The sequence below is a fragment of the Amphiura filiformis genome, chromosome 18 (assembly GCF_039555335.1).
Source record: "Amphiura filiformis chromosome 18, Afil_fr2py, whole genome shotgun sequence".
In the NCBI taxonomy this organism is placed as follows: Eukaryota; Metazoa; Echinodermata; class Ophiuroidea; order Amphilepidida; family Amphiuridae; genus Amphiura; species Amphiura filiformis.
This window is the reverse complement of record NC_092645.1, coordinates 59,457,368-59,601,546: the sequence shown is the minus strand read 5'-3', so window position 1 is coordinate 59,601,546 and position 144,179 is coordinate 59,457,368. Positions and strand designations below refer to the sequence as shown.

General features: G+C 37.8%; 4 protein-coding genes across 4 annotated transcripts in view; 3 read left to right on the top strand and 1 right to left on the bottom strand.

The window, feature by feature from the left end:
* The window catches only part of LOC140138875 (transmembrane protein 101-like), a 12,018-nt gene extending 4,320 nt beyond the window's left edge, over positions 1–7,698 (top strand). The window contains exons 2-3 of the mRNA XM_072160654.1: positions 3,672–3,852; positions 4,995–7,698. Coding sequence (XP_072016755.1) covers positions 3,672–3,852; positions 4,995–5,450 — 637 coding nt within the window. The 3' untranslated portion in view covers positions 5,451–7,698. The remainder of the gene's footprint in view (positions 1–3,671; positions 3,853–4,994) is intronic.
* Positions 7,699–27,373: 19,675 nt separating this feature from the next.
* Positions 27,374–85,716, bottom strand: LOC140138879 (condensin-2 complex subunit D3-L-like). Its single transcript, XM_072160657.1, is given in 36 exon segments — positions 27,374–28,933; positions 29,271–29,358; positions 29,766–29,928; positions 32,154–32,388; positions 33,435–33,565; positions 34,933–35,081; positions 36,768–36,836; positions 36,839–36,851; positions 37,344–37,511; positions 37,849–37,938; positions 38,845–38,999; positions 39,839–39,943; positions 40,988–41,072; positions 42,923–43,031; positions 44,105–44,354; positions 45,112–45,250; positions 46,321–46,449; positions 47,544–47,809; positions 50,233–50,339; positions 51,587–51,775; positions 53,468–53,631; positions 54,653–54,738; positions 55,467–55,680; positions 57,439–57,568; positions 60,906–60,993; positions 66,371–66,440; positions 67,302–67,500; positions 67,671–67,789; positions 68,187–68,286; positions 69,900–70,036; positions 70,214–70,455; positions 74,603–74,680; positions 76,240–76,401; positions 78,173–78,274; positions 78,277–78,336; positions 85,565–85,716. Coding segments are annotated over 36 exon segments (5,103 nt in total). The 5' UTR covers positions 85,629–85,716; the 3' UTR covers positions 27,374–28,485.
* A 680-nt stretch (positions 85,717–86,396) lies between these two features.
* On the top strand, positions 86,397–110,963 carry LOC140138873 (uncharacterized). The gene is made up of 5 exons (XM_072160652.1): positions 86,397–86,449; positions 102,412–102,519; positions 104,672–104,732; positions 108,025–108,160; positions 109,111–110,963. The coding sequence occupies exons 4-5, from the start codon at positions 108,156–108,158 to the stop codon at positions 110,783–110,785; spliced, it is 1,680 nt and encodes a 559-aa protein (XP_072016753.1). The 5' UTR covers positions 86,397–86,449; positions 102,412–102,519; positions 104,672–104,732; positions 108,025–108,155; the 3' UTR covers positions 110,786–110,963.
* Position 110,964: 1 nt separating this feature from the next.
* LOC140139269 (uncharacterized) lies at positions 110,965–128,017 on the top strand. The gene is made up of 10 exons (XM_072161049.1): positions 110,965–111,391; positions 112,034–112,323; positions 113,117–114,319; positions 114,799–114,969; positions 117,894–118,142; positions 119,367–119,498; positions 122,556–122,648; positions 124,600–124,679; positions 126,101–126,250; positions 127,923–128,017. The coding sequence occupies exons 1-9, from the start codon at positions 110,965–110,967 to the stop codon at positions 126,219–126,221; spliced, it is 2,766 nt and encodes a 921-aa protein (XP_072017150.1). The 3' UTR covers positions 126,222–126,250; positions 127,923–128,017.
* The last annotated feature ends 16,162 nt before the right edge of the window (positions 128,018–144,179 follow it).

The window sequence follows — 144,179 nt, the reverse complement described above, 5'->3', positions numbered from 1 at the left end:
TTGATTGCAGATATCAGAACCGGGATAGTCCCCCTTCTCTTTTCGAATAGCTCTGACACTTAACGTGCACAGGGTTTGACTCTTCCTGTACACAGGACCAGCGGCTTTACGTGACTTCGAATCACGGACGAAGCACATACAATACCTATATCTGCGTGATAAGCAGTGTATGGGGGAGAAGAAATTCTTCAATTAAATTCTGAAATTAATAACTGAACTGAATTGAAGGATCTTTCTGACCATATAGGAACATTTTGGGAGGAAGAGAATTTTCACCTAAGAGCAAGCCCAAGGCCGGCCCGGCAGCGCATACGCATGTAACCACTCGGCCATCTCGCCCTATCTGGTCCAGGGTACACATAAAATACCACTTTTTCTCTACCATTCCTTAGTTCCAGTAACTATAACTCAGTAATCTTTATTTAACATTATGACATTATCTGATTACTGGTCCGTAGATGTCATTATGTTTATGATAAAGACTGAAGTCTTGCTGGCAGGACTATACCATTCCTCACATATCAAAGATGAGACTTAAACAAAACATATTTGGTGCATGTTCATAAATTTTGAGCACATTTGAGGATGTAAAAGACCAGACTTGTGACTGAATATCATCGCCGTGTTTTGAATTCTTCCTATAAATAGATGCCGTCAGTGTGACGCCATCACCGCGACGTGACTTCATGGTGCCCCGTTTTTACGTACATATGGCACTCATGGCCCTAGTGAGGAAGGAACAGGGCCATGCTGTTTCGGGCCAATTTCTGACATAATCGTGTTCTGGGTCTGAACTGTTTCCATTCGAAATCTTGATGCCAAATTGGACAAAAGAAGCACATGGTCCAAATTCACAGCTTTTTAATCCCCTATTCATGTTGCGTGAATCACTCTATTGTGGACCATCCTTTTGATACTTGAGTATTTGGACAAGCGGAACAGTTTTGACAGGCCCTTTGTCTACCTCTCTGTTTGTAAACAAACGAGGAGGTCGAAATTGTCCTCCTCTGCGAATCTGAAAGGCAGCGTAATAATACGGCACTAACATCACACCAGGACCGCGACACTCCGGGCGCTTGTTGGAAGACAGGAGTACAGCAGACAGTAGTACATGTACAATTGTGATTTCGCATTTATAATTATAGAACGTAGACTCGACATAAATGTGTGCTTCATTACAGAACTGCTACGATTAAAACCAGATCTAGGAATGGGTTTAAACCATTACAAACATGACAAACCGAGAATGTTGTATTGGAATATGTTTTCTGTTATCGAGTGGTCATAAAATGCTCTGAGATTACGTAATCATGGTATTAAATGAGTAAATCAACTGAGGACTTCGTTAGAGACTTCGTTAAGATTACGTCATTGCCAGCGCTTGTTTTATTTTTCATTAGAATGATTGACAGCGGTGGGCGGACTTGTACTCTTTGTTTTGTGAGCGGTACAAAAATGTGACTTTCCCGATAAATTAATAAATTACGATTCGGACTGTCTCTTCCTCAGTCAGACCTCTATGTAGGACTATTCTCATTACACGATCGTAGTAAGACTTGGTCGGTGACGACGCTTGCGAATTGCCTGTCTTCAACTGCGGTATAGCATGGTATAGGCAGTTTGTACAGAGTGTCTTATCTCATAGTATAGAATCTCTGATCATACTTCATGATGCACAGCATCATCAGTAGCGTATCCAGGGAAGGGGCGAAGGGGCATGTGCCCCGGGTAAAAAAAAAGGAGAGGAGAGAAAGGAAGGGAAGAGAAGGAGAAAGAGAGAAGAGAGAGAGAAAGAGAGAAGGGGCAAACATCGTGGGGAGATTGGGGTTAGTTGGAACGCGGGGTAAGTTGAAACATTGTATTTTTTTCTGACACAAAAAATTAATTTGGTAAAATATTGGCACCTAGCTAGTAATAGGTATTAGTAAGGGTCATCCACCAAATTAGCAACAGCACTGATGCCCCACCAGTGTTGGCTTGGGAAAGGAATATCTGTTTTTTGACTTACTGACTAATTTTTATACCCCTCAGAAAAGATGCGTTATCTCCATGTTGTTTGAAGATTCAGGGGATTATTTTTTTGAGTATCATAAGCACTAGTAGTAAGTCCCAGAATAATGTTAAATAAAAGTTTGATTGTATTTCTTATTTTGTGTAATGAACTTTGAAATGTAAAAATAGGCATCGGGGTTAGTTGAAACTTTTGAGGTGGGGTTAGTTGACACATGAAAATCGCATAGAAAAATATGGTTAAAAATTTGACTTTTTAAAAATTTGTAACATGTTTACCATTTCTTCAATATTGCTTTAATATGGTTAAAAAGCAATAATACAAGCAAAAAAGTGCACACAGAAAGTACATTTTATAATATTTTAGGCTTCTCATATTTTGGTCCATGGTGACACTCGTCACCTTGTGTCCAAAGTATTGACCCGCACTCCCACATATTTATTTATTCATTTTTTCACACTGATTGTATGTTAAAGGGTGCCTTCAAGGGAAGTATAACCCTAACAACACAATAATAATTATTTTGAAATTTTTACAAGCCGTGTTTCAACTAACCCCACCCTATGTTTCAACTTACCCCAGGGGTGGGGTTAGTTGAAACACTTTTTTTCAAATTTTCAAATTGGATTATATGAATAATCATAAGCAGGTCCAGTAAAGTTTAAGGCTGTATTTGTAGCATGTATGTATATGTTTATACTGATATGGTTAGTGTTTCTTGAAAGTAATCGGTTTTGCGATAAAAAGACGATTTTGTGAAAAATGTTTCAACTAACCCCAATCTCCCCTACTCATGTTTCAACACTCCAGCGATCCTGCTTGCCACCTTAATGTGAATCCGATGTAAAATGGGGGGTAGGGGGAGGACCCTCAGGTCACACATATACAGGACAAATTCATCTCTGAATCTCACTATACACACAGCTACATAGACAAACTCTTATTCTCCCTCCTTACAGCTTAGCCAGCTTGCGTTTTAATATTGTATATGGCAATATATGTCCCATATATATTTTTTTACCGATCAACTGACCCTGACTTTGGAGCTTTAAGGGCAATGCAAACAGGCCTTACATGTATATTGTATACAGGGGCGTAACCAGACCTGACCTTCCGGGGGGGGGCAAGATTGAAAAATTTCCCAATTGTTGACCAAAAGTCGCGAGCGGCTTGCCTTGGCGTTAAGCAGGTGGGGTCCAGGGGCTGCCTTAGGGGCCCTGGTGGGGTCAGGGCAAAGCCCCAGTGGGGTCAGGGGCGGAGCCCCTGAAGCTCCTGGTTTTTGGCATGTATTAGAAGCTAAAAAATCAGTGTTTCAGAGTACAAATTTCAAATTCCCTCTTTCTTTCCCTTTTCTCTTCTCCCTTCCCTTTTTCTCTTCTCCCTTCCCCTTTTTTCCCCTCTTTTTTCTTTTCTTCTTTCCCTTTCTCTTCTTCCCTCTTTTTCCCCTTTTTCTCTTCTCCTTCCTTTTTCTTCCCTCTTTTCTCTCCTTCCCCCTTTTCCCCTTCCCAATTTTTTCTCTTCTTCCAGTTTTTTGTGTCCGGGGGCAGCTTGCCCCCCCGGCCACCCCACTGGTTACGCCACTGATTGTATATTATTCTTATATAGTATATTATTGTTATATATATTTTATATTTGTGATAAAACTTCAATTATCCTGTAGGCCAGATACAATTCCACGCATACTCATCTACATCCAGTTTGCTGCCCAGTTCCTGTCAGCTACGATGATGTCCTTTGGTGGTCAGCGCTCTCTATTTGCACTTGTAGCTGCTGTTCAGACTGCTGTTACATCTGCTGTCATTCATACCTCGTCTACTGTGTATTTACCACCTTGGCTAGTTGTAAGTAATAAACTGGCGATACCCGGGATAGCTACAGTGTACATGGTTCTTTCTGAGTCTGGAAAGCTGTGGAATTTTAAAAACAAACTGACCAAAAGTCATGGGATTTTGATTTAGGGCATTGATATTCCAATCCAGTAAAGTCCTGGTATACATTCTTTTCATTGAAGAAAAAGTGAAAATGCAATATTTATCCAAAAGAAATGAGAGTAAAAGAGAGAAAAAAGGAAAAGGTACAATTAAACCCCGAACTCAAGTGTAACCATTGAATGTTCAATGTTTAAAACAGTGGACATGGTGCCTATTTTCCATTTTCATTTTATCTCTAAATGTAAGGCAAAAAAAAATGTTTGCTTGCCCTCAACCGACCGACCCTAATTCTGGAAATCAGAAAAGTTTTTTTTTTCTATTTACTGTAAAAAGAATAGCAACACTATTTTTGGAAATTCCTGAAAATTTTTTTTTTCTTTTCAAATTTTTGCATTCTGAAAATGTAAAAAAAATGCATTTTAGAACTTGTGTTCAACATTTTAGTTGTTTTGTAATATTAGTTGATTCATTTTGACACCAAAATTGTCTGTTTTTTTATATTTTGAGCCTTAATTAATACAAACAGTAGAGTTTGCTAGTAATTAAAAAAAAAAAGAAAAAAATCCATACCGACCAACCCAATTGTTAAAATTCATTTGAGGGCAAGCAAACAATTTTTTTTCTTGGCCTAATGATGAGAAGTAGGTAAAGTATACATTTTGAGAAAGGAAATGATGCAATGAATCCAACTAGCATAACTGATTCCTGCAAAAATTAACAGTTTTGAGAAAATATCACAATTTTATTTGACTTTACTGACTCAATGAAGGTGCATGGACTATAGTGCCCATTTCTATTCACAAACTACCCTTCACAGCCATATTATCTGAATTTTTTTCCTAAGCCATGTTTAAGACCCACTTTCTGGAAATGAGTCTAAATATCACCGGAAACCAGTCTCACAGGAAAGTGAATCAGATGACCATATCAGTCATACCCTGATGAAGTCCCCTGAAGTGAAGGACAAAATATTGTAGTGAGTAAAAATTCACTTGGTTTTGTCAAGCAAAAATGTAATTACTAATTTTGTTTATTCTTTCCTTCCCTTTCAGATGCGTATGATAGCAAGAGATGCTGCTGTTGTAGGATCATTTCTCATAATAGCAAGCCGCGTCCATGAAAAACATTCCAAACGCTACCGACTAGCTCACATGTACCCCCTGGGGTGTGCACTCGTAGGAATCTTCTTTGCTGCATATGCTGTCCAACTCTTCCGTGACCAACAAGAAGCAATAGCTTTCCTCTCGCATATGCCGCTAGCAACGATTCTCCAGCCAGTATTCTGTGTGTGCTTCATATGCAGTGGACTCATTTTAGCCTCAGATAATCGTGATTCTATGAGGAAAGCACCCAAACTTCTTATACCATTGGTGATTTTAGTTTTGCTGTTTGTGGAGATGGATTTTAACTACTGGAGAAGCAATAGAAAAGTGGAGTTTTGGAATCATATTGATCAGGTTTTGAAAATGGTAAATGCCTTAGCTTCTCTGCTACTCATTAGCTTATGAGGTTTGTGTTGCCATGTCAACTCTTGATTCCCAAGTTTTCTTTCATTTTTGCATAAAAAATACCCATTTGGGTGTTTTGGGTAAATTATGCTGAATGCCCAAAATTAAATTATTGAGAAAACTAAATGTCAACTAATGATGATACTATGGGATGAATTGTGTACACATTGTAAAGGTCTAAAAATCTGTCCACATTTGGGCTTACTCGGACTGTGCTTGGACTACTGGACTCCAACCATCACTGCAAACACGTAGGTCCATATGCACAGAAGAGTTAGATCGGGTCTAAAGTTAGACCTGGTCTAAGTGGAATTTAGTACCAGGAGTAAGGACATTTTCTTTTACATTTTCTAAGTTATTTTGTATTATTTTTGAACTTGGCATTTATATCTTTAAAATTTGCTAGCTACTCTAGGAAGGAAATAAGAGTAAAGGACCATTCCTGATGGAACTAAATTCCACGTGGACCAGGTTTAACTTTAGACCCGGTGTAACTCTTTTGTGCATACGGATCCTAGTGTCTTAGATTCAGGGGTGTGAAATCTCCGCTACAGAGCGGAAATCCGCTTTTTCTGACCGATTTCAATTTCCGCTTTTCAAAAATCAAAAGTGTGTCTGTGTACTTATGATAGCAATCATAGCATTACATGTGTGTCGCAATAAAAACGACTGGGAAATGAGATTAACGATGCTTGAAAGGTCATGAACCCGGCCCATACCCAGGTCATGAAACGCAGGTCATATATAACATCATTGCGATATTCTTTGATTCCTCGTTCTTACTCATTGTGTAATATGTTTGTTTGGGAACTGGGCACATCGGAATGAGCTAAAAATGGCGTCGTGGTACCTGTGGGGAAATACGAAATATGTGATTGTTCGTAAGCAATTTTCAATCCTAACCATCAATCGGAAGTTTCACATTTGATTTCATAAAAATCATATGGAATTAAAAAGGGCATTTCGTGATCCACAGCCTCATCCCCCCACTTTTCTCAAAAAAAGTTGAGATTTTTATATCACTGGAAACCTATGGCTACATAATGTTTATGTACAAAATATTTCTTGCAGATTCATTCGTTTAGCAAAGATATCGTGAAATTTGAATTTTGTTCTGGTGCACCAGAACGAAATTACAACGTATTGTCTATGGAGCAGTGTGATACACATAATCATGCATAACTCACGACGCAAAATCGGAATCAACTGAAATTTTGGGAATAGGTTTTTTTCGTGGATACTGGATATCTAATGAAAAATGACATAAATAGAGGATGCTAGGATCACAAAATACTCCTTTAGAGAAGATACATCATGGCTACCATAAAATGTAATTTTGTCGAGCGACACTCACATTTAGGCCATGAAATGGAAGCTTATAATCTTCAATTTATTGCTGGTGAAATACTGTAGCGGAATAGCATTGAATTTGTACTGTAGTTTGGTAGGTAAATTTTCCGATTTTTTGAAACCCACTGGTTGGTAAATTTTCGCTTTTTTTTTTAAAAGCCATTTCACACCCCAGTAGATTGGAAAAGTCATCCTTCTTTGAACCTGAGAGACTAATATACTTAGCATTGGCTCAGGAGCACCGCTCCCAGAAAAAAAATTCGGGCAATTTTGAATTTCTGTTTTGCGCATTTGAAGAGTCCCTGGACCTAAAGCCAAGTGCTGCAATCATTCATGGTTGATTTAACCGTTTGGATACAAAATTGTAATTTTTGGTAACTTTTTTCAAATTTTTTTTCAGGGACTACCCAAATCTGCAAAAAAGAAATTAAAAAAAAAAAAAAAAACCACCTATTATTATTTTTTAGATTTTGCATTTTTGGTGGGAAATTGCACATTTCTGGCTCGCCTAAGTTAGTGCTTGCTTTGTGAATTGTAGATTAGACTGTACTGTAGAAAAGAGAATTACTGTAACTGTACAGTACTGTAATGACCAACAAGTTTTCAAGTTAAAAGAATTGCAATGTGTACTTGTTCTCGAATTCTGTTCTGATGTTGTTTTGAGTTTAAATTTGAAAATTCACATTTTTTTTTTTTTCATTGTTACTTTTGAAAATGTTCTAAGAAAAGCCAAACGTTGTGCCTCGGAATGCTGATTCAAGCCATGAAACAGCCTAAAATCCTGGAGCTTCCGTGGGTGCTGGACCCTCTGGCGTTGCCCCTGCACCCCACAATGGGCCCTAAGGTGGGCCCCTGGACCCCAGCTTTTTACCGTTTCGTGCAATGTGCTCACGATGCACGCTTCTTCTTCTTCTTCTTCCATGGTTGTGCAGTCCTCATATGGATGAGTATCAAACGCACTGCGAGGGTGGTCATGCGTGGTACAAGCATGACATAAACAAAACAAATTGTGCGCAAAATAAACAGGTGCGAGTAAAAACTGGTAGCAAGATGATTACTGCCAGCAGGCCCTCAACGCAGTCTTGAAGGCGTTGAGGGAACAGGATGCAGCTGGGTCGGTTGACAGGCTGTTCCAGTCACGGATGGTGCGTGGAAAATATGAGTTTAAGTAGGCTGTCGAACTACACGCGGATATTGAAATTTAAGCGGGAACCATGGCCTCTGGTGATTGAAGCTAGTGGAGTCATGTACTGGGACCACCTGATGTCGATGAGGTCAAACCGTATGCGATACATCATCTCCAGTCTGCTTTGGAGACGTCTGGTAGCCAAGGTGGGCCATTGGAGATCTTGAACCATGGCTGACACACTGCTGGAGTGATCATAGTCACCTGTGACAAACCTAGCACAACTCGCTGAACCTGCTCAATCTTTCTGATGTTGCGTTGAGTATGAGGGTCCCAGGATGTGGCGGCATACTCAACTATTGGGCGAATGAAGGTTTTGTAGCTGGTCTCTTTGATCTTGTGTCCACAGTGGCCGATGTTTCTGCTAAGGAAGGCTCTGATGGAATTGGCTTTCTTTGCCACAGTGTCAACATGCATGTTGAAGTTCAGCCGAGTCAAGGTGGACTCCAAGATACTTCGCAGAGTCAACAAGCTCCAACTCGTGGCCATGGATGGTGTATGAAGCCAGGACTGGTTTCCGCTTATTGGTGATTCTCAACACCTGACACTTAGAAGCATTAAACTGCATCAACCAGCGGGTTTCCCACTTGACTAAGGAGTCAAGATCCTCCTGAAGATGTTTGCTGTCAGTGGATGTTGAGATGCGCTTGTACAAAACACTATCGTCGGCAAAGAGTCTGGTAGTAGACCTGGTAGCACACTCTGGCATGTCATTAATAAATATCAAAAACAGCAGAGGGCCGAGCACACTGCCCTGAGGCACACCGGATGTTACTTTGGACGTTGAACTTGTCTGGCCTTCATGTTAAATGTCCACTCTAACAGGGTCCCCCGTATACCGTAGTATTCGGCCTTCAGGAGTAGATGGCGATGGGAGACCTTATCGAAGGCTTTGGCGTAGTCAAGCAGGATCAGGTCTATCTGTGACTTGTCATCCAGGCTCTTCGCAAGATCATCAATTGTGACGATTAACTGAGACTCGCATGACCTCCGTTTCCTAAAACCATGCTGGGCGTCGGTGAGGATGTTATGGTCAGACAGATGGCGGATGAAATGGCAGTGCACGATGTGCTCCAGAAGCTTGCTGAGGATTGATGTGAGTGAAATTGGCCTGTAGTTTGAAGCAGTTGAGCGGCTTCCTTTCTTGAAGATGGGCACAATGGAGGCTTTCTTCCACTCAGAGGGAACTACCCCTTGATCAAGTGATGCCTGGAACAAGAGTGTAACTGCAGGTGCAACCTCTTCTGCGGTCTCTTTTAGAAGACGAGCTGGTATCCCATCTGGGCCGGTGGCCTTATGAGGTTTGATGTTGAAGCAGCTTAGTGACACCATTGCAATCAACCGTGATGTTGTTAGCTGATGTGTGAGGGCTGTTTCCCATATCTGGTAGAGTCACATCATCGTTGTCGCTGACAAACACAGAGCTGAACTGTCTGTTGAGCAAGTTGGCTTTCTGCTTAGGATCACAATGCATGATACCATTCTCTTTCAAAGGAGCCACTCCCAGTTGGTCACAGCGCCTAGATTTTACAAGGGCTCCAAGTTTCTTGTTTCCACCTGGGTCACTGTTGATAACATCAAAAAAAAATTTGTTGTGCGCTTGACGACAAGTCTTCTGAGACTCCTTTTTCAGAGTCTTGTAGCGCATCCAATCACGATCTTTCTTGGTGTATCTGGCTTTCTTAAAAGCCCACTTCTTCCTTCTGATGATGCGTTTTGTTTGAGTGTTCATCCATGGTTGGCTACTACGGGTGGAACTCATTTTGGTAGGCACACATTCTGCAAGCACCTTGGTCAATTCGGATTGCAGGTCTTCAGCAAGTTGCTCCACAGGAGTGGATGTAGAATTAATTGCGGTGAAGTTATCAGACCAGGACTTAACTCTGTGGCGGATAACATCCCAGTCAGCCCTTTTCCACAGGAAGATTTTACGACGCACTGGTTTTGCGTCTGTAGGCTCTGACATTCATATCCGTAAAGACAATGTCGTGGTCGCTAAGGCCAGGAGCACCTTCACATCTATTAACAAGACTTGGTCTGTTGGTTAACACAATGTCTAACGTGTTATCACCATGAGTTGGAAAATCTACAAGTTGTTCAAGACCTGCCGACTCCATAGTTTGCAAGAAGGATTCATTGAGGGCCACAGGATACTGGTGGGAGATGATGTGGTTGGTAGCCCAGTCAATGTCGGGTAAGTTTATGTCACCGAAATCCATATTGCAGCACCAGAGTTGGACTGACAAAGATCAAGGATAGTGCGATTGAGTTCATTCATCTTGTCCTGGTTGCTGTCAGGTGTACGGTACAAAGCACCAATGACAATTGGCTGATTCCTGTTGATGATTTTTGCTGCAACAAATTCAGCGTCAGTTCTAATATCAATCTGGTGGCTGTTTAGACTGCTATGGACAGCCAACAGAACTCCTCCATAGCCATTACTCCTGTCTTTTCGGTACAAGTTATAGCCGGGTGGAAACACTTCACTCCCTTGTATGATGTACAGGCCTTTTTACACTCTCCACAAGGGTACTTGGGAGTTCTGGGGCCAGGGTTGGGTTCAATGTCCCCAGACCTAATGATGAAGTTTGGCAAGTAGGTAAGCTTACACATTGCTGATGATGGTAAAGAGCAACATGTAGGATTGACTGATAATCATAAATTAAAGTTATTAAAGCAGTTTAGTTTAGCATGATGACTGTCACTGCCTGGGAGTGTGAGCGTTACACAAATATTGTAAAGATGGCTGCCACACGGCTGATGAATTTAATCAGGAAAAGCCGATCAATAAACATGCACATAATGGTAATACATAAGTCTGAAACAACAATCAGAAATCATACAGGATAAAACTGACAGCTGGATGGTCATTTGATGATAAAACAGTGTGATCAAACAGTATACTTGCGCACTGCAAACAGCTGTCTCTCGATCTCAATCCAGTCCAGTGTAGGATGAAGAAGCACAATGAGCACTGAGTGCAAGGTTTCCAAATTCGGAGGGCTTGTCTCCAGTGGCAGATCCATAGGAACACAACAACAAAGGAAATGGTACATTTGGCAACCATACATGTATGTGCAAAACGATGCGATCAGTATGTTCTGTAAACAATGCTGTAACAATCACTAGATTTTGTTGGGAGATTGTAGTGAAAAAGTAGACAAAAAAGCTGAAAATTTGCAGAACAAAAATTTTGGCATGTCGAGTGTACCACGCATGCTCACTAAACGCATGCCCATAACGCAAATGCTTCACATGCATTTGGTCCTTTTTAGGAAGTTCCCAGAAAAGACAAATATCTAGGTCCTGGTCCTGATTGGGTTGGCAATAAAAAACATTCAAAAGTTAAAGTAGGCCCAAAAGTAAGACCAAAACAAGATGAATAAATAATTAAATAAAATAAAATCACTCCAAAACAAGCTCAAGTCAAAGCCAAATTAACTGCATCACATTCACTTGAGTGCCCTCTTGAGTCAAGTACCTCTCCCTATTGTGACTGTATTGAATGATCCAACATTCAAGTGTTAGTGTATTTATCCAATTATCAGCTTATTTTGGTCCTACTTGGAGCTTGTTTTGTTTGGGCCTTCTTTTTAATGTTTTTATTGCCAGCCAAACCTAATTCCCCATTCGACCAGGGTACTAAAAGGAGGATGATTTTTCCAAATCAAGACATTCTAAGCGTTACCAGTGTATAAAAGACCATTGAAATAGGTAGCAGGAAGCAGTCGGCAGTGTTGCTAAACCTGCTTCAGGTCAACCAGGTGCTGCAAACTAGCCTGCGTATAATAGAGACAGCAAATTCAAGTAAGCATCCAAAATATCATGTAATTCTCAAATTTGGGAATTAACTGCATCCAATAAAGAAATGGTGTTGAACTTGAAGCAATAAGATTTCTGACTATTTTGTTTATACAAAATGATAAATTAACATTTACTCGGGGAGCTACCACTTTCTGTGCACCCCCCACAGGACCAAACCAAACCAACTTTTTTAGGTTCCTGAGATGACCCCCAAAACATGATCAGGATGTTCCCAAAAATATAAACTGGCCCCAAGGGGGGTAAAAGGTCATCAAACTTTGCATAGGGTCAAAATTTCAAACTTGTTCAAATTGTGTTGAAAAGCATTCCAATGTATTCCCCTAGTCACAAGGATTCAGAAAATGTATAGTTTAATTGAGCTGTCAAAATGTTCGTTTTGATGAAACAAATCAAATAAGGATAGGATTGCACCATCTTGGATGTTTCGTTACCTAGGTAACACAGCAAAATAGGTCAAGGTCAATAGGCCTCAATAGGCCTCAAGGTCAGTAGGCCTCAATAGACCTACTTGACCTATTTTGCTGTGTTACCTAGGTAACGAAGCATCCAAGATATTACATCTCAGGAACCTAAAAAAGTTGGTTTGGTCCTGTGGGGGGTGCACAGAAAGTGGTCCTAGCTCCCCGAGTAATTAGGCTGAGTAAAAAATCAAACCTGTTTCTCATCCCTCCCACTTCCTTTTTTGAGGCAGATTTAATTTTATTTTTATAAATTCAGTTACAACTTTTTAAAAATGATGTCTTGGAAGTTGAGATGTTTTTTATACTAGCCTTGTTAATATACAAGAAACACTTTATTACTCGGCCTTATACTTTGACTATTGGAAATAGTCCCTGTGCATTTTGAGCAGAGATAATGAGGTACAATAAAAGAAAAAACTATTATTCTAATGCTCAGCTTGTGTTTCAGCGTTTGGAATGATTGGCTATTTTCACTTCACAAATTTTATAAAAAAATTGATACCAAATCTTGGGTGTTGTTACTGGCAGCTTTGTAGTTCATTTTCACTGGGTATGTATGTTGCAACAGTATATTTGCAACAGTGTTAAAATTTTGAGAGGATTTTGGGCCTTTATTTGAGCCAGTCTTACTATGGCTTAGACATAATATGCCTTGATTTATGTATGTTTATATCTTTTCAACAACTGTACTTATAATTATCTGTCAATAATAATATTTGTGAAATACCTACATGTACTTTTGTAGATCTATGCAAACCAAGCTAAGAAGGAAACATGGATGACATCACTGTGCATGTGCACCTCTTCACTGCACATATTGAATTGAGCAGTAAAGATGTGCAGCAATGATGGTCCCCCCTACTTTTAATGCAAAAAAAAACCAAAATCACAAAAGTGTCTACTTTTTGCAGCAATTTTATGCCAAATTTTTTGATCCTGAAATTCACTTTGCTCCCCCCCCCCATAAAAAGTTGCTGGGTGCCACCACTGCCTGCTACCAATTGAATGGACAGGCTCGCATTCTTTCACAAGCAGAATAGGGTTAGACACTCTTGACACATTGTATTCATTTTATCAAAATTATTGATATTTTATTTTATATTTTAGTGTACATAAATATGTATTATTAAGCATTATTTTCATGTACAGATATTTTCACGTACAGATATTTTCGGGGTTTCAAGTATCACTGACAATTTCGCGAGGTGTTAGTACATTCGCAGTTGTTGGCAACTTATATAATTAAATACCTAAGAAATGTTTTCATTTTAACATATTTGCGGGTTATTATTTTCGAGGGCACATATTAATCCGCAAAATTCACAAAAATAAAACCACCTCGAAAATTTCAACATATACAGTATATGAAATACGGAATACAAAAAGGCACCCTTTGGGATATTGCATTTTATCTGTACTTTTAGTTTGTACATTTCAAGTCGCTGGTTACCAGCATTTCAAAAAAGGTGTAGCTTTGAATTGATGTGATGGGATTCAATTATATTCAATATCTATGCAGACCAACAGATTGTACACAGCATGCATGTGAAATGTTCCTAAGGTTAACAATCGAGAATGAAAAGAACAGATTTGACTTTATCATGTTTGCAATTCTCCTATGCACAAGTGTGTATATTTGGGTATATTTATGGCATTTGCAATATTTTCTTATGTTCTTGATTAGGTATGAGGCATATAATTGAATACCTGAGTGGAAGAAGGGCCCAACTCCATCAAAACTGTTTTTGAGATATTAAGAAAAAACTTAATATTTGGAAAAGATTTATAGACAGAATGTTTTCTTCTTCTGGGGACCTTTAATGCATGAACATACAGTATTACGGTACATACATTCAAAATCATCAATGATGTTTCCATGGCAACGGTACAGTTGGGCCCTTCTTCCACTAATATACTGCATGTGCCAGTCCCGTAAGCAGATGTGTTATAAATAGCTGCAGAAATTGGGAAATTATCCATTAATTGCACAAGTAGAAGCACATAATATGTTACCAAGAAAGTTTATTGCAGTGAAAAGCAGATTTCATGGATGAACAAAATTCCTCTTTAACCAAATTATTTGTGGAAGAAGGGCCCAACTCCATGGAGTTGGGTCTTTCTTCCATGAAAACCAGGATTAAGTGTACGTGGACTATTTGGACAGTGGATTTTGGCTCATATTTCACAGACAAGGAAGAACAGTCTGTTGGCAATAAAATGCTGGGTCTAACTCATTTTTGTAAAAAATTGGAGTTAGGCCCTTCTTCCACTCAGTTAAATTCAATTAGTTATATTAAATGAAATCATAGTACAAATAAATCGTCTTCAATCAATCGTCTATACTGTGTCCATACTTGAGTTCTCTTTAAGCAAGTAGTAGATATAAACTTTCAACATGGGAACACGTTATGAAGTATCTATAATTTTAAAATGCATAGGTTTACATCAGTGAAAAAATGGTTCAGTGGCCAACAAAAGTAATAGAGGCCGTCAGCGTGACATCATATGCCGCCATCTTGTGGGTACACGCTGTGATGGTTGTTCGATCTTCATGCGTGAACAGCAAAATCACCGTGTTGGTACGCGATAACAGCTGCGTGGCAAGTTGCGCCCTGCGCGTAGTGTCCTACGCATGAACACACAGATCATTTGTACCCACAAGATGGCGAAAGGCTGATGGCCGCTATTGTATAGTAGGGCCTATACGATTAAGATTTTCTTTTTGAATTGGCCGTATTTTTTATAACAAACAATAATGGTAGTTAGCAGCATGGATACTGCTATTGGACTCTGTCATTCTTGACATTAGCTTAATAAAAATTCCTTTAAAAAAGGAATGGGGCGCCCAATGTGAGCTGGACGGGATAAAATGATGATCAAATACAAGAGAAATGCTTCATGGAATGAAGCTTTCGTGTCAATTTGCGATTATGTGGGGTGGGAGTTCTGTTTTGGGGGCCTATTGTAGTGAGGATATTGCTTTGGATATTGGATATTGAATATTGTTGAATTTTGTTATGCAGGGCCTAGGGTATATGATGGATAGTATAGAAGATACAAATAAGTAAGCTCCCCCCTAGTCATCTATACACTCATTCTTGTCACACGCATTTAATTTCGACAAAGTCATGTAAACGTAATTTCGCTTTTCACCCGACCTCCGTCCACAAACAATCCTGAAATGTTGAAAACCTGGGGTCCGCGCACTCATGCCAGTTTATCCTAAGGTATACTTTGTGTCTTTTGTAGCCAACCCTGTGGCTAAGAGAGGCTAGGAAATACTTAAAACCAATACAAAAAATTCGTACCCTCCTTTCATATCAAACAATTCCAAGAAATTGACAGGCCTGTTAAATCAAGGGTAAGATCGATCGTTATTCTTCATGAGACGGGCCAGCCCATTTTTATGTTATTAATTCTGCTAAAAATAGTAATTAATAAATAACAAAATTACGTCATAATTATGACTTTAAATCGGCCATAGAACTCTATTTTAAACGGACAAAATAGCCATTGGGGTTTCTTTCACTTTACCTTGCTAGGAACCCTAGGAATTTTAATTTAAGCAAGAAATTGAAGATGCTGTCAAGTCTATGAAGAATGCTAAAGCTCATGGAATTCCCTCTGAGGGGTACAAGTTCGGCGGGCCTTGCATCATCCAAGCTCTGTGCAGTTTTTTCCAAAACTGCTGGGGTGCAGCTGAACTGCCCCAAGAATTTAAGGATGCAATGATTGTCACCATTTTTAAGAAGGGTGACCGCACTCAGTGTGGTAATTATCGAGGGATATCCCTGCTCTCAACTGCTGGTAAAGTTCTTGCAAAGATTCTCCTAGCCAGATTACAACAAGTTGCCAGTAAAATACTACCTGAAAGCCAATGTGGGTTCAGAGCAAGTCGATCCACAATTGATCCAATCTTCACCCTGCGCCAGCTTCAGGAGAAATCAATAGAACAGCAAAGACCACTTTACATGGTCTTCATCGACTTCACCAAAGCATTCGACACCATCGATAGAGAATTACTTTGGAAACTACTGGAGCATTATGGTTGTCCAGACATCTTTGTCAAGATCATTCGTGAATTTCATGATGGAATGCAGGCAACTGTTCTAGTTGATGGGGATACAACCGAGTCCTTCCCGGTTTGTCATGGTGTTAAGCAGGGATGTGTGTTGGCACCAACTTTGTTTGGTCTCTACTTGGCAGCTGTTTTGGAAATGTCATCTGACAACCTATCAGATGGTCAGCATGGAGTTTTTCTCCGTTCTAGAACAGATGGCAAACTCTTTAATCTAGCCCGTCTACGTGCCAAGACCCGATGTCAAGAAGTATGTGTGCTGATGACACCGCCCTGGTAGCTCAATCCATTGAAGACCTGCAGAACATGTTGGCCTGTTTTGTGACTGCATCAGTTGCATTTGGCCTTACAATCAACATCAGTAAAACTGAGGTCATTTACTAACCTGCTCCTGGAACTCAGCACCAAGATCCTGATCTCTACATACATGGGAAACCTGTCAAATCGGTCACCAATTTCACCTACCTGGGGAGTGTGATTTCCATGGACAATTCCGTCGATCTGGAGATCACAAGACGAATTCAGAGTGCCACCAGTGCCTTTGGATCTCTGGAAAAAAGAGTTTGGTCCCAGCGTGGTATAAGACTTGCGACCAAATGTAAACTGTATCACGTGTTTGTCCTACCCTGTCTCCTGTATTCTACTGAGACCTACACACTCTATCGGAGACACATCAAGAAGTTAACTTCCATTCAACTTCACCACCTTATATGTATCATGGGAATAACATGGCAGGACTGAGTCCCTAATGGAGAGGTGCTTCAGAGAGCCAAAATGGAGAGCGTAGAAGCCATCCTAGTGAAAAGCCAACTGCGCTGGGTCGGTCATGTCGTGAGGATGCCTGATGAAAGACTACCGAAAGCTGTGATGTATGCTGAACTCACAGAAGGAAAGAGAAAACGTGGTGGGCAGAAACTTCGGTATAGAGATGTTGTGAAGCGTTATCTGAAGACAGCTGACATGGATGTTGATACATGGGAGACGAAAGCTAGTGACCGGGTCAATTGGAGGAAGAAGATCCACGATGCTGGGAAAACAGTGGAGCGGAAGCGAAAGGAGAAGTACCTTGAAGGATGGAGAAAGAGACACCCATCAAACTTAGACAACTGTGCCTTCATCGAACTCGATGGGCAGCCGATGATGATGATGATGACATTTTGATGATTGATTGATGAAAATAAAATATGAATGAATGAATGAATTTGTAACCAAATTTTTGGAACAGGTCATTTCAAGGTCACCAGGGATCATCTTAGGTCAAATCTGTCATATGGGCATGAAACTTAGTGGGTACAGTCAGTCACCATAAGCCAGGTAACTAATCACGACAGCCGAGAAATGCTAAATTATGGGTGATCGCCTAGTAAATATTAATGTTTATTCATAAATCATCTTATGGTAAATAGTTGCTCAACCCACCATTCGTCTTCCAATATAAACTGCGCAACATTGCATGGTGCAAGCCAGTGATCTCCATGGAATACAAACTGCACAAGATGGCGTAAGATCCATTAGGCGGTCTACTTGTTATTTATTAGTTCCAATGACATGCCTATATCCAGAAACAATTGAGCTACAGCTCCATTGGTGCTCTTGTTTAGATTAAAATATGTTACTCTGTTTTGCCAAATAAAAGTCAATGTTAATTGTCAGTACATTTTAATAATTGATCAAATATTAAAATTTACTTTTTATTGCCAGTTAGTTCCAACTAAAGGATTGGGATGTCTGATTTTGCAAAAAACAGAACAATATTTTTTTTATCCCAAAAATTAGCACTGTATTTGGAAAAGCGAGAGTAATTAGTGACTGGATGCTAAAGTACATGATGCAACTCACTTAAAGAGAGTGCTTATTAATTACTATTTTTGAAAGTCATAGAAAACCATGTTGTAATACAGGAAAATATAAATAATATCCATAAAACATGTCGCAGCTATGCCCAGATGATTTTGTTGTTGTGAATCGGCAATTATTTGCCATCTAAAACTGCATTGAAAGAGGTGCTGAAACAGATGGACAGGCAAAAGTAAGAAAAGTTGACAGTGGGCGCTAGTTACAGGCAGGTGCGCTGCACTATAGTAGATTCAACCCATTGTGGAACATTTTTCAAACAAATTCAGGCTACCGGGCGATCATGCATATCACGCTATGCACGACTGGCAGATGATTGACCAGCAGCCTGGATTTGTTGGAAAAATGTCACATGATGGGTTGAAATCTGCTATAACTAGGTAGAATATGGTACAATTATTGATGTAATCATTTTAATAATTGCATCAATAAATGTACCATATTAAACAATTTAACTTACACTTTTAATCTTTTCCCGTAACTACCCTTCAACAATAGGATTTTTGATCGGGTCAAAATGTCTACAAAAGGGTATCGACGAATCCATTTTCACGCATTCCTACACCTCAATGGCAGCCATAGCTGGGACCCCCCTTATGATATCACACCACCAAATAAATCCCCATAGAGATATGTACTAAATTCGCCTCAAGAAAACATCATTTTTTCTTCGCAAGAGCGACTCAGTTCTTAGCGACAGCTATGATGGTTGAAATTAGCCCTAGGCGGATCCCTCTGACTGGGAAAAAATATGGGTTGAACGTCATTATTTTTTACGACTGGCCCTCGAAGTCTATGATGTCTGGGAATTACCTAATTTACCTCCAAAATCATGCCAGTGTTTCTGTACAGAAACATACCTGCCAACATTGAAAACCTAGAAAACAGAGTCCATGGCGAACAGGGCGCGGAGCGCCCGCAGTATCGCCGGTGACGGCAGGGGCCCGCTTAAGGCAGGGGCAAAGCCCGGTGGGGGTTGAGGGGGCGAAGCCCCCCAAAGCTAGAGGGTTTCTACACTGTAAAAACCCTTATAAGCCCCTACAGAAGACACATTTTATAGACAAAAAAACAACAATAAAGAACAAGGTGAAAATGAAACCCTAGGCTTTTATACACTTCAGCTTGCATTTGAGGAGCGATTTAGACTCCATATCTAGCAACAATTTCAACACATATTTGATGACTACAACCTTTGAAAAAATGTAAGAAACATTCTGGTACCTGTTTTTATAAGTTAAAAAATATGCTTCCTTCACACAGAAAATGTGCTTTTAATAATGCAGTTTCCTATACTTTTGTGAGAAATGCATTCAGGGCGCACGACCGTATAATACTATTTGGTGGTGTGAAATCTGAAGTCTATCCCACCTAAAATGTGAAATGATGTGGCCTTGGCGGGGATATTAAACTGCATTCCATCACCTGTGTTACCCGTAGACAAAAGAAAGATGAAAGTATTCAACATCGATTTTTAAGCGGATTTAATCGACCCAATTGTGCAGTAACAACACCAGTTTGGTGGAGACGGGTCCCAGTAATGGCTGACTGAATTCTGACCCATCACTTGGCTTGATGGATTCGTCTATAACGTAAACATCATTGAGTTAGGATGAATCACTTGTGTACTCGCATTCATGCAATAAGGGTTTGTAATTCCCGCTTGATCACATCACACTTGGTATCAAAAGAAAGCTCATATTTTTTCCCAATGATATAGGCTTGGACTATGCCTCGTTCAGACAGTATGAACAAAATCATGGTAGTTTGGTGGTACACCACAGGTCATGTACTGTACATTCTATGGGCCATTGTAATATACGTTTTGCTTATAGAATCCAAATTGCTGGAACAATTTATCTGGAAACTTGGAATTAGAATTTGTGGGCAATAGGTCTCAATGTGAGATAGAAAACAAGATAATTAATAGTGTCACAATGAGGTGATTCACTGTTCCACAAATTTGCAGACGGAATGCAGACATGCACAGAAAAGTCATCATTTACATGTATATCAATTTATTAGTCAATTATTTCCTGGTACATTAAAGGGGTTAAAAAAATCAATATACGTTATCTCATATTTAAACTATAACAATAGACCAATGATCTATTAAAATGATACAAAAGAATACAAGATTCTACAATAAGAACACAAGATTCTAGAATAAGAATCCAATCATATTGTACATAATTTGCTATAAGTATAATGAGCTTACTTGAAATCTATACACCACCTATGGGAGACGTCAACTAAATCTCCCACATGGGGGTGTAAATTTCAAATGGGGTTACCTGAATGGTTGACTCCATTTGAAGTCCACACCCCCTGTGTGTGAGATTACGGTCATGTCTTCCACAGAGGTGTATTGATTTCATCTGGAAGAACCAATATGTTGTTAGAATTCTTGCCGAGTTCTTTTTCACTTACTTTTGAGCAGCTAGTTCCAGAAGCAGTCAGGTGTCATATGTGTACAAAATGTGACACAATCTGGTCCATGGGAGCCAAAAGGCATTTTTGAAAATTGAGTCACTGTAATTATTACATTAAACATACAATAGGCTATCATTTACTGAAAACGCCAAATGTGTGGCATACTTGGTTCTTAAGTTTTTTGATGTCTATTTTCTTATGTATTTTATTGTTTTTTACTCCATACTTTTACCTTTATCTCGGTTTCAAATTTGCCGCCTTTGGCCCCCATGGACCAGATCGTGTCACATATATAGAATGCAGAAATTGCCAAAGTCACTTGCTATAATCTGACATCACTGTTAAACTCCCCACAACCCTTGATTGGTTACTGTAGCGCGTAAATGGAAGGTTGATTCATCTGGTCTCAATCAGAGAAAAGGAATCACAGAAAATGGAAATCTAAGGAAAGGAGGTTTCCCATTACTATAATTTGGTTCACTTCAAAGTTTGGTAGTGACATCAATGCTTTTTCGCGATTGCACCGCAAGCGTGCTGACAAATCGCTCTTGTACGCGTAAGTGTACATTTTGCGTGATTAACTTAGACGTGCACGATTCACTGCTTAGGCCAACAAAATACGCACATACGTCACTACCAAACTTGAGGTGAAGCCAATTATAAGATGTGACTTTTGAGATGATTGTATGTTTGAAGGTGCAGATTTAACCATACGGCCAGTGTTGCCAAAACCTTTCAGTGCCAAGGCTCCAATATTTAAGCTTCCCAAAAAAGCGTCCAATTATAATTAGGCGTATTCACTCAAATTTAGAGCATAAATCACCCAATTGGGCGGAAAAGCAATTGACTTAAAAACTTCTGGTACTTTATGGGAAGTTACTGAAGGATTAATAAATGGTCACAAAACCCATTTTAATTGTAATTGGGAGCTTCAGAGACTAAATTGGCTACATTGAAAGGAAAATACATCAAATTACTGCTGCGGCCAATTTTAGGTAGGCCTAAGTAGCGGCATGCTTTTCTGAGAAGCGGCAAGTGATTGCCATGTAGCCCAATTGTGCAAATAAGGCGTGGCGTTAGCATCACTGCATAAGGCACACTATTTTACCGGTGTGTTAAGGGCTGGGGTATGAACGTTTGGACAGTATTTATTTTGGGACATTAGAGCACATCAGATATATCAATTGCATTCTGAATCGAAGAATGTCATTCTGATATCAAATAATTTTGATTTTTGAAATTGCTAATTTAATACACATTTTATGGCAAATCATTAAAATTGATATTTTGATATTTAACAGTACTTGAAGTAAATTTTATAAATCTGATGATTTATACTTAAAGTGTATGTAGGTGGGATGAAAAGCCGACGATCAATTGAAAATTTTGACCTTTCAGTATTGAAGATATGGATTTTTTTCCCAAAACACCAAAAAAATCCATATCTTCAATATGAAAGGTCAAAATTTTCAATTGACCGTCGGCTTTTCCTCCGTGCTACATACACTTTAAGAATATATCATTAGATTTATATAATTTACTTGAGGACTGTTATATATCAAAAATTTGAAAAATATCAATTTTTATAATTTGTCATAAAATTTGTATTATATTGTGATTTTCAAAAATGAAAATTATTTGATATCAGAAAGACATGCTTCGTATTCAGAATGCAATTCGATAGGTCTGAGGTGCTCTCATGTCCCACAAAAAATACTGTCGAAACATAATAAACGCTCATTTTGGATCCCTTAAGGAAATCGATATCACAACACTCGTAAACAAACCCGGGAAACAAATCGTGCCCAAGTTGGATTGGCAGGTGACGTCAGATGCAAACTAGTCTTTAATTCTGTCTCTAATTAGAAGTAAAAAAGAACTCAGTGGGTTATTCCAGATGAAATCAATACCCCCATAGAAGACATGACATTAATCTCCCACACAGGGGGTGTGGACTTCAAATGGAGTCACCCATTCAGGTAACCCAATTTTTCTACCATGATTCACCTCAAATTTGATGACATAGTGCAAATATGGCTTGCAACTAACCACACATACAAGTAAACACAGAAAGGCCCTGATGTCAGTACCAATGAAATGAGGTGAAACCAAGTACAGGTTAGTACAACCTTGCATGAGCACAGCAACCCATCAAGAATCTCCCCCAACAGCCTTGAGGTACACATTTGGATTAGTTAAAGGTGAACCTCATTGAAAATAAAGTTATATATCGATGGAAAGCTTATGATGTCAGGAAGCAGAAAAGAATATTTTTTATTTGCCAAACGTACCAGGCTAGACATAATCTCAATGCAAAGATTGGATACTGGCACCCCCCCTAAATTACAGAACGAAATCGTTCAAATTGGGCGCTTTCGTTGATGACGTCAGCTCAGGGACACACAGTTACTTCCGGGTTTGATTGTAAACACAATGTCCATGCATCACTGTGGCATGCATCGGGCCAAGAATGCACGAACTCAGTCATTATCATCTTACTTTACATGAAAAATATCTTTGATAAAATAAGAATAACACGAAGGAAACATCATGATCAAATCAAGAATGAAGTTCCTGAATAAAGTGCGTGGATTTAAACATGGGAAACCTAAATGCTGGGGTATTTGTGATGCATTGCGATTGCGAAGAAATTGCGGAGCCCGTACATGTAAAGCCAAGCCATCCAAGATTCGCCGAAGAACCGGAATGAAAACAGGCTGCAAAAATAACTGATGCGCTACCAGTTCAGATCGTCAAACCAAGTTGAGATGAGCTTATCACAATGAGAAAATGAAGAAATAAGGTACATGTACTGGATTAAAAAAAAAAAAATTCTTGACATTACAACCGCAGCACAGTGGGCCAGGGCGGAATCAAAGTGTGCCAAAATTCAAAATAGGTGAAAGTGGAATTTCTAATTTTTTTCAGTCGTTTAAGAAAGAAAACATTCTGAAGTATATTGTTTGGCCCATAATGTATGTTTCGATGGATTCCATAAGTGTCATTCAGTCATGAATTTGACCCAAAAGTGTAATATTTTCTCTTAAAATGGTAAAAGTGTGAATTTTGAAAACAACTAATGTAACGATAGTAAATGAGAAACTGTTGTCTTGCCATTGTGCATATGTCATACCTAATAGTAGTCAAGCCAGATAATTAAAGTCAAAATATAAATAATTGTATTAATCAGGAGTAATGAGGCGGCTAATTTGGTGAAATACGGTAAAAATTTGCATTTTTGGGAAAAAATAGAAATTTAGTTTGGATTCCTGTCGATTCCTGTACAAAGATTAATTTTATCATTTGCAGACAAGTCTTAGAACTATGTTGATGGCAATTTTGTTTGCAAATATTTGCCAACCTGCATTCCAGGGTCCATCCAATGTACCCTATTTGCTCACTTTTCAGCTGATTTTGATGGATAGCGTACGGGTTTATCGTGTCATGTGCATAGCGCCCTCATATTGCTTACATACCCTGGGGAATTTGCGGTTTTCACTCCAACTATGCCCTAAGACCATTGATCAAGATAATTGAAGCAAAATAATATCATCATTATCAAGAACATTATTTATGCTGCTTAAATCCATCATACCATGTATGTATGTATGTATGCTTTACGCATTAACCATAGAATTGAACTTCCAGATAACATTTAAATAGGCCTATACATTCAATGTGAAAACTCTGCTAAAACACACACAGTTTGGATTAGTTTTGTGACTTTTTAATCATGATAATGATATCATAAAACAATTTTATGAAAGTAGCTCGATATCACAGTTTCATGAAAAACGCTGAGCTTTGTGCTGTTATTAAGGACATGTGATAAAGTTGTGGTCGTTTCTTTTTTAAATAATGAATATCAGGGGATTAGAGTAGGCCTATTCTGACCTCATTAGCCTTTTGATTGAAACGTACATTCATGTATTACATGCACATTTTTGTTCTGCTTTGAACATTCATATAAATTATAGCATTTATGAAAGAAATTCAAGACACAAAAACCCCATGGTTTGCCAATTTTAAACGTGACATCTAGATTTGGTATAACGTCTACTTAAAAAAATCCAATTAACATTTCAGTATTGGGCATAGCGAACGACAAAATGACATGCCCTAACTGTATCATCACTGTCGATCATTTTGTTTATAATGCAGAATTACAAATTGAATCATATTAGCCTACATCATTTTAGTGTCGTTTGTGATGGTGTTGAGGGTTAATAAGTTGTAATATCCGGGGTGGGGGTCTCCCATTGACGTAAGTGCTTGCCTTTTGGGGTGCCTTTTCGCCAATTTTGGTAAAGCGATGGATGGGTTTTTACCACAGACGAAAGCGCCCAGTATCATTGTGTATTTTGAGAAACATATTGGTAAAAGCACCAAATTTGGGCAAAATTTTCAAGGAAATTGGTATATTGCAAATTAAGGTCAAAATTACGTTTAAAACAATGGCGACGTTTTGAAGTCCGGCAGGAAGAATGGCATACAAATTTTGGAAGAGAAATCAACCCCCCAACATTTATTTAGTTTGGCTGGTTTCCTTATATTAAACAATTAAAATGTCAGCATTTTATTGATGTCATACGTACTAGAAAATGCCGTCAGTGAATTTTGCAGCCTGTGTAACCTTTGAATATGCTATTTGATAATACTTTTCCAATCGGACATTTGAATTAGGGGAAAGTGGGGTAATCCCGGGCACCTTTCGTTAAGGTTACACAGGTACAAGATCAAATAAGTTCATCAGTGAAAATCATATCAATGCAAAGTAGGAGTGATGCTCTAACTAGTAACCAGTTTTTAATAACTCAACATCTATAGTTAAAAAGTTATAATTAAAAAACAAAATGGTAAAAAATGATGGGGTAATGCCAGACACGGGGTAATCCCAGACTAATGATTTGCTGCAAAGAGGGAAAGTGGAGTAGGATGATAATCCCCTAGAATGTATTAGGTACTTCTGTTACCTCAAGCATACAACTATGGGGGCTGTCGTTGTTGTCTATATTTTCGAAATAGCAAGTGTCCGGCATTACCCCATCTGTATAGAGACGCATGTGTGTCAGGGATTACCCCTTACGGTCCCGACATAATTTTTCAGTGCTTGTTCTACTAACCCACTTTTAAGATACCAAAATTCATACATACAGCTAACAATCAAGTATCAAACATAATTTTCATCCATACTTCATCTGTGTCCCTTGTCGCATTAATTAACTATCACCCAGCTAATAAATCACTTTTCAGATAAAAAGTCAAAAATTCCAATTTCTGTTTTTTCGTAATTTTCACAAAGAAAGACGAGACCCAAAGCGCTGGTAGTAGTACACATGAGGTACACCTTGAGGTAGCTAATACCCTAAAGTAGTATAATAGTGCCACCCTTCTCCGTTTAGCTGCAATCGATGTGTCCGGGATTCTCCACAGTCCGGCATTACCCCACTTTCCCCTACTGTTGTAAGAGTAATTAGCCAATCACGGCTCGGTATTTTAATGACGTCATATGCCTTGGAAAATGGCTCTATTGGATTCCGGAGTCCTTAAAATCCCTGATTTTGAAATTTTTATAATAATCCTTACACAGCCATTTGAATAACTGTGGGAGGAATAATTGACCAATCACATTTCAGCATATTAATGACGTCATACGCTTTCCAAAATGTCATCATTGAATTTGGCACCCCTTGAAACCCCTATTTTGCTTTTTCAATTAAAATTTTAACATAATATCATTTGAAATACTGTTGTAAAAATAATCGACCAATCACCGTTCAGCATTTTGATGACGTCCTACATTTTTAAAAATGCCTCCATTGAATTCTGCAGCCTCAAAAACCCTAATATATTCATTTTACCGTGTTTGTAAGCGTTTGATTGTCCGTTTATAATTTTGGCACACTTTGAGGCGGTTCTGGCCCACTGTGCGCCGGTGCGGCATGCGGGGAACCGACCGATGTAAATAGCTGACCATCATGCATGCATGATTCTCGTAGATACGTGCGTGATGATCTCGGTACGTAGCCGTGTGTTGACACTTGCTGAATCAGCGACGTACTTGCATGCAATGATAGATTTTATATTCCCATTCTGATATTTCAAACTTATATCAGCAAAATTTATTACTGTAAATGTTCCAAATATCAAGGAACGATTGATCAAATCAGCTAATACACAGCGGAAGCGCTCCCGGAAGACGAAGCGAAGCGCTGTTTGGGCATATCCGCCCCGGAAAGCTCCCTGTAATTTCTTCAGTATTTCGCTACTACCATCATCCATACAACAATTACATGGATGTTTTTCTTTTTCAGTAGACCTACACCGATTGTACTATCATCAAGAACTGTGACAGAAATGACAATATTATAATTTAGATTTCAGAATTCCATCAAATAATGGTATACCAAGCCTAAATTGTATTTATAAAGTATTTGTTTCTTTCAATTATTGTGAATTCGTGGAAAGAATATTTTCTGCAATGAATGATATCCGACCGGGGAATGATCTCGGCGCTAGATATGAAAACCTTTTATGAGCTGGATTTAATGAAATCTGCGTTTTTTAATTTTTTGGTTACTGCAAGACGATATTTTTTAGAAATCAGATATTTTAAAATGAATCAAGAACAGGGAATGTCACAAGCAAGTATTAAATTTGATGTTTATTATGCCATGACCGGTCGCAGCAAGCATTTGCGCATGGAATTGATCGCACGCCGCGCGAAATTCGAACTCAATTATACCCAGGCAGTTTCGACTGATTTTGTCCAAAATTTACGGAAAATCTATGTGTTGACAATAATTCTAGTATTTGCAACTTGAATATTCCTCTAATTTCAAGCTTTATTGCGAAAATGCATACAAAAGGAGACTTGCCGGGCAGCTTGCAAAGTACAGGAAGCAAGGCTTGTTACATGTTTCCGAGTGGGATCACATGACTGCGAACCCTGCGCTTACGTCACAAGCATTCTCAAGGTCATAGACGATTGATTTGGGTGCTATTTGGGCGCCTTAAAAAAGACCAAAAATGTATTGATTTTCTTAATTTTTAGCTTTACTGGCCATCAAAAAAATCGGAAAAAAATGTTTTTAGTATCCTGACATCATAAGCTTTGCATTGATATATTACTTTATTTTCAATGAGGTTCACCTTTAACTAAATAGATGATACAAAGAAAATTGATTTTTGTTACACACTGGCAAGTAGCTATATGCAGTGCTATCAAGCAGTGAAACCTCATTTCATGACAGTGCATGGGAGAGTCTTGTGTCAAAATGTTTTTATATTACAGTCCAACCTCACTTATCCGGCCATGATGGGACCAAGCATTGTCTGGATAAGTCAAAAATCCTGATACTGATAAGTGAATTCCATGTAATTCTGCATTGACTGTCCTAAGTACTGAAATTGTGACAACAAAAGATTGTTTTAACATGGGGTAATAACACTTAAAGATGGCATTAGGGTGCGTTATGCAACTTAAATATGTCATTCTTCAGAGCATGGAATTAAGGTGTTAAATCATCAAAACATGTTTTCTTGCGAGTACTTCACAGCCGGATAACAGAGAGATCCATATAAAAGAGGTCCGGATAAGAGAGGTTGGACTATACTAATGAAAAGTTTCACAACCACAAGGGATCCACACATTGGGAAACCTTGATGAAAAAATACATTGTTTATAATTATGGGCAAACAAACACAATGAAATGATAACAACTTTATAAAAAAATGAATTGTCCTGAAACAACCAAAACAATGAAACTTTAAAATGATACGACTGCAAATAATATTATACACTTTTTACCATACACCCTTTTTTGTCTGTGATCGTACTTTGTTTATGATCTACTTTCGCTTCAGCCGCCCACTTCTTTTCTGCATAGGCTCATCGCTGGACTTACTTAAACGACTGCTTGAACGACGAGAACTGGTGTTTGGAGAACTATCACTACCGCCTGATTGTGCACTTATTTTTCTTGTCCGGCCACTTGTGCGTGAAGACCGCGTAGTCGGGGAACTTGGTACTTCAAATTCACCAGCGCCCCTTTGTGCGCTTGTTTTTCTTGTCCTGCCACTAGACCGTGTGGCTGGGGAACTTGGTACCTCCATTTCCCCCACATCTGTTGGTGCATTGCCTGTTCTGCCACTTGTACGTCTAGATTGGGCTTCAGTCTCTTCATTCTCACTTTCGCTACTTTGCAGGATGGGTTTATTAATTCTTCCTCTTCGTTTCCCCTTATTTTCACCTCTCCGACTTGGAGATGTGATATTCCACTGGCGAGGTTTAGGCGTTCTGAAAGATAATATTCAATAGTTCAAAATGAAGCAATACAAAATTATGTGACACATTCAAGGGAAATTAAGTTAAAAACATTTGAATTTTAAAGGTGTTCCTTTACATCAGTCTGGGTGTGATATTTAGCAGTGTTTCACCTGTTTACCAGCAATGCCTATGAACAGGTTTACTAATCAAGTAAGCAAAGGCACTTTCAATTAATTTACAGTGCTTTACAGATTGAATCAGATCTTGTGTATTTATGATAATGCCCCCAAACAGGGACCACTGGATTTCTAGTTTGCTACTCAAGTAACTGTTCTCAGCAGGTGTAGGTGTAGGATTATAAACTTACGGGTGTTCTGGGGAAAACATGACAACGACATCCTTCTGTCTTCCCTCCTCTTCCTCAAGCTGGGGCATCCAACTTGGGGTTCCTGACACTGAAAATAAAGTGTACACATCAATGTTTGAATCACAACATTTTCAACAACAACAAAAAATAATTAACTTTTGAATTTTTAACATACTGAATGGTCATTTTCTGATTGTCAAATTTATCATTTTATTAAAATTTGTTTCCTTGTCATAGTTAGCTAACTTTGTGGCTTTGGTTTTGGGCAATTTTACAGTTTTTTTAAAGATTAGATTCCAATTATTGTCAAACAAAAATCTTTCCAATACTTATGGTCATATCATACTATTTCATATGCAATTTCAACAAAGTGACTGGCAATATAAGGAAGTCAATTTCAAATGGAATGACCTGAATGGGTGACTCCTGTGTGAGAGATTAAGATCATGTTTTCCATAGTTAGCATGTGGATTTCATAACCCAATATGGGCATACCTTCTTTGGGATTAGCATCACTGTACACTCTAATTGGCATTGAACTGGGCACAGTAGGTGATGATATGTCTATAATAGCACTGACATCACCAGCTGCCATAAATGTGATGTCAGCAATGGTCTTGTCTGGAGTGCTGATAGCACGACTACCTGGGTACCGAGTCTGCAATTAAAATAATACAAGTAGATTTGTTACACAATCTAGTCAGAATGCACGCCATGGCAATTTGGGAAATTAGTATACTGGATAACTTAGGGAGCAAAAGCAATCTTTTTTTATTTATTTGGTACATACAATAAAATAGATCGTCAGCCTGCTACGCTAATTGCCTAAGTCATTCTTACATGTAAACCCATAAGTAATCAAATTTCCAGCCGCAGTTTTCATTAACTTCTGGAATACATCTCTTTTGATGTGCTTTCATTATACAGGGTAGCCCCGTCAGTGACAAAGCACTACTATTCTAGGGGCCCTGTTACAGAGTATTAAGACTACAAACAAAAGTACATTGAAATGGAATAATATTTACAGAACCGGAACATTGTACAATAATGAAATTGGTTAATATACAATGACAAATATGACTAAATTTAGTAAGTTTTAAAAATGCCTCCATAGATCAGATTGTGTCACATTAAGGGAGGTGTAAAGAGCGAACCGTGGTTAGGATTGCAGAGGGAGGGTGTCTGCAAGAGGCACAGCCATCAGAAATGAATAACTGAGATCGCGCGCCAAATAAATATACTGTAGTAATTTTCCAAGTCTTAAAAAAAATTAGGCATAGGTGGGAATCGAACCCGGCACCTTTCGGTTCTGAACCAACGGATAGTACCACTAAACCAACTTCCTATCTCCACTAAACCCTGTGATACTAATTCTTGATAATGCTTTAATAAATCAATACTAATGTACGATGTCATTGTAATAGAAGTCCCATAACTAAAGTAGCAATCGATAAATCTGCTCACTCAATCATCAAATCGAAAAATAAATAAATAAATAAATAAATAATACAAAAAGAAATTATAAATTAGTTTTTCTAGGCCCTACGCTGAAAAAATAAAGCACGGTTTGAACAAGCGACGCTCAGAACAGCAACGAAAAAATCACAACGCCTTAGACCGCTCGTCCACAGAACCACAGCCTACTCGATGTCAAAGAAATATATAACCCTCTAACGTTACGCAATATTGGCACATGTCTGCGGGTAAAGTTCCTGCATAATAGAAAAGCACGAAAGGCGCACAAAGGATCTATCCCTGAAGTCATACTAACCAAATAAATATAAACGTCATTGACATGTAACCAATTCTTTGTATACCTTGATACAGTCAACCATGCAGTCAACCTATACAAATAAGTATATTATTAGGCGAGACGCAATCATCAATGCGGAAGTATAAAACCATAGTCGCCACTCGTGCACTTGTTTGAGTCCACGGCTATTTCGAAAACAGCCTTCAACCCTGAATTCAGAGGTAGATATTGGGTTGTTACATGCAAATACAAACTAATTGTATCATGAAAAAACCCACCGAGAGGACTACGATACTTATTCAGAGCCAATCTACATTCTGTTATTTACAAAAGCCGACGATCAAAGTAAAATTATAAAAGCAGGAGGACCAGATATCAACGTTAAATCCAGGTAAGCTTAAAACGCACTGAAAAGCGTAAAATGCAGTCATAAAATTTATAATATTACTAAATCACCAAAACGAATTGTAACGTAGGTATGCAGAAAATAGTTGTATTAGCAATAACAAAGTATGTGCAAAAAGATTTGTCTTTGGCATGTCGCCTTCATGAAAGATCACCAAAATATCAAATTTCGGAAAAAACGCCCCAAAATTTAAAACAAACATGAACCTTCCAAAATAAATACACATTTGCACTTGGTGACCCGGTCATTACCCAGCGCTGTGATTTGGGATTCCTCGTTACTTTCTCTCTAGTTACCAGTACTTTTTAGTTTGCCCTTACCCCACCCCTTAAATACATTACATAAAAATAAAAATAAATAAAATAAATAAAAATAAAATAAAATAAATTAAAACTAAAATAAAATAATGGGCAAATATTAAAGCTTCCATTTTGCAACCAAATGAGCTGGGGATTTTGGTGACAGTACACTTCACTACCGGGTAACCTGGCCACCAAAAATGTGATATGGACTTGTTTGACCTGCTAATAAATTATAAGAAATATATAAGTATAAGAAAATTAAGCTGATATAAATTGCAACCAATTGAGCTAAGAGGAGATATGGGTAAAGCAAAGGGACAGAATTGAAATCAAAATTTTTGTGGAGTTTTTGTAAATGCAATTTAAAAATATAATATAGCCATAATGTTCAGGATATTATGGCTACTGATGATCCAACTTACCAATTTCTGCCTTCTCACAGTCGGCCTATTCTCTTGCGGTGGTGATCCACTTTCCTCTGAAACCTCCATTGGTTCCTCTTTGATGGTGACCTTTGGTGATCCTTGGCCCTTGGGTGACCCTTGACCTTTAGGAGAACCTGGCACCCTAGGAGACTGTGGCTGGTTGTTGACTTGTACTGCAGCCAGGGTTTTTCTGACAGAGTTTACAATAGCTTGAGTAGCCAATGACACAACTCTAGAAATTAAGGAGAAAGTTAAGTTGCACAATTGAAATAAAGCTTAAATAAAGTTTCAGTAATGAAGAGATTCATGTGTTGGTAGTATGTATCATACATAAATTCAAATCTGTAAGCATATAATCATTCTCCATCATCAGCCATAATTGTATATAGATCTGAAAGAAGACTGGAACATGTGCCATGGACTTTGCAAAGTCATATTTACCTTAATAGGTATAGTCAAAATATGCCAAAGAACACCCAAAATCCATATTAGCGTAAATATGTACATTTGGTGGCCATTTTAATCATTTAATATTATGTTGCTTGCCCTGCCATGTTCAATTCTGAAATTCTGACTATATGTGCATCTTGCACTGAGTAATGATATTTCTCCTTAAAACACTTTTCTTGCAGGTCCCATCCCTTTGGATGCCAATGACACAAGTCATAAAACCAACGCAAATCAATCACATAGGGAGACAGGCCATGATATAAGACTAGCGGGCCGATAAGTTATTAAAATTATTTAATTGCTTCTAATGACCACCAATCAAATGACAGCTGCATTACCACGCAGTGAAACAGGGTTTATCTTTTTCACGCATGAAATATGATTATTTTGGTCACAATTTTATTTTTCAGAGGAAAATCATAGTCCTGTATTTATCACTGTTTTCTGCATGAAATACAGTAAAACCGTACTAACTTGGCATGTCTGACAGTCCAACCTCTTTTTAATTGAAATATGATTTTGTAATTTGAAATGGAGATGTCATTTGCTAAACAGACACACAATTTGATCACTTGTGAACACTATCAGCCGATTGAGACGGGCAACTGCTAGTTACTTCTGGAAAATGATTTACCAATTTTTCTAAACCAATCTTGGAGTGATTGCCGAATAGGGTGCAACTCGACTAGTCTTGTTACAAGACTGCTCTACCCCAACCATAAACTCCGTAAACGAGGACTGGACTCAAGTCTAGCAAGTTGCACGCCATTTGGTAATCGTAGTCATACCCCAATCTTTTCAGTTTATGTTTAATTTGTTCATGTTTACCTGGTAGGTTTTGGAATTAAAGGAGTGGGAGTGCCTGGTTGCCGTGGTGATCCAGGTGCTGGCAGTCTTGGCGATGGCAAAATCCTAGGGGAGCAGTTGGCAACTGATCTGGGTGACAACAAGCCAGGAATCTGAAACACCAAAACATGTAACACACAAAAATGACTAACTAGAACTAATTAGTGTAAACATGCGACCCTTAGCCATAGTCATTAAGGTTGGACTTAACCCTGCAATTATGGAAACTTTTAGGCTTCATAACTGCTAAATTGTTGTTATAAACTTATACCTATAGAAAAAGATTTCATGAATTCATCTGTGAGGTCAAATTTGGGCAAAAATGCTCAGTTTTAGAGAAAATCCCCCAACACTTTTTTTTGTGGCTAAAATTTTTTCTGACAACATAAGAAAAAAATCTTTTTATTTTTTTGAATAGCTTGGGAGAAATTTTCACCAAAACTGGTTGAAAAATGCTCAATATTGTATTTTATTTTTATTTATTTATTCTTTCTTTAACCAGGGTAGCCCCTTCAGTAACTGGTACTGATCTGCAAGGGGGCCCTGAAAAAAAAGCCTTATTTTTGCCCAAATTAACATCGCAGATGGATTTGTAGTCTTTGTCATTCTAAATACTTTAGAACAAGAATTTAGCAGCTATGAAGCCCAAAAATTGTCAAAATTCTAGCTTTGAGACCAACCTTAAAGCCATAATGTACGATCAGGTGCAGATCCTATATACTGTATTCGCATAAGACCGAAACGTCCAATGACGTTATTCAACGATTCCAACATCTCAGAGAGGGTTTACTGTAAAACTGCATCATAATCATGTTGCAAGAGATGATTATTTATTATTAACTCACAGCGCAAGAAGGATAAGCCAATCGGTGGCCACATAACTCAAAGCGCATGAAGGGTAAGCTAATCGGTGCCACATAACTCAAAGCGCATGAAAGGTAAGCCAATCGGTGGCCACACAACTCACAACGCAAGAAGGGTAAGCCAATCGGTGGCCACATAACTCACAGCGCAAGAAGGGTAAGCTAATCGGTCGCCACATAACTCACAGCGCAAGAAGGGTAAGCCAATTGGTGGCCACATAACTCAAAGCGCATGAAGGGTAAGCCAATCGGTACCACAAAACTCAAAGCACATGAAAGGTAAGCCAATCGGTGGCCACATAACTCACAGCACAAGAAGGGTAAGCCAATCGGTGGCCACATAACTCACAGCGCAAGAAGGGTAAACCAATCGGTGGCCACATAACTCACAGTGCAAGCCAATCGGTGGCCACATAACTCACAGCGCAAGAAGGGTAAGCTAATCGGTGGCCACATAACTCACAGCGCAAGAAGGGTAAGCTAATCGGTGGCCACATAACTCACAGCGCAAGAAGGGTAAGCCAATCAGTGGCTTACATAACTCACAGCGCAAGAAGGGTAAGCCAATCTGTGGCCACATAACTCAAAAAACACATTTCTATGTTGCATGTTCTCACCCTGTTTGGTGTAGCTGGTTTAGCACTCTTCATAGCAACAACAGCAACTTCTTCTTCCTTTTGTTTCGCAGCCTCAGCCTGCTGCTCATCAAAGCGACGCATATCAAACTCAATCTCAGATGCAAGCTGTCGATCAGCAGAAAGAATATCTGAAGACAGAAAAAAGTTTGTCAAAATTGTGTTTTTTCCAACATCAGTGCTGATGTTTATTTCCTGTAGCAGGTCTAAAAAGTCAAATGCGAAATGCGTTTTTTTATTTTCATTTTTTTAATCCATGTCTTGAAATGAAAATCCTGCAATGGTAATTTACAGAGTGTTTAATTTCTCCAACACCCCCCAACACACACACAAATCATAGGCCCTATTATGATCCCCTTTCAACCGGCAGATTAAAAAGTATTTTTTCAAAATCACAATAGATATTTTCTAATATGTAAGGAAAACATAGAAACAGTATATCTTTTCTTCTCTTAGTATTTATTTGCTCACTGAAAACAAGATGTTTTGCTTCAGTGTTGAAGGCTTATTATATGAAACAAGTTTTCATTGCCTCGCAAATAAAAATACAAATCTCTTAATTTGAGACTTTGTGTGTGTTTTTATCTTTGTGTGTGACTTCAGGGTAAACTAAGTGACTTTTAATACTTTGTATTAAGAGCAATGTCAACAAGCTCAATATTTTGCACTGCCAATCATGGGATTGGGTCGCAATTTACAGGCTGTTCTACAGCTGATCTATGTCATGTAAAAAAATGTTAACAAATTTTGAAAAAAAATCAGCCAAAATAAACTAAAATTTTTCATAACAACAGTGTCGTTCAGGAAAACATTAAAACTTCGCCATATTTCTTGCTGTGTTGCTACTATTTTACACCCACTACCGCAAGAAAAATTACCCACAAAGCTCGCAAAAACAGCGCCAGTGCATGTTTTTTAGCCGGCAGAGGAGTATTGGGCGGATTCAGTTCAATGCAGTACTGACACAAATGATGCGTAATTCACACACATAAGCTTTGGTAGCATATATACATGCAACCTCATCCGTTTTGTTTTTCACTACGCTCGTTTATTGTAATGTGTAACATTTAATGTTTACCCAGTGGTGTTTTACATTATTTTTGTGATTTTTCCGGGTTTTATTTTTTTCGTTTTTTCTTTGCAAGAATGATTTTAATGCGCAAAATAAGCCGTCAAAAACGAAATGTGCCCACTACGGGAAACAAACTTGTTTTTTAATTTGGCCTAATAAATAGAATTTATTGGCTATACCACTCCATGAACAGTGTGTAATATTGCCATGCTGTGCTAGTATATCATCAAACAAAAAAGATAGAAAGGGATGGCTTTTGGTGCAGATGTGATACCGGGAAGTGTTGTGGAGTGGTAAGCATGCTCATTTATTTATTACAAATTCAGCAATCTGAATGGTTTCAAAACTTTAACACTATTAACAGGCCTAAATTTACAAGGTAAACATTTCCCGAAAAAATGAAACGAAAATTAGCCTCCAGAAACTATGTCAAATTATTCCATTGTTGTTGTTTTTTAAATGTATAATAAATGATTCTTTGGGGTTTTGATGACTCAAGATTATGTAAAAACAAATCAATAATCTGGGATATTTGTAACTAAGTATATAAAACTCCTGGATCTAAGCTACCAGAGGCGGCATTGTTTTCCTGACTATGATATTTTGATGTTGAAAATGATTACTATAACATTTTAGTTGGATTATTTCCCACCAAATAATTCCACTCTTTTTCAATGGAATCCTTAAATAAGTATTATTATGTTGATCATACTGAATTGATTGCTAAATGACGGTGACCTCTTACCGTTCACCTCGTTACGATAGTCTTTCATGACCTCTTTCAAGTAGAGCATCAGGTCGCGAAGAACAGGGAATGATGCTTTTCAAGCTGTCAATAAAGCATAACAAATATTGGTAACATATGAGGATGTATGCTATGGCAAACCTGCCTGCCATATTGGTCTCTCACTCATGGGAACCCAAATAGTGTACATCCTAGTAATGAGCCGATCAGCATAACTGACAAATCCAATTAATTTTGTCATATGTGTGGAATTTTCAATCATAAACATGACATAACATCAAAGTGTCATTTTTCAATAATATATTAATTTAGATAATGAAAATTGATTTTTTTTACTGCTTCGACCAACAATACCTACTCTACCCTTCAGCTACAGATAACCTTAACTTAAACATTATATAATAACAACCACATTTCTGACACAAGCAATGACATTTTAAAAGATTAAAGCACATAGTTTCAAATTTACAGACAGAGTATGTATAAATAGTACAACACTAAACACTAGTTGTCGACATTACCAGCATCATTGTTATCATTATCATTATTATTTTTTAAGTTCTATCGGAACCGTACCTGATATTTGAGTGAGACGATGACTGGAATAATATTCTCAATGGTGTTTTTCTTGACAACAGCAGTGATTAGTTTGCTCTTAGCCTGGGCCATGACAGCCTCTGCCATTTCCATCTCATCCGCAGCCTCATTCACAGACTTGCATCTCATGGATGACAGCTTAATCTCCTAAGGTGATGAAAAGATTGTGCAAAAAGAGAGTATAAAAATACATGTGCAATAGGTGTGAAATGAGATCACTAATAAGATTGAGCATAGGACTGTACAGTACAAGACGATCTTTGATGATCCCCTTTAGGCAAAAATAATCATAGTTTTAAAAATGATCATAGTTTTAAAAATATACATTGGATTTTTAAAGTAGGGTGTCAAATTAAAGCTATATTATATGGAGATGTTGGTTGCTAAAATGGTGTGTATTGTGTTTTGAACTCTCCATTTGTTTCTAAACTGAAGTCTACACAGCCAATGTATCTTGTGCTCTCTTCTCAACAGACTGACTCACCTTACAACAGAGTATAGCTAATGTATCTTGAAGCAATGCACTTGTATCTTCATTCATAGGTAGAATATTATCAACAACAGCACCAAGAACCTGCAATAGGAGATGATTGACAGATAGGAGGACAATGTTACAGATATGTTAGCTCTTGTCAAATGCCCCCAATTATTTGATGTCATCATTTAAGTCTGTTTACAATTTAAAGATATTTTGTGAGAGATGGGAACTCCCCTTCAAGTAATCATGCCAGAGTTTGTGTAACAACATTTCTGGGGAAATCCCCTCTGATCAGAATAACACATTGAATCATAATATGTATCTTGGAAATCACCAAATCACACGGTGTTCATTACATTGCATCAATTTAAATGGGAAATCACTATTGCTATAAATGTGCAAGGTGCTAGGTGAATGACTGACTGAGCTTATTAATAGAATGGGTTTTTTTGTATATAAACATGTTTTGGGGGCAAAATTTTGATAATTATGAAGTGAGCTGTGATCTATAAATTTAGAGCAGCAATGTGTTCACAAATATGAACACTTGATCAACCAACTTGGAGTAACAATGAAAGTGCTATTTTATTTGATTTGATTGAAAGAAGGAGATATTGTGGTGTCATCCCGAAAAGAGGGAGACAATGACCAAAAGTGACAGCCAAAAATGACATTAATTAAAATGTCTCCGCTTGTCAGGGGGTGTAGGACATGTACGTAATTGTAGGTTTTAGACAAGTTTTGTGTGTTTTCACCCACAAATGTCTCCAGCTGACACACAAATATAAATATGTCCCCCAATTAACACACAAATGTCTGCAATTGGTGAGATTTAGGTTAAAATTATGTCCCCTTTAGGTTCTATTAAGCAATTGCTGATACACTGCACAAGAGAGGTGTACTTTATCTTTCAACCTGCAGATAGGGGGGAGGGGTGTGTGTGGGATACGTGCTAAGTGTGAATATTATGACTGTGTGCAATTTATGTTTATTTCAACCTACGTCTTGTGATAGTTTTGCCGTCAGCTGAAATCGTTGCTCGTCAGTCATATGCTGAAGCATAAAGCGGTAAATCTTCTGACGCTTGGCAGTCTGCGCAGAACCTTTCATCGAGAAAATTTTCTTGTCCCGATCAGTCTGGGTGAACTTATTGTACACTGTCAACACAAACACAATATTGTTAGATACATTTTTATGGTTTACAGCAGGGGTTCTCAATGGCAAGTCCAGTTGAAATCCATACACCCTCTATGGAAGATATGACCTTCACATACGATGTGTAGACTTCAAATTGGAGTTACCCGTTCACAGGGTTTGCGCTTAAGCTTGAATTATGGGGTCTAAATTCAAAAACTGTTAATGCAGCAAGACAATGCATGGGACACTTACGCATTCTTGATACTGGTTCCGAATTTGGCACCAACAGTTTATTATCGTGTGACTTTGCTACCACAAATTTTACACCTAGTAAGTTCTGAGAGTATTTATTTGTGAAACACTTTTATTTGATCAAGACAAAACAAGAGTGAAACACATTTCAAATACACATGTGTGAAAACCACAAACACATGAGTTTCTTATGTTTTCCTTTACATGTTAGAGTTGGTCAAGGACCAAACATCAGTGCTTGGCGCGCCTGATTGGACCCCAATGGCTTCATGCTTCTGAAGATATATAAAAGCCAAAAATTTTTTTTATTAAAATCAATTTTATTGCAAGCTCAAGATTTAAATGGTTTGTCAAAAAGTTCATTCTTTAAATGGCTTTTTTCAGAGCTACAATTGGGCTATTCCAGTTGAAATCCATACACCCCCTATGGAAGATGTGACCTTAATCTCCCACACAGGGATGTAGATTTCAAATGGAGTCACCCATTTAGGTAACCCCATTCTGTGTGGAATATTAAGGTCATGGCTTCCGTAAGGATTTCTACTGGAATAGCCCATTTCTTTGGCAGACAAGGAAAAGTCCAATCTTAAACAAAGATGTCACTTACCAGAATGACTGTCATAAGTATTAAAATGGAAGACACATTCAACAAAATGTTGGAATAACATGGTGGGATGCCGTTTAAGTAACAACTCCACCAGGCAGAAATCAGCTGCAAGCAAACAAAAAACAACAAAAAACTAATTTTACAACTAGCCCCATACAATTTAAGGGCTGTGCAATAATATGTGCCCTTAGGGGTGAATACTCTGTCAGAAATTGCTACCTCTTACGATATGCCAATCTTTGCCCCTCCCCTTACACATGGTGTGAACGGTTGCCCTCACCTGAGGCTTGCCAAAAAACATTTCCCACATAGCATCAAGCTGGGTAGAAGACTATAAGAAATAGTGTCCTCAGTCAGTAATCACACATCCAAAAGGGCAGATACTGCAGCAGGTATAGACTGCTGCCCTCAGTCGTCAACCGTCTGGATTGACACTGAGAAAACTGTGTGGAAAAAAAGTGACGGATTTTGCAACAGGATTCCTGTGGCATAGAGCATGCGCAGTTGTGTCCAAATTGATCTTTTGACCGAGTTTGTCGTTTTCAGAAGAAGTTCAGTGCGCGATCTTGTCACAGCGGCTCGGTACAACAACGAGGTACACGGGCGGCGTAGTCAGTCGCCTTCGGCGCACAACCAAAGTCGCATTGAATTGTTTTCAGAAGTCCGTCATGATATGGGCTGTAAGATAATCAGTCGTCACTACGAAGCATACACAATATGCGAAGTGTAGACGGCTGATTGGAATTAGTCTACAGCAGGTAGTGCCGATGGACTTGTGCCACAAGTGGTATCGTTTGCATTCAAAAATTATAACGCATGCACCATTATTATGAGCTGTAATTTGTAAGATATGAGTAACCAATGTAATGGACAGCACAAGCAGCTTTGTAAGGCACCTTAAAATCCATGATCAGCAGTGAGTATAGTTATACACACTGGGTCATGTGGTATTTTAATTATTAGGCAAACATCACACTTAGACAAAATGACCTGCCTTGAACAAAGTGTGACTTGACTTGAGACAGACTGTAGTACAAAATGGGACTTATCATCTCTGACTATTGGGCATCATTATGCCCCCCCCGAGAAGAGTCAAAGGATAAGAGAGGAAATATCCCCCCCCCCCCCATAATTCCTATAGCATCTTACCAAATTTTTGTATGTCTTGGTCATTGTCTACTAGAGCAGTGATGAAACGGAAGAACAGGATCCCACGCCACTTGACATAGTCCTCCTACAAAACAAAGGTATTAGTCAAATTCTCAGTATTGCATAGGTTGCTGTAGAAGAAATGAAGCCATTTTGACCCTTTGCATAGTCATCTCAGAATAAGATTCTACTTGTGAAGTGCATGCTATTTGTGCCTTTAAACCTGATAAAACCTTTACATGCCTTGTTGAACACATATAGGTTTTAAAGGCCAGTTCGAGGGTGAAATATAAATGACATAACATATTATCAACATTGCTGTATGCTAACACCAACCTATATAAGAATGAGATACTATTAAAGTGGTCATTGATGTGTGTGTAATTTTTCACGCTTTGCCACTTTTGAACTTCTTCACTTGTTCCTAAATTTGTTCAATGCATAATTCCCACCAAATGTTCTTGCGGCTGTTGAAAGCATTGATCAACATTTTATGCTTCCACAAACATTTACTTGACAGTATATATAATACTGTTTGATCTCTATTATACGGTACTTAAATAAGGCCAAGAAAAAAAAATTGTTTGCTTGCCCTCCAGTGGGATTTTTGGGGTGGGTCAGTCGGAAAAATATTTCTTTATTTTAATGACTCACTACTGTATAGGCCTTTAGGCAATGAACATTGGTCATGTGGAAAGATACATACATTTCAGACCTTCTATATGCACGACACACTACAGAAATTGATTCGATTAAAACGACTGCATAAGGCGCCAAGTTTATTGGAAACACTGATGCATGAATGGATAGTTATAAATTTTATGAGTTTACAGTAATGTTGGCCAAATTTAGCTTTGAACTGAAATTTAGACACAGAAAAAGTAATAAAAAACGATTAAAATTATAAACTAAAAAAACAATTTAAATGGCTGACCCTGATTTTGGGCAATTTTGGGTCGGTTGGTGGAGGGCAAGCAAACAAATTTTTTTGGCCTAATACATTCAACATCTATATCTCAAATAAACATTAATTTATAATTCCTGTCGATCATGCCACTGTTTTTCCATCTATATCTCATACCATTTAGGATAAATAAAATATGATGCTCAGAGCAACAAAAAAATGCAAAAGAAATTACTTACCAGCAACAAATGCGTGAGCAGTGTAAGAGTCTGACGTCTTACAAGAGGTGATTCATCTTTACTTACCAGCAACAAATGTGTGAGCAGTGTAAGAGTCTGACGTCTTACAAGAGGTGATTCATCTTTACTTACCAGCAACAAATGTGTAAGCAGTGTAAGAGTCTGACGTCTTACAAGAGGTGATTCATCTTTACTTACCAGCAACAAATGTGTAAGCAGTGCAAGAGTCTGACGTCTTACAAGAGGTGATTCATCTTTACTTACCAGCAACAAATGTGTAAGCAGTGTAAGAGTCTGACGTCTTACAAGAGGTGATTCATCTTTACTTACCAGCAACAAATGTGTGAGCAGTGTAAGAGTCTGACGTCTTACAAGAGGTGATTCATCTTTACTTACCAGCAACAAATGTGTGAGCAGTGTAAGAGTCTGACGTCTTACAAGAGGTGATTCATCTTTACTTACCAGCAACAAATGTGTGAGCAGTGTAAGAGTCTGACGTCTTACAAGAGGTGATTCATCTTTACTTACCAGCAACAAATGTGTAAGCAGTGTAAGAGTCTGGCGTCTTACAAGAGGTGATTCATCTTTACTTACCAGCAACAAATGTGTAAGCAGTGCAAGAGTCTGACGTCATACAAGAGGTGATTCATCTTTACTTACCAGCAACAAATGTGTGAGCAGTGTAAGAGTCTGACGTCTTACAAGAGGTGATTCATCTTTACTTACCAGCAACAAATGTGTGAGCAGTGTAAGAGTCTGACGTCTTACAAGAGGTGATTCATCTTTACTTACCAGCAACAAATGTGTGAGCAGTGTAAGAGTCTGACGTCTTACAAGAGGTGATTCATCTTTCAAACAGGCAGCCATATTAGGTATGTATCGATCCACAACATTAGGGTACCTGAAATATGATACAGCAAAATCAGTTTTAAAAAATGTAAAAATCCATAGTTTCAAACTAATGGTATAAACAACATTGTGCTTCAAAGGTTATGGGGAGTTGTAATCGAGTCCCGAGTATTGTAAGATTAACACTAATTTGTCACTTACAGAAAACACCTTGGAAATTTTTAAAGTGTAATTCTCTTAATAAAAAAATCCCATTCAAAGGTTTTCAGTTCTACTGTTTTGTGCTAAATTTAGTTTAATGAGCAAATTCAGACAAGTAATGCTTTACTTACAATGCGCAAATGTACTACTCCATTTGAAATCTATACACCCCTATGAAAGACATGACCTTAACCTTTAACAAAGGGTTCCATTTGAAATCTATACCCCCTGTCAGGAAGATTAAGGTCATGTTTTCCATTTTTTGGGTATGTATTTCAACTGGAATAGTCTATTTTACAACTAGGCAAATAACAAGTTAGAACTTGCCTGGTTCTTTTACAACTGAAGGGTTCAGGTCAGGGGTTCTTAGTTATATTTGCTCATGACCAACAGAGGCCCAAACTCATTTCAAACACCTGTTTGAGGCCTAATACACATAGTGTTGTTATGTTTCCTGTACATCAACCATAATTGGTCAGCTGTCCGGATCTGGCCTGAGGGCCACCTTTTCAAAAGCCCTGGTTCAGTTGCAAAAATATCCATTTTTCTCTTTTACAAATTTACCTTAGAATTTTTAAAGCAGGGTGTCAATTTAAAGCTAGCATTATCCAGGGGTGTGATTCAAAGCTTGTGAAATATCCAGAAAATAGTACAAAATCCAGAAAAAAATAAGGCAAAAATACCCTAATGAAAATCATTAAAATTGCGTAAATTTTGGCCACAAAAAAATTCAGAAAATTTGGAATAATCCAGACAAATTACACCCCTGATTATCTTACAATACTTGAAATTGGCATTGTTTGGCTTTTACATCTAAACTTTTAAATGTTCTCAATTGCTAATGAGCAAGCTGCACCAAATTCCTTATACACAGATCACACAAGATCACAGTGACATTACAAATTCAAGCCCTGATAAACATACCTTATACATAGATCACACATGACCACAGTGACATTATTCCTCACAGCAGGATCTTTAGATGTCTCCAACTCCCTTGCCAAAGCCGCTATACATCGCTTAGCTAACCCTTCTTCCTGAAGACACATCTTGCCTAAGGTAACAAAGGTGTGAGCACGCACCGTGTTGGACAAGATGCCACCACTAAGCTGGGATAATGGCACCTGGGTACCTTGGGAGGAGTACTGTGATGCTTGGGTGCTTGGAAGTTCATCTGTGTATTGGCAAAGAATGAGACTAGTGTATTGCAGGTTGTAACAAGTATACTGAAGGTTGTTTACTTTAAAACATTCAATAATGCTTCAAGGAAGGAGACTAGGCACAGCACACATAAACTATCAAGCAGACTTTCTGTTGCAAAGAGTGTGCACTTGCCCTCAACATATGGCAGATAAGAGTGGCTATTGCCAGCTATCAGCTGCATTACACAATGTGTTAAACACTGAAAGCATCATGCAGATCTGTAAAAGGAATTCAGATAAAGAATGTCTGCAACTTTTGTAACTGGGGGATTAGACTGTTTTCCTACATCAGGTAACCACGTCTCTGGGAATAGAGTTTAGTCTATGGCTATTTCTTGTCATTTTCTATGGCAAAAATGGTTGAAGCATCTAGTAGGGTTTCCATATTAATTTTCTCCAATTTTCTGGAAATTATAATACAGCCAATTTCTTTATCTGACAATCAGTGAATAGATTCATAAGGTTTGTACTTCAAATAAAATTGTTAAAATTTGACCCTCCCCAAAAAATATTTTTCTTGCCCCCCCCCATTTTTGAGGCAAATTACATAAATTTCGGCTTTTTGCAGCAATTTTGCACAAAATTTGTTGATTTTGCCCCCCCTAAGAAATTCACTTTGTCCCCCCCATGCCCCTCGAAAAAATTCCTGGTGCCGCCACAGAGAGTAACCACAGTCAAAATGTATGGGGCCTGTAGTGGTAAGTTTGCCAACCAATGACATCAACTAACCTCCATCAATGGCACTAGGCCCAGCTAACAGAGACTGCACCACAACTAGTAGACGCTTTGGAGTCTTCTCTGGGCACAGCATAGCCAGTTCACCCAATGTGAATAGATAACAGATCAAAGTTACCTCGCATACACTAAGCTGTGGAACAAAAGAAATCAATTTATCAACTTATGGCTTCTCTAACAATATACTTCATAAAAACAGGGCTTGTCACATCCGGAGATTCAGAAACTGGAAAAGGGCAAAGTGGTTGTTTTTTCTTGTTTGTTTTTAGTTGAAAAAAGTGCATTGTTTTTACCATTTTTTTTTTTTTTGCCACTTTGCGCCAAATTTATGTACTTTTCTAATTTGTTCTGATGACTAAAAATAAAGGGCCTCCAAAATCCTGAACAAATTTAATGAGCTAAAATGTGAATTTTAAAGACTATTCATCCTTTTCTGTTGCCTAACTTATAATGATAAAATGAACACCTCTGCACCAGTAATTGCTGATCCTAATGAAAGCAAATAATTCAGACCATTTCTGAACAAAACTTGTTGCTCTTTTTGTTGGAAAAAATATGGAATTGACTCCTACCATTATAGTAGAAATTTCACTTCAATGAACACAGCTGCCAACAGTGAGATGATTGTACGCAAACATGGTATGATGAACGCCTGCATATGTGCGTAATGCAGAATGCAGGCGTGCCAACTTGCTTGTGATTGGTCAATATTTTTATTAAGTATCCAAGGTTGTGTGTTTGCGCTGTATTTTGAAATACGACTGTGGTCAGATTGTGTACAGCTGTTGGTAGCTGTATTTATTCCAATTAAATTTTTATTATAGTCCTACTGATCTCAGATTACAAGACTAATTTAATTGGCCAGAGCCAATTCAGTTATTTGTATCTGATAGCAAGTCCTACCCCTTCATAATTACACAAACAACACTGATTAAGTGACAATATTTTTGCACCATCATACAGGATTGTACATTTATTCATCTTTAAAGGTGACTGATCCAAGTTTTTGTGGGAGAATGAGGCTGTCAATTGGGTCACCCTCCTTTATGGAGATTTTAAAAGATGAAATCAAGTATTAAATTAAAGCAAAGTTACAAAAGGATTTTTATCATTATATATCAATGTACTATAGTTCATGTTAAGGTAACATCACTACAAATATGCACCTGCCAAATTACTTGCGCCATTTAACCTGTGACCTACCTGTGATGGTGATTCTGACAACACGATATCAGACAGATATCCGTCACAAGCTTTCAATATTTCACCAGCAATTTCATCCAATGTCTTCTGACCTTTCTCTGAATTCTCACCTCCAATGGATAAGCAAAGCTGTAGGGGAAATCACAGTAACTTTACAATAGGGACCACTACCCACAGCCTTAACCCTAATGCTACTCATTACTACTATATCAAGTACAAATGACCATAAAGAAAAAAAGAGCGAGCATGCCAAACGCTTGCTTGGGCACCATCTTTCTAGCAAATGTGAGGGATCAAGGAATAAGCTATAAGATTTTTCTTTTTATATGAAATATCATCATCCAATTCCGGAATGGAAAAAAGAAAAAAAATACCAGAAATCCGGGAATAAAAATACCAGAAATCTGGAAAACATTAAAATAGCAAACATGTATTTAGGGATTCAATCATGTTTCACCGTTGTTCATCACCGATTAACAACGATGCGTCTGAGTGGTTCACGAGGGCAGCTTTAGCTGCCCGAGCCAGTAATAAACCACGCAGACGCGCGGACGCCGAAGTTGTTAATCGGTGATGAACAACGGTGAAACATGATTGAATCCCTTTCAACAACGAAACGAGCTAAATATGTCTAATTCACAATGATTCTTTCATTCGGAATGTCCATTTGTCATTGCCACTCAACCTTACAAGAAGATCGCTGTATTTCTCTGTTGATTATCGGCAATAAAACTAAAGAATAAAGCGGTAATATTTAGCTGCTACCGCCAACATAAGAGAGTTCATGTTTACGCATACATTCCAGGCATGACGAATTTTACACGCTCATGCGTAACGCGTACACGTAACCGTGCGTTCGCATATACGCTACTGGACTGTGGATTCATCACGGATTAACAACGGTTGGCTCCTGTACAAAGGTATCATCCTACTGTCTTCCATTAAGAATAGGCTACTCCAGCTGAAAATGGAAAACATGACATTAATCTCCCATACAGTGAGTGTACATGTAGCTTATAAATGGAGTCACCCATTCAGGTAACCCCAATTGAAATTCTCACTCTCCCTGTGTAGGAGATTAAGGTCATGTTATCCATATGGGTGTACGGATTTCAACTGGATTGGCCCAATATGGCAGTGTAAAAATTAATCTTTTACCTCAATTTAAGTTAAATTTTACCAAATTTGTGAATAAAACTAATGAAATGAAGTTGTTTACATACCTTACTCATTGCTGATATCATGGAACCAATAATCTCAGTAGGGCTATCAAACTTAAGCAGCCTCTCTTTGAAGTCACCGATCAGCTCCATGCATGTATCATCATCCAACCGGCAATTAACGCTACCCAGCACCGACAAGATGCGTTGCATGGTGATGGGCGATGAATCAGCGCCCTCTTTGGTACATCTATGCCAGGCATTGGTGATGACAGTTGGGTCAAAGAGATTGCATGATGGTGCTGCTTCAGCAAGGAGCATCAAGCTGCCTGAAATTTGTAAAGATTAAGGCAAGGTTTATATATGAACTCAATTGCATGAGATGGAATGATTAGGCCCAGTATGCCAGACTACTTAAAAGATGTCTTAAGTCTGAGTGAAGTCTGTACTACTATCACTGTACGCAACACCAAGGTACCTTATTTGAGTAGTCACAGTAATTCCACATGAAGCATTGATCAATCGATATCACCCTATTTTGTCGCAATTACTCACCATTTATAAGTGATAACAATGAAAGTACCTCTCATCAACTAAAATCCATGAACACAGGCAATAATATCTTAAGCACCAATTATTGGGTCAATTCCAATTCAGTGATTATTTTTGTTCCTGATAGGGAAGTGTTTTTTTATGAGCAGGATATCAATTCTGTGCCAGTTTCGAGAATTAAAAACATCTAATTCACATTACTTACTGCATGAAAGAAGAATGATTCTCACAACAAATGTTAAGAGAGTCATAATTACGAGAGTCGATTCTGTGATTCTTGTCTAATGAGGCCCTGAATTGAGTAATTCCAAGGTCCAAAGCACAATGTTTAGATATTTCACAATACCCGAAAAATAACTGATGCAAAGTCATTAACCTTATTCATAACCATCACTTTTCACTTTCTAAATTCAATTAACATCAAATTTAACTGTATCTTTTGTTTTGCCTGTAAAAATCGAATAGCTCATTAAAGAAATGCCGCTAGCAACCAATCACACAATCAGGCGATGACCAAATACGGCGGCCAGCGCAAATTGGTCGAATGCACGTCAGTCACGTAACATGCAGTGTTGTAGTCGAGTTCTCATCATCCGAGTCAGAGTCTGAGTCCTTGGTGTCCGAGTCCAAGTCCGAGTCCATGCCAATTTCTGATGTCCGAGTCCGAGTCCTCAATGTTCGAGACCGAGTCCTTATGTATCAAATTCAAGCCCCGGGGTTTTCACCAATACTTTATCAACGTAGGCCTATACTTAAGTTCTATATTATATTCTTGTAAATATATAATTTGCTAGTCATACCTAGCATGCCAGGTATTGTTTTGGAGCTGTGCAATAATTATGCGAAGCCCCTTAGGTAGCATACCTTGGAAACAGAGTATAATCACAGACTCACAGTAACTTATTAGGCTTGTGTTTTAAAGAGGCAAAATATGCAATATATATAACATTCAAAATATGGCGTCAGGTGCCAAGCGAAGAGGTGTTGGATCTGGCTGTAGGCCTATGCAGTATTATTCCGGGGGGTGGGGTCACTCACATGTAAAGGTGGTACGGGTATGTAGTGCGGTCAAGGGTCCCTTTTTCAGGCTCTCCGGCAGTTCCTTAAGACCCGGCCGCTTTTGCATCATGCTCCAGTTCATTGAGCCTAACACTCTGAAAATTGTATATAGCTAGCTCTTTAGATCAAATTTGGATACTCATTTTGAATTTGTTAGCTCAAAATCTACAATTTGGCCCAACTTTAGTTCACAGACCTCCACAAAAATGTTGAAATTTCAGTTCATCAAGCCCCTATTTTGCCCCCAAATCGGTTCTTAGTTCACAAAGTTCGGCGCCGCACACCCAAAATTAACTTGAGTGCCCCATCAGGTATTATTATTCATGTACATTCTAGACTTGCGTCTAACAAAGCAGTCATGTCAAAACGAACAATTATGATTAAAATCCATTAAACCAATTAAAGATATAACTGAAAGCATTCTTGCTTTTTGGTAGTACTTTTATTTACAAACTGAATTTATTTGCATTCAAAATTACTTAAATTATAATCATGTGATGTGATCATTGATCAAGCATAAGAAGTTTACAATGAGCGAAAATGAAAGACCTAAAAGACCCTATTTTGCGGACTCGAGGAGGACTCAAAGCCGAGTCCCCGAGTCCTCAGGGTCCGAGTCCGAGTCCAAGTCCTTAGCTTCCGAGTTGTAGCTTCCGAGTCCAAGTCCGAGTCCTTGAAAAAAGTCCGAGCCCTCCAACACTGGTAACACGGCCATTGTTAAGCATATCTACGTCACAAGACGCGGTCATTAGACTTTTTCAATAACCTTAGTGATAAGATTGTACCTACCTGTGCATGTTGAGAGTCCAAGTGAGCGGTGAGTGCTTTCACCAGGTTGGGAGTGATCACATTCAAATGAGACCACAGCTGGTACCTACCTGTGCATGTTGAGAGTCCAAGTGAGTGGTGAGTGCTTTCACCAGGTTGGGAGTGATCTCCTTCATACGCGACCACAGCAGGTACCTACCTGTGCATGTTGAGAGTCCAAGTGAGCGGTGAGTGCTTTCACCAGGTTGGGAGTGATCACATTCAAATGAGACCACAGCTGGTACCTACCTGTGCATGTTGAGAGTCCAAGTGAGCGGTGAGTGCTTTCACCAGGTTGGGAGTGATCACATTCATATGAGACCACAGCTGGTACCTACCTGTGCATGTTGAGAGTCCAAGTGAGTGGTGAGTGCTTTCACCAGGTTGGGAGTGATCACTTTCATACGCGACCACAGCTGGCAGGCTTTCTGCAAGTAGGACCTAAAAAGAATAATAAATAAATTATAAGGAGGCTAAAACTTATAAGCTCCATATACATTGATATTTTCCCACAGCTCAAATTACAAGCCTATACCTCTAAGGAGCTCTTAGGTCTGAAATTCTAAAGATCCTCATCAATTTTAATATACCAAAATTCAAAGTTGCTACATTTGTGAAGGTTGTCATTCATTCAGGTGTAATTAAAAAATTAATTGGAAATCAGGAAACTTTGCAACTGGACTTGTGTTTATTTGAGTGGCTAGGACTTATTCTAGGTGTATGTTCATGCCAATTGATGTTCACTGACATGTGTCAAGATGGTGTTGCCACCAGAACACCAGTCCATTGGCCTGAAGATGCATGCACCTAGGGTAAGATACCGTAACCACTCATGAGTCCAGTTGCAGATTCCCCATTAATTTTTCAGAATTGCTACAGCTTTTAACATTGGAAATACTTTGAGTCAACATCGGCAATGATAAGTCTTTAGATCAACAGCAAGTACTTGCCAAATAAAGGTGAAGTTTGTGTTTATTTAAAGGCTTGTTAAGACATCAATGATGCAACCAAGAGAAAGTTTCTGACTTGGGTATCAAATTTCCATAGCCCTTCAGACTGGTGCTTGAATGCCACACTGTCTGTCAGTACCTGTTGATGTCTATTGTAGTAAATGACCATACAGCATCTCAATCTCCACAGTTTTATCCAAAATCAAAAGAGATATAATTTACAATAATTCAAATTTAAAAGGGCATTTCGTGATCAACAGCCTCATCCCCCCACTTTCTCAAAAAAAGTTGAGATTTTTATATCACTGGAAACCTCTGGCTACATAATGTTTATGTACAAAATATTTCTTGCAGATTAATTCGTTTAGCCAAGATATCGTGAAATTTGAATTTTGTTTTGGTGCACCAGAACGAAATTACAACATATTGTCTATGGAGCAGTGTAATACACATAATCATGCATAACTGCATAAGCATAATATCGGAATCAACTGAAATTTTGGGAATATGCTTTTTTCGTGGATATGTACTGAAAAATGTCATAAAAAGAGGATGCTAGGATCACGAAATACTCCTTTAAATAACATTTCTGCTGTTAGGCTGATACTATGATCCGCAGAACTTTGGGGGCTAATTTAATTTGGGATCACAAAATGGTGTACATTGACATATGTAACTCAAATTAGTGATCAAAGTATGTTCTCTTATATTTCTTACTCCATCTAAACCCATTCCTACCTTAGTTCCCTTGATTCAGGGAGTGACATTTCGTGCAGTAGATCCCATGCTAGCTTATGTTTACTAGACATGCTCCTGTTACTAGGCACAATTTGATTTAGAAACAATTCTCGTAGTGTTTCTAAACATTTTTCTTGAGCAGACATTTCTCTATCAAGGACAACAGGTAGAACACCATCCAACCACGCTCTGAACATACACAAACAAAATTTTTAAAAGTGCATAAATATTTTGAATATGTACATAAAGAATTAATATAAAAGTTAGTGCATTATGCCACACCATGATGGCTTCGAAACACTTTTTATTAATTGAATACCTGAGTGGAAGAAGGGCCCAACTCCATCAAATCTGGTTTTTTTTGAAATATTAAGAAAAAACTTAATATTTGGAAAAGTTTTATAGGCAGAATATTTTCATCTTCAGGGGACCTTTAAGGCCAGAGTAAGGGGAGACACATTCGTCCACACCTGAATTTGAGATTTCTTGATATTTATCAACACTAAGATGTATTCTTTCACTTGAAACTGATAAAAATACAACTTCCTAATATTTACTTGTATTTTTGCTTGATTTATTTCACTCTTTTCAACTCTAAAAAGTCACATGGCTCAAGACAGCTTAGTAAATTGGCGGGAAATAATGAGTTGGCAATGCGCGAATGGAAATATTGTGATTACGCGCGCGATTCGCGTCGCGTGACGCGGCGCATATGTCCAATGCAGTCAAGGCACATTCGGTATGTTGTTAACGCCAGCAAATGTGATGTAAACAAAACAAAAATTTGCAGTGACAAAGCCATTTAGATTTTTTAATTATTTTGGATTTAGGCGCACTAAAAACAGACATTATAGATTCATTGGTGCAAAAAGGTGCATATTTAGACCATGCACCAGCTACAGCTTGTACAAGCGTGAAAGTCTTGCCGTTTTAAAATATACGGACGTTTTGTGCATAATTTTGACATTTTTTCACTAAAACGTCGATTTCTCAGAGTTCATTTTTAACAATATTGTACGATTTTTGTGACAATATAACTCGAAAAATATGCAAGCAAAAGGTAAACCTTTTGCACTATCGTTTAGAGCAGTTTCAGCACATCAAAGTCTAGGGAAGGTTTTCTCATTTTTTCAAAATATTTGTTTTGAACAAAAATATACACCATTATGTGCAATTTTTAGCTTAATAGAGTGACAAAATTGCTTTTTTCACATGTTTTTGCAATATTTGAAAAATAAGGCGAATTTCAAAAAATAAAAAACCTTCCCTAAGTTCATGTCTCTTCTCCATGAAAAACTGACTAATTTTTTTTACTCCAAACAGATTTTTTTTTAAGTTGTCACAAAAAAATTGGGGTAAAAAAGTGCCTTTTTGTGATTTTTTCAAAAACTCGAGATTTTTTGACTCTATTTCCTTTCCAAAAATGTATAGTTTTATATACTTTGGACATACAATTCAAAAATAATGATGCTCGAAAAGGTCTGTGTTCTCTCCCATTACTCTGCCCTTAATACATGAACATACAACATTACATGCATTCTAAATTATATATGATGTTACCATGGCAACGATAGAGGTCTTAATGCGAGCTGGAGTTGGGCCCTTCTTCCACTAATATACTGCAAGTGCCAGTTCCGTAAGCAGAAGTGTTATAAATAGCTACACAAATTTGGTAATTATCCATTAATTGCAGAAGTAAAAGCATGTAATATGTTAGCCAGAAAGTTTATTGCAGTGAAAAGCAGATTTCATGGATGAACAAAATTCCTCTTTAACCCAATATTTGTGGAAGTAGGGCCCATGGAGTCTATCAGTTTACTGGCATTAAGTCAAAATATATTTTTAGATTTAGTACTATAGGATATGCTTTTGATGCCTTACTTCTGCAGTTCTCTGCACTCTGGATTCTCTGTCAACAACAGTGTGAGGGAATTCATGGCTTGTTTACGAACAGACAAAGCCGGGTCCAGACATCTATCATGTAGAACCTTCAACATAGAGGTGTTCAGTGCACTGGTGTTTAAACGCAAAACATTCTCCAAGGCCTGGATGCATCAAGAAAAACAAAAGCATTCAAATACTAAATTAGTATTTACATAACTGCAGATAAACAAGTGCAATTCTCAGTGTGTTTATACTGGACACTTTGTATCACTCCCAAAGATATTATATATTAGACAGCTAGAAGAGGTGATGCATACTGATTTGTGGTTGAAGACGTAGCCGCCCCAGCTGAAACATGAATATTTATCAACCAACAAAATGCACAGCAAGAATTTTCACACCAAGTACATCAAATTCACTTTTAAATATGCGAACTGTAGTTAAGATAACTGAAATGACTGGTAAGCAAGTCTACTAAATGACCTCAAAATGTCAAGTTGTCTGAGAAAATAAAAATGGCAGGCAAGAGGCTTAAAAATAAGCATGTCTTATGTTTAGTAAGTAGCTTCACTAGCTTGTATTTATGCTTTTGTCATGCATTAATGATAATGCGTAGAATACACAGTTACTGTGGTATATGCGATTGTTGATATGCTGATAAATTTTTCCGACATGTCGACAAGAAAAAAACATTTCAATGACAGCACAAGTTAATACCCTATTCATTGGTGTCTTAACTGATTCTTACCTGCTGGACTAGAAGCATCAAGACGCTGTCACCAAGAGGTGTGACTCCTCCAAACCATTGGGGCAATTACATATAAAGTTATATACTATTGCACTATTTAAACACAATTATGTGCACATCCACATCACAAGGATGCACCCGCCAGCCACCACATGCGCCTCCCACACATACAAGTGAGGAACAAACACCAGACCCATGTCACACGGAGGCCACTCCAAATCATCCCCAATGTATTATGTGTACAGGCTGTATCCAAATAATTGTTACCCTGCCATCAAATGTCATGTTTATTGAAATGTCTGCTTCTTGAAAATATTGGATCCTCTTCAAATCACCACAATTGATTGTTTCGTGACCTACAAATTAGGTAGCAAGTATTTTACACATTGGGGTGTGCGTGTGTGTGTGTATATTCATGCTTGTATTAAGCCTACCTGCAGTGCTGCTTTTCGTACACCAACTTTCTCATCACAAGCCCGCCTCTCTAGCATAGATAAGATGCCTTGACCCTCTGTTGGACCTGCAACACATTTAAGGAAACAAAATAAACCATATCAGCAGATTAATCACTGGGCATTTTCAAGGAGTCATACAAATTAAACATGAAGCGGGTGTTCCAAACAGATGTTTTAGTAGATTGTTGCAGTACCACACTATTCTACCTAATAAGGCACAAAATTCAGTCACTTTCAGGGGGCCCTTACTAAATCAATGAAATGGAAGTTAATAATACACACATATATATAAAAATAATATCTGAAGTAAAATCATCATAATCTTAAAGCTGGACAGAATAAAGTTGTGCAGGTGCATTAATAAGGCACAACAAGTGTGTAGGGCCAGGCACCTTAGGTCTCACACACATCATCACGATGACTCATATACTTTGTATGTACGCTTGTTGAACTGTGGGGGACAGTGCATTCCTGGAAAGTTAAGAAACACATGTTATGCATGTCCAATAATCATTATTGTCATTTTTGTGTTCAGTTCATAACTTCTAATCTTTTCATGCTATACTTCTACCAGAATAAAACCCTAAATGAAGTGTTGGATGAAGTTTTATGGAGTATTTCCATGCTAACAGAATTCTAAACTACATTCCCTATAACTCAATACCCTGGAAGGTACAACTAACAGCATGAACAGTAATATCTTTTTCTTTCTTCAAAATAATATTTTTTAATATGTATCACAAGAAACAAAATATTAAATTTTGCCAAATCAAATCAAAAAAGTTGTGCATACTAGAGCCAGAGACATCCACCAGCAATGCAGGTGATCCTCCAAGTAGATTTCCTGGTGTAGCGCCTTTCTTCTCATTGGCTGCAAGTCCAGCAGGCACAGATGAAGCAACGGTATCAGTTGCAAAAGTGTTGCTGCTTTCCTTGGCTACCTGATCTGTGCTTGCATCATTCTTGGCTGATTCCCCAGGAGTTGCAGGCGAGGCTCTTTGGTTAATCTGTGAGAAGATGATAAAGATTTAGTGTCATCAAATAAGATTCCATCTAGCAAAAAAGAAAAAGAAAAAAGAGGACAATGCTGCAAACATTCATGGTTTACACTGAACAGTTGGCAATAACCAACATTCCTTACCAAACCCTAATCGCATGGTGCGCTAGATATTCTATAGTTATGTAGACTTGCTCAAGTCTTTTTGGACCTATGTTTTCCATAAATCTTTTTTCCTTCTTGTCTTGTTTCATTCTTTCTTCCTTTCCTTGTTCCTTCAAATTCAATTCTAATTCAGTTGGCGTGTCTTGTCAAGGATACACAAAATTTGATTGGTTTTCACCTATCGCTCATTCTACAAAATCCGGTGCCAATAGCCCTTTTTCCATTCTTTGGTCCACAAACACTTTGTCGAGCATTTAGGGCATCAAATATGTTGTTTTTCTGGTAGAACTCAATGAGATCTACACGGACATATATAGTTTTCCATACTTTAAATGCTTTCTTCAGCCTGATTAACCCTTGCAAAGGCTCAAAAATCCCTAAAAATGCGTTTCCACTGCTCAAGTGTCACATCTAACCCTGAATATTTTCTTTGAATAAAAGAGATTTCTTTACATATTTGTTGTTTTTTAATTAGATAACGCACCATCATATTGTTTTTCAACATTATTTTTTAGTGATTAAAACGTCTTTGTGTAATTCTAAAATAAATTGCACTTTCCACCAAAACGCTGTGAGCTACGTTACCCCTTTTTAACACACGTTATTGGAAAGAAGTAAAACAGAGGTATCAATGTAATTTGCGGTTTTGAAAGGAAACACTCATAGGTTTTAAAAATCACAGTAAAAATCGTGATGCTGTAGCATTTTGGCATAGAAATGTTGTAAACATTGAAATTTCGACCGACCATGTTAAGATTGGTGAGCTACGTTACCAGGATTCTATAGTATGCACTTGTATTACATGTACTTCCTAATGTGAAAGCTACCAGTGGTGAACCCCATTTATATTAGAATTAACCGACATAACGTTCTAACGTTCGCATATCACATTAAAAACCAGTGAACTACGTTACTGTGAGCTATGTTACACACTCATTTACGCATCTTCAAAACTTCTATGAAATGGTGAAATCTGTTTTACATTTCACTCAAGTGATCTTTAGTTTGCTTTTTATGACCTTGGATTGAGTAAAACCAGCCCATTTTGTAGTCGGTAACGTAGCTCACATTACATTGAGTTTTAGTGTTAAAAAACATCATGACTTCCTGAAAGAAAAATATGCAAGTGGTGTTTGCAATTTTTTACATCTGAAAGTAGTGATACATTTACTCTTAAAAAACACAAAAAGCAGGTCTTTTTGAACAACTTTTATTTTTTCAATTTTTATAGTGGATTGGCACCGGATTTTGTAGAATGAGCGCTATACATTATGACATTCTTGTAGATCCTCAATGATCACACGATGGTGCATTCACATAATACACATGCACGAACTAAGAACACGGTTCGGCAGCTCAGATGTTTTTGACAGTTTGGTTTATTTAAAACAGGGATGTCCTCATAAACATAAATAGGCATATGACATAGAATTTGAGTATAGGATCCTGGGATAGGACCTGTGTATAATAAGCTTAAATGCAGAATCATAATGTAGACAAACCCCACTATCCTAGATGCATTTACACCTTGAATAAGGACTAGTTATGCCAAGCTCTGCACACAGGTAACAATCACAGTAAATATGGAACCCAGTACACCTACCAAGCTTAGAATTGGATCTGGTGTTGAAGCTTGCTGAGAAGGGAAAAATAACTCCATGACAGCTCTCTGAATGACCACATTACTGGAGGATGTAAACTGGGCAAAGCAAGCTATAGATCTGGCTCGCACACTGAGTAGAAAACAAACAAAAGCAGAGTGTTAGCATTTTTCAATAGGTAGGGGAGGTCCAAGGAAAAGCATTTTTGGAAACAATTGGGTCCTTAAGGCCTAAAACAGTTGTTTTATTGGTGCATTAGGCTGAACAAAAATGGGGTACATACAGTCAGCAGGGGTGTCTATTCTTCCGTTAATCGCCCCCAAAGGGGAGGGAATAATTTTACCCCTTTGGGGAAGAATTTTGCATTTTGAAAAAGAAAACAAATAGAGGGGAAAAACAGAAAGAAAACCAACAGGATTCAAGGAAGATTAAAAATAAAATTAACAAATTTGGGGGGAAAATGTATAACTGGAACATGTATTATTATGTTTTATGGCTATTTTTGGAATGAAATTGATGGTCACTGGCTGGCAGTGACTGCTGTACAGGGTAGGTGAATTCATCAAGTGTCATTTAGGAAAGAATTATAATGGGTACATAGCATTAGCATACATGTAGTGGTCCCTTGGCTTTTACCCATTCCCATCCCAAAAACAGTTATTTTGAGGGAAACCATGCACTTTAGCATAAAACAGGGAAAAGTTGGGTCAGTAATTCTTCCCTGCCTGGGCAATAGTGACTAGTGGTCATACTATACATGTAGGTAATAATACGCACACAGATTAAGGGAGCTCTGCTTTGCATATTTCATACAAAATCCATTTTCTTTTTAGTTTGAACATCTGCCTATCTAAGGGAAGCATTTGGGATTCTAAGGAAAGACAGAACCATCAATTAGTTAACTGCTCTATCTTCCCTTTTAAACCTCAGCTGCAATCCTTGATTATCTTTCCCAAGGCCTAGATGCAATAGTTCAGTGACAATCTCCGAACTCTGCTACAGAAGAATTATAATTCTAAGGCTTTATAAATCAGGGGCATGTGAGTCACCACATGTATAAAAGCTGAAAACACTGAAAACAGTTAGCAAAAAGGTAAAAACGCCTAGCAAAACGCTGCAATTTGGGAAGATCCTACTTTTGTACAGAGCAGGTGTACCGGTACTGGTACTAAAAAAGCTGAAAATCAAAACAAAACGCTGAACTCTCACAGCCCTGAAAATAATAAATCACAGCTAGCTCTGAAAATAATAAAGAGCCTAAAGGTGTTTGCCAGCCTGTCTTCCCTTTGAACCATTAGTCCTTAGATGCAATGGTTCAGTGTCCAGACTGTACCATCTAGGAAAGAATTTGATGTTTTTAGGGAAGACAGAATAGACCAACTCACAACTTAGCCTAACAGTTGTATAAAGAAGTTTCTAGGTCTGACAACACACCTATATTCAGGTAGGGAAGGGAGGGAACAAGAAAATAAGGAAAAGTACATGTAGATAGCAACCAAGGGTGAGGGAATAATTTCAATTTTCTGGAAGAATAGACACCCCTGACAGTCAGTCTACTCTGAAGTACAAAGTACCGACGCGGACGCATACATTGTGCTGACTTTGAAGGCACGCATACCTGCAGCAGAGACGCAGCACTATGCACTGTTAACGAGCGTGTTGTCACTTTGTACTTCTGAGTGGACAAACTGTAGGTCAGGATATAATTTCACACAAAAAAAATAAAATACCCCACATTTTGCCCAACAGATAATACTAAACGCCGGCAGCAGCAGCATATAGACTGCTATTGGACTGATATACCAATGCAGTAGCTTATGATGCCTCAACGTATGCCACTTTTGCCTTGTTATTGCCAATCGCACGGTCATCTCAAAACAAGATTCTACCCGCAAAGTGTGTGTTGCGTGTGCGTACATCCGTCAAACCCATGCTTTAACTGTCGTGTACGCTTTGCAAAAGCTCTCTGATATGTTGTTAGAAAAGCGCCAGAAAATACACTTTTTGGGAATGTGTTTGCATGGAAAACCTCGTTTTGATAGCAAGATGGCGGATCTGTGCAAAGGGTGAATAGAATAAGTTTATTGTACTCTTTTTCAAGGTCCTACTTGATCGCATAAGGTCCAGCTTGATCACATATACACAAAGTTGTAAATTTAATTTTGTGAACAACATGCATAGTATTAATACCAGGTCAAATGCTGATCAACTTCTTGACATCAATGAATGTCGTTTACACACTGTTCAAAATCAAGGTGCAATAAAATGGAATAAACTACCTAGGCTTGGGCGATATCGCACCGTGCGATATATCGCGATATTAAATCCTTATCGTGATGACGATATGTAGAAATAGTGACAGGCGATATACTTATAATTGGTCTCCCATCCACTCAGGAGGCCATGACCAACGAAATGTTCAATGTGTATGAGGGCAGCAGTGGTCTCCCATCCACTCAGGAGGCCACGACCAACGAAATGTTCAATGTTCATGCAATGCAAAATAGCGGCAAATGGTTGAATTCATAATGTTTTTAATAACGTTTCGGATATAAAGAAGCTGTTTTGAACGATGGCAGTGGATTGAATAAGTATGTTTTGTACTTGTTTATTTGAATACTTGATGCTTCACTGTTTGCCGGGCCGTTTTGCACCCGTATACCAGTGAACTTCTGATATGGCATGCATGCATGCATGTATTGATAAAAATATCGTCAGATGGCGATATCATGATATGTTTTCGGCCGCGATATGCGAAAGACTGACGATGCCCAAGCCTAAAACTACCACATCATATAGAATGTATGAGCAATATAGCTTATTATCTAATTAAATCACCCATTTTTTATCATCTCAGTACATAATGGCATTTCAGATTATATGTATTTATTGTTAAATGACACAAAAATGGCGGACAGACCTTTCAAGTAGGTCAGGCGTTATTATTTTTCTTTCTTTTTTTTGGAGGTTAAAATTATTTAAAAGTTCACCAAAATCTGACAAATCTGAAAAAAAAAATCAATTTTTGCCCCCAAACAGCTGATTTTAGCAATTCTTTAAAATGCATATTCTGGGTCAGTCATGATTGTAGAAAAGGGGTTTTTTTTCGTCGCCTTATTGTATTTTATGTTTTATGTAAATATTATGGCCTTCATGTGTGTTATTATAATATTTTATTATTCTTATATAAATTATGTTTTGATCAATAATCATGTAACAATAATCGCATAATAATTAATATTGTGTTAAATTGTTCTGTAGTTTTTATGTATTTAGATTGAGCTTATAATTGTGTATTTTAAAAATATACCCTGGTAAAATATAAAATAAATAAATAAATAAATAAATAAATAAATAAATAAATAAATAAATAAATAAATAAATAAATAAATAAATAAATAAATAAATAAATAAATAAATAAATAAATAAATAAATTATAAATAAATAAATAAATAAATAAATACTTACGTTGGTGATTTATCAGAGCATCGAGACAACAGCAGCTGAAGTAAGAACTTATGGGTCAGAAACTGCTTGCATTCTGCCAATGTATTTTCTGAAAAAAAAAGTTAACAAAATATTCATCAGTACAATGCAGTTTATTTTTAATATTTTTAATAAATAATTAATATTTTTCTCATCAGTAACCAGTTTGTCACACAAGATAGCTTGTGCTATGTTTATTTAAACTAGTATATCTTTTGCTGAAAAATGTGCTGCAAAAAAAGGTTTAGCTTTCATCGAGAATACATTGAAGTTTGCAACAACAACTTTACTTTATGATTTGCAAAATTCCAAGCACATTTACTTGTCCTTCTCAATCTAAGATTTGTCCCTTTAACACCTCCTTCACCCATGGCACATAAATGCACCAGCCGAAAAATAACACTCCCTGCTCAATGCACATAAATGCACCAGCCGAAAAATAACACTCCTTGCTCAATGCACATAAATGCACCAGCTGAAAAATAACACTCCATGCTCAATGCTCATAAATGCACCTGCAGAAAAATAACACTTCTTGCTCAATGCTCATAAATGCACCAGCCGAAAAATAACACTCCTTGCTCAATGCTCATAAATGCACCAGCCGAAAAATAACACTCCTTGCTCAATGCTCATAAATGCACCAGCTGAAAAATAACACTCCTTGCTCAATGCTCATAAATGCATCAGCAGAAAAATAACACTCCTTGCTCAATGCTCATAAATGCACCAGCCGAAAAATAACAATAAATTGTAGCATATTTGTTCATTTTTATGTCACATTATGTTAAAAATATGCATAAACTAGGTATGTGGGAAGTGAACCTGTGTACTTTGTGTGCCGCTAAATATGGGTGGTTTTATTCTTGGGTTTGCCATGTTTGCTGTGAGCAGTTACATCAATTTGTTTTTTATTGAAACATGTAGATATTTTCATTTACAGTGTATTATTGATCTGTAGTTACAGCCCTTTATACATGAGTTTTTTTAATCACATTGTAAATGATTGGAATTAACTGATTGGAATTAAGGGTATTAATTTGCTCCACAGATAATTCCATTATCTGTGTTTGCTCAGTCATTTTATTGATACCGAGAAATGCACAACAACTTAAGGTGGTTTTAAATGCAAATTAAGGTGGTATTGGATGCATTTTCTAGAAATTAGAAAATGCTTTGAGCATGTTTTAAACAGATTAATTGAGTAGGGTAAAGTACACTGTACTGATCAATATGCCTTATGTTTGGAGCAAATCGGACATACGGTTTCCATAATACATAAATTTATATTTTCTTTGTATTCTATTGTTTTTGTCAATAATCAATATAGTTAATGAACTAAAAGGACTGGAAAGGCTCATTAATATGTAATTTTTGCCAATATTTTGCTAAAAATCAATGCATAAATGTTCAGGGTACTTTTATTTTGCATACTTTTGCCCTGAAACTTGGTCAAAGTGTTTCTAATATGTTCTAATGTATTATAAAACCCGCCCTCTAATTAGCATATTTGCATAATTAATGAGTTAATTTGCATAAATGAGCTTCTCCAGTCATTTTAGCTCATTAACTTTATTGATTATTGATAAAAACAATAAGATACAAAGAAAATATAAATTAATATATTTTGAAAACCGTATGTCCGATTAACTCCAAACAAAAGGCATATCGATCAGTGTACTTTGCTCTACTCAATTAATCTGTTTAAAACATGCTTAGAGCACTTTTATAATGCCTCCATAACCACCTTAAAGATCTATGGATCGTTTTCATCTTTGGCACAGAAGATAATATAATCAGATTGTAAATGATGGAAATTAACTGATTGGAATTAAGCGTATTAATTTGCTCCACAGATAATTCCATTATATATGTTTGCTCAGTAATTTTATTGATACTGAGAAATTTACAACTTAAGGTGGTTTAAAATGCAAATTAAAGATCTATGGATCGTTTTCATCTTTGGCACAGAAGAAGATAATTATTTTTAAAGATTTTCGGCAGTGTTTTCAGCACCCTACCTCCTCTGATTATTGCTCTCCAGGGACTGAGAAATTTCAGACCTGGATACTGCTCTCATATGGTTGAAATTGCACATGTCCAAATAAATTAGGAAATGGTGTCAAATCGTTCAAGAACATCACGAATGACCTCCCTGCTGATTTTCCCGTAAAAAGTTTGTAAGTAATGTGGAATCTGTGGCCAAAAAACAAAAATTTCACTTTGACCCCCAGGGGGAATTCCACTGGGATTTTTTTACGGGAAAATCAGTGGAGGTGCGCAGGAGCATGACTCAACATGTGAGTATACTTTTATTGGGACAAATGAAGTGATTTGCGACTCGAAAAAACAGCAAAAAACTTTCAATGTGATTGTTCAGAAGCCAATAGTGACTGCTTGGTTACCATGGCAACGGTTTTATTACCTTCATAACATGGCCAACATATCCCTACATAAGTACAAACTGACTTGAAATTGTATCATGAAAGGTTTTGGAGATATTTGCAAAAATGTTGGAATTCATGATTTCCCTAAACCTTGCCTTTAACACCACCTTAACAATGACCTAACAAGTAGGTGTTAATATGTTAAAAAGACATCAAGTCTGGACATTAATTTCTTACATGCTATAGTCAATCACTATTCCTCACATTTCTAAGTTTATATTTACAGTGTACAGGATTTGTTCAAGACCAATAAATGATTAAATGCTGTAGCATTCAATGTGTTTATTGAAAAACTAGAAAGGTGTTAATATATTACAAAGACACAAAGTCTGGACTAGCATTAAATGTGTCAGTGCCAATGATATAAACTAAGTTTTGCTACAATCGTTCTGAATGTGCACTAATTTGGAGAATTTGAGACACTAATTGCTCATGGCTCGTGCACAGAAGTAGGGGCCTATAGACAGCATGAGCCCAATTGGTGCTTGGCAAAGCAACACTGAAAAGCAAACATTGTAGCCGCACTGAAGCAGTAAAGTTCAACATCTCTTTTACAAAATCGCCAGATCAAGGAGTTTGTACAGTGTTTGTAATATGAAAAGCACCACAAACAGTCTGCATAGGAGACTATTCCATGAAATTTGGTATAAATTTTCGTAACAAAATGCTCCAAAAATCACACTTCCGGTCCGAATTTTTCTAGCTAAATAAGTAACAATCATGAACGATCATGATTACTCAAACGATGTAGCAAGAGAAAGAAAAAAACAGAGAGAAATCTAGACCATACCTATAGCATCATTTGCGTTGCAAATGTGCCAAAAATAACACTCCTTGCTCAACGCACATAAATGCACCAGCCGAAAAATAACACTCCTTGCTCAATGCTCATAAATGCATCAGCAGAAAAATAACACTCCTTGCTCAATGCTCATAAATGCACCAGCAGAAAAATAACACTCCTTGCTCAATGCTCATAAATTCACCAGATGAAAAATAACACTCCTTGCTCAATGCTCATAAATGCACCAGCAGAAAAATAACACTCCTTGCTCAAGAAAAATAACACTCCTTGCTCAATGCTCATAAATGCATCAGCAGAAAAATAACACTCCTTGCTCAATGCTCATAAATGCATCAGCCGAAAAATAACACTCCTTGCTCAATGCTCATAAATCCACCAGCAGAAAAATAACACTCCTTGCTCAATGCTCATAAATGCACCAGCAGAAAAATAACACTCCTTGCTCAATGTTCATAAATGCATCAGCAAAAAAAATTACACTCCTTGCTCAATGCTCATAAATGCACCAGCAGAAAAATAACACTCCTTGCTCAATGCTCATAAATGCACCAGCAGAAAAATAACACTCCTTGCTCAATGCTCATAAATGCATCAGCAGAAAAATAACACTCCTTGCTCAATGCTCATAAATGCACCAGCAGAAAAAAACACTCCTTGCTCAATGCTCATAAATGCACCAGCAGAAAAATAACACTCCTTGCTCAATGCTCATAAATGCATCAGCAGAAAAATAACTCCTTGCTCAATGCTCATAAATGCACCAGCAGAAAAATAACACTCCTTGCTCAATGCTCATAAATGCACCAGCAGAAAAATAACTCCTTGCTCATAAATGCACCAGCAGAAAAATAACACTCCTTGCTCAATGCTCATAAATGCATCAGCAGAAAAATAACTCCTTGCTCAATGCTCATAAATGCACCAGCAGAAAAATAACACTCCTTGCTCAATGCTCATAAATGCACCAGCAAAAAAATAACACTCCTTGCTCAATGCTCATAAATGCACCAGCAGAAAAATAACACTCCTTGCTCAATGCTCATAAATGCACCAGCAGAAAAATAACTCCTTGCTCATAAATGCACCAGCAGAAAAATAACACTCCTTGCTCAATGCATCAGCAGAAAAATAACACTCCTTGCTCAATGCTCATAAATGCACCAGCAGAAAAATAACACTCCCTGCTCAATGCTCATAAATGCACCAGCAGAAAAAAAACACTCCTTGCTCAATGCTCATAAATGCACCAGCAGAAAAATAACACTCCTTACTCAATGCTCATAAATGCACCAGTAGAAAAATAACACTCCCTGCTCAATGCACCAGCAGAAAAATAACACTCCTTGCTCAATGCTCATAAATGCACCAGCAGAAAAATAACACTCCCTGCTCAATGCTCATAAATGCACCAGCAGAAAAATAACACTCCTTGCTCAATGCTCATAAATGCACCAGCAGAAAAATAACACTCCTGCTCAATGCTCATAAATGCATCAGCAGAAAAATAACACTCCTTGCTCAATGCTCATAAATGCACCAGCAGAAAAATAACACTCCCTGCTCAATGCTCATAAATGCACCAGCAGAAAAATAACACTCCTTGCTCAATGCTCATAAATGCACCAGCAGAAAAATAACACTCCTTGCTCATAAATGCATCAGCAGAAAAATAACACTCCTTGCTCAATGCTCATAAATGCATCAGCAGAAAAATAACACTCCTTGCTCAATGCTCATGGCTCATAAATTGCACCCATGGCATAAGAGTATTTCCGATTATTACTATTTATGGCTGTGCGCATCAAATGTTAAATTGTGCAAAATATAATTTATGATGATTTTAATCTCTTTCAGAAAATGCTTTAAACGATATAAAATATTTCTTCTTATATATTTTTTCTTATCCAATAGCCACAGTTTATAAGCTATCTTATCCCAGACCTGCCAACATACTTTCAGAATTCAGAGAAGGTTTTGCAAGTCTGAATTTATCACAATAGACTAAAGAGAATGCTAGAGCAAAATTGTAAGTGACTTTGCATTATTTTCTGCTGTTCTAACATTTAAATTAGCCATCACTGAAATTTTCAGAAAGCAGGATTGTCCCTCATTTTCACTTTGGTAAACCCCAAATGAGGGACAGTCAGGTCTGTTATCCTCATAACGAGGAATGATCCCCTAATTTTCATACCTACCATTTGCTACTCTTTCAGGCTGCTCCAATAGGACAGTACATAGCTCAATAGCAAACACCCTGTAACTTGTCTGAAACCAAACACAAAAATGAAAAGAAAAATATAATTATCTTGCTATAATCATACAGATGACTTGCACAGGATGCTTTTCCCTATACTTTGTTATGCTAATAATCAGGGACAGGCGATTTGCGCGGAAAAAAGTAGCAAATTGCGCGGAACTCTTTTTTCAGTGCAAATCATGTATCCCTGCCCATAGGAAAAAATAGCCAATTGCGCAGAATTGCGCGGAAAAATGGTTCTGCGCAAATCGCCTGTCCCTGCTAATAATTAACAAAGGCTCATAACATTGTGGATTGATTTTTAGAATCCACTGGGATGTCATACACATAGTTGAGTGAAGCAACTATAATTTGGTTCACCTCTAGTTCGGTAGTGATGTATGTGCGTATTTCACTAGCCACAGTATCGAATCGTGCACGTAAAGTTAAACGTGCTGAGTGTACATGCACGCGTAGACCGGCGATTTGTCGACACGCTTGCGGCACAATTGCGAAAAAGCATTGGCGTCACTACCGAACTTGAGGTGAACCAAATACGCTAGTTGTGCTTTGCATAATGTATGACTGGTGTGCATTTATGTAAAATTACACAAGTGTAGGTTCAGGCCTTGTCATTTGAGGAGTGTGAATGCGATCGCATCCCAATGCACTCCCTAAATGAATGCTAAAAAAAAGTAAAAGTTGACGCACCTAGATGCATTGTTCCGCTCACCTAACATTCTTAGGGTACTTACCAAACTGTCCGTGAGTTGTGACATGTCTAAAAGCCCAGTTTGTCCTTCTCACCTACCTTGAATCTAAACTCCAATTGCATCTAGACCAAATATGACAATCAGCATATATCTAGCTCATTGTGTGTGACAACTCACCTTGACATTTTTGGAGTATTTAAACACCCATTGCATAAACCTAGCATGACAGTCAGCAGGGACTTGGCTCAATATGCTAGCTATGGTGTTGGCAGTGTGAGTCCTATATTCAATCTTGTCTGGAACCTTGACACACAGATGCTGCAACAAGACGCGTACACTAGCATGGGCATTGTCTCCCATCTCACTGGACATGAAGCTATATCAAACAGTAAATAAAATACAATATTGTTTTTAGGAACAAATTGATAATGAAAAGACATTTTCATGGATTGCAAAATTAGTGGAACTGATATGAAGTAAAACTGATCAATCCATGGCTCTAAAACCCATGTGAAGTTCAAAAAAGATATTACATTATTGACTTACCACACAAATTGCCTAGCATTGTCTTTAGCAATATGAATAGCACGAGGTATGGTTGACATGGCAACAGCTTCATTGTCTCCTAGCAACATCAACAGATTAGGCATCAAGAACTTGAATGTCTAGATAGAGAAAGGGGATACAACACACACATTCATGTAAGCATTGGTAACTGAGGATGTCAGCCCCCATTGAGTACTATCTAACCGTGAACACACACATTTAATATTTTATGCCATACGGTGGATATGGTCAAGTTTTTTGCAATCCAAATGCGGGTTCATCTTACGGCTATAATGTAATCCTATGCTGTTTTTGATTTAGAAACACTGCCTAGGAATTGTGGTGGTCACTGTTACAGAGGTACTCCATGTGAGTGTCCTTGCCAGTATTACTTAGCACACAAACACCCGCACCAAACATGACCACAAAAACAATTTTATTAAAACACCATACTTTTTGTTAAATAAATGATCTTAATTTGTCCATTATGATTTGCATACATAATAAGCAACTCACCATTGTAAGCATTCTGGAAATCTCCCCATGTGATCCTGAGCACATGGCTTGTAATCCAAGGAATGCCAAGTCTTGTAATGAGTCAACAACAGATAGATTCCTACCAAGTACACAAAACAAATCACATAATCAAATTAGGATCATATTCCACACATTTAGATATTTTAATAACTTCCAAAAAGAGATCAATGTATTTTTTGTCCCCCCAAAAGTATGTATTGATTGAAATGAAACCGGATTAATGGCCATGATATAACCTGAGTGGACTTTAATGCACAATAGAAATGAAACAGGATTAATGGCCATGATATAACCTGAGTGGACTTTAATGCACAATAGAAATGAAACCGGATTAATGGCCATGATATAACCTGAGTGGACTTTAATGCACAATAGAAATGAAACAGGATTAATGGCCATGATATAACCTGAGTGGACTTTAATGCACAATAGAAATGAAACAGGATTAATGGCCATGATATAACCTGAGTGGACTTTAATGCACAATAGAAATGAAACAGGATTAATGGCCATGATATAACCTGAGTGGACTTTAATGCACAATAGAAATGAAACAGGATTAATGGCCATGATATAACCTGAGTGGACTTTAATGCACAATAGAAATGAAACAGGATTAATGGCCATGATATAACCTGAGTGGACTTTAATGCACAATAGAAATGAAACAGGATTAATGGCCATGATATAACCTGAGTGGACTTTAATGCACAATAGAAACAAGTAGGATTGATTTCAATGCATCATTAGAGCTTAATGGAGCTTAGTTGAAATCCATACACCCCTATGGAAGACATGACCTTAATCTTCCACATAGAGAGTGTGAATTTCAAATGGGGTTACCCATTCAGGTAACCCCATTTCAGTGACCATTCAGGACTTGACCCTCCCACACTCCCTGTGTGGGAGGCTAAGGTCAAGTCTTTCATGCGGGGTGTATCAACTGAATAGCCAAATGTATCCTTTATTCATTCTTGCTGAAAATATTAAGTTCATTTTACTTCCTATTCCGGGACTAAATTCTGCTAGCTAGCACCCGATGTTAATGTTGCTGGAATCCACCCAGCGGCACCATCCATTCACAAGGTGGGAGCAGTCTACATAGAGAACTCCTTATAATAATGTCCTCGAGAAGACAAGAGCTAAAATCACAAAAGCTTGATAGCTTTATACTAGACCACTTTCTGTCAAAAAGATTGTAACAGCTTTTTATAGGGTATGGCGTAAAATGCACTCAGGTCCGGATTTACCTTTATGGGGGCCCTGGGCCAGGCCAAAATTTGGAGGCCCCAAACTCAACGTGAGGAATGCATGTGCACTCAAGTGACCAAGTTTTGATTAAGGTGTAAGATTGGCGGTGGCGGCGGGAGCATTACAATTAAGAGGGAGACGAGCAAAGACTTTACTCGGACATTTGCGCACAAAGCGTGTGAAAAAGTTTTAATTTCAGATTATTTAAGCTCAAAATAAAAGTGAAATTTGCTATATAACTGTCCAGTGTGCCTGAAATGCGCAAAATTGTGCAATTTTTGCCCTATTTGGGCCTAAAACATGGTGCTTACGGGCTAAAACAGAAGATGCACAGGCCAATTTTCGGGCCCAAAGGTAAATCTGGCCCTGAATGCACTCTATCTGGGGTCCCTCCCAATGGGTGTTTTTTGGCAAATCAATGTATATTGACATCATACTTACACAGTGGAATCAAGACATATCCCATGATCCTGTTGGCAGCCTGGCAACCGACTCAATTGAGCCAATACTTGCAATGCATGCTGGGAGGACTGCTCAACATCCTTAAGAGAGAAATTGCGCAACAAAGACACAAGTCCCTGTAAAGAATAACAAATGGATCAGTTTATGACTCTGCCTTTTAAACAAAATGTGACATTATCCAATTCAAGCAGATCAACGTCAGCAAAATGAAATTGAGATATCCAGGCAAGGGGCAAAAATACTAATTGTTTGTCTCATGTCCCATGGGACAACAGAATTGGTGCTTGACTCACCCTCAATGCAGATAAAATGTCAGCCTGAATATGGCGTATCTCTGATGCACTCAATGAGACAATCTCATCTTCCTCTTCATCATCCTCAAACATCTGCACGGCATTTGCATCTCTTGCTGAATCGGGCTGAGAGCTGACGGTACTATCGACACGACGCGTCTTACTGCTACGGCGGCCATCTTGGCTGGCTTGACTGCTGCTAACTTGGGAGCCACTCTGCTGGCGTTTACGTTTACCTCCATCTGTAAGGGACGGTGGTTACATGTTATTCTGTCATCTTCATGTGACAATGAAAAAACCTCCTGAGCAGCTAGCTAATTAGAGAATAAAGGCATTGTTTTCAGTCGCTGTTTTACACCCATCATCTCATATAACTTGGGCGACATTATTAATTTATGTACTACAACAACTAGGCAAAGCCGACTTGTTTTACGCCAAAAACAATGTCGCCTGTTTTATATGTGTACAGGGATTAAGTAGCTGTTGAAAAAAAAACACTTGAAACAGTGCGAGCTACTAATGTTAGTACAAGATGATAATTACAGTAACTCAATTTTCAAAAATGCCTCCTTTGGCCCCCATGGAGCAGATTGTGTCACATATGTTAAGAAATGAGGTACATTCTAGTGGTACCTCTTTTCTTATCATAAATAATGTACCGCTTGTCTTGAGTCACTGAAATTCCAGTGTAGTAACTGCATTCCTTGCCCCTATAATATACATAACTAGTGTGTTATTATTTTAAATGCAAAAATAGTCACAAATTTATCAAGGGGTGTAGTACCACCTTAAAGGGACCATTGAAAGAAAAACATATTTGGTATCAAAATAAAGCTAATAACATATAGAATTCATTTCTAAAATGATAAACGCAATTTTCCTTTATTTTACCCCCTAAATCAGCATATAAAGACAAAGCGCCTAATGTCGCGTCGCTCCCTAATTCATATGTGTAGAGACACGTGGCAACCCCTGTGACGTCAAAGTGGTTATCTTTTCCGCTGCATGGCAACACTGCATAGTCCAGACTTGTAAAACCAACGCATGAACGTGTACAGCAATGAACTTTTCTGTGCCTTTTAGGCCTAACAAGTATATTAAAAATGATATTATAATATAAATTACAAAGCTACAATGACTTCTATGATAGGCCTATATATAAATTCTAGCTAGGCCTACAAAATTGGCCAACAACGGGGAAACATAAGTAAGTTAGGCCTAGGCCTTCATATAGACAAAGTCAAAGCTGTCAGTGCTAGCTGCTCGGCTTTTGCAAGAGACTCAGAGAATCAGTTGTTTTCACTGAGGCAACTCTTTACTTATTTCCTCTGAAATATCTGGTGAGGATAGGAAAGAGAAGGCAATGATGTTTCGGGTTAATGACATGCGACTTAATTTCTTCAGGCCTAATTAGCCTACCTCCCGGGCGTGCATGCGGCCTAGGTTAACCGCCGGGCCTAAAACACAAGCCGATCCTGACTCCGAAGTTTGGAAGCTGAATTGCGAATGATTAAAGTGTGTTTGTTTGTTTCTGAACGGTCGCTCCATGTTGAGACACACTTATGGGACGGGACCAGGTTCAAAACAAAAGTCAGGCTCGGGAGAGCGAGTTGGCGCGGTTCTCGCCTTGCACCACACTGAGGTCCCGGGTTCAACTTCAAGCCCCGGCGCGCGGCCAAAAGACTCATATGTGAACTTAGTTTATCCCGATCCCGGGACCCGTATCCATGCTCGCAGATTTTCTCCGGGATCTCCAGTTTCCTCCTGCTTCTCAAAAATCGGTGATTAGTTGTTTGGTTATCAAAAACTTCCTTCACCCAATGAAATTTGGGGAGCTGAAAAGATAATTGGTGGATGTTACAATCCAAGTGCGGCTAGATTTGCGACAGGTTCGGCAGCATCCGGCCTAGATGATGCGATCTGATTGTGGCAGTACCATGGCAGTGAAATTACAGCGCTTTGAACCCTCCGAGATCTGGAAAAAGGCGCTATTATATAAAAGCCGAAAGGCCTATGAAAAACGAGGAACAAATTCGAAGATAAAGAACCACGAGAAGAATATATAAAGGCCACTCCAAACAATCATATGAACAATATTAACTTTTAAGTTTGCGTTTTCGGAAATGCTTAGAGGCCTAATCCAATCTCAACTCCCACTGAAACTTGAACATGTTGAAAGTGCAAAGTGTCCGAGCGTTTTATCAAAGGTAGGCCTACAGTTACAAAGTTTATGTTGATTGGGTAAATCTTGTAAAATACATTGCGCCTGACTGGATATTTCGTTTTTAGAAATGACTCAACATCAATTTCGCATAACCTAGGCCTACCCCGGGCCTAACCATCCATGGATTAAAATAAGTGTAGGCCTATAATAGTTCCCATTTGATGTTTGTAGCATATAGGCTTTTTGAAGGCCTATGTATATTTGTAGGCGCTCCTCGTAATTTATTTCAAAAACAGCTTGCATGTCATGTTCTTCATCTACCGCTCAGCTACTGCCCCAGTGCCAACGGCTCTAATATTTGGCAAGTGTCCCGTATAACACATGGCATCTAGGGGAATACATTTGCAAAATAAAAGGGCCTAAGCCTACTTTGGCATGTTTGGGGTATGAAAATAAGCACTTTTGAAAGTTAACTTATGGAAGAAAAGGCTTTTTTAAACCAATTGTCATCTCTTGAATATTTTAAGGTAGGCCCTACGGAAAAAATACATAGGCCTATAATAATGATACCCATGGGAGGTGTTCGCGCCGGCACATCATCTGCAATTTACGTGTTGCGGCAAATCTTGGCGATATTCCCTTCGTCATCGTCACTATATATATATATCATAGGCCTAGGCCTACTCATAATTAGTTCTATGGTTTTATACATGCCATGTAGGGCCTACATAAAGTCATCGGAATCATATCTTGGTCATGTTGACCGGTGGTTGAATTTATGAATAAGTAAAATAGGAAGCTGCATGCTTGATGATGATGAAAAAAAATGACAATTGATCGTCCCCGCCCGGCCTGCTTCCTTTCGCATGGCACTGCCATTGAGGGAGTCCGAAATGTTTAATGCCATTTCCTTTATTATAAGGGAAAACTTTCTTTCAATGTTTCAAAAGTTATTAATATTGTCTATTGTTTAGATTTGCTTCTGTCCAATAAGCATTTCAATTTAGAGGCTCTGTTTTAATCATCCTCTCAGAGAACCGTCAAATAACAAGAGCCTCGATCCTATCATCCTCCTCTACAAGTTACACAACTAATAATGTCCGGGAATAATACATAGGCCTAAATCCATTTGCATTGTAAAAAATAATAAATGATAAATAAAAAGGCCCTCCACTTCCTCTTTTTGATAACATCAGGCCGTTGCAACTTCTATACTAGCGCAATACAAAAAGATGGCGTCAGCGTCGGCTTCCCCTGTGTATTACCCTGTGCTGATAGCCTAAAGAAACTGCAGAAAAATGCTGCTGCCACCTCACGATAGTACTGCGTAGTGTTGTGGAGACTTACGTTAACATGACGTCACGAATATGCTAATTACAGAAAAATGCTGCTGCCATCTACGTCCACATGTTGCAAGCGTGACGATCGCTGACCTCACATCGACGAACGGAGTTGCAAGTCCATCGCACTTCGTGCTCTATTATACGTCCATGATAACATGTGGACAATCAACTGGTATTTTGTTTTTACTTGACCTTTAAATAATTATATAAGTGGTTGTATTATCATGATTATTGCATCTGATATTCAGATCGCGATCGCTGTTGTCAAATTATCCCGGTAAAAATGTCAACGCAACTCTAAACGCGTAACCACAATGACGTCATCCGGAAAGCGCCCAATTTTCTACTTTTGATAAATGACGCGCGATGTAGCGTCGGAAGGGGGTAAATCGAGTACGTTGTTTTTATTGTATTTTTTATTTCTAAAATAGTTAGTTCTTCAATTGTTTTAGATATTGATTCTTTATTTTATGGCTTTATTTTGATACCAAATAATATTTTCTTTCAATGGTCCCTTTAAAGCAGTCTGAACAACTTTATGATGGGTTTTTGATACTAAATATCAATCTCAACATTTTTGCAGAGAGATCGGATCATCCTATGTTTTGTTTTGCCAAACCAATGTATTCTTATCATTAGTGAATCCCACATCTTCTGTAAGCAAGTTTAGAAGAGCTGTCAGGAGAGTGATAAACTAAACTTTCCACTCGGAACATGAATTTAGGTAAGCTATTAATTAATCTCTATACAATCCGTTTAAGGAGAGCCATAGCAAGAAATCACTCTCCCTTTTATAATTAAAGGAAATCCATGGTAACAGTCACTCTCACTCTCCTTCAAACTCAAAACCTGAAGTATGTAACCCTCCTTATATATACCTACCTGGTGCTGGCCATATCTTGAGGATGTCAACTGCTTCTTGGAACAGCAAAGGATGGAAGAGCTTGTAGGCACCACTTCCTGTTCAAGACAGAAGTGATATATAAAAAACTACTGTTCTCTCTACTGAGTAAATTCTGGTACTACTGTTCTCTCTACTGAGTACATTCTGGTACTTCTGTTCTCTCTACTGAGTAAATTCTGGTACTACTGTTCTCTCTACTGAGTAAATTCTGGTACTACTGTTCTCTCTACTAGTAAATTCTGGTACTACTGTTCTCTCTACTGAGTAAATTCTGGTACTACTGTTCTCTCTACTGAGTAAATTCTGGTACTACTGTTCTCTCTACTGAGTAAATTCTGGTACTACTGTTCTCTCTACTTAGTAAATTCTGGTACTACTGTTCTCTCTACTGAGTACATTCTGGTACTTCTGTTCTCTCTACTGAGTAAATTCTGGTACTACTGTTCTCTCTACTGAGTAAATTCTGGTACTACTGTTCTCTCTATTGAGTACATTCTGGTACTACTGTTCTCTCTACTGAGTACATTCTGGTACTACTGTTCTCTCTATTGAGTACATTCTGGTACGACTGTTCTCTCTACTGAGTAAATTCTGGTACTACTGTTCTCTCTATTGAGTACATTCTGGTACTACTGTTCTCTCTACTGAGTAAATTCTGGTACTACTGTTCTCTCTATTGAGTACATTCTGGTACGACTGTTCTCTCTACTGAGTAAATTCTGGTACTACTGTTCTCTCTACTGAGTACATTCTGGTACTACTGTTCTCTCTACTGAGTAAATTCTGGTACTACTGTTCTCTCTACTGAGTAAATTCTGGTACTACTGTTCTCTCTACTGAGTAAATTCTGGTACTACTGTTCTCTCTACTGAGTACATTCTGGTACTACTGTTCTCTCTACTGAGTAAATTCTGGTACTACTGTTCTCTCTACTGAGTACATTCTGGTACTACTGTTCTCTCTACTGAGTAAATTCTGGTACTACTGTTCTCTCTACTTAGTAAATTGGTACTACTGTTTCTCTCTACTGAGTAAATTTTGGTACTACTGTTCTCTCTACTGAGTAAATTCTGGTACTACTGTTCTCTCTACTGAGTACATTCTGGTACTACTGTTCTCTCTACTGAGTAAATTCTGGTACTACTGTTCTCACTACTGAGTACATTCTGGTACTACTGTTCTCTCTACTGAGTAAATTCTGGTACTACTGTTCTCTCTACTGAGTACATTCTGGTACTACTGTTCTCTGCTTCTCTCTACTGTACTGAGTAAATTCTGGTACTACTGTTCTGGCTACTGCAGTAAATCCTGCTCTTCTGAATAAATTCTGGTACCGGTACTGCTGATCTCACTGCTGTGTTTTCCAGTGAGTGACAAAGAATTTAATTTTATTGAGAGTGAAGCAGAGCTGTGCTGCTTTGATCCAAGGTTGCCTCCTGCAAGACTTTTATCTTTGTTATCCTTAAGTTACAAACATGGTATTACATTGAGAGTTAAGTAAAGTGTGCTGCTTTGATGGTACTGTGTGACTGGTAACAAGACCTGTCCTTGCTGTCCATGTGTATAGCTTTAATAATACTGCAGATATCACATGAACTTACAAATGATTACAAACCTGGTATCTCATTGAGAGTGAAGTAGAGCTGTGCTGCTTTGACGCCTGCCTCCCTCTGTGTGGCTGCTGACAAGACTTTATCTACACTGGCCATGAAGTAATGTAGCAGTGCCATCAAGGATCTGGGTGAGATTTCATTTTCAGACAGCACACTCCAGAATCCTGTAACAAGGAAAATCAAATATCCTGTAACGTAAAGTCTAAATCCAGGGACTGCCTTTTGAGCAGAGCGAGAGCAATCGCTCTCCAACTGCTCTCCTTAAATCTGATATAGGAGAGTGATTTTTAGCTCTCCTTAGTTGACCATTCTCTCCTTACCTTACATTCTATTGTAAATGCTCAAAACAGCTCTCCTTGAAGGCTCCAGAAGTGCTATTTAATGCTCTCCGGCAAATTCCAAAAGAGAGTCCCTGTTAAACTCTGGCATTTTCAGTGAAAGAATGAAATTGAACAATAATTGGGTAATCAAGGTTTGCACATAAAGGTAGGTTTGCACAAGCACATAAATGTATACTGTATAGTGCTGCTCCCGTACTTGGCACAATGCAGTATATTACTACACTACCTACATTATTTATTACACGGAATCAAAAATTTCCCATGCGCATCAAGCAAGATGAAGATACAGTAAACTATCCTGTAATATTGTAACTCCGGCATTTTCAGTAGAGGAATAAAATTGAATAACAATTGCCATGTAACCGTTTGCACATGTATTGTCAGGGCTTCAAGCCAGCCTTGGCAAAGGTATAGGAATAATATTATAGGAGGAACATACATTTAGAATAAAAATATAGGACAAATAGGACAGCAGAATTAAGTCAAATACAGTGGGTATCAGAGACCAGTAACTATAGTCAAGGGGGTACTACACCCCTGGCCAATTTTATGCCTATTTTTGCATTTTCTCAAAAATTATAGCACATTGGTGACAAGTAAGATATGTATATTATAGGGGCAAGGACTACAACTACTGTACTGAAAATTCAGCAACTCAAAACAAGTAGTTATTGATTTATTGATCAAATATTGGTTTTCCCTCATTTTTGACTGTAACCCCACAACTGTTGTCTGTGCTGAAATAAAATTTACAGTGCTATAGTTGTAGTCCTTGCCCTATAATATACATATCTTACCTTATATACAATGTAGGAAAAGTTAAAAAATGTAGGAAAAATTATATACAGGGCTGTTTGCTTGAAGCCCTGTTTATTGTTCACCTACTGCTAAGTGCTTACTTTAGGAGCTTTCAGACACCTGATGAATTACTTAATTTACAAGTTTACCTCAAATGACCTTTGACCTCAGTATATGACCTTGAACACCACCCCAAAAAAAGTAGCCAGAGTTTCTGACAATGGACCACCTATCCTGAAAATCTGAAGTCAATATGCCTATTCATTCAAGATACATGATCTGGAGGAATGAAAGCATATTCAGACAGTGCAATAACAGTATGCCTTGCGGTGGAGCTACATAGCATCCTTTTTGTAAGAAATTTGCACATAATGCATTACTGAACAGAATAGGCTATTCCAGTTGTAATCCATACACTACAACATGTATACACCCCTATGGAAGACATGACCTTAATCTTCCACACAGGAGATGTGAATATCAAATGGGGTTACCTAAATGAGTGGTTCCATTTGAAATTCACAGTTCACACTCCCTGTGTAGGAGATTAATTAAGGTCATGTCTTCAATACAGGACATGGATTTCAACTGGAATTCGCCAGCAAAGTGTTACGTGTAATCCCGAATATCACCATGTCAACTGGATCACGCTTTTGAGTTCTACACCACGATCACAACACAAAGTCTATGGCATGTACTATCAATTTCAAAAGGTGCGTGATCCAGTTACCAGGGAGTTACGTAACCACTTCGCTGGCGAATAGCCCAATTAAACATAAGAAGTAAGATGAATAACCTTGTGGTAATGTAGTGAAGTCAATCCTGGCCCATGATGTGCACGCATCCAGCGCCAGCTGTAACCGCTGGAAAAGTGGACGATTGTCTGCAACTTCTTGCCCAATGTCGGAGAAAGAGATGGTGTCTCGGTGAAATCAGCCTCCCACACTCCATTCACCCAATCTGTAAACCATAAAAAATCAGCATGTGACCAGTCAGTTTTGTGGCTGGCTCAAAATTAAGCGTGATGATGAAAAAGAAGGTTGAGTGACTCTCTATGCACTCAAAATAACTTTTCATGTGAAAATAGATAGACCTACATGGTAACCTTCATCTATGTCCCTTAGAATCCTTGATCCATTTTGCAATAATATGAAAGTACTTGCAATCAGGCTAGCGGCACTCTGTACAAATTGCCTATACCGATTCCGAAGACAAAAACCTGTGGCACAGTCGCATCCCCTGCTTTGTACATGTTCCCAGGTCACGGTATGTCTACGTGACAAACACTCAGGGTTAGAGAACAGCGCAATCTGTCTGCTGCCAAGAGCCGTAATATATTTCTATTAGTCACCTTTTTGTACCGTTCGCAGCATGCATGCAGAGCGTGACGTCTGCCCAACAACAACAATATGGCATATTTTATTTTATTTATTTTATTTATTTATTTGAACGGACGCTTTTCAATCAGTGGCACACGCCTTAATTGGCCGTGCGTTAGGGTGCATCTCTTGCCCCTCATGTTACCCAAATTTCTTGTCCCTAGTCTCAAAATGTGCCATTGGTTAAAATATTACCCCATACCCAATTTTAAATTATTCCGAAGCCGTTTAGGGGGGCCTCCGTGACGTTGAAATTGTTGGTCAATGGCCATACCATATGCATAAGGCAGCTATTTTGTTTTGCATGGTTAACATTAGAAATGACTACTGCCTTATGTATTTTGTTCATGTAGTTAGGACTATTAATGAATCAAGAAGTTAAAATAGTCTTAACTCAAAAAAATAAGACATAAGGGAGCTATCTACAGAGGTCAAGTTTATGTAAACATAAATGGCTGCCCTTTGCTGTCTTTACTGTGTAATTGTGAATTTGCTTATATACATCTTTCCTGTTTTCGTGCTAACTTTGACCTCAAGGCTGATACTACTACAGAAGAGTGATCGCACACTTGCACATTTATAGACCTTGCTCAATTTGATGAGACAGCATCATGTTATAAGTTAAAAAGAATGGAAGGCTGAGGTTCTTCAAATCTTCAGATCGGAGTTCTCAGCAGAGATGATTCAGCAAGTTGTGAATTGCATTATTGTAGGTAGTGGTTAGCAAACTCAGAAGTTAAGTTTAAGATTCCAGAGCATTGTATGCTAGGCCAGATGAATGGCAAAACTTTTGTTCCCCATAAAGATCTGCTTACTTTAATTGAGGTTCCAATCCAAGAAGAACTACATGTACCTCTCATGGAAATATTCATAGGCCTACAAAGGTTACTATTAAGTATGTGAATCATATAATTTCAATGCCAGTTAATAAATCATAGTACATAAGAAAGAAAGTTGCAATGTAAAACCAAACAAAATGGTACACTTTACAGTTGCACTCTGCAGTGACAATTGACACAGGAGAAGCACTGGCTAAAATGGCAACAACGAAGACAATGTATAAAGCCGAATGAGGTAAAATGATCATGCCAGTACTGTACCAGTCGGAGATATCCAATATCAAGATTTGAAGAACCTCAGTCCTGTGTGTGTATCAAATTCAGCAAGGTCTAGATGCAAGTGTGTGATCACTATAGTCTATAGTAGTAACTATCAGCCTAACAGTTCAAAGTTGGCATGGAAACAGGAAAGTTATGAATATTTAAGTAATTTCACATATTACACAGTAAAGACAGCAAAGGGCAGCCATTTATGTTTACATACACTTCTAGTGCCCGTTTCTATTCATCGTTATGTATTCTTCTCCCGTGCATTATTTTCGCGAACTACCCTTCACAGCCCAAATTATATAAACCTGCACGCTAAACAATGCATTATCTAAAACCTGCACGCTAAACAATAGATTCTAGATAATACGTGCACGCTCAAATACTAGAAATACTACTTTCACATAACCATAAAGTAGAGTTAGGTGGCGCTTTAGACACAGAGATCATATAACTATATAATTGTCTGTTCGATATATATACCAACAAAAATGTACGAATATACATTCTGTGGTGTTAAAATGGTATAGTTACAAACGGTGTTCTATAATAGTGTACAATTACCGAATAAGGTGCAACTCGCTAGACTTGAGTCCAGTCCTCGTTTACGGAGTTTAGGATTAGGGTTTAGGGTTGGGATAGGGCAGTCTTGTAATAAGACTAGTAGAGTTGCACCCTTGCAAATATCATTGTCATAAATTATGATTAATGACCTCAAATAAATCAAACATCAAATGAGAATAATCGAGCTTCTATTAATTAAAAAGGGCCAAAAACAGGTGGATCATAATTATACAAGATGACACCATTGCAAAATATTCAGCATTTTACAAATGAAATACATGTAGGCCTATATCTAAAATAACATAGCCGGGCCCGGGAAACACACACTAGCGCATAATATCATGATCATGCTTTATTATCATAGGCCTTCAAACACATGTGTTTGAAGGCCTATGATAATACTGAACAAATTGTTAAATCCCAATGTCGTGTGTTTTAATATTTAGTTCAAATTATAGAGCTATAAAGTCCAGTTGATATTCACCGTAGTACTAGTCTGACATCTAAATCGATCGTTTCCAACTGGTTCAGTGCTCTCTGTGTTCGAAACCACGATATTAAATGATCACAACATAAAGTCAAGTCAATTAAACCATGCGTGAATAAGTTACCTAAGTATGACGATGGCTTAATCGATACCATTGATTACAGGGATTGATTTTCTTTACCAGTTAAATGCTACGTAGCTGGTCAATGTCCTGACGGTGTTTTTAAAATGTAAGATATTTTCCTAATATTAAAACTAATATAATGAATGCAGCAATTAATATTGCCTATTGTTTTAATAGGCCTACACTCAAAGTGTATGACGGATAATGTATTGCAGTGCAAATGCATTCGTCAAGATAATTGCACTTGCCATGGAGTTATTGCATTTAGCCGAGCCTATCGGCTCTCAAGCTAAATGCAATAACTCCACGGCGCGTGCGATTATCTTGACGAATGCATTGCACTCAGTTCATTATCCTTATCATAAATTTGGTCCTTGTAGATAGCTCCCTTATGTCTAATTTTGGGACATGAGCTTTTTTAACATCTTGATTCATAATAGTCCTAACTACATGAACAAAATACATAAGGCAGCAGTAATTTCTAATGTTAACCATCTAAAACAAAATAGCTGCCTTATGCATATGGTATGGCAATTGACCAACAATTTCAACGCCACGGAGGCCCCCTAAACGACTTCGAATAATTTTAAATTTGGTATGGAGTAATATTTTGACCAATGGAACGTTTTGAGACTAGGGACAAGAAATTTGGGTAACATGAGGGGCAAGAGATGCACCCTACCGTGCGTTCATATAAAAGACAAAAAAACAAACATTTAAAACAACAACAACAATAACTCATAGGAAAATGAACCACAGACATCCAATAACATCGCTTTTCAGTAGCTACGCCACATTTAGCTCATTCATATCATTACATATTCATAAACACCTTTCAGGATTTGTGGCGTGACGAACAGACTCTTAAACAGGTATCGAGCTCACGCTGTCCTCACTTGAGCGATCGATGTAGCGCCTCTCTTAATTTAGTACTCTTGGTTGCAATGCAATTAGCAGTCCGGTGAGTTCAATGAACTACACCAACAAACTTACACAGTTAAGACAGGATCTTGGGTCACATGAAGTTGTCCTCAAGCTGACTGAAGCCCGCCCTCACAATATGATCAATCTCGAGCATGTCGAGTAATATTAACAGCGACATGACAATCATGACAAACCCTTTTTAAAACTTCTGTATCAAATGTGCTATGTATCAAATATGGGTTTGATACAGATTTGATACGGTATATCAAACTGTAAATAATATTTGACAAATCTGAGATAGTCCAATAACTTCTCGTAACAATCGTGCAAATCATGTTAAAGCAATAATTTTTTGCATATTTGTAATGTTTACACATGTCCCAACTTGCACCTACGGTAAATGGAATCGCCAAATTTGTTGTCTTTGTAGATCAACAGAGCAAAGTTCGACATATTATCATAATTTTAAAATTATGATAATATGTCCTCCCATAGAACTGCGTGTTAAATGGCCAAAATAACCAGTGGGGTTTCTTTCACTTTACCTTGTTATTTCAACCTAAAATGGACAGCTAACCCTTCCCGTCAGTTATTACAAATATTATTTCAACATTTTGAATGAAGAATAAAAAAAAAATCAAAATTTGACGGAAATCGTATAATTCGTATTAAGGCTTTAAATTTGCAGTATTTGCAAGAGCTAGGCCTACAGTACTTACATGTACATGTATAGCGCATATCATTATAGGCTAGGCATTTCAACAGCACCCTTGTTTGGTGGGAAAAGGTCATTGAACTTTTGCACAGAGGTCGAGTTCAAATTTACCCGGACTTGCTTAAAAACAAAAGCATTGTGTCCTAAGGATTCAGAAAAAGTATAGTTTGACCTATCTATGATGTACGGTTTAATGGAGTTATGTGCAAAAATGTAACATTGCGATGTCATCGGTCTAATTTTGGCACCGACACCAGGGAGCAAAATTGAAAAATGCTCTGATTTTGTTGAAAATGGTCCCAAATTATTGGCATCAGAAATGCTCTCATGATCAAGAATTTTGCCTGTAGTAGGTACAACAGGCAAACCTTAGTTAACACATTTGCTAGTCAACCAAATTAACCCAAACTGGGGCCCAAACACGATACATATTTACATAGACATTTCAAAGAAAAGGGTTGTCAAGGAAACCTACATAATTTAAATATGTTGTCTATACTTCACTTGACTTGCTCGAGAACTCTAGCTTCGAATTTGCACACGATAGTTACGCATTCGATGCTAGAGTACTTTACTATGGTTTTTCGGTCGGACAGCGGTGCAATTTTTTTACACGGAGGTTATTTATTCTGTTAATGTGGAAATTTGGATGAAAGTTATTTCGATGAGTCAACTGTATCTTTTGAGCAACATGTGCGTATTTTGGACAGTTTAAAATTTTGCTGAAGTGTAATTTTAGCAACATTTTTGATGCAATCGCCTGTCGTGATCGGCCGTGTTTACTTCTGAACTTCCATTGCTTTACACGGTGTCATGCTTCAGCAAATCCGACTAGATTTTGAATGCAAAGCTCTCTAGCCTAGAATGTGAAGCTATCGGTGAGCAAATTCTTGGCTAGAGTTCTCGAGCAACACTTGACCCAATATATGTTGTTTTTTGTGATGAGACAATAGCACATGGAATTTTAGAGGGATTGTGATAGCAGTTCCACATAGAAAAGCTGCACTGGCCACTATAATGAGACTATGCTGTTTTGTTTTTTAATTGATGCATTAAATGTTGGCTGAATATTTTTGATGAATCATGACAAGATGCAACTATGCTACGGAAAGATCTATGACAAAATGGTTTTCAGTTTTGGCTTTCTTTACTCAAGGGCTTTAATTTGATATATAAAATGATGCAGTTTGATGGCAAATTTGAATTCACCTTTCATGGCTGAATGTTTTTGATGAAAGTCAATCTTTGACAATGCAAGGTGTAGCTTTGCTACGGAATGTGCTGTGACAAAACGGTTTTCAGTTTTGGATTTCTTTACTCAAGGGCTTTAATTTGATATAATACCGTAACCACCCGGGTATAAGCCCACCTTCAGGTATAAGCCCACCCCCTATTTTTCAAAACATTCTGGGAACAAGGGTGCACTCGGCTATAAGCCCAGTACTAAATTTTGGCCAAGTTCTTACATCAAATCAATACTTTTCTCTCACATTTAAGAACAAATATAAAAAAATATCAGTTGATAATTAACATTCCACACTTAGAATTTTAAGAAATTGACATAGATGATAGAAATTACTGATACATTGGGCATATACAAATGGGGATGATTTTTCTTATTTTTAAATTCAAGTACTAGCCCCTCCCCGGTTATAAGCCCACCCCCATTTTTGAAGTGAAATCTGCCATCTAGGGGGTGGGCTTATACCCGAGTGGTTACGGTATATGCAGTTTGAATTGATGGCAAATTTGAATTCACCTGTCAGTGCCGCGCACATGTCTGACCACCACCAAGTGCAACTTGCAGTTGCAAATTGCCATCAAACTGCATCAGTTTATAAATCAAATTAAAGCCCCTGAGTAAAGAAAGCCAAAACTGAAAACCTTTTTGTCACAGCACTTTCCGTAGCAAAGTTACAAAATTACATCTTGTCAAAGATTACTCATGCCAAGACAGCCTGAAATGATACCAGCGAATGAAGCGTTTCTAGAATAGACTAGATGATTTCAAGTCAAGAACACCACCGCGCATGCGTAAGACATTTTTAGCCTACGTTTCGTATCCTACTATCGGATCGTTGAAACAAGAAAACCTCATTCACGAATTCACTCACCTTCCTACATCACCAGTTGAAAAACTCAAAACATCCTGGATTATGCACTTTCAGTTTCCCACGCGTTTGAACGGGAATTGAATTGCGCACTTTTTCGATGTCTAGTGTCGTGAGCAAATTTCTTCAATATTTTGAGAAAATGATGTCAAATTTTCTATTCTATATTGTTTGGTAATAATGTCTTTTGCCAATAGTATGTTTAAAGTTGTAATTTTGTGTTTTTGATTGCAAAGATCAGATATTTTTGTTCCCGATTCGAATTCTGAACCCTCGCAAGCATGCAAGCATGCAAGGGGTACCGATTTCGGCAGAACTTTGACAATAATTTTGCCTTTTTGGACACTAAAATGCATTCGATCGTTAATTTTGTTTCAACCGAGTCTTAAATTAGCAAGCACAATAAGGTTGGTACCACTTTTATATACATTGTTCATGTTGTTTTTGATGAAATTAAGATTTTTTTTTTTTTTTTAACCGGCGCAACTCTTTAAGTGTGTATTTCCCATTGACATCCAAAATGGCGTAAGCCAGTCCTTAATATACATAGGTACGGTACGGCGTATAGGACTGGCAAGCGAGTCTAAAACATCCCGTGTTATTCTAGCTATGGACATGATGGAGGATACAGAAAATCATAGGTGCAAAATTCTGCAACCCTGTCCCTGGACGGCAGGATTGATTTCTCCTGTAAATAACCTTAGCAGAGATTTTGAGTGGACAGGAACAAAACATAACCACCGTTAGTTTATAAATATAATGTGAAAAATTGTTTTACCTTCCTGTAATTCACAAACGCCTAATTTCTTTAAAGCTTCCGCAGTTCTTATCGGATCGGCCATCTTTGAAAATATAAACAACCCGCCAATTATTGATTGATATATTGACAAATTAATCGGCTATCGATTGATTTATTGGCTCCGTCATTTAGCTAAAAATAGAATTTTCGTCATTGCGCAGCGGGCACATAAACCAAATGGTAAATGTATTGGGTTTTCCCATTGAGGTATGGGTATGTGTATTACAGAAAGGAAGAGGGCGGAGCTAACATTTTGCTTGATCTGGCCCTGGATCTGGCTTGTAAAAAAATTGTCACGGTTCTTGTTGGATCCAGCTTCAATGCCCGGCTTCACTGCAGCATATATTGGACACACAATGAAGCCTAATTTATATTGTAGGCTCAAGATGATTTGCATGTTTTGAAATCAATGTAAATGCATGGATGTTGGGTTCCAACCCACAACTCCTTTTTTGCAAATACTATATTTTTTAATGTTTTGGTCAATTTAACTTTTGAATAATACCTGAGCATTTCATGTATTTCAAAATGCATAGTTGCTGGGGTAATTGTCTTGAAATTGCCATATACATGGTATATTCGAGCAGCATGTCTTGACTGTCTGAAATTCTGGCATACAATAACTAATTTTACACCCCTATTGTATAAATGGGAAAATCTATCACCGTCAAAATAATTGCCCTTGTTTGCCAAACTTGGAAACCCCACGTGTAATCACACAAAGTATATCACCTTTTACTGAATCAAGAGTTTTCATTGGTAGACGGCTTATGCTAATTACTTTGTGTCTTTTATTTGACCAATCCGCTGCTTTGTTATTAAAATAGTCCTATTATATACACTGGAAGAGCTCTCTACATGACGGTGAGTGCAATCCTGAATATTATTTTCTGATAAAATTTAGAGGTAAAACGGGCCCTAACCTTGCTCCAGAACGCAAAGAATGGAAATTTTAAACCTTTTCGTTTCCACGAACAAAATATCGAATGCAATTTTGAGCGATACGTACGTGTAGTGGAGATTGTGCCCGAACCGGTGCAGTAATGCAATTTGTTATGGCAGGTCTATGATAAAATATACAGAGCTCGCAATATACAGCAACTTCCCAGGGTTGTACGAAGGGAATATGGCAAGTCATTTAAGGCTGTCCGAACAGCTTGCTTTCCCCATAGCTTCCCACAGTAATGAGTCGGTCTATAAGCTATGTATTTCTCAGAACATTGTGGAGTGATGTGCCGTTGGATTTTGCCGGGCGATTGAACGATCGTGACGCCCCAAAACAGTTGAATTTAGACTTTAAAAATTCCATTCGGTGGTGTGCCATGGCCCATTATACTCAATGCCTATACTATACACTACAGTACATAACGTGTGCTTTGTCTGTGTGACTCAGTAGTCAGTATTGACAGGCACATCAACATGCAATGCAATAATACCATAATTCATGTACTGTGGTCAGATACCCTACCATTTATTTGTGTATAAAAGTCCTCTACCAGATACAAATTACAATACATACTCATGGTAATTGGTATGCATGGATGGTAAACAATAGTATAAAAATAGTTTATTTATTGGGCCTATTTAATATAATTATTTAATTCTGTATTAACATTTAAATTTAGGATCTATTGCCATTTGTTTTTATTTCCTCATTCAATTTCAGTAGCATGGTCAATTTTCTGTGTACTAAAAATCTTTATTTTAATAGGACTACATGTAGTAAAAATTATTTTCCTGGACTACTACTAGTACTAGTACTAATTTAAGGAATTGGACCCCGGGGTTGGACCTTAGACTAAGGCTTAGTTGTAGTTAGTATTTTTCATTCCAGATGGTCTCATCTTGATTATAATTGTTTGATTTATCTTTTCAACCTTAAATTTTTATGAACAATCACATACTAGAAAATAGCTGGCATTCATCATACTTTTATATCCAAGGGTATTAGGCCTATAAAAATATGAAACTTCATTTCTTGTTTCCCATCAGCTGTGCATGCCTTATGAAATTTTGCCCGTGTTTGTGAACCAAAGAATACGAAAAGCATTTGGTAAACTAAAAGTGTAATAATCTAAATATTTTAGTGTTCTTGACGTGAAAAAATTCATTTAGGAAGCTTGCAGTGAATAAATTAGGGTTCATTCATATATTTTCATGACTAACGGTTGTTTATGCCCGAGGGGCCGCTTATGAATGAACCCCGTTCATACATACCAGAACATTTTGTGATTCTTATTTCATCAAAATAATAACAAAAAATTACAAGTAACATTAAAAAACATGATTTTCCGTCATTTTCCCTACCCGGCGATCTCACATCCGGACACCGGCATAAACGCTGTTTATGCCCGGCTCTCGACCAATCACGCGCGCCGTTATATAGCGAGTATGTATGAACAAAAGATCGGAATAAGGGGAGAGCCATATTAATATCTCCCCAGATTTGTGACTCTGCCATACACTCATGTGCTAAAAATTCAGCACCCAAGCTTTATTTGTTGCTCGAGAAAACAGACATGAAGACTTCATGATCATGACATTGTTGATTTTTACTCTTCACAATCAATTCTTGGTTTACTGTTATAGCCAAAATAACAAATGCTCGATCATGAGAGGATGTACCTTCTGCGTCTGCGTACTTTTCATAGAATAGCAAGACCTGCATGAACCGAAAATTGACCTTGCCTAGCAACGACAGTGTGATTGGTCAATTCTTAAAAGCTGTGTTTTTGCGTAGTACGCTCGATGCAAATAACTGCGTACCGTACCCAAGTTGGCTCTCATGATCGAGAATTTTAATATTCTGGCTATAACCGCCCACGTCCAAAATTGAAAATTGCAAAATATTTAATTATTTTATTTATATTTTGCATTTTATCTAATTGCTTTTAATGACTTACTTGCTACTTTCTAACATGAATCATATCAACAATAATGATGAATAGAAAAACAAACAGCATAGCACCTTATACTACGTGTAAAAGTAAGCATAGTAATAAAATAATTATAAATGCCGGCTCCAGTCAAAATGGGTTGATAATTGTGACACGATCAAGGGAAATGAGTCGGATGTCGCTATATTGATTTTGAGATATTGGCAAAGAAAGTGTTTAAATTCTTTTGTTTTATACTGTTTTCATCGATTGATAAATTGACATAACTTCCTAACGAAAAGTCGTATTAACATGGGGTTTTCAGTTTCTGAAATCTCTAAATGTCCTCTTTAAGAAATGTATATAAAACTCATTTTCGACCAGGGTCGACATGTGACTCATCATTCCCCTTGATCATGTCACAATTGGTTGTGATAACTAATACTAAATAAAGAAAAATTAAGTCACCTCGTCCTATTTTTAAAATCTCGAACAGTAAACTCGGAATCAATTGTGAAGGGCCTTAAATATTCAAATTGAATTGCGCAACTTAATTTTTCAACAAAGTACTATGCAGTTGACTAAATTATAATTCTATTCAACTGGACTTACTATTTATGATGGCTACGGTATCACGTCATATCCATGACGCATCATCAGGCGAGTGATCTTGAATTGGCTCTGTATTCTTGACCTGTGACGCCACGATGGTAGAAGTGGCGCCACACGAGAGTCGTCGAGGATCTTCCTGATGGTCGGTTCGTAACTCTTGGACAAGTTGTGGCGTAGCCCCCTCCATGATTCAAGGTTGGCTCCTCCCTGCGAACATATATCGCTTCTTTCACCCCTCTTTCATACCACCTGTGTTCTTTATCAAGCACAATAACGTCCTTGTCCTCAAAGTTGTGTTTGGCTGCTTTGAGGTGCGTGTATACCGCAGAGTCGTTAAGTCCTGTTGAACTAGGGCGGCGATGTTGATACATGCGCTTGTGGAGAGGTTGTTTTGTCTCCCCTATGTAGTAGTTCTCACAGTCCGAATCCTGGCAGTTAATCGCATAAACAATATTGCTTTGTTTGCGTTGCGGGATCTTATCCTTCGGATGGACTAACTTTTGTCTCAGAGTGTTACAGGGTTTTAATGAGACCGGGATCTGGTGCTGTCCGAAAATCCTCTTTAACTTCTCAGAAACATCTGAGACATAAGGGATAGTAATCCCGAACTTGCGGGTGCTCGAAGCGGTGGTGGAAGATTGTTTGGACGATGTTTGGTCCTTTTGCGGTTTCAACGCTTTTTGGAACGTCCAGTCCTTGTACCCACAGGTACCTAAGGCCGACTTCAGATGTTCGCGTTCACCAGCTTTAGCTTCGTCCGCTGACGGATGGTCTCCGCGCGGTGAAAGAGCGTTTTGATCACACCGAGTTTGTGGATAAGTGGATGATGGGAATCAAACTGTAAGTATTGGTCCGTATGTGTGGCTTTCCTATATACTGATGTTGTGAGAGTGCCGTCTGACTGAATTTTGACCAAACAATCCAAAAAGGGTAACTGGTTATTGTCCGCACCTTCTTGGGTGAACTTGATGTTGCTGTCAACAGAGTTAATGTGGTCAAAAAACGGATCTAGTTCGCTCTTTTTGATCTTAACGAGAGTACTATGCACCAAAAAATGACCACAAAAATATTTGTTTTGTATTGTGCATCCCCGGATGGTGTAAATCAGGGCTCGAATTTGGCGCGGGTCCAGGGGCCAGTTGGACGGTGGTCTGGCTGGCCCGTGTGGCCTGTTGTCATGGTTGTCAGTGGCTATACACGGCAGACTTGTCTTTACGATGTCCTGAACTGGCCCGTGTGACAGGTTTTCAGTTGAACATGATTTAAAAGGGTGGCCACGCGTTTTGAACTTGCCACCCAAAAATGGTGGTTTTGTTATGCTTTTCCAAATCGAGACTCGTTCAAATTGTTATATCTCTGCTTAAACAAAAGGTATTGAAGTGTGTTTGGTGTCATGTTGTAGCTAAATGTGTGCCCTAACAGACCTCCAAAGGATAATTGTTTATCAGCTAAGTTTGAGTTCAGAATGACTGAGGTGGGGGATGAGGCGGTGGCGGATGAGGCGGTGGCGGTATGTGTAAAGTCTATGGGAAATAAAGATTTTGTGTGTGCGTGTTGAATCAACTGATCATATGTGACGTGTCATGTCAAAAGGAGACACTTTTGGGCAGGATCGTAAATGGAGAAATAGCCAAAAATCTGCTGGTGGGTGATTTTTTCACAATTTGGGTTTGTTGCTAATTTGTGATGTTATTAATGTTAAAAATATTGTCTGATAGTTTCAGACCGTAATGTAACTGGCATCTTGTATTTTTTTAGACATTTTTCAAGTTAATTCCCACTCTCAACATTGTCAATAATATTTTTAAAGGCCGATATCTCAATTTCCAATTATATAATACCATAACTTCCGAACTCAATATATTTGCTTAGGAATGTCCAAATTCATTTGGGAAAACGGCGTTGTGGAGCAAAATATCACTATATATTTAAGATATGTAAAAACCTCAAAATTCATAACCTGCCCAAAAGTGTCTCCTTTTGACATGACACGTCACATACCTTTGCATCCATATGGGCTACAGACATGGTTAAGAGCTCTTTTGAAAGATTATTTATTCTGCTATAGCCAAAATAACAAATTCTCGATCATGAGAGGATGTACCTTCTTTGTTGACCCGCGTACTTTTCATAGAATAACACGATCGCATGACCGAACCTTGACCTTGCTTATGCTTAGCATCAACGACCGTGTGATTGGTCAATTCTCAAAAGCTGTGTTTGCGCCGGTCTTTGTGTAGTACGCTCGACGCAAATAACTGTGCGTACCGAAGTTGGCTCTCGTGATCGTTTTTAATCATTTTGAACTCTTTATGATTGGTTTAGTCTATGAAATGTAGGGCTGGGGTCGGCACCGTTTTTTAATGTCGACATGTCGATATAATTAGATACACCGGCGTCGCCGACAGTGTGTCGACAGACATAAAAAAAATCTTTTAAAAAAAAATTTAAAAAAATTATAAATTTTCAAAAAATATTTTTAGCCAGAAAAGCAAGTTATAGGCTCAAAATGACTTGTTATTCAAGAAACCAGAGAAATACTGCTACTCAAAAAAAATGCCTTTTTTTTACAAAGTTGGATAAATTTGTAAATTTTAATTACTTTTGCTTCTATTGACTCTAGCAATGCATACTAATTCAATGTGTCCCTGACTGCTTTTCTGGCCAAAAATTTTTTTGAAAATTAAAAAAAAATTTTTAGAATTTTTTTGGTGTCGACATGTCGGGATACGTGCCGATGTAGGCATGTCGACCCCGGCCTTAATGAAATGCAAACTTTTATGTGCAAAACTACCTGTTTTCATATTAAACACTGTAGTAAGCAATGCGGATGTCTTCAAAATCTAAAAGTTGCCCTAAATTTTTAATTACTTATCCTATCATCAGGGCTGTGACACTCGTATTCAATCCCTGTATAAAAAGTGAAGTCACTTCACGGCAGTTTGATTGACATTGATTGCGGTTACTATGCGGTTGCTATGCAATCCAGTGGGCAGCCTAAAACTTACGTACTTGTGAACGGCTATGATGCGCGTTTGGTCAAAAGGACTTATCCTGTATTTGATTGACAGTTGCTAGGGCATTTGAGTGTGCAAAATTTGATTGGCTAATCGTCAGGTTAAAATTTCCTCAATCTTGAACGACTGTCGAGGAAGTCTATTTCGAGCTATTTTTCCAAGATGGCGCCCATCGACTGCCAATTATTCGGACCCTTTCCGCAAAAATACAGCTTATTTAGCCAGTCTCGTCATGGGGTCCTCGGTTATAATATTTTCCTACCATATTGAGCTAACTCCTCAGCTATTTGGTTTTTCACGATATGATAGTAATGGAAAAATTCGACCAAATGTTCGCCGTTTTCGCCATTTAATTTTTTTTTTTGAAAGCGATGGCGTAAACATGCATCAACTCTTCCACAGAAAATACACTCCTACACAGCCATGCCATCACATGCATGAAAGCGCATAGGCTGAATGACTGACTTCGTTTGCGCAAACGAGTGGCTTATCCTATAGTATATTAGTACTCGAGAATCCTTGCTATCATAGTCAAAGTTTACATTTTCTGAGAGGAAATTTGATGAGGAATTTAAATATGCACTTACTTTTTTTTTTTATGGGTTAGGGGTAAAATGTTTCAGTTCAAAATATGTTGAATTGTAAAAAATTTAAACATATTTTGGGACACCCTGTATTCGAGATTACCAAACAGCTGTGATTTTTTTTCTTCCAAAGTCAGTAGGCTCCCCCTAACATCTAACCAAATCAATGTTGTTTACTTTCAGTTTATAACTGCAAGTTAGTAATAAGCAATGCATTAAGTGACCCATTTTTTATTTGGATTTTTTTTATTCCACCCTGTATAACTTCAAGGTCACCCTGTACAATGAGTTGAAATGTGTATATTTAAATGGCTTTTGCCTTCAGCTTTCCAAAAATGTATACTTTTGCTAGTTTAGGGTTGATAGTTGTGGAGATATTCTAATATTCTCGCTTTTAAAATATTCATTTCTACCACGAAAATCTTATTTCTGTACCGCATGGTAGCAGAATTCGACAACCATTACAACTTAGTTTGACTTGATTTTCTAGCCCGAGTTTACAAAAACGGTCCATTTTCTGGCATATCCAAGTAACAACACAAGTAATATACTCTATTTAGGCCAAGTAAAATAAAAAACATGTTTCACATCTGGGTTTTGAAAAAAAATGAGGAAGAGAGGGCTTGTTATTTTCTATTTTTATTGCAAAATCGGTGTAAATACCCATAATTAAAGCTGTTTTAGCGTATACATACCAGGGGTCACAGTTTATCGCGTTTTCGCGTCCAGGACGCCTTTTGAACTCACTGGACCCGGTAAAAAGTAAGATTATGTAACCTGAATGGGTCCAGCAGGCTGTGCTTGGACCCGGAAAAAATCCCATCCAAGAAAAAATAGAAAATGTCATCATAGATCGTCATTGTGCGATAACCCGGCTCTCAATCAGCTCACAGCACATTTTTAAACAACTTTTCATTCATAAATTACATACATGTACAATTACAAATATCGCTGCAACATGATACACACCTCATCGCTATTTCATGCACAGATGAGATATTTGATCAGTGATACGAGGGGAACTCTGGAAGAGGTTGACTTGCGATATTTTGTTCGGATCGTGCAAATATTATGTTACAATAATACTGTCAAGGGGGCGCAACACTAAATAAGCGTCCCATAGGATAACGTGTGATTTTGGCCTACTTCGAGCGCCATTCCTGGCGTCCCTGCAATACTTGGCAAAATAAATTTGGTATCAAATTAAAGCTCTGTTTCTGTAGATTCCAAAACTTTTGTCGGCATATATCGATGACCGTTGACTTTTTTTCGCTATTTCAAGCGGTACAAAAAATATGGCCTAAAATATACTAAATTCACCACTCACATTTCAAAATCGGAAGTTGTCTTCATCCGCCACAGAGAATTGCTTTTGAGATAAAATGTCCGGTTTTTTCTGCATGTTATCATTGAAGACACTTGTCGAATTCATATGAGCTGATATTGAGTGATTTAAAGTGAACATGTCGGTAGATATGGTCGCTACAATCTCATACTCACTATGGACTATATTAGCAATTTCGTTCTTACATAAAATGCGAGTGATTTAGTGTTGCGCCCTTATAAGGATTTAAAAGTTTTCAAAATCCACATTTGTCACTTATTAATTAAATTAGAGAAAATTTGTAGCTCAACACCGAAAATTTCATGTCTCTGCGACATTTCGTTCAAGAGATATGTTGTTTTAAAGATCAGTGTTTAGAACGCGGAAAATCGAATATTTCGACTTTTCCTCCAATATGCTGAGAGTTTGCACAAAACTCACTAAAACTAGTGACAGACAACAATTTAAGCACGTCTTTGAACCAAGTTTAATTTCTTTTCTAGATTATCTGTCTTGCCATTTTGTTTTGGAAAGCACTTGTTAATGAGTGTGAAGTACAAACACCCCCCCTGTTTCAGTAGTAACAATTATGATCTTTTTGCATAGGCCTACTGAATATGCAGCAAAACGGCTTCATGCAGATTAACAATGCCTATTAACTTTAAAACCCATTTTGAGCCTTTTTGAAGATTTTTGGATACAATTTCTAGACTTTGCAGGCGCCTGCTTTCGGCCAATAAAGCATTTTTCCCAATTATAATTCATCAGGGTGACTTTTCGTAATTCTTGTTTATCATCATGATTGAAACAGAACACATTTCATGACGCGCATTTCTTATTTTACGCGAAGAATGTAAAAAGAACGCGTTCATAATGACGGCCGTTACAATAAGGGGGCGCAACACTAAATAAGCGTCCCATAGGATAACGTGTGATTTTGGCCTACTTCGAGCGCCATTCCTGGCGTCCCTGCAATACTTTGGCAAAATAAATTTGGTATCAAATTAAAGCTCTGTTTCTGTAGATTCCAAAACTTTTGTCGGCATATATCGATGACCGTTGACTTTTTTCGCTATTACGCAATACAAAAAATATGGCCTAAAAATATACTAAATTCACCACTCACATTTCAAAATCGGAAGTTGTCTTCATCCGCCACAGAGAATTGCTTTTGAGATAAAATGTCCGGTTTTTTCTGCATGTTATCATTGAAGACACTTGTCTAATTCATATGAGCTGATATTGAGTGATTTAAAGTGAACATGTCGGTAGATATGGTCGCTAAAATCTCATACTCACTATAGACTATATTAGCCAAATTTCGTTCTTACATAAAATGCGTAGTGATTTAGTGTTGCGCCCCCTTAATAAAACAGGGTAAATTCCTGGTGACATCGCGAAAACACATTTTTGTGGTAGTTGTATATTTCAACTGAGCAAATATAACCAAATAATTAGATGATTTAAAGTAGTGCATGTTATTAGGTAGTAATTGTAGTTCTTTATGAGAAAGTTGGCCGATCGCGGATAGTCTCTTTTTACCCAGTAATTTGACTCGACTTTGGTAAGTTTTGGGTGCCGAATTCTGCATACTTTCATATTTATCGTTTGCCAGTACTGAAAATACATTTCCGGGTGTTTCTGAAGTTTCGTACATAAGTACAATTTGGACCCACAAAAATCAATTTGGGACCCGCAAATTTCAACTAAATGGGATCTGAATGGGTCCAGCATAAAAAAGTGGACCCGGTTAATTGCATATAGGGTATAATCTTCTTCCACGGTAAACCAAACAGCTTCCGTGGTAAACCTTATAGCGCCATCACTTGATGAAAGTACGTTATTAGTAGGCGTGAGTTAAAAGCTATCTGGGCTAGAACTATTGCGACTGTAGGGGTGAGCTTGCCTACAGGTAAAAAAAAATACTCGTGGCGGTTATATTACACGCCTAGTTTTAGCAACGGGGTGGAAAGGAGGGTAGGCCTACTACGGGATGTGCGACAGATTCGGGTGCATTTTGGTTTATTGATGGCCCTCAATTTCATGAAAATTTGGTTTTAAGAAAGATTGTATTTATTTATTTTTTTAAAATTAATTTGTTTCCCAAATTTTCATCGGAAAGTGTGCCATTTTTTTTTATTGTTACCATGGCATGCCAAGCGTATGCGATAATAAATAGGCCTATTAATATAATTTTAAATGCTATTTTATTATTTTGTTATTAATTAAAAATCTAAAATAGTATAAAATCGTATATGATATCTTAAATTAAAGTTTAAAACGTTCTTCCAATATTAATCACTATTAGGCCAAATAAAAAATAAAACATGTTTCACTTCCCCTCCCGCTTCCTTTTTTGAGGTTTCTTCAATTTTATTTTTATTTTTGAAATTCAGTTATAACTTTTCAAAAAATATGTCTAGGAAGTAGAGATGCTTTCTATAGCCTTGCTAATATTAGGTATATCACCCCAAAAATAAGCGCAGCAGAAACATGTTATTTGACGCTTTTAATTGAATCATCGTTATGAATGCTTCAAAAACAAAAACAGAATTGAAATCGGATAATGCAAAGTGATGTAACGTCAACTTGAAGATACCCGAAATCGGGTGAAAACCTGCCACAAATTGCTATAAATGGCAAAATGGTAATTTTTGGGATTTGTAATGCTTATTCGGACACTTACTTGAAAAGGTAGCATTGATTTAAGTATCACAGATTAATTGCATATCTTTCCGGACTTCGTTAAAGAAAACAAGATTAAAAATCTCTCCTCGAATAAATGTAATAAATCCACCAAATATACAATTTTAGCCATTTTGACCAATCTGCAGACAAATAAAAGCTTAAAAAATGACTAAGTCCAGCTAATTAATATGCACAAATAATGCCAACAGAGAACCGTACATGATATGAGGATGCGGTTTTTTTTTGCACACATAAGTACCCAAAGTTCTTTCATTTGGTAACAAAAAATACACAAAAAGTCATTAATTATGCAAATTAGCTAATTACATCTAATTATATATTTATGCCATTCTTATGTTAATTAAGCATATGTAATTTTTACTTTTTTCAATGTTTTATTTATGTTTTATTCATACAGCATGATTTTGTCAAATATGAACCTGCTGTGATGTTGAATAAAGAAACTGCAGTTAATTGCCTAAGTGCACCGAAGTTTTCAATTGGTATAGGGAAGTGTTTCACTCAAAAAAAAAAAAAAAAAAATACATGATAACAAACACTGGTATTTCAGACCGGTGGTACTAGGTCCTCTATTTCGAGAGACCTATGTTTATTGATTTATGGACGATCTAAAAAAATTCATAAAACAGGTCTTAACTCTTAAACTAGGCAGTGTTTAATTTCGGCGGAGGTGATAGTGATTTAGGAAATATTTCACCTACCATATATTAAAAAGACAAATTATTGTGATCAATGAAACATAACGAGGAAATCGTTTTTTGACATGTATGTTTTCAAAAATTGGCCAACTTTGATCCGCGCGCTTTTTGATTCACTGTTATGTATGCGTGCACAGTATGACAGAATTATTGTGCAGCCACTGTGACATACCTACTAATATACAACAAACACTTTTATAAGGTTTTGTGATAGTTAGAGGGGGCCTATCTCTCAGAACAACAAATAAAAAGAGGCCTCCTCCTTTTTCCAGGCATTATTGTATGCGCTAAAACAGCTCTAATTATGGGTATTTACACCGATTTTGCGATAAAAAATAAAAAGCCCCCTCCTTTTTTTCAAAAACCCGGACGTGAAACATGTTTTTTATTTTACTTGGCCTTATTAAATAATTCCTAACATCTCGGACAACACGCCCCCCTCCCCCAATACACACACCCCCACACCCCTACACCAACAACCACATGCCAAGTCGTTGGCGAAAGTCACACCGCCTTGCTGCAAGTGCACCATCCAGCATTGTCCCGCTTAAATACACTACCCTATTACGAGCAATGGAATAGCCCGTCAATCATGCACAGTGGTTGCTCCTGGAAGGAAGATTATACCCGATGTGACGCGGTTGCTCATGGAAGACAAGAAGGATTATACCCCTTTTCGTTAATTGAGAGCAAACTGTGAACCCTGATACATACAATAATGCCTGGAAAAAGGAGGAGGCCTCTTTTTATTTGTTGTTCTGAGAGGTAGCCCCCCCTCTAATTATCATAAAACCTTCCAAAAGTGTTTCTTGTATATTAGCAAGGCAATAGAAAGCATCCCTACTTCCTAGACATATTTTTTGAAAAGTTATAACTGAATTTTTAAAAATAAAAAAAGTTATTGAAGAAACCTCAAAAAAGGAAGCAGGAGGGACGTGAAACATGTTTATTTTTTTATTTGGCCTTACTACTTAAACCATTCACTATATGGACCTTTTAAGCTGATTTATGACAAAATATTTGTGTATTTTAGTGACAGTCCGGTCAAGTGAGCTCATAAAAAAGCAGTGTCTGAAAAAATAAAATAAGTACTGCCTCTATGTTTTCTTTACTTTTTTTTGGGGGGGGGGGTGAAATCTTGCTTTAGGGGTTGCACGTTCCTCAAACTTGGTGGGTGGGTGCATCTTGAGCCGAGACAAAACAATTTTGTATTGGTTAGTGGGTCAGGGTCACTCTAGGTCATCCAGGGGTCATCTGAGGTCAAATTAGTAAAAACTGTCAAATGGGCATGAAACTTGGTGGGTACAGTCAACATTTAAAGCCAAATTTTTGGAAAGTCATGTCGGGGTCACTAGGGGTCATCTGAGGTCAAATTAGTAAAGACTGTCGTATGGGCATGAAACTTGGTGGGTACAGTCACCATTTAGAGCCAAATTTTGGGACGGTCATTTCGGGGTCACCAGGGGTCATCCGAGGTCAAATTAGTACACACTGTTGTATGGGCTTGAAACTTGGTGGGTTCAACTTCAGTCACCATCAGCTAGGTAATCGAGACAGCCAAGAACTGACAAATACGGGTGACCGCCTAGTTCTTTTTAATATGCATGAAATATCAGTCGCATACAAATTACAAACTTGTCATTATTATTATCGGGACCAGCTGAAAGTTATAAAAAAATTAAAGCCTTTTAATGTACGATTTCCGTCAAATTTTGATTTTAAGCTTGTTGAACATTTGGTCTATGGTTTATATTAGGTCTAACACTCTTTTGTTTTAACATTGCTCTCTTTTAATGCTTGAGGGGGGACACCTAACACAATGGCCATATGGGTAGAGACCCCAGCTTTTGGACAGCGCAGTTCCCCACAGACCCCTGAATTTTACCAAAACAGCGCACTGAAAGACCCTTAATTTCAGCTCTAAAAGACCCCTTAAATTGATCTAATGCGAGCCATTTTAAATTAGGGTCACACGTTTTAAACTCGCCACCCAAAAAGGTGGAGATGTTACACTTTTTGGTATCAAGCTTCAGTTAATCTCATATATTTTCATAATTACAAAAGCTAGATCAATGCATATGGTCTCATTTGAAAGCTGTATTATTATGCCATATTCCTGCAAAGTGGCATTGCTATAGTCCATCCAGAAGTGATACATTTTTGTAGCTTGAAGTACAGGGGTGGAGGCGGAGGCGGCCGCCTGTACAAACTATATGGGAAATTGACATTTTTAGTAAAAATTTTGCAGAAACGTTGATATTTTTGTCAAATCTTGGTGTATGGCTATAAATTTGGTACCAAAAGAAAGCTAACACATTCTACTTTATTGTTTTATGACTGACAAGTAGGTAAATGAATGTATAGTATGGACAAACTGGGTGATAATAGAGAAAATAATAATATACATAGTGATTTTGTGTCCATTGATTTATTTTATAAAAAGCCAAATAATTTTAACTGTTGGGCCTATATATACATGTACTTTCCAGTAATTAAGAGTGCACTTTTTTGTTTATTTTAAGTCAATTAATGTCAACATGATGCTAAAGACCTTTTTGCATCCAATAAATCGGTAAATCCATGAAAATGAAGATGAATTTGGACATCAAGATCAGTATCCTCCAGGAACTAAGGTCATCAATGGATACAACTAAAAAGTACAATCTGCACAACATTCAGGCAATCCAGATCACTACAAAGCCAATCCTAAAGCCAATTGATGCTATCATACATAAAGACTGTGTATCAGATTTTGGCATCAAAACATGCCATCGGACACAACCTGCATGGACTATGTGGATGTAATGTGTGCAATTGCACTATTTAGATACTTTTTACATAGTCTATAGTCTTCTTCTTCTTCTGTCAACATCATAGATTATGATGTTGACAGAAGAAGAAGAAGAAAGAACGCGGTAAAAACAATGCACAGCGCCGATGGCGGCTGTGCAAAGAGGAGAAGAATATGCAAAGAAAGAACCAATATAAATATTTATAACATTTCATATAGACAATAGACATTCCTTCCACAGTTCACAGAAGAAATTGATAGTTGGGGTGGAGATGGGTGAGGTCATTAAATAATGCCTAAATATTAGATGTAATTGTTTATTAGACTTTTCTTTATTTGTAACTTAAACTGGTTTACTGATTTTGCCATCTTTATATATTTATCAGTAATATTCCATTTCCTAGGACCTGCAGCTCACCGGAAGCCCGTGTTGTGAGGGCCACAAATTGCTGCTACATACAGATACGCGAACGCTTACTTTTTTTTGTTCTTTATGACCAGAGGAAAAGTTCGACATATCACACGACTCTTTAGGATAGTTGGTTTTTAAGATAGAGGGTTAAGTGTACAAAGTACAACAAATTGGTTTGTGACCGAATGCAAGGCATCTAAATATACAGATTTGGTGTAAAAACAACGGTTATGGAGAAAATCACGAAATAGTTAAAATTTGGCAAACTTTTTTTGTACATCAATATACAGGGTTTGAATTAGCATATATGGGCGAATTGGTTTGGGGCTGAATTGAAGAATAGTATTGATATCGATATTGATATTTTTACAGCTCACGTGATATTTTGATATGATGATTCGAATTGTCACATGATCGTCAAACCTGTAGGAGAAGGTGTCAGTTCTGCAGGGAACTATAAAATACGACCATTTTGCATGGAAGAACCGCGGTTCCCAATGCATTGAATGCAAAGGTATAGGAGCGAAATTGCAATAGTGTGTAAGAGGCTGAAACTCGTCTCTTACACTCGGGAGATTCTAGCTTGTTTCTAACCCTAATTCTAAACCCTAACCCTAAACCTAACCCTAAATAAAAATGAACCGTGGTTCTCAGCGTTAGAAATTTTGGTTGCCCGGTACAACTAAAAAAGTCGCCGGACAACCAAAAATACTGATTCGGTTGTCCGCCGGACAACCATAAATCTAGCCAAAAGTCACATTTGTAGGCCTACGGACAACCAAAAACTTAGACGGACAACCATAAATTGTAATCTGGTTGTCCGTGGGACAACCATTTATTTTTCCTAAATTCGAACACTGGTGGTTCTTCCCTGCAACCCTAACCCGAACCCTAATCCTAACCCTAACCCTAAACCCTAACCCTAAACCTAACCCTAAATAAAAATGAACCGCGGTTCTTCCCGTCGTTTTACCGTACAAATATACCTCCTGCAGGAACTGACACAAAAACCTGATAAGACCAGCTTGATTTTCAGGTCCCTGGCACTGAATCCGTATGTAATATGTGATGGGTAAGACAAAATCCTAATAAGACAAACTAAATTTTGTGGCCCCACAAATTTCAGTGATAAAGAGTTTCCACTTTATCTAAAATTGTCAAGAAGGTATGACCCCACTGGGGTGATACTTCTCATAAAACGTGGGTCAATATTCATATTTTGGTTCCTTTTCATGTAAATTGCCAAGAAGGTATGACACCTCACCTCCCCCCAAGTGGTGTCAAATGGGTCACCCAGAGGTCATCTGAGGGCAAATTACTAAAAATGGCTTTGTACACATTTAAATCGCCCCATGGTGGAGGCCTCCCATTTGACGCCTTGCGTCGAAAACCGTGACGTTTCTAGTTTCCATTGAGCCCCACAGTTAAGCACTTTTAGACCGTACATGCACATTCCACTTCCCTATGGACAAATAGCGCTCCCTATAGTGTGTGATGAGAGCCTGCCTACAGAAGTGGTGCCAAATGAAAGAGTAGAAAGTAAGAATATAATAAAAAACAATTTCCCCACAGGGGGTGACTCTCTTCATAAGACCTGGGGTCAATGTTCATATCTTGAAAATGCCAAGACGACATCCCCCGAATGGTGTCAAATGAAAAGAATATAATACAAATAATACCTGGGGTGACACTCCTCATACGGTATTCTAAAAAAGATTAGCCCCATGGTTCAGCTATGCTGCGGAAACTGCTCTAGTTTCTATTAAAGTTGATCAATACTTTGTTGTATTTATTTTTTTCCAGAATGCATGAAAATATTTGCAAGGGAAGGAACCACATAGATAGATCAAGGACACACACACGCTATCAACAATGAAGTTTTTAATTCACACAATAGCCTACCGTTGAAGGGTAAGTCATGTGTGTAACTGTATGTTATTATTTTGTCCTCACAGTAGGGCAGTTGCACTGTGCACAATATGCTGTCACATAATTCCTAAAACAATGATTTCTGTGGGTGCTATAGTATTCTTGGGGCATGAAGCTAAACTTGGCCAAATTGCTGTGATTTTATGGAGGGATGTTTCACAGTACACTGCATGCATACCGCGGTGCAAACACAGCACCATGGAAAAAACTCTTCTGGATCGCACTTTCTCAATGAAATCCCACTGTGTGCGATTGTTTGGAAACAGTTGCTGGTAGTAGCTGTTTCTAGATCAAAGTGTAAGGTATCCGTCAGTTTTTTAATTTAAAAAATTGTTGAGCCGTTCCTAAGATACAAATAAATGAGAATGCCATTATTTAATTTCCTTAAGGTAGCGCTATTATTTGGATATAGATTTTTTTCTAATTTAAATATAATGGGAAAGTCCATGCTCTCCTGATTACAAAACTGAAAATTGTATTTTAATTGGACATTCGGTTCTGGAGATATGGCCTGTTATTTTGGCATGCAGTGTTGCCAAGTAATTTTCTAATTATATCATTATATGCATGAATTATGCAAAGTTAAGTTTTCAGATACAATTAGAAGAGGTATGGTACTGAAACTTGGTACATGGGTAGTACACATGAAACGCAACAAACCTATGGATGTGTTTGGCAAATTTCCATTTGCATAATTAATTAGGCCCTAATCAACTTTCTAATTAGTGGCCCTAATTAATTATGCAAATTGAAATTTGCCAAACGCAACCAAAGTTTTATAGCACCTTGTGTATACTACCCATGTACCATGCCTTGGTACCATAGCTCTTTTTTAAATTGTATCGGAAAACTTAACTTTGCAGCCTCTCTTGATAGTAGTACATTGTATACTAATACTAGTAGCAACAGAGCCCGAAAGTAGTGCTATATAAATCTTTATTGTCCCATCTGAACTATGTTCAGGATGGGACTTTAGTCTGTCCGAGTGTATGTGTGGGAGGTATCCGGCGATTCAGTACATGCAAGCCATGCATTGCAGTTTATATGACAGCATATTGTGGACAGTGCAACCACCCTACTATCATATAATACAGTTGAACAATGTTTGACACATATAGGTAACATCCACAGGGTAACATCATATACATTGCAAACTAGGCTAAGGATCTAAAGTATGTTTTGTTGTCCAGTAGCTATTCCTTTTTCTTATAGCTTAAATAGTTGTTCACGTTCCACTCCAGTTCTCATTTTAAAATTCACTCCTTTTCATTTGTTTTGAATTTTGTGTCATTCCAAATTCCACAATGTATTTTCTGTTCTTGTTTTACAAGCAATGGGAAAGTATAAAATTAGATGTACAATAATAGAATTAGAATATGGTAACAGGCTAGTATTCAGGACAAAAAGTGTAGTCTGGTTTTTGCTACAGTAGGCAAGTAATGGGACTGAAGCAAGACTTGTAACCAGGGTTCACAGTTTGCTCTCAAATAACCGGGTCCACTTTTTTATACTGAACCCATTCAGATCCCATTTTTGTAGGTCCCAAATTGATATTTGTAGGTCCAAATTGCTAGTACTTTAAAACTAGTACTTTAATCATCTAATTATTTGGTTATATTTGCGTGGTTGAAAATACAAGTACCGCAAAAACATGTTTTTGTAATGTCACCAGAAAATATACTTGCCAACTTAGCTCAGTCGGCTCATGGCATATTTTTAACAACTTTTCATTCATTAATTACATGTACATACAATTATTGCAATCGCTTGGGGCTCACCATCACTATTTCATGCACAGATGTTTGAGCAGCGATACGAGGGGAACTGTAGAAGAGATTGACTAACGCGATTTTTTTTTTTTCAGATTGTTCAAATATTACGTTACAATAATGTCAACAAAACACAGTGAAGTTAACATAGTTTAACACACAATATTTTCCGGGTCCAGTGAGTACAACATGATAAACTGAACCCTGCCTGTAACCCATTTATTTTCACCATTGGTTGTGACATTTTACCATTCGCAGTACGGTCTAGCCTTTCACCTTTTTTTCTCAAATTCCATGCTACAAAGATTTCTGTCATGGCGTTTTGTAATTTACAGGTAATTACATATATTTTGTTTTGTTTGCAGCATTGTGTGTATTCATGTAGGCCATGGATGATGACAAACCATGTCTTCTGGATGTTATAGGGTGAGTGTTAAATTTAGATTTATGTCTAATCCAAGACGAGGAGAGAATATGCACTTTTAAAGGGCATATATATTGCCGAACAACTCCATTGAAAGAAAATAATTATTACATTACAAGTTGACACTTGTTGAATTTTCTTATTCATTCCTGAAAAAGACCAATTGTGTTCGTAAAATTTTGGCTTGTACGGCAGTTTGAAGCGAAACATTGATTTCCAATGCAACAGACTGACGACATCATTATATGAATGGGAAGTGCTTGTATCATGGCCCGTTTAAAAATCATGGCTACGTGTATACATACTGTTACAGAATAGGGATAAGATGTAGGTCTATTTAAAACTTCTTTTGCAGATCCTAAGGGTGCAACTCTAGACAAAACTCCATTTGAAGTCAAATCACTCAAATAATCTTGACAAATCTACAAGTGTCAAACTCCAATAAATAAGTGAGACACAGATGTTGTTATTCATTTTTATGGTCAAATATGACTTTGTTTAAAATAAAGTCAATGATGATAATAATTTTCCTAACATAAAAAGGCATAATGTTGTGATTGCCGAAGAGTGAGACTTCTTATACTTAAGAACCTACATGTAGATGTAAATATAAATGTGATCAGTGTCCGAAATAAGGAAAATATGGAGGTTGTCCCGAGGATAACCAAAGCTTAAATTCTGCTTGTCCTCAAAACATTTTGGTTGTCCCCAAAATGTGCCATGTTTTTGAGTGTAAACGTCAAATTTGTTTGTGTCGTTTGTTCTGGAAACTCCGTAGCCACAAATTGCTAAACATGTACATGCTTCAAAATTTGCCATTCTGATCATGCAGATCTCAAGCACTACCACCATTGGTAACTAAAAATGTTCAGAACTGGACATGCTGAACAAGGTGACATCACATCATATTATAATACTATGTGCTAGCAGTGTGGTCTATAGATCTCGCTTAAGGTTACGGAGGGTGAAAATTCCACTCAACTTGTCTTTTGTTTTTTATTTATGAAGTATATGTATATATTAAACATCTCAGAGATGTAGATTGAAAAAATTGTATCAACAAAGTATTTTTTAAATTATTTTTGTGTATCAATATTTGCTCTAGATATCCCACAGCACTAATTCTTTTTTAAAGACAGTTCTTGTTTTATGGGTACACTACACTAAATCCTTCCGCATTTGGTGTAACTCATGGAAGAAAGAGAAGGTGTGAGGGGCTATCATTTTTTTTGGAAGGGGGAATCCCAAATATACATGGGGGCCCGTGGGTTAGATTTTAAAAGGTATGCCAACATTTCCTGTCATCCTCCCTGGCCCTGCTCTCGGCCAGCCTAACTTTGCCAATGTGGAAACTTTAAATGGCCTAGATATTATGATGCAGATTTGAATGTTTCTGTAGTGTTTCCTAAGCCTTATAAAGATGCACTGTAAAATTTTTGCCAAAAACTGCTCCCCCTCCCCATTCTACCCTCCCCAGGACTCATAATTATTATGCACCTAGTTACTTTATTGTATTTTCACATGTATTTCAATGGGACATTTATTTAGTGATGTGCCCCTTATAGTGATTATTATTCCAGTGCATGAACTGGCAACCCTATCATTTTCATTTGATTGCTAAAATCACTGAAGCATATGCACAGTGGAGCATGAGTATTCAACCAGCACTATACTAGACAAAATCAATAAAATAAGTACTATCACCTTGGCCCTGGCAACACTAACTAGCATTGTAAACAAGTTAGCACATGGTTTGAACATGATAATAGATAGTGTGGAAGTTTTGGCAGAAATTTGTCAATTTCTGCAAGTTTTGTGAAAATCAATTGATACTTCCCATGCAGTAAGGATTATCAGTAGTAATACAGGAGCACTGCACCTGAAATATTATGGGATTGTGAATTGATACTGTGAAATAGCAGAAAATGTGAGTACTTGAAACTAAATGTGTGGATATCTCAGAACTCCATTTTGGACCATTTGGCCTGATATGCTGAGATGAAATAAATTATTTTTAATGTTTCCCGCAGCTGATTCATAAAATTTTGATATGCATGTGATAGCTGATACTTCAAAGAAATAATGTAGGGAATAATTGTGTCAATATATTGGCACACTAAATTAATATTGTTGTTGCAAAAAGACTACATTTACCCCATCATTTTCATTGACATTCTGTGAACATGTAAGCTTACTGTTTTAAATCAGGAGGACCTATCGAAAGAATAAATAGGTACATTATTTCATTGGTTTGTTTGTAACACATGTATTGAAATCGCAATGAAATCGGACCTCTCCCCATATTTTCCTGGCCTCTTTCCCAAAAAACCTCATGCTCATGAAATTGAACACAAATTGAAACACTTACAAAGTACATTTGTGTATGAGCTATGACGTTAAAAGTATTACAATAATAATCATTAGAGTGTCAACTTTAAGATGAAGTATGATTTTTAGGCCTGCCATGTTTATTTTTTGAAAAACAAAATATTTTAGGTGGCTACGTGCAGCCAATTTGCCTACACAAAAGTTCAAAATCCTGTATAACCTTAAGGATGCAAATTACAATCAAACATGAAGTCAAAAGTCTAAAATTTAATTTCAAGTTTTGTATATTAATCATGATTTTAGAGGTAAAATATAAGTGGTTGTCCAGGGGACAAATACATAGCTCAATATGGTTGTCCCCAGTGAGTGCTTATTTCGAACACTGAATGTGATTATTTGCTTCATTTTCTATAAGATCAATGTTTATAGAAATATTTTTGAATTTGTTTATTAAAATGACTAAAACTGGAAAAATATGACTCCTTCCATCCCACTTATCTTAAACTCCTCAGACAGCAGTGACAAGTTGTATTGGCCAACTTGGACCTATTATTTACTGTCTTTAAGGTGCTACTACACCCCCTGATAAATTTTGTGACTAATTTTGCATTTTTCTCAAAAAAATAACTACACACTGGTAACAAAAGTTATGCATATTATAGGGCAAGGAATCCAATTACTTCACTGAAATTTCAGTGATTCAAGACAAGTGGTTCATTATATATGTGTTAAGAAATGAGGTACATTCTAGTGGTACCTCTTTTCTTATCATAAATAGCGTACCGCTTGTCTCGAGTCACAGAAATTCCACTGTAGTACATGTATCTGGATTCCTTGGCCCTATAATATACATAACTTTTGTTACCAGTGTGTTATTATTTTTTGAGAAAAATACAAAAATAGTCACAAATTTATCAAGGGGTGTAGTACCACCTTAATATTATTGATTCTATTTTATTCTTGCAGTGATCCACATGCATTGGATGATTTCCTAGACCCACTGGAAGACCAAGCAAACAGCGGGGGCATAGGGAGTCTGGGCAATCAACGGTTCCCTGAACTAACAGTCAATACAAGTGCCGCAAACAGCACCGACCATGATGTAAGTGTCATCTTTTCAGATGCTATTGACATACATTTAGTATTTATTTATTTATTTATTTATTCTTTCTTTATTGAGGGTTATACTGCTTCAGTGACAAGCACTGCTTTTCAAGCAGGCCCTCAGATGAGTACTCTCTTCGATTCTTGCAATGATTCTAAAATTGTTTTGCGAGAATAAAAATTGATATGTGTAAAAATTGTAGTAAACAACATGTAGATGAGAATCAATTGATTCTGGCAAAAAGCTGCAATAAAATTGCACCCCTATGATTGCATGTAGATGTGTTTGCCTGGAGAGCCTTGTTTAATTGGGATAGGAAGATCTGTGCAAAGGTGTAGAATTTGAGATTTACTTTGACTGTACCAGATTTTAGCAGCCTTTTGTTGGTTCACAGACCCAGCAAACACAAAACGTTTTACAGAAAATGTTCAAATATTTGTCTGATCTTAGGGGCCGTCCATAATTTTCGCCATTTTCACTTACGTACAAAGCGTACGTAACTTTTTACCTCCCTCCAGTTACGCCATTTTCACTTACGTACAAAGCGTACGTAACTTTTTACCTCCCTCGAGTTACGTACAAATAAAATGGTGAAAGATTTCCATGAGTACTACTAATAATAGCAAAACTGATGGATTGGGGTTAGAGTTTATAGGTTAAGGGTTTGATTACGTTTAGGGTTAGAGTTAAGTGTTCCAGGTGGTGTACAAGGTCATATACAAAGGTCATTTGAGGTCAACTTTAAAATGTGCTGAAAATACAAAATCTGGTCTCAAATCCAATTGCAACTAAACATGAGCAGAAGCTGCATTGTGGGACCATTCATGTCATGGTTATGTCTGCCCGTAGAACTGGTGTTTTTATTTTTACTTTCATTGTCATAATTAATATCTAATTGACTTTTTAAACAAATATTTCAAAATGTATTTGATATGCTTGCTTTACAGGACATCTTGTCTCAACTGTTTTCACCAACTGACTTCCTGTCACCAACGCCGATGCCAGTCAATGGCATCCAAGACTCCATCCAGTCAGCAGTCGCTTCTAGCTGGCATCACTGACGACGACGCCTTCTTTGACGATCAGCCTGTGGTAGAACCCACCCTACCAACAAACGCAAACAATAACCAATCCAACAGTGCAATTTCTCAAGCTAGTATCACCAGTAGCCAATCTGTGCCAAATGTCAGTGTCTCACAGCAATTATTTAACATCAAAAACAGCCAGCAGCAGCCAGCAACATCATTCACCACAAGCTCTGTAGCAACACCAGTGGTAGCAGCACCTGCCCCAATACAAACATTGCAACCAGTCAGTAATGTCAGCCCTCAAGTAAACACCCAACCTGTCCATCAACAACAGCCAACAATCACCTTGCCGGCAAATAATGCCAGCGGTGGCAGCATACAGCTTGCCTTAAATCCCCAGCAAGTAGCTGCTTTACAACAAGGCGGCCGCATCATTCAAAGTGGTAACACTATACAGATTGTGCCTCCGCAACCACAGATAGTGCAAGCAATACAACCAAATGGCACCCCAATCCAGCTGGCCCTTCTCCCAAGTAGTGTCCCACTTGGACAGCACATTCTCATACGCCAACCGTTGAAGCCAGGTACCAAAGTCGGCAATCAGACCATAGGTGGATCGCCAAGTAGAAATCCACCCAACATTCAACCCAAATTGACAACGGCCAGCCAAGTGATTAAACCGCCGATCAGTATCAGACCATACCAAGCGCTTGCACCGCATATGCCATCAGTAGCTAGCTCAGTAGCCCAGCCCAGTATTATGCTGCAACCACCAGCGGCTACTGGACAGACACTACAACTTACAAACCTAGCACAAACCCAGCAAACGCAGACACAGGCCAGTCACAATGTCCTCATTCAAAATCAAGTCTCTGGTGTTCCTGTCGTCACAATGGGGGTTAGTCGCGGCAGTATCATCGTAATGACACAGACGACAAGATCAAGTACTACGACCAGTCAACAGCAACCACACACAAGTACTGTGAATACATCCAGTACCAAACCATCTCTTGCACCAGCTCCAAGTCCAAGCACCACCCCCGAGGTGAAACCTAAACCAGCACCCAAGAAGAAGAAATCAAAAAAGAAATCAAAAGAGAAAGACAAAAGCAAGCTGCAGATTCCAATAACAACAGCTGTGAGTGTGACTCAATCAGTCACAACTGTTACAACTAGTACTGCTCAACAGCAAACCACACCAGCTGTGTCATACACACAGCAGACTTTCGTCACCAGCAATGGGCAGGCCGTCGTTGTTCAGCCACCTAGCAAACAGGTTGCAGGTGGAGCAGTGCCAATTGTGCCACAGGTGAATCTTGCAGCATTGCCTCAAGTTGTTGCTGGGAATCAGCAAGGTGCTGCTGGGAATCAACAAAGTACTGCTGGGAATCAGCAAGGTGCTGTTGTAAATCAACAATCCCAACAAAGTGCAGCGCAGCAGGTTCAGCAGTACAAACAAGTGACTATGACAACTTCATCTGGCCAACAGATTATAGCTAACATTCCACTACCACCGAATGCAAATCAGATGACAGCAGAGCAGCTACAACAATACCTAATACAGACAATCAAACTACAGCAACAGCAGGGCTAGCTGCAAGAAGTCCACAGCAGATCTTGCCTGCAATTGCAAGCAATACCACAAATAATACACAAACAAGTCAGAATCACTTGCAAAAGACTGATCCTCGACAGACCCCCTCACCAAGACCCCAGGCCGTGCCTCAGCTCGGACAGACTCAATTGATACAGTCCAATCAAAGTCAATTACAGATGGCACAAACCGCTCAAAACCAGTTGCAAACTATTCAGAATCAGCTGCAATCTGCTCATAGCCAATTAAAGGCTACACAAAATCAGATGCAGATCACACAAACCCAATCTCAAACAGGACCGAATCACTTGTCACCTGTTGAGAAACAGTTGCAGCCAGGGCAAAACCAGTTACAACCATTACAGTCCAGTCTGCAGCCACAGTCCATAGGTGCCCTCAACTCTGGACAGCAGCACCAACAGCAACCAAACCAGTTGCAACTAGCAGTGGGAAGCCAATCCCAAACAGTTCAGAACCAAGTGCAATTAGTCTCATCTACTCAGGCCTCCTTACTAAAGGTGGGTCAAAATTCATTTCATGTCATTACCAAGCAACCACATCACAAGTCCTCAAGTCCTTGTGGCTGGGGTCCAGGGCCGGCTGAAGGTCTCCTTAAAAAATTTGGTTTTTAGATGCTCTCTGGTGCAATCTGAGGCCAATTTCTACCTAATTTTTGTGAATATTGTGACAATATGAAGCCTATTTTATTATGATTGAACTTTTTTTTCTGCAATGATAAAGTTAACATTTGACAAGAGAACTTACAGGATTTGGAAATTGGACTTAATTGATACATTTTAGATAAGAAAAGATCTGTTATTAGTCCACAAACATGAATTCAGTATAAAGAGCTGATCGAGTCTAAACACTGGCATTATTTTATATCGGAGACGATGATTTGTTGTCATCCCTCTGCCACAAAAATAAATACTCCACGAACTGTATCACTCTTTTAATTGTGCGCAGGCAAGTGTACAATGATTCCTGTATGGGTTGCTTCAGGCCTCATAATAAGCTGATACCATGCATTGGCTTTTGCGTGGTCAATTTGTAATTTGTCATTTTTAAAATTGCATGAATTTCTTAAATTGTGAGTAAGTAAAAAAATGCTTTCCGTAGTGGTTTGATGATAGTGATCATACATTTATGCTTTTCACAGCAAAATTGTGTGCCTTTCTCCTGCAGGCCCAGCAACAAATGGGACAACTTCAGCAGCAGCAACAACAGCAAATAACCTCATCTAACCAGCAACAGCAGCAGCAGTTATCGCAACCCACACAGCAGGAGCAGACTGCACAGGTAGCAGTGTCTGCCTCGGGAGGGATCCATGTTATTCGCACTGCAACAGGTCAGGCACAGGGCCAGAAAGTCTTCAGGAACCTGCAGGAGTTACAGCAATTTCTTCAGCAGAATCCTCAAGCTCTGAGACAGGTACAGGAATTGAAACGACAGCATATGCTCCGCAGCAGCAGTTGCAGATGCAAAAACAGCAGCCTGGTGTTAGATCATTACAGCCCGCACCAGACAATTATCAGCAGGTAAGTCTGATCAGATCAACAGCCTCATCTGCCACTCTATTCAAATGGAGAGTTGGCATCAGGAGAAAGCTCATATTTTTCACTTTTTGGATGTTATGAACATCCTCATGGTGGTTACCACCCATACAGTTTTATGGGCTGTTGTGAACTAATCTTGAAAAAGTCAGCTCAACTCTCGGGAGTGGAAGATTAACTCTGCATCATTCCAAGACACCTTATTTGGATTTTTTTTTTTTTCTACTTTTTTTTAATTGATGTACCCAACCCAATGTACTTACCTATTGCAATATAAAAATTGAGCTGCTTAAATTATATTGTTTTTACACCCCCAAAGAAATTTTTTTAAAGCAAAAATTCATTATTCTGGGATGCATGGAAATGCCTGTATATCAAAATGTGTAGAACATAATTGGGAGGGTTCTCTTTAATGTAATTAGGGGACAATAACATATGTGTTTAGCAAATGAGTGAGCTCTACCAAGGTGCATTTTGATTTATCATGATTGAGACTGTCAAATTTGAGCAAGCTATTTAATGTCAAACCTCTACCCATAAAATGTGTGTTGACAGCCTACCTAATTTCACCCGAGTTTGGTAGTACCGTCAGATAGAATGCAAGCATGCTGACAAGCCGCTATTGTACGTATGTACATTGTATATATATGCTCTGCAGGATTAGGTTGGCATGACGATTACATTACTACCTGAATACCAAACTGGAAGTGAAACAAAATTAATTAATGTTGAACTATTGACTACTGAAGCCCTCTGTTTCATTCATTTTATTAACCAGCCATCAGCTCAGTTGCAAGTACAGCAGCAGGCATCACAGTTGCAAGTACAGCAGCTGGCATCACAGCAGCTGGCATCACAGCAGCAAGCATCACAGCAGCAGCAGCAACCTCTAATTCAACTTCAGAAGCCACCAGCTGTACCAGGACAGCAAAGCATTGGTGCATCCCAAACTACATTCCAGCAACAATCAGCTCTGTTACAGCAACCAAACCTACAGCAGCAACAGCAAATACACCAGTCCCAACAACAGGTGCCATTGCTTCAGATACAGGAGTCACAAACCCAACAGTCACTACAGCAAATTCAGTCTGCTGTCATACCTAATCAGCAAAGTCAGCAGCAATTGCAAACTCAGCAGCAACAACCGTTGCAAACTCAGCAACAACAACAACCGTTGCAAACTCAGCAACAACAACCGTTGCAAACTCAGCAACAACAACAACAACCGTTGCAAACTCAGCAACAACAACCGTTGCAAACTCAGCAACAACAACAACCGTTGCAAACTCAGCAACAACAACCGTTGCAAACTCAGCAACAACAACCATTGCAAACTCAGCAACAACAACAACCGTTGCAAACTCAGCAACAACAACCATTGCAAACTCAGCAGCAACAGTTGCAAACTCAGCAACAGTTGCAAACTCAGCAGCAACAGTTGCAAACTCAGCTGCAAACTCAGCAACAACAACAGCTGCAAACTCAGCAACATCAATTACAAACTCCGCAACAGTTACAAACTCAGCAACAACAACAGTTGCAAACTCAACAACATTTGCAAGTTGGGCAACAGCAACGTTTGCAGACTCAGCTACCACTTCAGCCCCTTACAGTTTCTACCCAACACTCACAGTTGCAGCCAAAGCCATCCCCACCAGTGAAAAAAGTAAGTCCGTATGAGAAACAGTTTCAAGCATTTTTGCAAAAAAGAACTAGTATATCTGATGATCAGCAAGGTGCTGTTGATAAGCAATCTTCAAACTCTGACACAGATGGGGTAACTACCCAACCTGGGCAGCGTAAGATTGATGAACTGCCAAAGCAAGTGGGTAATATGAATTCATCAGCAGCAGCAGAGTTAGCAACACCTGCACCTCTCCAACCAATGTCCATCCAAGCTCCTTATCAGCCTCATCAACTGCAACAACAACAAGGTGGTGGTACACAAGGGTCAATTCCTATGCAGCCTGGTAAAATTTCAGTAAGTAGTTCCTTTTAATGTATGTACTGTAATCTATGGCCCTACATGCTATTCAACAGTATTGATTGATACTCTGTGCAGTGGCGGATTTAAGGGCCCCCTTGGTGTTTTGGCTTGACAAAGTGTGTGCTGTTTCTCGGTAATTATAATGCAACTTCAGGCAGGGATGTAAATCTTGCGGAAATTTTCAGGAAATGTATATATTGCCCATATACATCCCTGTTCAGTACCTCCACTGATATCTCTGAGCATTTTATCTTTACATAGATACATAATATAAAAGCACATACCTGAAATTGCTTTGCAAGAATGTTACTTATACTTGCCATTATTGACATTGCATCATGATTTGTGCTGAGATTAGTTGAATGTGACCAAGCAATAAAAAAGTCAACCTGCAAATGCAGCCAAATTTGCATTACTTTAACATGTGATGCATTTTAACATAGTAACATGATAGTCCCTCCCTCCTTCAACAGATAAGCCCCCAAACACAGCACACCTTGCAGATGTTACAGAAGAACATACAGAAGTTATCAAGCATGCCAAACCTGAATGAGGAGCAGAAGAAGCTACTGCAACAGTACATCAATCTTCAGAATAGAGTCATCCAGGGATTACGTGCACACATCATGCGCAGTAATACTCAAGTAAGTTACAAACTCATGTTTATAGGATGCAGATGTGGCTACTGTCTGTCCAATTAACTTAGAGACTTGCTTTTTATTATTTATTTGAAAAAATATATGGGTGAGAAAAAAGTCATGAAAGAACAAGATTTTTTGGTAACATTTTGAAAATGTTTTTCTTCATGTCGACTTTTCAATTTTGACTAGATTTCGACAATAAAATGGGACCATACAAGTATTCCTAATGATTAAAAACTTTTGAAAGGAAAGTTCATTTTACAGTTAGGCGATTAAAATCGAGGTCACGAGTGGCAAATCATATTGATCAGCAATGTATAGGCATACTGCTACTGATTCACCTTTGGGCTAATTAAAATGATCGATGTATTTTTTCAATTCCTATAACGCAATAACTATAATACATAATACTATATCCTATTCAAAAAGATATAATAGACATACAATAAATGCTATTCTGCTTGTCCTTTTTAAGAGAGGCAACGACCTCTAAATTATCTACCTGTGTACCGTATAGAAGTTGTGAATATGACGTATCATATACCGTAAATATGGCGGACTACTCAAATGCATTCAACAAAAGCATAATTGAATGCACTGCACTGCACCATGATTACGGTTAAGGACACCGGTTCAAATCCTTTGTTTGGAGCCAATCAATAATTTCATGCACAACCTCTATTGATCGAAAATGGTTTTCCTTATTTGACTGTCACATCCATAGGACTTCTACCTTCGAAGTATAATAATCGAACCGTACAAATATGTATTTGGTAAATGGTACCAAACGTTTCACAGATCATTTTCAAATTTGCCGTGAGGTTGCTCAAATTTCAATAGATTTGTGGTTACAATGTTACCATATCTTTGGAACAAGAAAAACGAAAACATGTATATATTTAAATAAGTTATAAAAACCGGTCTCTAAGTTACTTGGACAGACAGTAGAATCAGAAGTGTAGAGATAATATTAAGTTGATAAGCATCTCTCATTTTTAAAATCACCATTGTGAGTACATGTATAAAAAAAAAGGTAAAGGAGTTGAACCTGTATTTTACAGGACGGAGTGCCTTTATGTCTTTCATTATCGATTAAGCGAGACTCCACTGTGAAATGTTGCTGTGGGGGGATTGCCACACCTCCACAGTTACCTTCCCAGCATTTAAAGGAAGATTACCTGATATATTTGGAAAAACAAATTCTTTAAAACTTAAGTATAACATAAAATGTCATCCCTTTCAAGCATTTATGCAAAAAGAACATGTAAATGTTTTTTGTAAATGGGACTAATTGCTTATGGAATCACTGACATTTATACAGCGTGATATTGGTAGTCTAAAAGTGTTTTTATTAATGATAATCATCATGATCATGTAATTTATTGATTTCAAAGGGAAACCCTATTCTTCTCAGTATCATATTGAAATTAGAAGTTCCAACTCGGTGTATTTCAGAAGATGTCATGAAAAAACTGTCTAATTAGTCTCAATCGTGGTATACCACAGTCGAGACTAATTTGACAGTTTTTTGATGATTTCTTCAGAAATATACTCATTTGGAACGCCTAATTTCAATATGTTAATGAGAAAAATATGAGCTTTTACTTGTATCCAAAATCTGCATTTTGATAGGGTTAAGTGGGCGATGAGGCTGTCAATCAGGGTACCCACTTTTAAGAATGCCGGTACCCATTTATACACCTTGGTTGAGAAGAGTAATTCAGATAAAAAGCCTTACTCAAGGGCACAACACATGGCGTCGCTGGGCTCGAATCCGCAACCTCCCGATTATGAGTCAGAGCATGTTCCGCTTAGCCACCGTGCTCCCTAATGTATGTTAGGTATTAGACCATAGTATATCTATTATATCTTTTGAGAGGTTATCATCCAAAGGCTGCTCTTTATCACATCTATCTTTTCTATATAGTATGAAAATACAAAGAAATCTTTACAGAGTATGGCTGTCATAAAAAATACTTTCGGGCATAACTTGTAACATCAGACCGAAATATGCACATTTGTTAATTATTCTATTACCCCATGACCCATTATTCAAAATCGCGCACTGTGATTTGTTGAAGCGCGTCACGTGAAAGACCATTAATTAGCAATAAAGTGGCCAGGGCAACAAACTTTATGTTCTTCTCGCATCACAGCGGACAGCAAAGCGCGATGCAGTATATTAGCGTCATTACGCATTCTATGCAAAGTATTACGCTTGGTTACGCGTTCTGCAATACTCGCTATCACTTACGCTTTGGCTACGCGTAGGCGCTCCACCTTGAGGTAAACAACTTGAAATATTTGGGCAAAAATGTGATATTTTCTCTTTAAATCGCACCCATTTTGTGGTAATAGAATAGAAATAAAGGGTGCAGCATTATCCTTTACACACAAATAATGAGTCCTCGGCAGTAAAAGCGTTTAAATAATGGGTTCGGCTCGCCTGCGCCCATTATTTACGCTTTTACTGCCTCGACACATTATTTTCGTATAAAGGATAATGCATTACCCTTTATTTCTTAAATAAAGCATTGTTGTAAGCCGACTAGTCTAGTGTGAATCTCCAAAAAATCTTTTAAAGACTGGAAATTCCATTATGTATCTAAGGAACAAATCAAAAGTTTGATGATGTTCTATAAACAAGTCCTTTCGTTAAAAGTCCTATATTGTTTGTAAAAAACTTGTCTAAACATTGGTCAAAGTAGACCTTTCAGGTTGGAATTTTCAACATTTCACGTTTGTGTTGCAGGGAGGGAGTGATTAGGTTGGCTTGCTAACATGCAGACTTTGGTCTATAGGGTGTCATCAAACATTTGGTTTGTTCCCTTACAGAGTGATCTTTATATTAATGCCAGGAGGGATTTGTGATTACAATGATCTTTCCTAGCTGCAACCCGATTCCTTTCATCACTTTTCATTGACAGCTTGCTGCCGCACAGACTGGCACATCAAATACCACCATTACATCAGCACCACAACAAGCAGTATCAGGTCCAGCAGGGGGGATGATCCTGCAACAGGCCAACAAGACCAGCACACCAATCAAACAAACTAGTGGGTCCAATAGCAATCAGCCGGTCACTATACACATTCAATCGTCACCAGCGCAGCCCTCTACATCCAATGCAAATCAACAGGCATCACCACAAAAGAGCATCATACCTGGTCTAAAGGTAAGAAAAGAAGCACTCAATTAGTAGAGCTATAGACAGCTCTCTCATCTAATACAAGCCAACAGGCATCACCACAAAAGAGCATCGTACCTGGTCTAAAGGTAAGAAAAGAAGCACTCTATAAGTAGAGCTATAGACAGCTCTCTCATCTAATACAAGCCAACAGTCATCACCACAAAAGAGCATCGTACCTGGTCTAAAGGTAAGAAAAGAAGCACTCAATAAGTAGAGCTATAGACAGCTCTCTCATCTAATACAAGCCAACAGGCATCACCACAAAAGAGCATCATACCTGGTCTAAAGGTAAGAAAAGAAGCACTCTATAAGTAGAGCTATAGACAGCTCTCTCATCTAATACAAGCCAACAGGCATCGCCATATAAGAGCATCGTACCTGGTCTAAAGGTAAGAAAAGAAGCACTCAATTAGTAGAGCTATAGACGGCTCTCTCATCTAATACAAGCCAACAGGCATCGCCACAAAAGAGCATCGTACCTGGTCTAAAGGTAAGAAAAGAAGCTCTCAATTAGTAGAGCTATAGATGGCTCTCTCATCTAATACAAGCCAACAGGCATCGCCATATATAAGAGCATCGTACCTGGTCTAAAGGTAAGAAAAGAAGCACTCAATTAGTAGAGCTATAGACAGCTCTCTCATCTAGTACAAGGCTACAAGCCAACAGGCATCGCCATATAAGAGCATCGTACCTGGTCTGAAAATAAGTAGAAAACAAGCACTGAATTTACTAGTACTATTTGGAAGGGTCCTTCAGCAGTCTGCCAATTTGGGGCTGTTTACAGCATAAACATGGAATTGGGGTTCTGATTGGCTAATTGATTAATGTCATCATCACATCAGCACCTCATTGGCCAAACAAACTGTAAAATTGTGTAATGTAGGCATGTCCTAGTTCTTTTTCTGTAATAATCAGGAAGGGCAGTAGGGTTTTGCTAGTAGGTAGACCAACACACACAGGTCCTATTAAAAAATTTCCTAATCCTGCTGAGCGTAAACGCACTTGTGCGAAGTTGGGTTTGTTGGCATGCTTGTGGTGCAACTAAGTAAAAGCACTGACATCAATACCAAACTCAAGGTGAAAGTAAGTATACCAGCTGAGCAAAAACAAGTAACTTGACAAACTTATAATCATTACTGCTGCTATGATTGTTTGTGTTCAACAAGCAGGTAAATTTCATTTTGTATATTTGCTTGATTCTTTGTTTAGATTGTATCTGGTGCTAACCTGAACCCACAACAGAAGATACTGATGAACCAGCTAACAGAACAACTCAAGAAGCTCACTCCAGAGCAACAAAAACAGCTAATTCAACAGCAACAACTGCTCAAGATTACACAGGTTAGTTTTGAAGCAAGCACCGATTGATTGATTGATTGATTGATTCAATCCAGAATGAATGCCCTTTGTATCCTGTGTTTAACTCTGAATTATTACCTTACTGAATGGAAATCTTCAGAGCAAAAAACACATTCAAACAGAACCAACTTGCCATGGCTGTGTGTCGCTGATGGACGGTAAAATAGTGTACCTCCAGATTAGTATGCCATAATCCTGGTAAACTTTGATTTGAAGTGTGTGCTTGTTTGTTTTGTGCAAGTAGTGTGTTGCCAATGTGTACACCTTAGTAATGCATGAGCTCAACATGCAAATGATTGTTCGATATCAGACTTTTGCTGATCAATGACTGAGGTACACTATTTTTGGTCTCCAAGCATAACAAACCAATACATGGTGGATGTACACCTAAACCATCTTGGATATGCAAATTTGCAAACAAAATATCACATCATCTGTGATATCAACCATGAGTCATTTGTCACTAATATTGATTTTGAGATAAAACCAATTATAGTAATAAATTTCCTTTGTATTTTACTGTCCTGAACAACTTTAAAATGACCATATCACTGGAATTGTAAGTGTGATGGAGAGTTCAGCTAAATGATGTTCTGCAAATGGCACATGTAATGCAAATGAAAACTGAATTTTGATTTCGCTTCATCGTATCATATTTAAGAAACTAGCAAGTATAAGTTCACATATCTGCCATCATAAGAAAGTCAAGAATGCAAATGTTAAATATATCAACAAAATCATCAAGTGTGTTAAATCAGAGATGTCTCTACTCGACGTGCAACTTGGATTGGTTGATTGTGTTTTCTGATATAAGTATCTTGCAAAATTCTAAGCAATCATACATCTCTTAGTTGTTATACAAGTAAGGTTATTGCACATATCTTGGACATGTTTGTTCATACCGAAGAGCCATCCATACTTATTATTTCCCTACTCACAATTCCAGAAAAATACAGCACTATTTTTTGAGGATTAAAAAATATTATCCTGTTTTGTCAAATGAAACATAACTAAATCCTTTAGTTCTTAAGGGCAATAAAATTTAATAGTTTGGAATATGATGGGAAATGGGCCAAAAACATGTAATTTTGTATAATTTCTTACAATTTCATTCACAAAACTTGGCACAAGTCTAAGCATCAAAAATGTGTAGTATAGGCCAAGTGTTAACTCATAAGTTTAACATTTTATATTAATTTTAATAATTTTAATTTTAATTGGTTATGCGTTTTGAGTTGGGCCAGTAAATACTAATCCTAGGGTTAGTAACCCTTGAGCACAAGATACCACAATTCAAGGTTAGAATTTGTTACAGTGTGAGAATTAACCTTGATTGCTGCAAATAGAATTTGCATAATTCTCTTCTGTGTAAACATTTCAAGCTTTTGGGGGACTGAGCTTAAAGATAAAGATCCTGCTAGGATCAAAAGCTTTCTTTACTCAACAGGCTATTTTTGTAGATAGCAGTGTCCTACAGCTTGCTTTAAGTTGGAACATGTGAGAATCAGCTGATTCGCAGGAATTTTTTTACAGTCTTGATTCTTTGCTAGAATCGATTTGTGGTTTCTTAAAGAAATAACCATGCTATTCCAACATACTACATACATGAAGGATAAATCCTTCATCAAGGTAGCTTGCCATGCATCAGAATCAACACATCCGATCCATTTGGTCCAAAATTACCATGGTATGATGAGGAAGGGATACCAGTACTTAATACTAAGGTTTCAGGTTTTTGTTGTTGTCCAAATTTCCGCACTTTCTTTTAATTTCAGTTCGTTTTTAGCAATTTTAGCCTAATTTCACACACTTTTCCAGGTTTTTTTCAAACATTTCAGGTGTTTTCATGGATGATCATTCTCATGCCTGCAACTTACTAGAGCACTCTAACTTTGAATTTGCACATAGTTAGGCATTAGAGGCTGGATTCCCAAGCTATTGTTTTTTAATAGATCAGTGTTAAAAGATTTTGCAACACATGTTAAATATTCTGTTGATGTTAAATGTGGATGTTATTTTGATGAGTCAACTGTATCTTTTTAGCAAATTTGCATGTTTGAACATTCTAAAAAGTAGTTTTAATTTAAGTGCAATTTTACCAATATATTTAATGCATTCAACCACTGTGATCAGCTGGTTTTACTTCTGAACTTCCATTGCTTTACACAGTGTCATGCTTCATCGAATTCTACTAGATTTCGATAGCTTGGGGTGTCTTGCCTCGAATGCAAAGCTATTGGTGAGCAAATTCTGAGCTAGACTTATTCAACAAATCACACGATGCCATGTACCAGTTACGTTTGCATTTGGTGAATCATCGGTTCATCCATTTTCATTATTTTCTTTCCAAGGCACAGTTGTGCATGCATCCACTTTGAGGGTCTTCCTAAAATTCATCACAAATAATGAAAACGACTTTGTTTTCTGTAGGCCTTGCACATTAAATATTTTGTATGTGGGTCATTTACATGTATTTCATGTACAAAATGTCTAAGAAAAATATATATTTCTGAAAATCTTTCAATAGTTTTCTTACACTATTTGCAAAGACCTTTCGCACTGGTCCGCTTGTCTTTATCGGGTAAAAAGAACCAGGTGACATGATGCTATGCACCTTGTTCAGCAAATGATGTGATGATGATGTGATTCAATTAGCCAATGGGAACCCCGCTTCCTGTTTACGCTGTAAATAACACCAACACTGGCAGTGCCAAAGGTCTGTGCAAAATTTCTAATCATTTGTAACTGATTTAAACCTAGATTATTTTGGATTTTAAAAATACATGTTGTCATAATACTGACACAAAAACTGAAAAAAAGAAATAGATTTAGCACATTTTGTATATGTTATTAACTTATTATGGCACACAGTGAGGAAGCAAACATGATTTGTTGACTCCTTCTTATTTCTTATGTTTGTTTATTTTGATGTTTGAGCCTTAATTTCTTTGAATGTTTGTTGATTTGAGGCTTGTCACATGTTTGCATGTAAGAGTGCACTCATTTCATTCACCTTTTATTTTGTTCATACCCTACCAGGGTAAACAGGGTGGGAAGCTCATCATACAACCTGCCAATCCACAAGCTGCTAATCCACAAAGCATAGTCAGTGCTGGCAAAATCATCATACAGGTAATCATTAGGGCCATGTCTAAACATGTTTTCCTATTAGTTCACATTTAATGTGCAGTGTGTGTCACGTCCATATTTAGCGATCATATTTACAAGCCGACGACGGATGTCGGCTTGTTCTGTCTCTTCTCAATTCTTCTTTCTTCTTTCTTCTGGCAACCTCGTGACATTTTGCGTGACTTGCCACGTTTCGCCCTAGCTCTCTTATGCTTCGACAGATTTCAACCATACTTGAGCCAAATGACCACTGGACTAGGCAAAACCTTCCATTCGACTTTGACCTTGCTGTGACCTTTGACCTAGCTATAATGGTCAAAAATGTGATTTCACAAAAAATGCTACTCCTTCCACAAATTTCATGCAATGATCATGTGACTCATGCATATGAATCAACATGTGGCAGTGCTTAAAAGTTCCTAAAAAGAATTGAGGTCAAAGGTCATTAAGGGAGTCATTTCCGGTCTGAAATCTAAAAATATTCAAAAAATCACTGTCTTTACAAAATATATAGCAGAGAGTCGCCATTAGCACACATGCATTGCTACTAGCCAGGGTCTTTAGGATGCCTACAGGTTTGGGGTCAAAGGTCATTAAGGGGTTACTTCCGGTCAAAAAACCAAAAAAAAAAAAAAAAATTTTATCTCAAAATGTAAACAGACCAGAATAATATAACCAACATACATGAATAAGTGTTCCCTGGTGTATGCATGGTATTTTTATTTTGGGGGTCAAAGGTCATTAAGGGGTCACTTCCTGTTTTTAGCTGAATAACTTCAAGAATTTTTATCTCAAGAACTGAACATGTTAGAATTTTTTAATTAAAATTGGAACAATGCATTTTGTCGGTGTACATAAGGTTTTTTTACATTGAGGTCAAAGGTCATTAAAGGGGTCAAAAGGTCAATCAAAATTTTCAAAAAATCAAAATCCATGTATAAGTTCCGATTAAGCTGAAATTCACCAGGAATATTTCTTATGACATCCTAAGCACAGTGCAAGAGCAGTTGACCCCATCCGTAACCCAGGGGTCAAGTTATAGGGGTCAAATTGCGGCTTGTATTCAGCGTCTGTTGACTCTAGTTTACTAGTTGGCTCTTTTTGTACATACATTTACGGTTTTAAAATGCTGTGGTCATCAGCGTGTACTGGAACTCTAGAGCAATTCTGATACTGGCTTTAATTACGTGTATTTCACTATGTGTGGCACAGCATGGCAAACATGTATATTTTGTGTGCATGGTATACCTCCACCCCACATTCATAAGGATGGTGCATTAATTTGGTAGGGAGCATCACACAGGAATTGACTATGATCCAGTACTGGAATACTATTGAAGAAGAAAATGGTCATTTATCATATTATGCTGTCAACAGAACTTATATAACTGTTGGGCCAAAGAAAAAAAGGTTTGTCTCCCAAACGTTGTTGGGTTTTGTTCATTTTTTGTGTTTTTTGCCACTACGTGGCCACTTTATTTAGTTGATTTAAATTATGGCTTTTAAAAAAGCCTGTAAGAAAGACTCATCGCATAGGGCTACATGCTGGGATAGCTTTCACGTACTTCTGTGCAGATTTGAGAAACCAAACACAACAGGTGTCTGACTTGAGCTGTATTATTTTTATTTTTATTTTCATAGCTCTCTCATTAATGCTTTTCACCACTAACTGGGCTTAATTGTGCATGTTTATTGGGAGGACAATACTTGCACATGCCTGGCTGATACTTACTACTTGCAACTTCTGAAACTCCATGTTCATATTTTCTCTCTTGCATTCTCAGTTTAAAAACTTCTCTTGCACATCATTATTCAGTGTCATTCCCATTCAGATCAATAAAATCTAGACTGTTTACTTTAAAATTGAAGGTAACTGATTGATTTGTTGCTATCACAGTAATGATCTAGTTTGCCTACAATTAATTCTAGCTCTCTTTATTGTTTTGACTAGCAGGGCAACAAGAAATCTGAGTATGAGAAGAAAAAGAAGCTTCCACAAGGACCATCCAAAGCCCAGATTGCCCGCTCCAACAGGTAAGAATATGTGACATGATCAAGGGCAATGAGTCAGATGTCTCTAATATTGTTTTTGAGATATTGGCAAAAACAGTGTTCAAATTATTTTGTTTTATATTGTTTTCAGCCATTAAATTCCTCATAACTCGATAACCAGATGTCCAATTTTGATGGGGTTTGCATCAAAATGTAGGATTTGTAAACTGCCAGAAAATTGCCGACATGCGACTCATTCCCCTTGATCATGTTACTTACATCATTTACATGTATGTGATTGAAGTGGTCAGGGGGAGCTAAGGGAAGTCATGATGGTCCGTCGGTTCATCACAGCTCATCACTACACAACGGTCCCTGGACCATGTGTACCAACAGTCTTGTTTCAGTTCAAATTACTTTTTTAGCCATTGCACATTTTCTGATGCATGAACATTGCACATTTTCACACGCTTTGCATGCACTTCGAAAAGCTCCGGATGCGTCATGCTTGACAATAGGGCTGTTGTCGAGCAGATTTTCATTGTCGACAATCACCAAATCTGAAAATCTGACGTCAACAAAGCAGTATATTAATAAAATCAAAATATGTTGGTGGTTTGCAGGATTCTTACCCACCATATAAATATATGGCTGTTATTCTTGTTTTATCCCATTAGCTGCAAGGGATGAGTGGTTAACCATATTTGGGCTTCCTACCATCAAATCTTAGTCCTTGTATCAGCAAAATATTTTGTTGTGAACAAAAAGTAAACACTTGCAATCATCAATCCCTGTCTGACATCTTCATTATTGATGCTAGTAGTCCACCCCTGTCTGTCTGACATCCTTTGAGTGAGTGAGAAGAGAACACTATAGGGTACCCAACCCATTTATTGAGAGATGGACTATTCCCAACCTTGTGTCTATATTGAGATATTGTAGTTGAAATCCATATAATAATAATAAAACTGCATTTATCCACGCTTTCTGAATACTCAGATCCCTCAAACCGCACCACGTGTCGATATGCTGCCAAGCCCCTAAGGGCAGCGTAAGTTGACCTCAATGCTGAGTGTAACAGACAACATCCCCTGCTCTTTACGAAAAGGCCTGCAACTTGTACTTGTACAGATATTGCTCTTCTGGTACATGGGACCACCATTTTATGTGACTCTCCGAACCACGGCACACTATGCACCCACTATGCATATACATGACATTAATCTCCCACACAGGGGATGTAGATTTCAACCGACTGGTTGAGATCCTGTGTCATACATACAATAAAACTTGTGTACCTGATTGTACCAATTAGCTTAAGTTTGCATGGTTTTGCACAAAGATTTTTAAAGTTTCAACTTTATGGTAAACAACAGGCAGAACTACCAAGATATACACACAAAAATCTTTTTTTTTCATGCTGCTATTACATACCATTTCATTTGTAATTATATAACCCTCAGGTTTGCCCATCGGCTACTCAAGGACCAGGTGCAGGTACAGAAAACTGACATCTCGGCACCATTTAAGAATGTCTTGGATGCTGTGACACGTCTCCTACCTTTTCACCTGTATAAGAGATGACACACCAACTGACAAAGAGATGGAGAAAGGTAAAACTGGTTTGTTTGCTTGTTTGTTGTAAAAAAGTAGGGTAGCATCATGCCATGATACAGTTTGATCCTTCACATGGTTGGACTAGCTATCAAGAGGGTTGCAGATTTTCTAATGGGTTGTGGTGTTCAGGTGCTGGTTACAGTTTTTGTCAAAGAAGAATGGCACTTGTTTACATTTTGAGAGCGTGCAGAGCATAAACACAGAAGTGGGGTTCTGATTGGCTGAATCATAGCAACAGACTGATAATCTGATTGGCCGATTGTGTGTCAAATCATTGGTCAGTGCAGATTGGTGCCCTTGAAGTGAAGTATGCCGCTCATTAACAGGGCGCTCGCGTCAATCTGAGCAAGGGACTGCCGTTCTTCTCTGAAACCCAGTGTAGTTGGATGCAACAACGTAGATAAACATAGGTCGCTGATCTCAAGCAAGTACATTCCCACTGAAGTCATTGAAAATCACACGCTGAACAACCTGTTATGAAATGAAGGGTCCTTACAAAAACAGCACTAAAATGGTAACTTAATTTACATCAGCATGTATGAATAAATGAAGTTCAATGAATTACATATTTTAGCACACCGAATTGCACTGCATACCATTGTTTTAGCACAGTATTGCTGAATAATAAAGGCAAGCCCATTCCTAAATCTAGCACATTTGTCCCATTGCTTTAGAAAGATATCACAATGGCAAATGAAGCCGACTGTGTCGCAAAAGTGGCGTCTTTTCTTTGGCAACACTGATGAAACCTACCAAATTTAGAAGATGTACTTGCATTCCTTTGAACAATAATTACATAAAATTCAACTTGTCTCGCTATACATGAAATGGTAGATTTCTTGGCTAATTTAGTAATATTTGGTGCTGTTATGGTGCGGAAGGGTATGGCATATTGTGGTGGAATAAAATTGTTATTCAGTAGATTTTGGCGCAAAATATGCTAATGAAATACTTAGCTAATTTTCATAATGTGGTAATTTGCATAATTTGACTATTTCTTGGCAGTGGTAACTTTTATAGTGATGGGACTTAGTGAAAAGGCATATTGGGGGCCAGGAAATTTTATGCCTATTTAAAGGTCATCCAGGGGTCATCTGAGGTCAAATTCTTAATATTTGTCCTATGGTATGAAACTTGGTTGGCATTGTCACCATTTAGAGCCAAATCCTTTAAAGGTCATTTTTAGGTCATCCAGGAGTCATTGGAAGGTTGTTTTGGGTCTTCCAGGGGTCATTTGAGTTCAAATTCAGTCTGCCCTTGAGGCTTGAAACTTTGTACCAACCTTTGTGTGCCACATCGCTCCCTTTGGTGGAGGCATCATAGTCGACTCTGTGCGTTGAAAACTGTGACATCCGAGAACCGCCGTCCATCTAGTAAAACTCTTAGCTCGGCCAATAAATATGGGCTCAATTGATCCAATTTTATATCAAACTTGGGTGGTAGCTGCATTATGGGTACCGTCAAGTATTGGTAGTATCCAAGGTCACATACAGAGGTAAAAGGTCATGTGAGGTTGTTTGTTTGACACTCATACAGTATGACATTCAGCTATTATAATATATTTCTGGAATTAAATCGCCCCATGGTCGAGGCATCCCAATCGACGCTTGCGTCAAAACCGTGACGTTTCTAGTTTATTATCAAATTTGATATGATCTTGTGTTGCAGCTGAAGAAGAATTTGAAGAGCACTGTACTGGTCTCCTTCAGAAGAAAGAAGAAATGCTCAACAAATACCAAATGTTGCTCTATGAAGAAAGCATGGTAAGTTGATCTAAAAAAGGAAACTATAGAGGTTATCCATGTTCTATAAGGAACATATCCGATCAGCAACTGCTATACCTTCAGGACTTTCAAAAGAAGTACCTGCATGTGCAATCATGACTCATTCAAAATAGCCTGCCAAAGTCATGCAGGTAAGAATTAGTTTGAATGAGGAATACTGCAGGAACAAGTGACTTTTTTTAGAAGTCACAGATGAGTAAAGTGGATAACCTCCAGTGGCGTGGCGGTGCCCCCGCTCGTCATGGCCGTCGGTTCTTGGAAGGCATTGGTGAAAAAAAAATTGGGTTACAATAGACTATTTTGTTGGTGACAAAAAAAGGGGAGAATTATAAAAAAAAATGATGATGAAAATTGTGTATGAAATTGAATTTTACATGAAAATTTTGTGTTTTTATGTTGATATCGCCTATAATCCTTTTTTTTTTTTTTTTTTTTTTTTTTTGCTCTTCACTTTTTCAAACCATGCAAAAAAAAATGGGTCAACAAATCACAACTTCCGTCGGCAAAAAATATTTCCGTTGGTACATTTACAAGTTGTGCCCCCTCGGTTCCAAAATCCTGGCTACGCCACTGACAACCTCTAAAGCATATACTATTTCAGTCATGTACATCACCAATGTAAAAAAAATTGGCTGTTGTAAGGGAACAAACCAAAAGATGGATGAAGCTCTTAGAAGGAACTTGTTTTGTTCATGGTCATGCAACATTTTCACCATTTCTCAAGTGAAAATGCATATTTTGTCAATGCCTCCGCCTTCATGTGGATACATACATGAAATATGGTAAAAATTTCATGATTTTCACATGGAAAAATTTGCTATTTATTATGAATTAGACAGTTTGGCAAATTTTAATGGCAAAAACTTATACAGTCTACATTATTTCTGTAAGGTTTTTTGCAATGCGAAGAATAGGGTTGCCAGACCCTAATAAAACAGAATTTTGTTTACATTAAAGGGGTCAAATTAGTTTCAAAGCACAGAGGACTACAGGCGCGTACCACCAGTCAAAGTCTGCGCCTCATCCGATAATGAGGGCCGATTGTTCCATGAAATGCGACAGGTGAGACTGCTACACAATTACCGCATATTTTCATGGTCTATCGCGTAATCGCAAAAGCACGCAACGCTCTATCGCGTATACGCGAAGGCACGCAGCGCTGGCGTGATTGTTTGGCACGGCACGATCGAACAATCGGCCCTCATGAATATGCGAGAACTGGTAGCATACAATACACGGGGACTTTGACTGGTGGTACTTTCTCTGTTTATCTCTTTCCTCTATGTTTCAAAGGCACTGAAAGCGCCCTCTGGACTAATTCACCTCCAATAAGGTTGCCATATTTATTCACTCACAGATCCTTTTTTTGTCTGATATCCGGTCACTGAATCAACTATTCACAAGCATAATTCAGCTCATGCAGGCAAGATCATATGTCAACCTTACAAGTAAACCTTACAAGCAATCAATTATGTCAACATGTCCTTTTGGAGATCCAAATGAGGCAAACATTTCAACAGCATTATAATATGAACATCTCGCTTATCAATTTGACCCCCTAGCTTATTGAATAAATATTGTGGTTTTCCGATCTTATTTGAAAAGGTCTATTAGGCTAATTTAAAAGTAATTTAACTTTTTTTTATGTGGAGCCTTTTTTTGTTGTTGTTGTAATTTGTAGTCTAACAGGGGAGATGTTGGGCAACATGTTTTACTCCTATGGTGGGGGCTATTTCTGCCAGAACCTTAAACCATGTTCTATTGTTCTGAACAATAGATGTTTGGAACAATACAATGTTGTTAAACCACCAGGTCTGCTCAGGCATCAACAATGTTCAGATAATTTGAAACCTGGTCAAAATGGTAGAAATTTGATCTAAATAATCCTTTGCCATTGTAACAACTTTGCAGAGAATTGATCCATCAGCAGAAATGGTGATGATTGACCGCATATTCATCAATGAAGAGAAACTGAGCCTGGAAGCTGAGCGCAAGGACGCTGCTGAACATCCTGGTAAGATATCTACCCATATGCATACTTGAGCTGTGAGATTCCTTCATGTTATGTTTATATTCTCCCTTGGTTTACCATGAATACACCATATATATAAAGGTTGGCAAACAAACTATGCTCTAACATTACATGTGCAAGATGGAGGTATTTGTTTCTACAGAAGGGCTTATCATTTGCAGACCTGAATTATCAAGAGATGTTTACTTTTTAATAATATGTTTTTCAGTGGTAAAATGGCTTTTTTCTTCCATAACTTCCAAAAGTGCTAATTTTTTCCACACCCAAAAAGAACTGAATTTGAAACTTTATATACCCCTGAATATTCCACTTGATCCCAGCTGTTAGCTTTCGCATTGGAGGAATCCTCTATCACGGCCCTGCAAGGTGCTAACACTTCAAAGTGTTCATAGTTCTGGTCGCTAGGGTTCAAATCCCGACAGGCATGGAAACCTACGTAATATGTATCATGTTCATTTCCATCTAGCGATCAATAACCTGAATAACCATTGTGCAATTCAATTCAATGCACAAGCTCATACACATGTGGTTCTTTGATGTCATCGCATACAATATAACCCGTGATCAATAATGAACGTTGGTCAAAATACGAGCTTACTTAAGTGAAAAATTGTGTACATGCAGATTCATCATTTATGCATATTGCCTTGAAAATCATAAAAAGCAAAAAGCTTGATCAACCCAAATGATTTTTTTTATTTTAAACCAAATTTCAAAACCACAAAGTGTTTTACCTGACTTTTGACCCAGAAATGTATGAATTTGATGAGAAATTGTGATGAAAAATAATATTTTACAAGTCAGATTCAGAAAGAGAAAATCTCATTACACACGTTAATTACATCACAATCCAAACATAAATGGTTCAGTTCATGGAGAATGTTACAAACTGTTGTATGTTTTGCCATATTGTTTTTCTATAGGAATAATGTTTTATCGTTAAAATCGGACATAAAATCAAAAACACAACAAAAAAACGGACTATTTGTATGCATGAAACAAATTATAAGAATTGAGAAGTGACCTAACACTTATGAAGGCTGTATCTTGAGAAAGCGCATGGTCTGATGCTAGAATCTTGGCAAGGACACTCTGGTGAAATAAAGAAAAATATATGTGATTGATTTTGTGTGACTTTTGAGCGTTAAATGTTTCAAAATTTAAAAATGAACAAAATGCGAGTAACTATGATGTCATCAACATGACAATAATATTCATGATAAATAATTATTGCTACCTAAAAAAGAAATGGTTAACAAATGGTTTGAATACATCGCACGACCTTATAGTAACTGTATCTAGAAATTTGTGCAAGTTACTTGTCAATTTTCGCCAAAAAGGAGCTTTTCTACAGTTACTGCCCAGCTCATTAGCGCGATATGGGATATTCTTTACCTCAAGTTTACTGCCCTCTGTTGACGACAGGGCTTCGAACTCTTATCAAGGCGATCTAAGAAGTGCAGGGCCGTGCTATGCAGAGATGCCACTCTTCGGGAAATCCAGATTTTTCAAAAAAAATAAAAAAACTTCCATTAAAAATGGTCCCAATTCAACGCAGTTGATCTCAATTTACGTTTGAAATCGGAGTATGTTTAATTTTTTGCCCGTGTGTGGCCAAAAAAACTGAGCAAGATTTGACCTTTTGTTTTTAACTCTATTTTATCTGAATCCTTGAAATGAGAGAAATATTTTGGTGTGCTTTTTATCCAGATTTGACCAATTTTGACATTTGACCATCTTTGACATTTGATCACTGTGTTGACCTTTGACCTTGAATATAGCCCGAGTACCAGTGCATTAGACCCATCAACATCAGCGTGCGTGCATTATTTTGTCTCATTTCTCTCCCAACAAGTAATACGCGTTCATTATAAATCATTTTAAAACATATATTATCTCACAGACAAATATGACCAACTGGTTGCCGATCGCCCAGAATGGACAGCAAACTCTTCCACAGATCTGGATACCACAGCCAATACTACCACAAGCAGCAAAGGTGATGAGGATGGTGTTGAAGCAGAAAGCATGGTGCAATTCCCTTCTAGGAGTACTAAGAAATCTAACAAATCAGACTCTTTCTCACCAAGTTCTTCCCCAACGCGGGTTAGTTTATAATTTTCTTTGTTCATATACTTATTTTCTTAACGTACATACAAGACCAAAAAAATGTACTCAACATCAGTTGCATGTCTTGGATTAGCAGCAATTTTTCAATGACATACGCCGCCATAACATTGACTCGATCGTTGATGGCAGCCATTGTAGTTTAGTAGTGAACACAGTTTGGTCAATAGGTGGTGGGTGTTTTCTGGATAGCCAGCACTCAACTTGTTAATAACCCCATGAGTACTATTTGTTGATTGGTTTAACTTTAAAGAAGATTTATTAATTATCAAGCCAATCAGCAGCCTGGTAAAAATGGCGGTAGAAAAAAGGCTTAACTTGAAATCCAAGAGGATTGAGCTGAAATATTTAGAATCTGTATTTTAAGAATATTGAATTGATTTTTGTCTCTTGTTTTGCTCCTAGGCTGATAGCGAAGCCAACATATCATTCTCACCAAACGATTCCAAAACAACAGTATCACCGCATTCAACAGCATCATCTACCTGGTTCAATAACCACAGCTCAAAGAGAGGCAGCTCTGAAAGCAGCCAGGACAAGAGTTTTGACGAATCGTCGGAAACGGACGATGTCATTGATGGCAGTTTTGAAACCAAAGTGTCTACAAATGATTTGAAACTTACATTTCGGAAGCAGAAAAGAACAAAAACCCGAAGTGGTTCGAAGACAACAGCAGATGCAGATACAGTATCATACAGTGTGCAGAATCATGTGAAACATAAACACAATCACGAGGACGATTCAACTTTGGATTGTCATACTCATAATACAGAACCCAGTTTGAAATCCCCAGTGCAGGATGTTATTATTAAGAATGGCAGTACTAATGGATCAAACACTACAGCCGAAAGTAAACCCCACCAAAGAAGCGACAGTTGTATACCATTCCGTAAACGAAAATTTAAGCAGATCACAGACAATCTGTCCCCTGTGAAAGGAGGGAGTGTTGCAATAGATAGAACAAGTAGTAGTAGTAGTAGCACCCCAACCCCGTTATCCTCCAAAGAGAAGATATTGCGGGTTGATGATAGCATCAAATCAGTGTTTAGATTTGATAGCATTAGCGAGGAAGAGAGAACTAACGATAGTGTATTCATGAAAGAACCCAATGATAATAAGTCAAGTTCTGTGCAGAAATCCAATCTCAGCTCCATTAAGAAATCTGATCTCAGCTCCATTAAGAAGTCTGATCTCAGCTCCATCAAGAAGTCTGATCTGAGCTCCTTCAAGAAATCTGATTTCGAATTTGAGGAAGTGAGTGAACCGGAAGAGGAAAGTGACTCATTGCAGGAACAAATGGCAAGCGCGATCAATAGTATTATAAACCTGCAGCGCCATCAGTCCTTCACATCAGAGTCAAAAACTCCACGTAAGTTATTATCTTTAGACCTGCCTGCGTGGGAAACGACACCCGTAGAAGACTCGGGCGATACCTCCCATGCAGAGTTTGACTGTGCACGCACTGATAATTCAGTACAATCTGAATCTAGTCAGGATGTTACAGGACTGGGTGTGGAAGACGGCACATACTCCACTGCTTTGGGGTATGGAGACGATAGCAACGCCTTGGACGGGTTGAGCTATGGGACTTCATTCAGCATGGATGATTCCAACATCAAAACAGTAACGTCTCAGGAATTTTTTGGAACAGGTTCTAATGTGGAAGAAACAGAGGAAACCTCCGTTGTAGACAATTTGCAGAAGGAGTTGAACTTACTGCAAAGTCACGGGCTGGATCAAGATTATGAATCGGATACAAATATGAGCAACTCGCAAGGTGATTCAAGAATGCAAGAACGCACAGATCCCGATTTGGAGGAAGCTGTCAACAGCATCCTCTTTTGATAACACAGGGCCTTTTTAAAAGTGGTATTTCCACCCATTAAAATAAAAATTTAGGGACTAATCCTAAAGGTAATCCAGGAGTGGGAGATTACAAGGGGAAACATAGTTGTAATGGAGGTAGCCAAATGTGTTGACCATAACTAGTATAATAAAGAGCGTACTTTCATGCGATGTTGACATGGTACAACTCACAACATATATGGTGGTGGAATTAACAACTCTTACGATGCGTAAAGCACACATGCTACGCTTCAGAGGTGCCTTTTTAACATCTTGGAAGTACACTCTTGTCAAAGGTTTACAGTAAAAAAAACTACCCTTCATTCCAGATGGTTCAGTTTAAAAAAACAATGTTATTTTGAGTGAGAACAGCAAAACAACTTGGCATTATTTGCATAGAGAACATACATCAAGTGTAAGTGAAGTACCATGTCAAATATTTATGCTGAAAGCTTTAGAAAAGCTAATCTGACTATGAATTAGGTTTACTTAAAGCCATATTGTAACATTTGCTGATGAGGACAAACGCCACTAATATTTTTCAAAATTCTGTTTTTTTGCATGATTGTAATGTACTTTATTAAAACAAAAATCAAGACTTTAGGTGCTGAAGTTTTGTCAAAATCCGAGATTTTTAATAAAACGTAGGAACCGTTGTTCAATTATGATGGAAATAGTAGTCAAACACGACGTGATGTAAGTTTGTACATGGCGTGATACACATATCAAAAGACCGTGCCGTAGCATGACCGACAGATTGACACACATAGCGCTGGTAGTAAATTCCAATTTTCTGTGCTTTACTTCAGTTGTTTGGCTCAAAATTAAAAGGGGACATATCTGACAGAAAAGAAATACTAATCTAAATTTTATGGAAATGTTACAATATGGCTTTAAAGCGTACAATATTGTGATGCTACTTCGTGTAACATGCAGTATTGTGCAAACTCTTGTCAAACCATTTGGCATGTTCCAGAATAGTCATGGTTGTATATATTCTGGCATATAACAATGAACAGGAAGATGATCCTCTGCAATATGCTGATTCACACCTGTAAGATGTCACAAGCTGGTGAAATAATTAGGTTTATATGTTATACCAGAACCACAACTCGTAGTCTTAAAATTAAAATACAAAAATGTTCACAGTTACTTGCCAAATGTGTCCACTTACAATACAAACATTTTAGATTTTTGCTTGTCAAAACCAAGTAAATTTTACTCGCTACAATATTTTGTCCTACACGTCGGAGGACTTCATCAGGTACATGTATGAATGATTTGGTCATCTGATCCACTTTCCCGGTAAACAAGTTTGAGTGGTTTCCGGTGTTCCTTAGTCTCTTTCGCAAACTTCAAAAGTGGAACGTAAACATGACTTGGGTGCCCTCCTCTCTGTTTAGGGTGTTGGTGCCCTAATTGCTTCCTGAACTTCTCTAGATCTTTTGTCGTGCTCCCGGATATTCGGCACCAGCCTTACTGAACATCAAGTGGAAGAGGCTAATGAGAAAAAGTTCACTCACTCAGAACGCAGAACATCGGAAATGGAACAGACCAAATCAGCCATATCAGATCACGTAGCAAGGGCAAACCATGTTATAGATTGGGAAGAATCCAAGATCCTTGGATGGGAGCATAACAAAAGATCTAGAGAAGAAAGTCCTATTCGTATGTTTTAAAAATCATACCAAATATTCTGGTTACTCCTTGCTTTGGTAGCTATTTCCTCCAGAATTTCCTTTGTTCTCAGTTTGATTTTGTTTAATAGACTATATCAGGGGCGTCGCTAGACCAATATGATTCGGGGGGTGTACAGTATGGTTTGCCGACGGAAATTTTTTGTAATTTGTTGACCCAAATTTTTTTTAGCCAGGACGGCGCTCCGAAATCTAATAAGTGGGGGGAATTTCGTAACACATTAATCTGTTAAATGGCTCTCACAATTTGCTCTCGACAATCACACATACCTTTGACTACATTTGCCGACAGTCACAACGCGTTTTGCGACGCACAAATTTTGTGTATGGGGGTGTCATACCCTCTCTCTAGCGACGGCCCTGGACTATATGTTATAAAGTGCCAGGCTGGTGACTTGACACTCATTTTGTGGAAACAGGTCACATAAATAAATAGTGCACTATACATCACATAAGCAGAGTTGAGTCAGTTTACAGGTCTGAACCAGTGCCAATATAGGTTGTACAATATACAGATATGCATACATGTACTCAACAATAATGAAAGAAATGGTGCTTTTGCAAAATTTCAGTTTGACTGCATTTTTAAATATGCAATCATTTTTCCCATGCAATTTTGGGAGCAAATGAAGCATTTTGAAAGTTTGGATCCTTCAAGATTTCATTGCAAATACATTGGTGCCACAATTTGTTATTTCTTACAATTATCTTCCATTTCTTCCAAATTTAAGATGCAAAACATGTCATTGTTGTCTTGAAAGGAACAAATGTTGGTGAAAAACAATAATAAAAATGTACATTTGTGTTTGTTTTTAAATTTGTGTATTGTAATAACAAGATAATATGCAGGCATGATCATTTGCGGTTTAAACCTGAATTCCAATTAATTTAAATTTTCCTTTACCAAATTTATGCAATCTTTAATTTCAGCCCAGTTTTGGGTTTTGGCAAATTTCATACAATTAATTTTTTATGTTCCCCAAAAAAGCTAATCCTCATGCATATTAATTGGCTTTATGTACAGGCCAGAATTTGTCACAAAACAAGTTTGTTCTTTAATTTAGTGCATAAAACTATAGCAAATTTGCCATATTGGTTTGTTACACATGGACACTAAAAGAGTGTACCGCTGGCATTTATCAGCAAATGCACAAAATCAAACAATAATTGCTATCACCAGCATTTATCTAGTATTTACTCCTGATTCCAGGAAAATACAGCACTAATTTTATGGAATTTTATTAAATATTATCCTGTTTTGCCAAATGAAATAGCTAAGTCCTAATCCTTATTAAGCTCTAACTGGCATTACACATGTAATTTAAGTCAAATTTTGATATTTTTATTTTAGGGAAAATGGGCCAAAAACATACATTTTTGCATGTTTTTGTCTCGCCAAAGGTGAAAGACTAATCACTTTTCCATGGCTGTATATATTGGTTTATTTTAATCAAATCTCAATTGAGCAGTTTAAATCCTATTAATTATGTTTTGATGGATGTAAAAATATTGGATCCAACACATAATAATGATAAAATTGATGCTTAACGCCCAATATTTATTGGTCTCGCTATGAGTTTTAAAATATTGGGACTCGACACGTCTCGTCCAATATTTTAAAACTCATAGCTCGACCAATAAATATGGGCTCAATCGATCAATTTTATATCAAACTTGGGTCAGAGATCAAATGTCATTTGAGGTGAACTTTTTAAATAGACTGAAAATAAAGTCTCATATGAACAATTCAAACTAATCGCAACCAAACTTGGGCCATAGTTGCACTGTAAGAAGTTCATGTAATTTTGCTATTTAAGGTCACAAAGTTCATTTGAGGTCAACTTGTAAAATAGGCTGAAATTAACAATTTGGTCTCCTGTGAACAATTGCAACCATTATTATGTTTTGATGAATCCAATTGTGGGAAAATATTGGGCCAAGCTGCACTAAGATGAATATTTACTATAATGAAAGACAAAGATAAAGACAATTTATCGCGTCTGACGTCACCTGTCAATCAAACTCGAGCACGGTTTGTTTACAAGTGTCGTGATGATGACTTGCTGAACGCTGATTTATAAGCGGGCGCCTTATTGTTAGTTTTGCACCTTTCGACATGCAAACCATCTCAAAAGGTAGGTCTTTATAGTGGGAAACTTTCTTTGGTGAAGGCACCATGTCCACAATGCCTAGAAAAGCTGCTTTTTGCCTTGTAAAAGTACTGAACTTTTTCGCCATTTGCTGCAATTCGATCAGCACCAGATAGATCGGTCTTCCTTTTTACGCGCTGATTAACCTGTGTTAACCAATCAAGGATCGTAATTGACAGTGACATCAGACGCGATAAATTGTTTTTATCTCTGTCTTTAATTATATGTGTTGGTTCAAGAACTGCCATGTTGTCTTACAACCAAGACATAACACAAGTCCATGCATTAAAAATTTGCAGTATAGGCTAAGAATTGGCTCATATTTTTAATACTTTATTTTAATTTTGATAAGTTATGAAAAAAGATTAGCAAATATCTTTTCCAAAAATTAGAATGAATTTCAAAATTCCCATATTTCTAAAAATTGACCAAATATTAAAATTTGACTTTCATTGCCAGTTAGAACTAAAGGATTAGGATTTAGTTTGTTTCATTTGGCAAAAACATAATCTGGAATAGTGAGTACGTAATGATGACATGTTGGCACCAAGGTAACAATTGCTCATGCTTGAATCACTTCAAATGCTGATTAGAAGCTACACTATAAATACCTGCAGTGTCGAAGATAAATGATCTTTAAGGCAGGCATACTTGATATTGGGTTTTCACAAGTAACAGTTTCAAACAATGTTGGTATTGTCTTGTCATTGTCTGTGTACAGTCAAAATGTGCGAAGTATGCTTTACAAGATCCAGTATGTCTTAAAAGTAAGACCCAGCATGAGTAAGCTGAATTTTAATAAAGTTAATATATTTGAATAATGTTTTCTACAAACATATGATTGTAATGCAAGGGGAATCTTTGTGATCCACACAGGTCCAAGGTGGGCTTTTCAACTAAGATACTGTAAATATAACTTGCAAATAACTTAACCAGACTTGAGTTGGTGCAGTTTAACTCCCCAACATACTCAGTTATATATATAGTTTAATCAGCTCATAATAGGCGGGAAATGTTAGGCTTTTACCACTACGCCCACAAGTAGACCCACATTAAGAGTGGTATAAGTTGACCTGTCTATTTTAAGTGTTAAAGAAAGTAAGTATAGGACTTGAATAATAATTTGTGATGCTTCTGGTGAGAAAATTCTCAAAAGAAAATATTTTGATATTAATCCGCGATGTTATAAGGTCCACCGATTACGAGCTGATCAAAGTATAGTTACACATTTTTGCAGTGACAATTTCATAGCTATACATGAAGGGTTGCTGCCAGCCATAGGAGTTATTCATGCGCCTTGCCATCCTGCTTTATGTAAGTTTATGTAAATAGCACAAATTAAGACAACTATTTTGGCCATGAGGTTGGAGATAAAAGTTCCAATGTTATAATTGACCCTTGTCTCAAGTTGAGAATAACCTGATGTTGGATTTCACAGGTTGCAGATTTGAATCAGTGTATTTACCCTTCTACTCATGTGTCCCCACACGACTTGGTTAGTGAGCGTGATTTGAAACTGCCACTACAAAATCCAACATGCCGTTACTCAAGATGAGACAGACTATAGGCCTATCAGCTCACTTTGTTGCAAAGCATGATGGCAAGAATGTGTCTCCCAAATTTGCTCTTTATCTGTCAGCAATGGCCAATTGTTCATTGAAGTGGTCCAGACAAATTTGCAACATGCACCGCTTCTGTTATCGCATATTTTCTAAAGTGCAATCTGTGCAATCATAGTATCTTTTTCATATAAATGCAGGGGCGTGCGATGTTGGAAAATTTGATGAGCATGAATTTAGAGCAGTTGGCCATGATGAATGTGCAAGAACTGCAACTATACGGAAAACACAAGTTTTTTTTTTGCAAATCTGTGACCATATGCATTATCTGTGTGGTGACATTCAATAGAGACCTAGTATATAAAGCTTCTCTCTAGTCATTTTCAAGGCCAGGTGTGACCAAGTTGTTCCTGTTGCCACTGATGAAGAAATTGCACAGCTGGGTGCTGGTGTGTCATTAGATACCCCAATACATTGGCAATGTATTTCTTCCTATAAACCCTGGGGAATCTGTTTTCCAGGGTCTATGACAGAACTGAAATAGTAAATATTTTACCCTCCAAATATTACCAATTCATGGTAATATTGTAATTATTATGACATTTTTAAAATGCCTTCAGAATGTTTATTTTTGTGTAAAAATTGATGCCAAGAAGATTCTTCCAGAATTGAATAAATTGTCCATGAATTTCTAGTTATGTATCACAGAATTTATGTATAAAGGAGTTCAATGCTGGGTTTAGTATCCCAGTCTGTGTATTGTATGCATTTCATTTTAGGGAACTTGCCAAACCATTGATGAAGCCCTGAATATAAACTGAACTGGGTCAAATCTTTAATTTTAACCAGTGTGTGATAAATGACTTTTTTGTCTTGTTCCTTCACTAAGGAATGCAAAAGATCGATACATATATTTTGATTCGTAATAAAGAAATTGTTGATTTGATACGATGTTTTTGTGCGTTGAATTGCCTAGTTTGTTTATTTGATCTTTTGGTTTGTTCCCTAAAACTGTGATTATTCAGAGTTGGTTGTGGGCAAAATGAATAGGCTATTCCATTTCAAATGCACACACCCCATATGAAAGATTTCACTGCCATCTCAATTCCAAATGCACCTTATGTGCAATCAAGCGACACATTTTTTAAATGTCAGTTTTAAATTGTGTTGAAATTTATCAAATGCAGTTGAATTTTGTAATTACCAAATCTTCCACATTTATGCATGGAAATGTGGATCTGGACTAATTTACACAATTGAATTTGGTTGGAATTCCAAAATCTTCCTTGGCAGAGAGCAGAGGCGTACCATCAGGGGCCTAGTTTTAGGCCACAATTGCCCTAATTTTGACCCATTTTAGCATTAAATAGTTAATTTGCAGCACTTCAACTGAAGTCATTTTAATAGCAGGTGAGTTAGCAGTATGCCCTGTTGGTGTGGATTTGTAATGGAATAGCTCAATTTATAACTTGCCTTTCACAGATTCAAACTTGACAGGTCACATGATCACCCTATCACCCAAAGAAAGGCAAAACATCAGCAGAATTGGTACAATTGAGTGTGTATCACTTGATTTGATTTGTATAACTTTTGTTGGTTCTGTTGTATTTATCACAGAACTTTTTATGTGACATGAAGGTGACAAAGACAATTTGACTACCATTAAGATGCATGGTTCAGTCATATGCTCATGCACTAAGGTGTAATCTCAATTTGAACATTTTGGGTAAGAATTTGGGTAAATATTTCCATTGTGGCAAATTCAAAAACTGTGTGCGCTAACCTAATTCCGGAAACTTGGAACACCCATGACTACTACAACATGTGTTAATTACGTTGAATAGATGTGTTAATTAGAAATATTACAGCTTCATGTAAAATGTCTCGGATTGTTTTTAATACATATCTTTCGGCTTGACCACTGTGTTAGTACATCTGTGCTACTAACAAAGGTGCAAAACTGAATTTTTATGATTTTCTAAATGAGCAAATCGCTGAATTTGCTTTTAATTTCAGCATCTTGCATGCTGTGGGTTATCAGCATTGTTCTCAATAAGAGAGTAGTAGTATTAATTGTATCTTAATACGATGGAGTCGAATTGTTACATGTCACCTTACCATGCTTACCTCTATTGCTTTAAAGATGCTTGACCGTAACAGCTTCTTGGACAAGTCTAAGAAAAGAAAAGGAATTCAAATATTACACTTGCAGCACAGTAGGTCTTACAGTTTCTTGTGACGCCATTTAGTAATACGAAATAAAGCATGGCCTTGAAGCACTACCATCCAGTGGGTCCCATTGAAAAGCAGTCGCATTATTTTGCAGTCCTCTATAGATATAGTAAGGCCAAAAAAGTTGAAATTTTTATACCTGAACTCCATAACTGCAAGACCTGTTGAACTGAAAGTGTATTTGAAATTCTTTTAGCCTATAAAAATTAAGTAACATGTGGTGATTAAAATCTGAAACATTTGTCAATACAATTGCTGCAAATGTGATCTTTGCTGTCAAAGACAGTTGTAATTTGCTTGAAGTATCATGGTATATGATGCAGTGTGGTCTTTGCAAAATTCCTTTTAGGGGTCACAAGTATTTTACATCTTCAGTGACATATTAGGGGGCAATGATAAAACAATCCTGCTGGGCATCATTTTGGGCCTGCAAATCCTGGAAAGTGTTCAATTTTGCACTGTTCAAGCCAGTTTTCAATTTTAGCCCAAAATAAAGGCGACATTGTGTTTACCAGGCCAATTTCCAATTAAACGCTATTTAGTAGTTGGGTTGGTTTTAGGGGGATGTTGAGTTTGAAATCATTGGGGTTCAGCCACAGATCCAGGATGGTCAAAATTCTCTTAGGACCCAAAAATTATCAAAATGTTGCATTATTTTGGATCCGCTAGCTGGGTTAACCAGCATGGAAAATGCATTAAAATGAGTGCAAACAATCCTACATTACCACCCCTGCAAAGACCACACTGGTATGTACAAACACTAGGTGATATTTTGTATTCACAAAGTTGGACTAAATGTGGGTTTATTCAGAGTATCCTTGATTAACTTTTCTTTCAAAAGAAAATCTGGTTGAAAATGTCTTATAGTATTTATTAAAACTAATTACTCTTTGTTCATCAACTCGGCAAACTCGCCCTTTTTCGCAATTTATACCACAGAATCCCAAGTCTGAGGATAACGAGTCTTATTTTTGACACACCCACGACTTTTTGTAGTCCTCCTTTGTGAATATTAGCTGTCGTAGTGCACGTTAGGTTACTGCTCCAAGCCTGGGCTCATACACCTGTTACGAATTTTGATATGCCATAGGCTTTGTGTTGTGATCATTTCGATCAGTGGTTCGTAACAAAGCGTGATCCAGTTGACCTAGCAACGGTCATAATTATTCTAATGTGCACTACGGCAGCGAATTGCTTTAAGTGTTCACATTATTATTGGGACCAAAGAAACAAAGTTTACTTGAAGGTCAAGTGAACCAAAGAAGAATATATTGATGACGAGAGAGAGTATAAATATATGAATTGAGAATCCCAATAAATTATTTGATTATTGCTGAATTTGTTGTTTGTTTCAAATAGTAATTAATGGTTGAGCGTTTTAAGAAATAGATAATGGGTGCTTGTGCTTGATTATACTAGTCCGTATACCTTCTTCCTCGAATCGGTAATTTAGTTTTTTTATTGTATCTCTAAAAATGGGCAGTTTTTGAGAAAATAATAAAATTTGATTCGACTTAACTGCCTCGAGGAAGGCATACGGACTATAGATAAGATGCAACCAGTGTGTTATCGAGAGCTTTTATCTTTTATTGAGAGAAATAAAAGGAAACGATAAAGACCCACATAAAAATAACAGATGTGGAAACAAGGGCAAAAACTGACCAGTAGATACCAGTTGTAGTCCTACTAATAGAGGTTATCCGTGTTCTATAAGTTGCATATCCTATCAGCGACTGCTATACCTTGTTTAGGACTTTCAAAAGAAGTACCTGCACGTGCAACCATGACTGCTTTAAAATAGCCCGCCAAAGGTAACTCCGAGGTCGTGCATGAGGAATGAGGAATACTACGGGAATCAGTGCCTTTTGTTAGAGGTCACGCATGAGTAAAGTGGATAACCTCTATTCAGGCATATTTGATGGCCTAGGGGAAAGTTACCCATGCCTTCAAGGTGAAATAAACCTCGTGTTGCCGTCTAGCCGTGGCCTCGCTTGCTGTCAGATCTTACCCAGGGAAAGATGACATTCCAATATTCCCCTTTAAGTGGAATGAAATAGGATGGTAGGAGGGATAGTCAAAATATTTCAGGACACCCTGCCCCATCAGAGGTGTGGGGAGGGGGCATTTGCCCCCAAATATTTTTCTTGACCCCCACACTTTTCAGGGGAAAAAAACCATAATTACGTAAATTTCCACATTTTGCACAAAATTTGTTGATTTTGCCCCCCCGAAATTCACTTTGCCCCCCGAAAAAATTCCTGGGGCCGCCACTGTGCCCCATACATTTAAGTTACATTCAGCCTCTACCTATCGTGTTCCCATTTATTTGTCAATTTGGATTGACAAACACGAGGTCAGTCCTTCCCTCCGGTTCCATAGTGCCGAAATCTAGAATATTTGGGCAGTGCAACTTCTACAATGTGAACTTGATGAATTACGCAGTGGTGTGGGATCAAGCGCAGCCCTATAATTGTGTGAAGGTCGAAGGAGTAATCAGGT

What these genes read in the sequence shown, in the direction of transcription:
- LOC140139269 (XM_072161049.1), top strand. Translation starts at nt 110,965, where the DNA reads ATGGCACAAACCGCTCAAAACCAGTTGCAAACTATTCAGAATCAGCTG. An exon ending in CTGGCAAAATCATCATACAG is followed by an intron (nt 122,649 to 124,599) that starts GTAATCATTAGG and finishes TTTGACTAGCAG; the next exon opens with GGCAACAAGAAATCTGAGTA. An exon ending in CAGATTGCCCGCTCCAACAG is followed by an intron (nt 124,680 to 126,100) that starts GTAAGAATATGT and finishes TATAACCCTCAG; the next exon opens with GTTTGCCCATCGGCTACTCA.